Source organism: Antechinus flavipes, chromosome 4 (assembly GCF_016432865.1).
Source record: "Antechinus flavipes isolate AdamAnt ecotype Samford, QLD, Australia chromosome 4, AdamAnt_v2, whole genome shotgun sequence".
In the NCBI taxonomy this organism is placed as follows: domain Eukaryota; kingdom Metazoa; phylum Chordata; class Mammalia; order Dasyuromorphia; family Dasyuridae; genus Antechinus; species Antechinus flavipes.
In genome coordinates this window covers 109,549,573-109,684,892 of record NC_067401.1, presented here as the reverse complement: position 1 = coordinate 109,684,892, position 135,320 = coordinate 109,549,573, and the positions used below count along the sequence as shown (strand labels likewise).

Here is a 135,320-nt window from a genome sequence, read left to right as displayed (position 1 = left end):
TCCTTCCTGGGGTGCATGGGTTCCCCACCCAGCCCTTGCCTCGCGAAGGCATGGAGGAAGGCACCGGCTTAAAGGGACAGGCTTTTGGTAGATGGGAGGGGGCTGAGCGGTTCCCCAGGCTACCTGTGACAGGCGGCCTGGTGCCCCTCCCCCGCCCGGCTCCGGAGACGCCTAGCAATTTAAAGCTACAGGCTCATAGTTCTTGGGTGACCTCATCCCCGGAGCCTGCAGCCCACGGAGCGCAGCCAAGGGGGCAATTTAAAGGGGCGGGAACCCTAATTTCCCCCAGCACAGGAAACACCCTTAAAAACATCTTATTAAAGGAGGACTGGCCCTTTTTGTTTTGTTTTGTTTTAAATTCGATCGCCCCAGTCAAGTCTTTTAGGATTCAAGAAGCAAGCATCAGCCCTCCAAATCCCAACTAACAGGGGTCCTCAGCCTCTCGGGTGCTGTCCTTCAGGTCTAACTTCAGGGGAACATATCCCAAAGCACCCCCGTAGGAAAAAAGTGACTGATAGTGGTTTAAGTCTTTACTCTGAAAAAGCTCTTTCCGGGCCCCCCTTAATGCCTTCCTTCTATGGATTATCTCTGGTTTATCCCGTCAATATCTTGTTAGTTGTTTGCATGTCTACTCCATTAGATTATGAGCTCTTATAGAGCCCGGTCTTCATCTTTATCCTTTTTTTTTTTTAAATCCTTTTCTTTGTATTCCCAACCCTTAACAATGCCTGTGGGCACACAGTAGGTTAATAGGACGCGTAGTTAGCACATAATTATGCTTGGTAGGGTATACAGTAGGCTCATAATAAATGCTTGTTAACTTTACATTCATCACTTCATTTGATCTTCTCAACCTGGTGAGATAAGTATTAAAGCTATTATTATCCCTTTTTCCCACATGAGGAAACTGAGGCACAAGAAAATTAAATCACTTTTCCAGGGTCACATCTAGTAAGTGGCAGAACAGGAATTAAACAATGGGGTCTTTCAGCCCTGGTTTCCTCTGACTGGGCCTAGATAAAGTCCATTTCCCTATTTCTTGGAGAAGAACTTGGACCAGATTGTGGAGTCTGGAGGCAGGAAAAGGAATCGATTAATCTCTTCAGGTCCTTGCCAACCCAAACAGGAGACATCGGAAAGACTGCTTTGCAATTAGATTGGTGGTTCAGTACTGTATATCAATTAATACAAAGCCAACAGGCTCTTATTTCCTTGGCCTCTTTCTCCAAACCTTCCCTTCTGAGCCCTCCTCTAGGAAACCCTCCAGGATTAAGCAATGTCCCACATGGTCTCCTTACAGCTTGTCAGCTCCCCAACAGGTCTGGGCTTTACATAGTTAGCATATTGTGAGTACACCCTGTGTAAGCCTTGAGGAATAGAAATTGAGACACAGCAAAGGCAAGGGTAGACGTCTAAACTGCATCTTTCCTGAGGATTCTCAGGGTTCAAACGGTTTCAATCTGGCTATTAGAGAGGACTGCCCTTTGTGGAGGTAGAAGGATGGATAAAATGACCTCCCCTCTCTCCTAACCAGAAGTGGGAAACCTCCCCTCATTTGACGGGCTCTATTTTTAGGACTTCCTTAGGCTCTAGCTGGAGAAACCGTTTAGTCATCAGGGTGTTTATTTTCCGGCTGTTTCCGTCGGGAAAGCAGAATGTTGAGACTGGAGAGATCAGCGGTTGTTGGAAAAGGCTTTACAGGAAGGGGCCTGGGAAAACTAACCTGGACAGGACGTTGCAGCTGAAAATAAATAAGGGAAGAGGATAGGGAAACCCAGCAGGGACCTGAAAAGATGGATGATGTCCTGCCTCTTGGCCCTTTTCTCTATCATCCTACTTTGAAGTTTTCCAAGCACTCCCTCTTCCCTCATGCTCAACCTTAATCCAATGGTGCTTCTCAAGCTATAGAAACAGCCCAGATGGCCAATTCAGTCTTGAAACCAAAAGACTCTCTTAGGTTCTCTTCCCTTCACCCCCTCCCCTCCCAACTTTGAATCAGCTCTTAGCCCCACCCTTTAAAAAACCTGCGGGGTGAGCATCCCGCTAACTAAAGATCTGACCAATCCCGAGCCGGGCTGGTACCCCTCCAAGGATGTTATTGGTTGTTGGGTCCTCCCCAGCTTGGAATGTTGGGCCCAGAACAAAGGAATGAGGAAGGAAGGTGAGTCACCTGGGCTGGCTATTAAAGGGCCAGGAGCCAGAGGATGACTGATGATGTCACAAGAGGGGAGGGATCTAATCCCTGGGGGGTCCCAGAACTGAAGAAACAGCTGAGAAAAGCTCTTGATCTTGGAAGATGAAATTCTGAAGGGAGATTTATTTGCCCCCCCTCCTTCCCCTCCTCTTGAGCTCCATGGAGGGCATATTAAGAAAGGGCAGACAGCATTGGAGTAGGAAGGGAGATTATACAGCATTGAGACTTTATGGAAGGGCATGGGTCTTCTGCTGGACTTTATCTCTATTAAAACAAAAAAGTGAGGGGTGACATTAAAGGAAGAAGATTTTGGATTAGGCAACAAGGAGGACACTTTGACAATGCCCTCACTAAACTTAAGTTGCAAAGCTATCCTTCCAACCATTTTCCTCCCCCAAGACCCACAAGTTCTCAATTCAAAATATTGTTGGAAGCTCTGACACTAGGGTTTTGTTTCCACAGGGACTGGCCCTGGGAGTGCGATAGTCTTAGATTAGGATGGAGAAATTACCTCTTCTAATGCAAGTCAGCATTTTCTCTGCAATTTATGAGCCTACACAATTGCTTAGAGTCAAATAATACATATGTGTCAGATAGAACTTGAATCTATGTTTTTCAGGATCTGAATCAAACTCTCTAACACTGCCTCTCTTTTATAGTTTATAGGATCACAGGATTTAGTGCTAGAAGAGACTTTAAAGACCTGGATCTGAACCCCCTCTCAAAATGTTTTTTTCAGTTGAAGAAACTGAGAGAGAAGATTTTAATCTCCTAAATTTTAGAAAGTGTAATGCTGGGATTTGAATCCAGGTTCTCTGATTTCAAATCCAGTATTCTTTCAGCTATACTGGAGTGGTTTTCTGGTCCTCCATTTCCTTATCTGTAAAATGAGGTTGTACAAGATGATTTCAGGTCTTTTTCAGCTGATTTTGTGTGTATATGATTAAATTATCAAATTAGTGCTGGGAGACCTAGTACTCTGTTTCCCCTTCTTTCCCTTTGAGAAAGAACAGCTTCATTTCTCAAGAATATTTCCAAGATCTCTGAAAGATTAAAACAAACATTTCTATTATGTTTAACAAGGATTATCTTGTTAATTATTCTCCTACCAAAAACAAAACAACAACAACAACAAAAAAAACCAAAACATGTTAGAGCCTGTTAGAGAGAAATACCCCAGAGCAAAGGCTTTTTCCCCCCCTTCTAGCATAACCACAGATCTCTAACTAGGGTAAAAAGAGTCGGGACAATGAGCTGGAAGAAAACTTAGAGAGCATGTAGTCTCTCTCATCTCTTCCCTGCCCCAACCCCTCCATTTTACAGGTGAGAAAATCAAACGGAGAGGTTGTTACTTGTCCAAAGTCATAGAGTTAGTGAGAGGTAGATCAGAGATTCACACTTAAGCCCTCTCATCTTATACACATCATTATTTCCCATCAAACCACACTGATGGTGATAGTGGGAAGGTATACAGCCCTTTGCTTCCATATTCCTTGTAGATCTAATACATCTAAAATGATGACAGCCCATTTGACTGGCTAAATTAACATCCACATCAACATAACCCAGAAGTTAATTTTCCCTTTCTTGGCGTCAAGCACACTGGCTCACACTTAGCCTTCTGGATCCCATTCCCCCCTCACTGCCTTCTGGAGAATATTGTATATCGGTTTTTTCTCCCTGGATCTGCCCTGCCTGGCACTTCCCTCCACTGCTGTTCTGCACACTGGAGACTTCTCCCTCCCCCTCCCCCATTGTCCTAGCTGAGGCCACCTCCAGCTCTCCAATCCCCCACCCCCATCCCATCTGTCTGCTTTGGAAGAAGAGGAGGTGTGTTGTGTTCCTGTGTGTCTGTCTGTGTGTATACATCTGTGTCTGTGCATGATTGTGCAGCTTCATAAGTTGTATCCTTTTGAGGAAACCACACTGGAGGGGGGGAGGGAGGAGGGTGAGAAGGCTTGGGTTGAAGTCCCAGCTCTGCCACTTAATGGATTGTGACCTTTCCCCTTTGGGAGCCTCAGTTTCCTAGTCTTTAGAGTACAAGGGATCACTCAGCACTTGGAATACAGTAACTGTCTCTGTCATAGGCAGTCTTCAGACTATATTTCTTTCTTTTTTTAATTATAGCTTTTTTATTTACAAAACATATGGATGAGTAATTTTTCAACATGGACCCTTGCAAAACTTTCTGTTCCAAATTTTCCCCTTCCTTCCTCCCCACCCCTACCCCAGTCTATATTTCTTTAAAAACTCCTAATCGAAGGAAATACTAAATTTGAGATTAGTGAAAATAAAAGTGCAATTTTTTTTCTTATCCGTCTTTTCAAATTGGGCGGGGGGAGAAGGGAGAGAGGGAGCGTGGTTTGTCCACGGGCACCAGGTTAAGAGAAGCTACAGTATTCTTTTGAGGGTCGAATGAAATGATACAGGTAATGACACAGTTACATAAAGCATTTATTGTGCCAGGCACTGGGCTAGGAACTGTAAATGTCAGCTGCTTATTACACGTGTAACTACCCGGGTAGATTTATCTGTATGGATGTGTACCTATATCCCGGAGTGCATATCGGTATCCGCCCGCGTGTATAGCACGGGCTAGGCGTGTCTGTTTCTCTTCTGCCCTTTGCCTCTGGGGGTGGAAGGGTGGGGAGAGGACTTGGAAGGCAGCTTTGGCCCGAATGACCAAGTTAGGCACTCCGATGTCCAAGACTGGGCGGGTAGAGTCCTGCCCGGTGCCCAGGCTGGTGCCAGAGGCTAGAGCACGGAGGCAAAGGGCAGGTACCACGCCCTGGACCTGAGGCTGGGGTGGGGGTGGGGTGGGTGGGTGAGGTATATGTGGTAGGAGGGAATCCAGGGTCCTCGGTCAGTGCATCCCCCCGAGCACACCCTGTCCCCCCTGCCTGGGCAGGATGTGGTGGCAGCTGCTCAGAGGGTGGGCAGGATGTGGGGGTGGGGGCAGCTGCAGCACAGCCTGCAAGAAGAGCCTTCTCCTCGACTCCTCCCTCTTTCCTTCTCTCCGCTCCCCCTCTCCTCCTCCTCCTCCTCCTCCTCTTCCTAGTCACATGGTCCCAGCCCAACAGTGAGGGACTATTTTCCTTTTCCCTCGGAAGGACACTACTCAAATAATAGAACTTGTTCTGGGCTGTACCTAGACCTTTTCCAACTCCGCCAAGACTTTGTGCTCTCCACTGTCCTGAAAGAAAAGTCCAAAGCCCATCCCTTCCCTCCTAGCCTTCTTAACACGAAGAAGGAACTACCCCTTTAAATGCAAATGAACTGCCTCCCCCCTTCCCTCCGCCTTTCTCCCCCTCGTGCCCAGTCTCCGCCAGCTGCCATTGACGTCACCCGTGCGTCACCGTCGCCAGCCCAACGAGACAGCACGTGGGGGAAGAGGGTGGCCTTAAAGGGCCAGGCACTAAAGGCCTTCAAGACAGCTGCTTCTGTCCCTGACCTAGGGAAGAGGCCGTGTGGGAGGGAAAGAAGAAGAAGTGGGTCGTGGGTATGGGTGTGGGATAAAAGGAAAAAACTTGCCCCGTGGAAGCTCGAGCTCTAGCAATTGGTGTGGAGCGTAGATCTTAAGTGTGAAGTATTAGGGGGAGGTTCTGTCCTCGGGATTGTAGATTCCCCAAAAGGAGAAACTGGAGAAGGGAGCCAGGATAAGTGGGGTGTAGTGGGGAGAGGGGAGAGGGAATGGGGAGTGTGCCAATCAAAGCCCTCTACAGTTTGGGTCCCGACTTACATTTCCTGCCTTATCTCCATCTCCATCCCCTACCTATTCTAGCCAAATTAGGATTCTGTAACGGGAGGGTAGGGGAGGAGAGAGGAAAAAGGAGGGCAAAAAAGAAAAAAAAAACTAGATTGCAGGTCCAAGCAAATAGCAAGCCTTGAATGGGTCAGACATCAGGATACAATAAATAATAAAACTGATAATCCATACCTTCGGCCACTTTACCTAGAATATGCTTGGATATAACTTACCATCGTTGCTTCAGCTGGTGAATGTCCTAGGAGGGGGGCTTTTGTTATTCATAGTGGGAAAAACCCTGGATTGAGGTCCATCCATAATGGTACCTTCCAAATAAAAGTTCTGCTCCGTGTCCTTGGCTAGAACTCAGTTTCCTCTTCTGTTAAATGAGGGTCTACACTAGATGGTCTCTTGAGTTCCTATCTCAATCCAAAAGCTCTCTTTCTGTCAAAATGAGAAATGACTTCTCTCCTACGAGCTCCTCCAGCATTTTGACCGAACAACTCGGCATCACTACATTCAGTCTACACATGTACTTACTATTCCACTATTCCACCCCCAATCCAGTCAAGACACATGGGGGAGGGGGGGAGACGACAAGGGGATGTGGAATAGTAAAGATAAGGTAACACAGCAAAGGAATTGAAACTGAACAGACTACTGCTGTTGCCAACCAAAAGTGTAAGGGAGATGAAGACCTAGAAATTAGAAAAGGCGGAGTTGGGGCACCATTTTCCTGGAGCACTCCGAATAGCTTACATTTCTATAGCTGTTTAGGATTTGCAAAGTACTGTTTCCTCACAACTCTTCAAAGTAGGGCATACAAGTACTGTGCGTTTTGCCCAAGTCTAGCCATTCCCCAACTCTCCCCCACACCTCTATCCTTTCTTACCTTTTCAGTTTCTCTGTCTCTCTCTCTGTCTCTCTCTGTGTCTCCCTCCCTTCTCTCTGTCTGTCTGTCTCTCTGTCTCTGTGTCTCTCTGTCTCTCTCTCTCTCTGTCTCTCTCTCCTCCTCCCTCCCTTCTTTCTTCCTTCCCCCTCTTCCCCCCACTCTCTCTTCCCCCCTCTTTGGAAAGACTGGCAGAAACAGACACAATTATTATGACTTCTTAGGATCTCTTCCACTTCCCCTGGTTTGTGAGGTTTTTAGTTGCTTTGCAGGAAGGAGAGTGACCCAGATCACAGAGTGAAAGGTGACAAAGAATCAGAACAGAGAAAAGAAAGGGAATATATCTTAATGGGAAGGAAAAAAACCAACAATAATGATAATTAAACCACCCTGCACACACACCAAAAACTTAGTCAAAAGATTTGGGAATGAATCTTCAACTCTGTTATATACATAACCTTAGGCAAGTCAGTCTCTGGGACTTTGGGACTATTTCTCTACTGAAATAGAAAGAGTCTGGCCAAGATGATCTCTAAGGTTTCTTCCCCAGTAGGTAGGGCTTTGGGGGGCTGGAGAGGGGGAGGGAGGTGTTGAGGGTCCACCCTCTCTGGCTTGATTGGTCAATTTGCCCTTCTCCAGACTCATGAGACCTGAGATCTGCTCCAGGCTTTGCCCACCCTTTGCTCTACTGCTTTGTTGATGTCATACTGGCCCTGGAGAAAGAGCCTAAGAGTTTGCCAGGGGAAGAAGGGATGTTGGGAAGAAAACCAGGGGACAGGGTGGAGTTGGAATTAGGAGAAACACCACCATTCAAGCCTTTCTTTCCTAAAGCTCCTCCTTCTGAGCGTTTCAGCCCTAAATGACTTCTTCCTCCCCTTCTCCCAAATATCCACCAGATAGCATAATTTAGAGCAAAGAGATCCAGTATAATAGCCTGGACTCTGGGTTTGAGACCTGGCTCTAACACATCCTAGCTGTGTTACTCTAGGCAAGATATTTCCCTGTACTTTGCCTCAGTTTTCCCATCTGAATGAGGTGAATAATACTTGCACTACACACTTCATAAGATTGCTTTGAGGAATGAATAGTGTCATCTCAAAGCTCTATAGAAAGTGAGCTATTGTGAGCTTTCTATGAGCTGGTGTCCTATTTCCTTTTCCCTTCTCTTCTCACTTCCAGTTCTTCTCCTCCCACTGAACTCCTTATCTTCTCTTCAATGACCCTTCCCCTCCTACCTCTACCTCACCTCACCCTGGCACCAGGATTGTGCTAGAGCCAGCTCATACCAACTTTCCAGCAAATTGTTAACTTTCCATTATGAGCAGTTACACCTCACAAATCGGCCAACACTACAAATCAGAACTTGATTTAGTATTGTTGTTTGCTTAAGTGATGAAGATGTTAATAATGCAGGTGAAATTTAATAGTGTGTCTTATATTCTTTTTTTTTTTTTTTTTTTTTTGCTTGCCTCTGCTGCTTACTTACATGTATGACTTTTGTTCTTTAAGGCCTTAATTTCCTCTGCTATGAGTGTGGCACACTAGATTATAACCTAGATCTTTATCTCTTCATGGGGGAATATGGGCTGTTCAGGGAGGACTAGCACCTCCAGTATGAATGTTTGCTGAGATCCCTTTTCAGGGCCACTCCTCCACCTTTGGTGTCCCATTGGCACTCAACTCTCACCTGTGATTCGAAGAAATTGTAGCGGATGTAGAGTCCACACTCTGGTAAATCATCTGGACAGGTAGGCTAACCCAGTTTGAGGGTAACCAACAGACCTCAAAGCTGTAAGTGGTTTGAGAGGGTGAGGAGTGTCTACCCCAACCATGTCAAGACTTCCTCAAGTAGAATAGGCAGATGAGAACAATTTTTTCCAACTGTTTAGCTCTTGGTCAGACACCAAAAATGCCAAAGGCAGCCACTGCATCCCAAGCCATCACCAGTCATCTTGACTTTTGTCCTGCTACTGGATTTTGATGACTCTGGAAGGGAGAAGGAGGCTGACGGTGACTTTGTGCAACCCTATCTCACTTAAATCTAATTCATGCATGAAGCAAAATATCACCCCATGATGCCATTGGTCCTCTTTGAAAAATGAAGGACAAATAACTTCTTCATGATTCCTATTTCTGTTTTTATGCCTCATATCTTTTATTCTATTGCTATTTTACCCCTCCTTGCAACAGAAGGGATCAAGACTAGCAAACAGGACTACTGTTAGAAAAGGGAATAGGAAAATGCTACTTTTTCCTTTAAAGATCAGGAAAAAGTACAGCGGTCCCTGTTAAGTTGTGTTAAAGAGGAATGGACAAAATGAGAATTCAAGAGTGTCAAAGGATCATAGACTAGAACTAGAAGAATAAGTCGTACAGCTGATAAGAGTAAATGATCTGGAGTTTGGAAGACCTGAAATCTAGTCCAGCTCAAGACACTAACTGATCCTGAGTAAATCACTTAACTTCCATCTGCCTCAATTTCCTTGCCTATAAAATGGGGATAATTACCTTACTTATTTTTCAGGATCAAATGAGGCTTAACAGAGTTTCAAATGCTCATTTTGTTCCCTTGGAATACACTTTAGAGGACATTTCGTTCTAACCCCCATGTATTACAAATGAGGAAACGGCCTCCGAGAGCTCACATAGATGAGAAATTAACAGAGGGAGTATTTGAATCCAGGTCCTCTGACTCCAAAGCCAGCACTATTTCCACTGTACTATATGCCACTGAGAGCTAGCAGTGCAATTGAATTTAGTCCACCAATTCTTTGGGATCACCCAGCCCATATCTCATTTGACTGGCTGGGTTCCTGGACAAAGTGTACCAAGGATTTTCACAAGGAGGGGGTGAAGTTTCCCACCGTGGGAATCTCCCATCAACCCATCAACCCCAAAACTGGTGGTGCTCCCTCCAAGGGTGGGAGTAGGATGACGTAAACGAGGACTCTGTGTTCTAGAATACCCCAAAATAACCCACCCACTCCCGTCCAGCTGCTATTTTTGTCCATCTCGTTTAATTATTCAAACCCCCTTTGGGGACTGAGCTATAAAAAGCTCTCTTACTTGGGGACCCAGGAGATCTGGTCGATTAGCCAGGCTGCTATATCAACAATCCAGAAGGTCCTTATGGGGTCATTAAATCCAACTACTTTGATGGGCTACTGAGAAAACTCTTCTCCCTTCTATCTTAATCCATAGGAAGATCTGGAGTCCTAGAATCTAGTGCTTCCCGTCCCTAAGATCCCTAACTAACTATTGCCTCATTTCATCATCTTTTCTATCCTTGCCCAACTTCCAGCCTGGAAATTCTACATGTCTGCAGCCCAACCTTTTTCGAGGGGTGTGCTGGTAAATATTTGACAACTGACTTTCCAGTTGAAACTGCATCATTAACATTTTCTCCATCACTTTCTTAAGCAATTAACAAAACAATAAGTGGAGCCCTGATTTATAGCATTTGCCAAATTTCTGAGGACTTAACACTTTCAATTGAACCATTTAAAAATTGCCTCTCAGAAGCCTACATGAGCCACTCCCACATACCCCTAAATCTATCCTTCCTTGCAATAATGTGCTTCTGCCTTCCCAGATCCCTGTTTCTCATGTGGCTTAAGGGAAAAAGAATGCTGCATTTTAAATCAGTGGATGAGGGTCCAAATTCAGATTCTTCTACTTACTTTGTATGTGACCTTGGGTATTGAATCGCTAACAGAATCATGGGATTTTAGGAAGGGACTTCACTGAACATCTAGTCTAACCCTTGCCTATGTACGAATCCCAGCCATCACATCAGACAATTTCAGAGTCTTCTTGAAGACCACTAATGAGGCTCCTAAGGCAGTCCATTCCACTACTAAAGGGCTCTCATTAGGAAGCTGCTCAAATTGACTTTTTTTTTTTTTTTTTTTTTTGGCAACTTCCACCCATTGCTTCTGGTTCAGCCTTCTGGAACCAAACAGAGAAATCTCATTCCTCCTTAAGCCTCTGAAACATATATTAGAAGACCACAAAGCTCTGGAAAGGATCTTGGAGATCATCAAATTTAATCTCATTTTACAGATGAAGAAATGAGGCTCAGAGAGGTTGCATGACTTGTCCAGGATCAGTTACTGAATGTGTAAAGCAGGATTTAATCTGAAGTTTTTCTGCCTCCAGGTCTGGCACTCTATCCACTGCACCATCTATCTACCTTAAAGACATCTACTATATTTATAGACTTGTACACCCTTCCCTTCCTCTTCCTCTCTTATCCTCTTCTTCCTTTTTCCTTTCTGCTCCTTTTCTCTCCTCTCCATTCCTTTTCTCATTTCCTTTTTTTTCTTTCTCTTCTATTCTCAAATCCTTGGGGCCTACAACCAGTCTTTCTACAATATGGCCTAAAGGTCTTTCAATATCTTGGTTGGTAGTTTTGGGGCATTCTTAAATTTATCATTCTGGTTCAGCCTTCTGGAACCAAACAGAGAAATCTCATTCCTCCTTAAGCCTCTGAAACATATATTAGAAGACCACAAAGCTCTGGAAGGGATCTTGGAGATCATCAAATTTAATCTCATTTTACAGATGAAGAAATGAGGCTCAGAGAAGTTGCATGAGTTGTCCAGGATCAGTTACTGAATGTGTAAAGCAGTAACTGAATTATAGAATCTAAAACTCCATGCAATTCTCCTTGAGACACCTAGGAGAATTGTAGGGGAGAGAATGCTAGACTTGGAGCAGGAAGAACCAAGTTTGAATCCTGTCAGTTACTCATTAACTGTGTGGCCAATCATTTCACCTCACCTGTTTTCTCATCTCTAAAATGGGGATAATGGCATTTACCTCACTGGGTTGCTATGAGAATCAAATAAAGTAACTAACATGTGTAAAGTGCCTTACAAATCATAAAGTGATATATAAAAGCTGGCCAATGATATTATTGTTATTATTATTATGTTTCTCCTCCTCATTCTTTTCCTTCTTTCCCTCCTCCCGCTCTTCCTCCTGCTCCTAATATTCGATCAGGGCAAAACACAGAGGAACTGTTGTGTGCTTCATCCTAGAAGTTATGCCTCTTAATGCATTACAAGAGCAAATTAGCTTTTTTCCCTGCCACTTCATATTGCTGACTCATATTGAGCTTACAGACCTTTAACCTCCTAGATCTTTTTCAAACAAAACTGCTACCCGACTATGCCTCTGTAAATTTGTGTTTGTAAGGCTGTTATTTTGTTTTGTTATTGAACCTAATTGTAATTTTACATTTATCCTCATACTATTTCATCTTATTCAGTTCAACCCAGATCACTAGCTTGTCTAGATCTATTGAGATACTGGTGGTCTATCCTAGCTTTGCAACACCTATAAATTTAATGAGCATACCGACCATAACTTTATTTAAATCATTATTTATTTATTTATTTTTGCTGAGGCAATTGGGGTTAAGTGACTTGCCAGGGTCACACGGTTAGGAAGTGTTAAATGTCTGAGGTCATATTTGAACTCAGGTCCTCCTAACTTCAGGACTGGTGCTCTATTCACTGTGCCCTAGCTGTCCCCCTTTATTTAAATTATTGAAAAAGAAATGCAAAAGAACATGGTGTCAATCATAGATCCCTGGGGCTCTCCATTGGAGACCTTCTACCAAGTTGCCATTCAATTGACTTTCATCCTTTCAAATACACTTAATTTTATTCTATCTAGTCAATCAATCTGTAAACATTTATGAAGTGTCTATTATGTGTCAGGCACTGTGCTAGGTGCTAGAAAAACAAAGATTAAAATGAAACAGTTCTTCCCTCAAGGAATTTGCATTCTCTCGGGAGAGGAAATAATATATACATCTCTAAGTTGTCCTTTGTCCTTCATTTTTCAAAGAGGACGGATGACATTACAAGGTGATGTCTTGACTTGTTGATGAATGGGATTTAAATGAGGAAGGTTGCACAAAGTAATTAACCTCACTCTCTCTTCCAGAGTCATTAAAGTTCAGTTGCAGGACAAAAGTCAAGATGACTGGTGATGATCCAGGATGCAGTGGATGACCTTGGTATCTTTGATGTATGTTTAAGCTCTAACCTCTCTACACCATCTTTTTAGCCTCTTTCTGGGTCATTGGAAAAACTTGTTTCCATCTGCCCATTCCATTGGGAGAAATCTTCACATGTTGGGGTAGACATCCCTCTCACTCACCTATGGATTTGAGGCCCTCACCCTCAACCTGGCTTAGCCCACCTGCCCAGGTTTACCAAGGTGCAGGTTTACTACACATGCTGCAGCATCTTGGAGCCGCAGGTGTGGGTTGAGTGTGTCAGGTGGACACCAAAGATGGGTGAATAGCCCTGAAAAGAGTTCAGTGAGCCTTCACACCAGACAAACCCAAACAAGCCCCTCACATATGCAAGAATACACAAAGTAAACACAAGTCATTTCTGTGGGGTTACATTAGTAGCACAGGTTCTTAGGTTGTAACATTTGAGCGGAAATTTGAAGGAAAGTACAGATTGTAAGAGGTGGAGGCAAGGAGGGATACCTTGTAGGCTTTGCAAATGAACAGAAATAGGAAATGGAATGGGAGAAAGAGCTAGAAGACTAGATTGGTGAAAGTAATGGAATATTATTGTTCTATAAAAATGATGAACAAGCTGATTTTAGAAAGTTCTGGAAAGATTTCTATGAACTGATGCTGAGTGAAACAAGTAGAACCAGGAATGTGTTATACATAGCAACAAGATTGTTGGATGATCAGCTACGAAAGACTTGGTTCTTAGAGGTTCAGTGATCCAAGGCAACCCCAATAAACTTTGGATAGAAAATATCATCTTCATCCAGAAAGCAAACTATGGAGACTGAATGTAAATCAACACATGTTATGTTCACTTTTTTTTCTTGTGGTTTTTCCTTTTGTTCTGATTTTTCTCTCCCAACATAATTCATAAAGAAATGTGTATTTTAAAAGTTTATATACATGTATAGCCAGAAAAAATAAAACCAATAATAATTTTTAAAAAGGAGGCTAGATTGAGTAGACATTAGAGTGCATGAAGGGGAGTAAAGGGTAGGTAGGCAGGAACAAAATAATAGAAGGGTCCAAGTGCCTGATACAATAGATTTTTGCATTTGCCATTTTATTCTATAGACAATAGTAAATCACCAAATCTCATTTGAATAGGAGAATGCCATGGTCAGATCTGTTATTTAGGAATATCATACTGGGAACTATGTGACTCTAAGACTTTGAACTTGACTATTGACTGTTTTGAACTGGTTATCTGTTCATAGTAGTGCCATGAATAAAAATAGGGACATCAAGAAGAAGGTGGGTTTGGGGCAATTCATATCTTTCCATCTTTCCCCTAAACATGAGATATTTTATCAGATCCTTCATTAAAAAAAATCCAGAATACAAATTACACTTTGCCCAACTTTCCCCTCCTCACTCACAAACTATGGGAGGATGTGAGTCCCATCTTTTCTAGTCCTGCAATCAGTTTCTCCCTGTTATTGAGAATCCAAAATAATATAGAATTTCCTTTTTTTGATTCTTAAAAAAGTTGGCAGATGTTACCTGCTATTTTGCTTAATAATAATAATTGGTAGCATTTTTATATAGCACTTATTACATTCCAGGAACTATGCTAAGTGCTTTATAAATATTATCTCATCTAATCCTCACAATTACCTTTGACATATAAAAAGATTGAGAGATATAATTTCTGGATAATCATCTTATTATTAATCACACTGGCAATAACCAATAAAAGGTGTGATGACACTCTTGAATGCTAAAGATCTCTATCAAACTCTTGATATGCCTTTGGAAGAAAGGACTGTCTTGAGGGTAGCAATGATTCTTATTAGATAACAAGCAATGAGAGGATGAATATTAAAATAAGAGATGGGTTTATTCTAATGAGGAGCTGAGGGACCAAGATTTAGGTCTTTGACTTCCAAATCCCTCCCAGTCTTGGTCAATTTAATCAAAGAATGTATCCCTACCTAAACCTTATTAAAGAACAAAATGAGTTTCCTCATCTGTATCAGATCTGAACCAGATTAGGGAGAAAGTTAATCCAATCACATTATCAGCAATGTCCATCAGATGTTGGTTTGGCCAGGTAGAGAATAAAGTTTCAGAGAGGGATGAATCCTGTTTCTCCCCAATAATAATAATTAGTTATTTAATAATAATTTCTTTCAAATCCTAGGAGGTAGGTGCTATTATTGTTCCCATTTTACTGCCGAAGAACTGGATAGAGCTCTAGTCCTGGAGTTAGGAGGAGCTGAGTTCAAATTCAACTTCAGATATTTAACACTTACTACTTGTGTGACCGTGGGTAGGGCACTTAACCCCAATTGCATCACTAAACTCAGCAATATCAATAACAACAACAACAACAAAAGACACTAAAGACAACAGAGATTAAGAGATTTTACCCAGATTACACAATTAGTGTCTGAGGCTCCATTTGAACTCAGGTCTTCTTGACTAAACCCAGCACAGAATGCACAATAACAGATGGATAACTGGATAGTGGAAATTTCAATATTATGATCTGTTTCTTTAATTCCTCGTCATCCATTACCTTTTTCTGTTCAGGTAATCTGTCACTCCAGGGACAAAATAGTTTTCTTTCTCCCTCCCTCTCTCTTTTCTTTTTTAACTTTAAAAGGATTTTATTATTTTATTTTAATATTAGTAATAGCTTTTTATTTTCAAAATTAATGCAAAGATGGTTTTCATCCTTCATCCTTATAAAACCTTGTGTTCCAAAATTTTCCCCTTCCTTTCCCCATCTCCATTCCCTAGACAGCAAGTAATCCAATATATGTTAAACATGTGCAATTCTTATATATATATTTTCACAGTTATCATGCTGCACAAGAAAAATCAGATCAAAAAGGAAAAAAATGAGAAAGAAAACAAAATGCAAGCAAACAACAAAAGAACGGAAATACTATGTTGTGATCTACATTCAGTCCCCATCGTCTTCTAAGTGCAGATGACTCTCTCCATCACAAGTCTATTGGAATTGGCCTGAATTACCTCATTGTTGAAAAGAGCCTCATTCATCAGAGTTGATTATCACATAATCTTTTTGTTGCTGTGTACAATGATCATCCTGCTGATCATTTCTTATAGAACAATAATATTCATAACATACATATACCATAACTTATTCAGCCATTCCCCAACTGATGGGCATCTACTCAGTTTCCAGTTCCTTGCCACTACAAAAAGGCTGCCACAAATATTTTTGCACATATGGGTCCTTTTCCCTCCTTTGGGATTTCCTTGGGATATAAACCCAGTAATGGCACTACTGTCAAAAGGTATACACAGTTTTATAGCCCTTTGGGCATAGTTTCAAATTGCTCTTCAAAACAATTGGATCAGTTCACAACTCCACCAATAATGTGTTAGTGTCCCAGTTTTCTCACATCCTCTTGAACATTTATCATTATCTTTTTTTTCATCTTAGCCAATTTGAAAGGCGTGTAGTAGTACCTTTCTCCCTCTCTTGATATTCACCCAAGCACTTGGATTTTGATTCCTATAAATTTCTTTCTCACTTGATTTCTTCCTTCCTTGTAGCCATTTTAATAATCTAATTTAGTGAATGTACAAAGGTAGTTAAATTTAAGCTCTCAAGATTTTTCTTATCTATAAATCAAAAGGTTTTACTAGATGATCTCCAAGGTCCATTCTTGCTCTGTATCTATGATCCTATGACTCAATTAGCTAGTCCTAGCCTCAGAGATAACAGTTCCCAGATATAATGATTTGTTATTGTTCAGTTGTTTTGGGGCATTCCCAAATTTGGGTCCCCATTTGGGGTTCTTTTTGCAAAGTTCCTGGAATGGTTTGTCATTTCCTTCTCCAGTTCATTTTATAGATGAGGGAAACTGAGGGAAGATGAGGAAGATGAATCTTCCTGACTTTAGGCATTGTACTCTATCCACTGTGTAGAGAGTCTTGGTTTTGAAGTCAGTTGACTGTTGCTTGAGTTCTGTCTTTTAATATTAATAAGTCATTTAGCCTCTCAGACTCAGTTTCCCCATCTGTGAAGTGAGTTTATAATATAACTACTACCTATGACACAGTATTATTTTGAGAAGCAGCAAATGAGATGATGAACATAAAGCACATTTTAAACCTTTAAATGATGTAAAATACACTATTTTTTTTATTATTTGAATATAATAACAAGAAAAGTAAAAGTTAGAACACAGAAAGGACAATCCAACTGATATAGCAGAATTGAAAATTAATATCTTTTATGTATTATCCCTGGGAACTTGGACAAATTACTTCCCTTTTATAAAACTCCATTTTCTCATCTGTCAGGAGGGGATTTGATGATATCCGAGGACTTTTCCAGGTCACAATTCTATGATAATCTGAACTAGAGGGGGGGGGGGGATATGTGTGCATTATATAGGTGTGTGTTTTAGATATATGGTGTGTGTGCATTGTGTGACATGTATATAATGTGTGATATGTTTATGCACATGTGTGTCCATATATATGTGGGGGGAGGAGCAATAAAGGACAAAACTTGAGAAAAGAGATTTGCCATGTCTAGGAATGTTGGAAAGGCTTAACACTATCAGCAGGAAAGAGACTGGAAGCAAAGATCAGTATTGACTTAATAGCATGGCTTCAGTTGTGGCTCATTCAATTTCAAACATCAACTGAACTTTTATTAAGTAGGTGGCTGAGTAGGTGTAAGGCACTAGGCTAGGGGCTAGAGATACAAAGACAAGAACAAATCAGTTCCTGTCCTTAAGGAATTTATAACTTTATGAAAAAGCTGCAACATATACATAAATAAGAAAATAAAAAGAATTTACAGAATAATCCAAAGTAATCTCAGGAATTAAAGAGCAGTATGGGTTGGGAGAGGTCTCTTATAAAGAGAAGAGAATAAGCATTTATATAGTGCCTATCAAGTGCTTTTAACAATTTTTAAAATAATATTTTATTTTTCCTAATTACATCTTTAATATTTATTTAAAATAATATTTTAAGTTCCAAAATTTCTTCCTTTCTCCTTCATCACCCTCTCTCTAAGAGAGTAAACAAATTGATATGTTATACATGTGCAATCATGCAAAATATATTTCCATATTAGTCATGAATCATTATTATTTCATTTGATCTTCACAACAAAACTGTGAAATAGGCATTATTATTATCCCCATTTTACATTTGAAGAAATTGAGATAGAAATTAATTGTCTTACCCAGGGTCACACAGCTGGTAAGTGTCTGATTCCATATTAGAACTCAGGTCTTTCTAGTTCTGGGTAAGTCCTTTTATCCACCAGCAGCCCCTTAGGGCCTTACAAGGACCTGGACTGGGCTTTGAAGAAAGTTAGACATTCCATGAAGGAGCCAGGGGACTATGTGGATAGAGCACTGGCTCTGGAATCAAGAAATTGTATTCAGATTTGACTTCAGACACTTACCAGCTGTGTGACCCTGTGCCAATCACTTAATCCCTGTTTGACTTAATCTACTGGAGAAGGAAATGGCAAGCCACTCCACTATGCACACGCCCCTGAACACACACACACACACACACACACACACATATTAATATGTACATATGTAACCATATATATATGTCTATCTATCTGGGAAGCAGCTTGATGGCTCAATGGATAGAGCACTAGTTCTAGAGTTAGGAAGACTTGGCATTCAAATCTGGCCTCCAACACTACTAGTTGCATGACCTTGGACAAAAATTTCTGTTTACCTTAATCTACTGGAGAAAGACATGACAAACCATTCCAGTATCTTTGCCAAGAAAATCCCATGGAAAATATGGCCCATGGGATCAGGAAGAGTCAGATACCACTAAACAATAATAACAAGATAGTCTATAAGGCACAGGTAAGGAGGAAACTCAGTCCAGATGTGGAAAATCGCTTGAAAAAAGGATGGAGTCAGGAGATAGAATGTTTTGCACAGGAAACAGCTAGCATGCCAGTTCGAGTAGAACAGAAAGTATGTGATGGGAGTAATTAGTTTGAAATAAGACAGGAAAAGTTGGGAAGAGCCAGACTGTGAAGGGTTTTCAATGCCAAGTTTAAGAATCTGTATTTTATACCAGAGGCATTAAAAAGCCACTGAAGATTTTTGAAATCACATAGTCAGTTATATGTTTCAGAGATCTCATTTTGGCAGTTTTGTAAATGATGGCTTGGAGGAGGTAGGTTTTGGAAACAAGCAGACAATAAGCTATTTCAGTGGTCCAAACAAGAAGAGATGAAGGCCTGAACTATTTGAGAGACTATATGACTGTAAGGAAAGGAGAATTATGAGGTGGAATATGGAGAGAGGTAGAACGCATAAGACTTGGCAACTGATTGGATAGGGGTGGGGTGGGGTGGGGTGAGGGAGTGGAAAACTTTAAGGATGAATTTAAGATTGTAAATCGAGGTGATTGGGAGGAAGATGGTGGAGTCCTAAGCAGAAATAGTGACATTTGAAGAAGGGGTGGATTTGAGGGGAAATATGAATTCCTCTTTGAACAAGTTGAATTTGAAATGCGAATGCAAAGATGTCCAACAATGAGTTGGTAATATGGAAATGTAATTCAGGAAAGAGATTGGGGCTGGATATATAAAATTGAGAAACATCTGAGTAAAGTTGGTAATTGAACCCATGGGAGCTGATGAAATCACTAAGGGAGAGAAAAAGAAAAGAACCCAGGACAGAGCCTTGGGGGATGCCTACACTTAGTGGGTGGCAGAAGGATAATGATCTAGCAGGACTGAGAAAGAACAATCCATCAGGTGAGAGGAGAACCAAGAATGTCTCAGAAGCCAAGGGAAGCAAAAGTGTTCAGGAAGAGAAAATAATGCTCAGTGCCACAAGCTGCAGAGGGGTCAGGTAGAATGAGAATTATGAAAAAGACATTGGATTTAACAGCTGGTAACCTCTGAAAGAGCCATTTCAGTCAATAGTGGGGCTATAATCCAGCTTACAAAGGATTCCTGGGGGCAGTGGAGGGAAGGTTTTAACCTGGGCCCTAGGACTCTGAAAGGAAATTCTCTGGGGGATTATCTTCACTGTAACTGAGGTTAGATAGCAGGAAGGATTTTTTTTTTTCCTCTGTGCCTTAAAAGGCAGGTGTTAGCTTCACCTTGCCTACATGGCCTGAAGTAGACTAAGGAGGTGGTAAATGGAACAACTTGTTTTCTAGGCAAGTCTTCTTATCAAGTTGCTGTGGAGTCCTTGGTCAACCTTTTCCCCCACGAGTTCTTGAGTGAGGGTTCTACCCAACGTCTGCGATGGAGGGAACAGAAGGTTGTCATGGTTGCTATGGTGACACAAGGTTGCTATATGACTGAGGAAGCCTAGATGTGAGAAGTATATTTTCCAACTTTGGAGGGAAAGAGGCAACCTACATAGGTTTGGGAGAAAGAATCAGTCAGTCAACAAGCATTGGTTAAGTACTTACTCTGTCTTAATAAGGAAAAGACTAAGGGCCCATAATGCCTCATGCAAACAAAGAAATAATGACATGGAGAGAGGGAAGACCCAGGTCTGTGGTCCTGGAGAGGTGGATAGGGGCAGTGTAACATACATACAAAATCAGTAACTCTCATTGACAATAACGATCTAAGAGGAAGCATGGGATGATGGCAAAATCAAATTTCTCAATCTCAATTTTTTTCATCTATAGACCGGAGATGATAATATCTGAACTACCTATTATGCTAACATAGAAATGTGGGTAAAATGCTTTCTATCTTTCAAATGGTAGGCACTTCATGAAAGGTTTATTAAATTTAATTAATTTTTTCAGTGATATGGAAATATATAATGTTGTTATGATTTATTGTAATGATGACTCATGTTAACTCAGAGTTTTAAGCACATGGAGACAAGAATAGTCATATAGAGTATAGGAGAAAGTATCCTGGATCTGGAGTCCAAGGAGCTGGCTTCTATTCTTGCTTCTGGTGCTCACTACCTGGGAGAAGGAAATGGCAAGCCACTTCAGGGACTTGGCCAAATGGGATCAGAAAGAATCGGACAGGAAGAGAAAATGAACCACAATCTAGATGACATTAGATAAGCCTTTAACACTCTGTAGCACCTATAAAATTCTGGGGTTGACTTGGATAGCCTTTGAGGTCACTTCCCACTAGGATCCTAGAATCCAGTAGAGAACAGACACTGAATCATGTTATTTATCCTTCATTCTGGAAGAGGACCATGACATCAGGCAGGGGATGCCATGACTTGCAAATGAACTAGATTTAAATGAGGGAAGGCTGGGCAAGGTCACCGGCCTCACTTTCTCCCAGAGCCATCAGGGTCCAGTAGCCAGTTATAGACTACTGGAGATGTCCCTGCAGGAAGAGGGAGATCTTGGCCTTTTTAAACCAGGTCTTTAACAGGACTGGGGCCATACCCATTCAGTGATGAAGGCATCATAAAGAGATTTGGAGAACCTTAAGCTTCTGTAGAAAATGGTTTGTGAGATCCAAAGCCAGAAGGTAGTTGGAAGTGAGGATGGGGCTTGGGAAAGAAGGCCAGTCTGGGACCGGGTCAGGCTCCCCACTGTTCCATTCCTTGGCGGGTAGGATGGATACCAAGGGGTTAAAAAGCAGTTTTGGGTTTCACACTGAAGCCTATTTTAGGGGTTTGTTCCCACACAGTCCTAGTTAGCGGCTGGGGCTCCTTTAATAGTTCTGGCCTTACTCTACTGCTGCTACTGATGCTGCTGCAGGGGGGGGAGATGTTTTGGGGTTGCTAGGCAACGATCAGCAGAAAGAGGGGGAAGAATCCTGAGTTTGGGCTAGAGGGCCTGAAGTAGTTAGTAGAGGAAGGGATAAGGTTTCAGGCCTCTCCTTCTTACCTAATCCTTTGGGACCAGAGAGTGGTGGTTAAGGGATATATAAGAGAACTATTCAGATGGGTTACTAGGTATAACACTATATGATTGTGTGACTGTACTTGTGATGTCATATGTTATAATATGATATATCACAGAGATTTGGCAGAATGAGAGCCATTGTTGGAGCATACCAATGGTTGTACATATTTTCTTCAACCAAAACAAATTTAATAAAGGATTACAGGCAGGAGTGGTGGTGGAATAGTTCAGTATGTCTGAACTGAAATTCATGAACCTGAGAAGGCAGGAGCAATTTGATGAAGAACTTTGGAATAAGGAGAAACAAAAGTGATATTTTTGGGAGAAGCTATTACAGACCACCCAGACAGACAGAGATTGTGCAAGCTACTATCCTAATTCAGATTTTTTAAAAAATTGGCACTGAAGCAAAATAAAGAAGGGGAAAGAAAATTTCGATGAAGTAGTTACCTGCTACAAACTGCAAAATTTTGCCTTACATTGCTTGTATTATCTATGGGCTAGTGTGCCTAATTCTTAATTTACATTTATCAAATCTAGTCTTGGAGACAGCATCTCAAATCACTAGTACTTTGACTTGTTATGTCTCTCCAGAGTTTATTCTGGTAAAATTAAAATTACTGAGTACAGCTTGTGTTTATATCACCTCAGTTGTGGGGATTCCCCTAAGATTCCATACAAAGTCTTCAAAGATGTAAAGGGTCCCTCCAGGATCCAGTACATCATGAACAACTCAGGGTAACAAGTAAATTATTAGGTAAATACAGCATATATTTTGCAATATAGAAAGTACCAAAAAATGCAAGGATCACATATACAATTGCAGAAAACACACAAAGAACTCATAATAGTCCATGAACTATTAACACAATCCTCTTCTCTCTCCAGAGAGTTTCACTCTTCATAGTATCCCAGAGTACTCAAGATATATAGCATGTACAATATTCTTTGGACTGTCCTTGAATGAAGAAAAAAAAGAACTACATGAATGAAAAAGCAATTATTATGTGACAAGAGCTATGCTAGGAGATGAGATACAAACAGGAAATTGAGACAGCCCATGCTTTAAAGAAGCTTCACATTTTAACAGGGCGAGACAGCACACTTGGAAGGGTTCAGCTGCAGAGCAAATGGAATGGCCTGAGAGTCTGGAGGTTGCAACAGTGAGTCACATGGTAAGATCTAGTTTAGGTCATGATAATAGAGTTGATGAGAAGGGAAGAGAGAATAAGCATTTATTAAGCACTCATTAGATAATAAACACCTTACAAATATTAGAAGGGAAAGTAGAGTGGTCCAGAAACCTCAGCAAGCCGTTGGATGTGCCCGCAAGGCAGTGTCCTTTGTTCAATATATTTATTATTTTAAAGGACAGCAAAGTGAGCCTTCATGGTAAGCTTTGTCTCCTCACAATGTAGGACCCTCCCCAGGACAGTTACTGCCCATTTCTCCCCTACTTTGTCCCCCTGACCTTACTGCCCCATACCCCTAGTAGAAGATAGATAAGATCAAGGAAATCCCATCTTCAGCTTCTCCCATGCCTTTTCCTACTGAGGAGGAGGAAGGAGCATGATGGAAATTGACATGGTGATTTTAATATTCCCTGGAGGGAATAGGTCCATAGACACCATGAATCAACTGTCACAGGCCTGGGCAGAGCCCATTGCTACAGATTTTGCTGTAATTTTTCCCTACCCATTTCCCCTCCCAATAATGATTTGTCAATAATGTATGGATAATATCTATCTTCCTAGAGGGAAGAGAAAGGATATCCCTAGGCAGACACCACCCAATATTTCAGTAAGTCCTACTTTTACCTCACAGACACCCTATGAGAGTTTGCAGTCTCTTAGAAGGAAAACATACTTGGGGCAAATAAATCCTCATTCAATGAGGACCTACATTATCTGAATATTCAACAGTAATAAGGGAGTATAAAGTCTAGGTCCCTTGTTCTCTCATATTGTGATTTTAGCTTGATGATCCTCCTTCTAGTTCCAAGAAAAATATAGGCAATCATCTCACAAGTACCATGCTATTCATGAAATTCCCCCTTTCCATAAAAAGCTAGATGTCTAAATTCTCAAATTTAGGACTACCTATGGGACAACCCTCAAGATTAGTACAATCCTTGTAAATCTCACTTTGTTACTAAAAGGCTAGATGCTAGAAATCAAATTTGCCACTACTAAAAAGCCAGTCCTCAGAAATTCTCATTTCTTGTCCATGTGGTTCCCTTCTTCATGGCTGCCATGTGGTTGAGAAGTTATGCTGCTGACTTTCCTATATTGGGAGCTGACATTATCAAGAAACTCCTCTTAGTTTGTAGCCAGTACAAGAGTACTGTACAAGTACAAGAGCATGCTTGTTTTGAGCCTATACACCAAAGACAGCCATTAACATTTGCTTGGGCAAAAACCTCCCAGGATCTGTGCTCTTAAAAATCCCTTAAAAGAAAAAGGCAAGAGTTAAAGTAGGTCCAAAAGGACCCTATAAACTCTCTTTTATACGTTTTATGCTGATAAAGGGTGGATCTTTCCCAGATAATCAATTCCTTTAACAATGGGAGTCAACCAGTTCATCTTGGAAGCAGTCTTCATCAGTGATGCCTTTTCCCAGAAGTTACAAAGGGCATGTCCATATTCTGCAAAAGAAGATATACTCAAAGTCCTGTACAGGATCACCACCTTGTAAACTCTCAAACTGATTAGGAAACTCCCTTGATCAACCAAATTCCAACTCTTGAAATTGTCTGAGTCATATAATTGCCTAAGGAGGTAAATGATAGGGAAAAAAAGGCCAATGCACATCAAAGTATTTATAGCAACACTTTGTGGTAGTAAAGAACTGGAAATAAAGTAGCTGAATTGAAGAGTAGGCACACAAATTGTGATACATAAATGTTATGGAATATCAGTTTACTGTAAGAAAAGGGAACTGAAAGTAGTAAAAAAAAAAAAAAAAGCAAAATATGTCAATACATTAAAAAAAAAGAAAAAGATATTGCTTGAGATAACGATGAAAAGAGCTACTTCCTTGGCCTTAATTCTAGATAAAGAAGAACTAACCAGGAAGTTTAAGTGACAGAAACCCTGTGAAAAAGTGACTATGTCATCATCTCCATAAATGTGAAGAGAAAGTACATTGGGCATAATCACATGCATACTTTAGAGACAGTGGTTTTCAAAAGGGCCTAAGACCCCCTAAGGAGCTATCCCCTGGCCTCAAAGGGGATACATATATAAAATCAGCCAATAGAAGAGTGGGGAAATGGGTCCCATTCTATCTTCCCCAGAATACTCAATCATGGAACTTGTCTCTAACACAACTGTACCTACTGTTCACAAGTGTGAGAAATATTGAAAAGTTGGGTTTCCACAAAGCATTGCAAGCTTCGAGATAGTATAGGATAGTGGGTATCACTGACTAAGAGATTTTCAGAATAAGAGGTTAAGGAAGGTTAAGATTCCATAGAGCAATTCTCATATTGTGATCAATAGAAGCCTTGAGCAAACAAGAAATTGGGGAGCATGGGTAGATTTAGCCAATCAGAAGGAGTGTTGTGCTTTTGAGAAAACTGCAAAGTTAAGATAATATCCAATCCAGCCCAAACTAGTTGGCGGTCAATGACCTGATTTGACCAAATCACTATTGCACAGTACTTAATAGGTTTATTGAATATTACACAACACACCCCATAGGAGGAGTTTTCTGCCATTTTTGAACATGGGATGCATGATAAGAGAGGGAGAACACGTTTATACATATTTAGGGGGAAACATATAGTGGGTGTATCAGAAAGATTGTAAACTGGAAGGGAATGAACCAATCCTGTCCCTGAAAGGAGGGATTGTGCCAAATAAGTATAAAGCTCTCACTTCTAGGCTTAGGGCTCTCTCTTCCCAAAGAGAGCAGAGCCCACTTCTGGTCAGAAACGTTAAGACAGTTCCTTAAGATTCTTTAATAAATTTTCCTCAATATCTGATTTTCAGTGTCAAGAGTGTGTTTCTAACACTAAGTAGTTACAGTGCTGGACTTGGAGTTAGGAAGCCTGAATTCAAATAAGGCTTCAGATATTTCCTTGCTGTTGTAGTTCATTTAACCTCTGCCTCAGTTTCCTCATCTTTAAAATAGAGATAATAATAGTATCTAACTCACAGAATTTCTGTGAGATGAAATGAGAAAATATTTATAATGTACTTTGCAAACTTTAAAGCCATATATAAATGTTAACTTATTATTGTGCCCCATTATCTTCACTTATATAATTACCATCCCAGTACCAATTCTCCTCACCTCTTAGCTGAACTATTTCAATAACCTCCCATTGGTCTCCTTCCCTCCTCCAATACATCTTCTACAACTGCTAAAATGATTTTTCTAAAGCACAAGCCTGACTATGTAACTCCCCTACTCAATAAACTCTAATGGCTCCTTATTGCTTTTGAGTAGCAAATATATTTTATCCTGATCTCATTAAAAAAAAAATATCTATTTTGTGTAAATTTTATTCTAGCCACTAGCCTCACTTTCTCCTCCAGAACCATTTGGGTTCAGTGGCAAAATGTATAAATCAGGATGACTGGAGATGACCACAGACACAGCAGGAGACCTTGGTCTTGGTCTTTTAAAGCTAAGGTCTTTAACAGGTTCCAGTTTAACTGAGACAATGCTCAATCAGGGATTAAGGCTAGATAAAAAGTGAGGCAAAAAAAAAAAAAAAGGCCTCTTTTACCTACTTAAAAAAAAAAAAAATCAATCGAGGAAGGGAAGACTTTCAGTCTCTGGCCAAAACAGAAACAGTTGCTATTTACATTCGCTTTGAGGCACTCAGGGCTCAAACAATGACCAAGAGTGGATTGACTTGGGATCTATTGTTGGTCAGTCAATAAGGGTCGCAGTGACTTAAGTTTAAGGCATGGTACTAGCCTCTAAACGCCAAGATATCTTGCAAGGTTTCAAGGATCAAAATTTACATTCTTTTGGGCAGATCACTTACAGTTGTCCCTATGTGGACAGAGAGAAAGAAAGGAAAAGAAGAAAGAAAAGAAAAGAGCTACATTGTCCAACTATCCTGTTCTATGGTCCCCAGTAGGGCAAATCCTACTCCTACTCACAGAAGTTATTTGTCCTTTGTTCTCGAAAATGATCATAATATCAGGGAACTGATGCCAAGACATGCAAGTGAATTGGATTTTTAGTATAGTAAGTCCCTAGATAAAATTTATTAATAAATATATTCATAAGGGATGTGTGTGTGCGTGTGTGTATGTATGTTCAACATGTTTTTTACTAAGGAGAGTACATGTTTGGAAATCATTCCTCTAGGCAGTAGGAGAATAGATTTCAAAAAATTCAGTGAACAGATAAACATTTCTGTATTTGTCAGAGACTCAAAAGGAAATATTTCAAGAATAAAGAGAATCTCATAATTAGAGGTACCTCAGGAACCGTCTAGTCCAACCTATACTTGCAGAAGTATTTCCTCTAGAATCTTCCTTTTTTTTTTCCTTTTTTCTTTCTTTCTTTCTTTTTTTTAAGGAAATCAAAGGTTAAGTGATTTATCTAGGATTACATCGCTAGTAAGTATTTGAGGCAGAATTTGAACTCAGGTCCTCTTGCCACCAGGATCACTGTGCTCTATAACTGCCCCTAGAACTTTCCTGACAATCATTGTTTGAAGATCTCTATTGAAGAGAAACTCACTCCTTTCTAAAGCAACCCATCTTACTCTAAGATCATTCAAATAGTGAGGAAGCTTTTCTTCACATCAGATTGAAATTTGTCTCCATGCCATTTTTATCCATTGCTTCTAGTTATAGATAGAGGGTCAAGCAAAATAAATTGGATCCTTCTGGTCCACGATAGCCCACTAAATAGACTATCCCATTGTAAATGCTCTCTTTGAGAACAGACATTCCTGGATCCTTCAAGCAATTTTATAGAATGTCAAATTCCCCTGATAGTTCTCAGATGAAGAGACGTCTACTATGTCTTGATCAGGGAGGTAGCTATGATAGAGCTCTGCTCCTGGAGTCAGGCAGACCCAAAATTGAATCCAAACTCACTCTTTTTAGCTGTACAAATATCTTTATACATATCTTTGTGCCTCAGCTTCCACAGCTGTAAAATGGAGATGATAATAGCATCTATCTTGCATGGTTGTTTCAAAGATCAAATGTGTATTTGTAAAGCAATCAGTACAATACCTGGTAAGTAATAGGTACTGTATAAATCCTTATTCCACCCTACCTCAAAAGTTGTTTGTTTTTTTAATCCAAGCATAAAACATCATATTTATCTCTATTAAATTTCATCTTATTAGAAACAGTCATGTTTTAAGTCTCTTAGGATCCCATCTCTGTCATGCAATGTTCTTCCCAGTTTTGTTTGTTTATTTGTTTGTTTTGCTAACTACAAATTTAATGAGCATGCCATGTATATGTATATATATACATACATACATATATATGTATATATATATATATTTGGACAAAAACATTAAAATAATGTTTGATAATGTGTTTTGACAAATTTTTAATAAAAATATTAAATGATATGTGGTCAAGCTCTGAGTCAGAAAAATTCATTTTTTTAAAGTTCTTTTAAGATGAACTGCTCAGCCTAATTTAGGGTTTAATCCTTGAATCTAGTCATCTTCCCCTGTTGCCCTCACAAAGACCACAGTATTGTTACAGCAAACCAAAGTTCTTCAGCCTTAATCAATTGTCCTCAGAAGTAACCAGGGTACACACCTTGGGGTGTGTTCCAATCCAACTCACATTATCCTCTCTCCAATCTTAGTTCTCCTTATTGCAGACTTATCGTCCTAATGCATTTTTGGCTTTTACACTACTTTAAAAACTTTCAGTTGTAAACATACAAATGTAACACATAGAAAAAGAAATATTTGTGTGAACGGATATAAATTGAAGTTAAGTAGAACTAGGAAAACAATGTACAAAATGACTACAAGAATGTAAACAGAAAGAATATTAAAATCAAAAATGATTAAATAAGAGTTGAGAAAACACAACTCCCTACTTTCTTTTTTTTTTTTAAACAACTTTTTATTGATATAACCCATGCCAGGGTAATTTTTTACAGCATTATTCTTTGTACTCACTTCTGTTCCGATTTTCCCCCTCCCTCCCTCCACCCCCTCCCCCAGATGGCAATTAGTCCTTTATATGTTGAATAGGTTACAGTATATCCTAGATACAATATATGTGTGCAGAACCGAACAGTTCTCTTGTTGCACAGGGAGAATTGGATTCAGAAGGTATCAATAACCCGGGAAGAAAAACAAAAATGCAAGCAGTTTACATTCATTTCCCAGTGTTCTTTCTTTGGGTGTAGCTGCTTCTGTCCATCCTTGATCAATTGGAACTGAATTAGCTCTCTTTATCGAAGAGATCCGCTTCCATCAGAATACATCCTCATACAGTATCATTGTTGAGGTATATAATGATCTCCTGGTTCTGCTCATTTCACTTAGCATCAGTTCATGTAAGTCTTGCCAGTCCTCTCTGTATTCATCCTGCTGGTCATTCCTTACAGAACAATAATATTCCATAACATGCATATACCACAATTTACTCAACCATTCTCCAATTGATGGGCATCCATTCATTTTCCAGCTTCTAGCCACTACAAACAGGGCTGCCACAAACATTTTGGCACATACAGGTCCCTTTCCCTTCTTTAGTATCTCTTTGGGGTATAAGCCCAGTAGAAACACTGATGGATCAAAGGATATGCACAGTTTGATAACTTTTTGAGCATAGTTCCAGATTGCTCTTCAGAATTCCACATTATCTTTCCTTGTCACTCTAGCCAATCTGACACCACATTTGGACTCTACATACAATTCTAGATAGAATAGAAATGGAACTAAAAAGAAAATATATTTGGAATATAGCAGAATTAGAACTAATATACATGGAGGAAATTCTTGCTGGATGAAACACAATTGTGAAAGTGTTAAAGGACCGATTCCCAAGCTATCTAAGAAATGGGAAATTACATGAGTAAAAAAAAATATCTTGTATCATATTTCTGAAGAAAAAAAAAAGCCAAGGAAATAACTATTGACCTGTAGACTATCAATATAAAATTTTTATGAAAATAACTATATATTCATCAAGGGCATATTCAATGAGAATATTATTAGGTAAAAAAGAGGTCTGCACAAGCAATATTCTACAGTAGAACACATCTTTTCTACAATATGATTAGCAGAAATATTTAGAAGTCATGAGATTCTACTTTGCGTATTTAAAAAAAATAAAAAGCATTTGATTCTGTAGAGCAAAAATACTACCATTATCTTCTAAAAGAAGGTGTTTCTCATCCATATATCAAAATTATTGATTCTTTGAAACATATGACAGCTTTGTTTGACAACCATCAATGGAAGTGTATATTTGACAAACATGTTTATCATTGCAAAGGAGATGCAGTATTGAGTTCAAGTTGAAAAGTGATGCTCCTGTTTTTTAGTCAATATTATGCTGATTATATAAAACTCTGGAATATTGCAGAACTTCCTGGAAGAGATCTTAAACCTCTCACAAGAGTTTGTCAGAGCCATGTACCCATAAAAAAATCAAGTGGATGAAAAATGGAAGAGCCATGTTATGATATAAAGTTAGATGAATAGTGAATTAGGTCCAGCATTAAAAAGGAGGAAGAAAGTGAACTGAATATCTTCAGGAGAAGACAAAGCTCCTTTAATAACGTCAAACTTCTTTTACAATATAAGGATTGTCTTTGAAATGTCAGTATTCTACCAGGGTTTTTTATATGGCTACAAATAATGGAACACTATTCCACAGTCTCCAAGGAATTAAATGTAACCAGCACCCAAAATGTAACTAGTGCTTATACATTACCCTCTTTTCTTTTCATAGATTGATACATTTTTTTTTTTATATTACCTTTTGTTATTGTTCAGTCATGACAATATTTGAGGTTTTCTTGGTAAAGATGCTGGGAATGGTTTGCTATTTCCTTCTCCAGGTCATTTTATAAGTGACTGTCCAAGATCAAACAGCTGGTAAATCTAGATAGTGGTTAGATTTGACCTCCAGGACCTCATCACCTAGCTGCCCATTTTTATATCACCCAACTTTCCTAATATTCCCTTCCCCTCACCTTACCTCTTCTAGAGAGACATTACTTATAACAAAGAATTAAAATTACACAATTTGACAAAACTAACCAAAATATCAAAAAAATTTGGATATATATAATGTTCATACCCTAGTCTCTCACCTCTTTAAAAACAGAGGAGGGGTCTTTTTTAATATCTTCTTTGGAAAGAAATAAACATTCTATCTGTAGGTTTTCTTTATTAGAATGTGTGCTTTTTGAGAGCTACTATTATTTCAACCTTTTCATCTGAAGTCTCAGAACTTGATACAATGATTTATACATAGAAATACTATTTTAAGTCTTGCAACATTCAGTTTGATTGTTTTATAATTGTTTTTTACATTTACATTGTTATAATCATATTTATTGTTTTCCTGTTTCTACTTCTTTCACTTTGCATCAGTTCACATAAGTCAAATCCTTATGTCATTAAGAAGTCTTAATGCTTCTCTGTATCTCCATGTTCATAATATTTTATGGTAGAAGGATATTCCTTTACATTCAAATGCCATGCTAAATGATGGGCATCTATTTTGTTTCTTTGCTACTACAAAAAATGTTATTAAAAATACTTTGGCATACATGGGGCTTTTATAGCATTACTTCCTTTGGGTATTTCCTTGGGAATGAGACATCTGGCATTGATCACTTTTTTATCTGAACATTTGTTACCGATACTCAAGATTCCCCTTTGCTCCCTCTGAAGGGCTATCCTGTCAATATTTTTTATAAATTCCCAGGACTTGTGGGGCACTCTATACTCTCTCTGACCCAATCCACGTTTAAAGCCTAAGGAGAGGCAGAGATTAAAAGTTGACACACAGTTCTGAGTAAGAAGGCCTAGGTATAACAAAGCACATGGACATATCAGATATCACTTCTTCCTCCTACTTGTCCTTGAGATTTGGATTATATTTAGTTTTTCTTCCTGCCAGGTTATGAGCATTCTTGGCTTCATTGGCCAAAGGGTTTGCAGTGATTGATTTTGGGATTGGGATTTTGGGATACTGCAGTATCATATCTACAATCTAAGAGAATCTTCTTAGCTACCATTAAATCCTTGAGGGAGAGGGGAACTAGGAAAGCTCTGATAGTCATCAAGACAAAGAGTTGATAGGCTGGGGAGATGGGGAGTGACCAGTGTCAAGAGAGATGGCTCAGGCAAAGCCAGAGCAACCATCTATAATGACCATTCTTTGAGCTAAGTCCAAAATGCCCTGAGAACCAGAGAAACTTCTGAAAATATCAACAATTTGGTGAGAAGGTGGGAAAATATTTCAAACCCCAAACATTCCTTTCCAGCTTCCCCTGCCCAAGAGGGATCCCACACATGCAACTACTTCCTTCTTCCCTCTCTATGACTTAAGGAAACTGATGATTCAGGGCTGTGTGGAAGGATATGCAGAAAAAAGTTTGGAGAAAATTGGGTAAAGATGTCAACATTTTTTTTTTTTGCAGTTTTGTACTGTATTTAATAAAACAAATGATCATTTTAAAAGTCAATTTTCTATGTCACAGAAAGCGAATGAGTAAAATTTCCAGATACTTTAGCATTTAGCAAATTGCAATTCTCCAACAATGTCAATATACTTCCTAGATCAGGGATTCTTAACCTGAATTTTTATGTTTTTATTTATTTAATTTTTTTTTGCTGAGGCAATCAGGATTAAGTGATTTGCCCAGGATCATACATCTAGGAAGTGTTAAGTGTCTGAGGGCAGATTTGAACTCAGATCCTCCTGACTTCAGGGCTGGTGAGCTATCCACTGCACCTACTAGCTGCCCCCTGAACTTTTAAATATATAGGAACCAAACTGTATTAAAATGCAGTTATCTATCTAATGCAACTATTTATGTCCATATATAGATATACATAACAGCAGCTTAATACATTTTGTTTCCTTTATTATCTTATGTATTTTATTTATTTTAAATGTTATTCTGTGAAGAATTAAATTGGTTTCGCCAGCTTGCCAAAGGAATCTATGACATAAAAAATAAGTAACTAGATCAACACCAAACCCAGGTTAGTGAGGATTTTCTTCTGGTCCAGCAGAATGGTTTGTTGTGATAGGAAGCTGACATAGGTATACTAGAAAGGATTTCTCAGAGGCCTTTAAGGAGGATTTTTTCATTGGTTAATTAATTAATTAAATGTTCAACTGCTTTTCTGTAGGCTTAGGACTGGATGTGAGCTGCATTGATACTGCTGTATCTTACCTAATCAGCTCCAAGTCTGTCACATAAAAATAAGAGTCCTAAATGGAATTATTGCCCTATGAAAATAAGAGTCCAAAATGGGGTTATTGCCCTTATGAGTCACATGGTGGGTGTGAGCAGGCTGCAGTATACAATTGCAAATAAGGAACTGTGAAAAAAAAAAGAGTCAGAGTAGAAAATGTCATTAAGGAAATAGATTTAAAAAAAAAAAAAAGGTGGGCTAGATATGCAGTGAGAGAAAAGGAGGACAGGTAGGTAGTCCATGAACTTCACTAATGTTCTCTCTATTATAGAAGAAAGCAAGATAGGACCCCAACAGGTTGATAGACCCTCTTTGGTGAATTGATGAGAGAGTATCAATTTGTTTTCCCGCCTTTCTCCAGTTATACAGAGTAGATAAGGAGGCAGGGTTGGCTCATTATCTGGATCACAGAAGGTAGCATACAGATAAATGAAATCATAATTTCATTAGAATCTTTTGAAAATTCTCACAATTTCATTGTTGACACTTTCCCATTTTTTCATTGGATGCCCTCCTTTGTTGAATTTTAGTCTATGGGATTCTATCCATTCTTACACTGAAGTCTTTGAAATCTGCTCTCTGGAAATCTAGGGTGCATGTCCTAGAGACTTTTGTGGATTTGCTAAGACCAGAAGACCATCATGACAGAAGCTCCTGGTAAATACCTAACTGTATCCCTCCCCCTGTTCTTCTCATTTTAGATTTGGAGGTATCATGGTGAGGGTGCACTGGGCTGTTTTAGCCTTCCCAGGCTATCTCTGGGTATCTTCAGGTCCTTTGGGTATCTCCAGTTAAGTGTTCTGTTTTGAGCCTTTCTTTTAACCCTCTAAATAATAGGGTCTCTTGGTTTTTCATGGTTTTGTTGTTGTTGTTGTTTGTGTGTGTGTGTGTGTTTTTAGCACTAACTTTTCCAGTTCTGTGGTTCCCTATTAGTCCTAGCATTGGATTCTAAAGAGTACTGATATTGATATTGTAACTGACCACAGGTTTTTTTTTTTGTTTTTTGTTTTTTGTTTTTTTTTGTCAACAATCAACAACTGACTTCTGTTGCAGCTCTTATATGTGTCTTGTTCTCCCAGTTTGATTTTTTTCACAATGCATCTTTTCCTTTTGTCTTGCCCATATTTCTCTGAATTTCTTTTTATAGTTAACATTTTTGATGATGCAATGATATTCTGTTACATGCATATGCCTCACTTTGTTGTCAAATAGTTCTTGGGCACATGTTTTTTTTCCTAGCTGTTTGTTGTTAATCCCAATGAGGGATTTTTCTGAATATTTCTGTATCTATAAGAGTTTTACTTTTCTTGATATTAGCAACTTCTTCACCATCACTTTTCAATGTTGTATTAGAAATGGTAACTTTCACAATATTAACAACTTCCTTGGAGTATATTACTACCTATTAGTGAAATCTTTGAATCAAAGGATATGAATAATAACCTTTTAACTCTAGAGAATGATTTGAGAGGTAAGTAAGCTTGCTAGCCTTGAACTGGATAGCTTACTTTAATAGCATTTCTAAATATATTACCTTAAAGAATCCTTTCTAGATTTGAATATTCTCTCAAATCCTAGGAAACCTACTCTTTCTGTTCTGGAGTATATAGAGACAGATGCTAGAAAGGAAAGATAAGAAAAATAAGACTTGTTATGGGAGCAGCAGTAGCATAAAGTATGAAGGATCCACATGTGAATCCAGAAATCAGAACTAGCTGGGATGTTGGGAGAAAGAAAAAGCTGTTTCCAGGTAGGTCTCAGTGATTAAAGATGTTTAGAAAATAGTCAACAGTGGCCATTCCCAGGCACTCATTTTGCAGGAAGCAATGGGGCTTAAGACCCAAAGCTAGTGGCTTCACACCCCTGAGTTAGAAGTGATTTTTTCCCTTCTCAAAGTGATAGTGCCATTCTAGAAATGGAAAGTCATGTGAAAGAATAGAATGTAGAAGGGAGTAAGTGTAAGAAGACTTGGAACTAGGTTATGAAGACTCTTAAATGCCAAAAGAAGATTTCACATTTGATCCTAGAGGAAATAGGCATTTAATAATATACTTAGCCGGGCAGTGACATGGTCCAACTTATGCTCTAGGAAAATATGTGGAAGATGGATTGAAGTAGGGAAAAACAATGCAGGCAGACCAATTAGAAGGCCATTAATTTAGGGAAAAAAAGCCATGTGGGACAAATATAGGGTGTGGTTGTGTAAGTGAAGAAAAAGGGAAATATAAGAAGGTTATTTTGAAGGAAGAAACAACAAAATTTAGCAATTGATTAGATAGAGTGAGAGAGAGTGAAGAATCAAGTAGGATGTCAGAATTTTGAACTTGAGAGACTAGGAGGATACAGTAACTTCAATAGTAATAGGGAAGTCTTCAAATGGTTACATAACTTAGCCATAAAGAGTGACATCATAAACAAATAAAAAACAAGGTAGATTAGTACATTGTTGGTGGAGCTATGAATCATTAGGAAAAGCAATTTGAAATTATGTCAATTAACTAAATTGTCCACACCTTCAACCCAAAGATTCTACTACTAGGCTTAAACCCCAAGAGGCTATTGATAAGAAGACAGTTTTCATATACACCAAAATATTTATGGTAGAATGTTTTGTGAAGGCAAAAAAAAAATCAGAAATAAAGTATCTGCTCATTAATTGGATAATAGCTAAACAAATTGTGGCACATGAATGTGATGGAATATTATTATGCCATAAGAAATGGTGAATATAACTGACACATTGTTGGTGAACACATCCAGCCATTCTGGAGAGCGATTTGGAACTATGCTCAAAAAGTTATCAAACTGTGCATACCTTTTGATCCAGCAGTGTTACTATTGGACTTATATTCCAAAGAAATCTTAAAGAAGGGAAAGAGACCTGTATGTGCCAAAATGTTTGTGGCAACTCTCTTTGTAGTGGCCAGAAACTGAAAGCTGAGTGGATGCCCATCAGTTGGAGAATGGCTGAATAAATTGTGGCATATGAATGTTATGGAATATTACTGTTCTGTAAGAAATGACCAATAGGATGATTTCAGAAAGGCCTGGAGTGACTTATAGCAACTGATGCTGAGTGAAATGAGCAGGACCAGGAGATTATTATACACTTCAACAACAATACTATATGATGATCAATTCTGATGGACATGGCTCTCTTCAACAATGAGATGAACCAAATCAGTTCCAATAGAGCAGTAAGGAATTGAACCAGCTACATCCAGCAAAAGAACTCTGGAAGATGACTATAAACCACTACATAGAATTTCCAATCCCTCTATTTTTGTCCGCCTGCACTTTTGATTTCCCTCACAGGTTAATTGTACACTATTTCAAAGTCTGATTCTTTTTGTGCAGCAAAATAACTGTACGGACATGTATATATATATATATATATATTGTATTTAACATATACTTTAACAAATTTTACATGTATTGGTCAACCTGCTATATGGGGGAAGGGGTGGGGAGAAGGAGGGGAAAAATTGTAACAAAAGGTTTTGCATTTGTCAATGCTGAAAATTTATCCATGCATACATCCTGAAAATAAAAAGCTATATAAAAAAGAGAAAGAAATGGTGAATATAGAGGAACATGGAAAGGTCTACATGAACTGAAGCAAAGTAAATAAGCAAAGCTAAGAAACTATATACACAATGGCTACAATAATATAAGTGGAAAGAATAATTACTCCCAAAAAATATCAAGTGAATCTTACAAAATTACAAAGAATAAGTCTGGATGAAAAAAAAAAGAAACATGAGAAGGCATTCCAATGCCATTCCTTTGCAGATGTGGGAGGCTTATTAGTGTTGCAGATTTTACATATTTTCAAACTTTTTCTAGGTATCAATTCTGCTGATTATTTTCCTTTTTTTCCCCTTGTCTTTACAAATATTATGTGTGGCATGGAATAACACTCTGGCAGGAAAAGGGAAAAGATGCTAAGGGAAATGATGGTGTTTTAAAAAATCCTGAAGATGTTAATAAAAGTGAAAGAAGAGCAAGGAATATAGAGATAGTGGGAGAGTTCATGGCTAGACAAGTAATGGAGAAGATCACATAAGTTAAAATGGATTGTTTTGATTATATAAAATTGAAAAGTGTTTAGACACACAAAATTAACACATTAAAATTAGAAAGGATGCAGATAAGTAGGGGGGGAAATCTTTGAAGTAAGGTTCTCTGATAAAAGTCTCATTTCCAAGATATGTAGAAAATTGGTTCAAATGTATAAGAGTCACTCTTAATAGGCAGCTTTTGGATTTAAAAAAAAGTCCCATCTATCAAGAGTCATAAAAAAAAGATTTCAATTCAAGTTATCAGAGAAATTCAAATTAAAGCAACACTGAGGTTTCAGCTCATGTCTATAGTATTAGCACAGCTGACAAAACAGGAAAATAACAAATGCTGGAGGAACTGTGGGGAAAAAGGTACTTTTGGGGTATATTTGTTGGTGAATTGGCCCAGCCAGTCTGGAAACAATTTGGACCTATGTCTCCAAAGTTACTAAATTGTGCATTTTCTTTGACCCAGTGATACCACTACTATGTATATACCCCAAAGAGAGAAAAGAAAGAAGTTTCCATATGTACAAAAACATATATAGTAGCTCTTTTTTTGTGATTGGCAAAGAACTGAAAACTAAGGAGATGCCCATGGATAGAGGAATTGGCTGAACATATTATGATATATGAATAAAATGGAATACTATTATGCTGTGAGAAATTATGATAATTTCAAAGAAACATGGGAAGAGTTATATGAACTTATATAGAGAGGAATGAGCAGGACCTGAAAAAATTTAGAGAATAATGCTAATACTGTAAAGACAAAAAACATTGAAAGACTTAAGAACTTTAATCAATGACAATGATTCTAGTGTACTAAGAAGGTAGCATCCTACCCACTTCCTGACAGACTGGTGGAGATGCAGATGGAGAGATATTTTTTGGGACATGACCAATGTAGGAATTTTTTTTTTTTTGGTTATGAATATTTATTTTAAAAGTTTTTTCCTTTTTTTCAGTTGAGGGAAGAGATGAGAGAAAATAGATCTTTGTTCATTGAAAAATTAAAAAAAATTAATTTAAAGAAAAATAGTAGTAGGGAAATTCAGAGAAGGGGAAGTTGCATGGGGGAAGGACAATGAATTGTTTTGTATATGTTGGGTTTGAGATGTCTTTGTGACACCCAATGTGAAATATCTAACAGGTAAATAGAGATGTGGATTGGAACTCAAAAGAGATCATGTCTGGGTATTTAGAGCTAGGAGTTGATTATAACTGAATTCATGGGAGCAGATGAAATCACCAAACCAAATAATATAGAGTGAAAACAGAAAGATTCAGAACAGAACACTGAGGGACACTCATAGGGAACATGATAAGGATGGAGGTGCAGTAATAAAGTAAACCAAGAAGAGAAGGCCAGATGAGTAGCAAGAGAACCAAAAGAAAACACATTTAAGAGAGAACATTTACACTAAGAAAAGATCATAAACAATATCAGGGGTTTCAAAGAAGTCAAGAAGGACTAGGATTGAGAAAAGCCCATTAGGTTTAGCAATTAAAGAAACATAGGTGACTTTGGAGAAAGCAAGTTGAGTTGAACCATATTAAGCTAGGTGTCCTACATTCTGTCCTTGTGCCACTGATTTACTTATATGTTTGACTTGACATTTAATCCTATAAAATCAGTGGATTTGTAAAGAGAGTGAAAAGAGAGGAAAGAGAGGCACCAAATATAGATGACTTTTTCAGGGAGTTTAGCAGAGAAAAGAAAGTAAGATAGAATCAGATTGCTAGGGAAAGCAAACAACTGGGGAAGGAGGGAAAGGTTTGAGGGAGAAAAATTTGGAACACAAAATCTTACAAAAATATATGTTTGTTATGGGCCAGAACTTGAAACAAGGTACTAAGTGCAATTGAAGAGACAATGGTTAAATCTAGTTTAGCATTGATTTAATCCTACAACAAATAATGGTTTCCTAGTGATATAATGATTGGTCTATACTCAGTGTAGAGCATATAAGCTAGAAGCTCTCAGGGCCAAAAAAGACAAGCGCACAGAAGCTCTCGGAGGCTGAAACAGATTCATTCCATGTTCCACCTTTGTGGTGGCTGGAGGCTGAAGCACAAACCTTTGAATTCGGGGAGATTCAGAAGCCAGAGAAGGCAGGCGGGAACTCAAGCTCTCGGAACCAAGGAGAGAGATAGGCTTCCAAGAAAGCTAAACAGGCCTTAGGAAAGGAGACAAGACTTTGAAAGAGACAATAAAGGATTTGGACTTTAAGCCCTGGTTACACTCGAGTGGTGATTACTGAACTGAAATGAAGGCTGTCTCCCAGAGACCCCAAGGAAACCGAAACAAAAGAACATTATAAGTTGAAAGCTATCTTTGCATATATTTGAAAAAATAAAATGGTTATTTAAGAAAGAAAGAGATACAGGATAATCACTTAGTAAGATAGATGTAAGATAGTAATCACTAATAAGATAGTAAGATTCCAAATAAAAATTTAGAATAAATGGAGGAGACATGGGCACATTTTTAGTTAGCAGGAAAGGAATAGAGAAGGATTAATGTTTGGGAGGTGGGGGTGGAGATGGAGATAAAGAGTGAAGGGAGAGCAATAAGAGTAATTAACTGGAAGAGAAAGGGATAGGACCAAATATATGTATCTAAAACTCTAGGCTCATTTTTCCAACTCCCACTTTGTTAGACTGGTTCCTGACATGGGAGTTACGACTTCTCTCCTCCAGGTTCTAGGGTAACCCTGAAGAGTTTTGATTTTTAATATTATCATGTCTTATGAACCCCCATTTAGTGTGTTCTTTCCACTATCTTTTACTAGTTAACATTTCTCTGATAACAATTAAACAATTAATAGAGGGACATGAGTTGAGAAAGGGAGAAATAGGAGTTCTAGGTGATTGGCTAATTTTTTCAATTGAGATTCTCAAATGAGAGGGTGGAGAAGGGTATCAATGATAGGCTTAAGGATAAATGAAAAGTTTTAATAAATTAAAAAAAATCAATCTTGCAGGGACCCAGATGAAGACTCAGACATTTACATGGTTCACTTATTGAGTATGCAGATGATCTAGAGCTAAGGCTAGCTGATACACTGGATGAATGGAATCAGGATTCAGAAAAATATCTTAACAGAAAACAATTAATTGGTTGAGCAAACAACATGTTGTCAAGTCAAATATATAAGTAAATCACTTGCACAAGTACAAAATGGAAGACCCTAGCTTAATAGCAATTCATGTAAAAAAGGAATTGTGTCTTTATTTTTTTTTTTAACCTCACCTGTCTATACAGCAATCAATCATACTTATAACTAAAGTAAATACAAAACTCCATGTATCTATAGTCAGGATTAAGTCAATCCTGATACTGGTTCTACACACTGACCTTGTACTCTGGTTCCATTTCCTGGAAAGGCAGTATATTGAAGTGGATAGATCACTAGTTTTTATTTATTTATTTTTTATTATAGCTTTTTATTGACAGAGCATATGCATGGGTAACTTTTCAACATTGTCCCTTGCAATCACTTCAGTTCCAACTTTTCCCTTCCTTCCCTCCCCTAGATGGCAGGCAGTCTTATACATATTAAATATGTTAGAGTATATCTTAAATACAATATATGTGTTCATATTTATACAGTTCTCTTGTTGCACAAGAAAAATCAGATTTAGAAAGGTAAAAAATAACCTGGGAAGAAAAACAAAAACACAAGCAGTCCACATTCATTTTTCAGTGTTCTTTCTCTGGGTGTAGCTGGTTCTATTTATTACAGATCAATTGGAATTGATTTGTATTCTCTCATTGTTGAAGAGAACCACCTTCACCAGAAATGATTCTCATATAATATTATTGTTGAAGTGTATACTGATCTCCTGGTGCTGCTCATTTCACTTAGTATCAGTTCACGTAAATCTCTCCAAGCCTCTCTGTATTCATCCTGCTGGTCATTTCGTACAGAACAATATTCTATAACATTCATATATTATAACTTATTCACAACCATTCTCCCACTGATGGGCATCATTCAGTTTCCAGTTTCTGGCCACTACAAACAGGGCTGCCACAAACATTTTTGCACATGTGGGTCCCTTTCCCTTCTTTAGTATCTCTTTGGGATATAAGCCCTGTAGTAACACATCAAAAAGTATGCACAGTTTGATAAGTGGAAAAACAATTTTTAAACATTTGTTTTTAGAGCTTTGAATTTCAGATTCTTTTTCTTCCACTCTCCCTACCCCCTTTGCATTTGAAAATGCAAGCAATTCAATATAGGTTATACATATGTAGTCATGCAAAATATTTCCATAATAGTCACGCTGTGAAAGAAAAGACAAAAAAATCCTTCAAGAAAAAAAGTTTTTTTTTTTTTTTTTCCCTTAAAGTATGCTTTCAGACACCATCAGTCTTTCTCTGGGTATAAATAGCATTTTTTTTTTTTTTTTATCATAAGTCCTTCAAAATTATCTTGGATCTTTGTATTGCTGAAAATAGTTATGTCATTCACAACAGATCATCTTATTTGTTACATTGTACACATTTTATATCAGCTAATAGAAAGCTTTCCAGGTTTTTCTGGAAGCATCTCACTCATTTCTTATAGTTCAATAGTATTCTATCATAATTACATACCACAATGTATTCAGCCATTCCCTGATTGATGGGGATCTCCTCAATTTCCAATTCTTTGCCCTCTGAAAAGAGCTGCCATAAATATTTTTGGTACATATAGATTTTTTCTTTTGTTTTTTATCTCTTTTGGAATACAAACCTAGTAGTATAGTATTGCTAGGTCAAAGAGTATGGATGATTTTATAGCCTTTTGGGCATAGGAACTAAAAAATTTAAAGGAATATAATATTAAAAATAATGAATATTAATTTAAAATCCCTTATTTATTTTTATATATAAATCATATATAAGGGGAAGGGGTAGGAAATATTTTTCATAGAAAGTATCTAAGGAAATAAGTTTAAAAGGAAACTCAAAGTTCCAAGAGGCTGAGGTGAAGAGGGAGTCAGTGAAAAGGAGCCAGAAGAGAGATGGGAATATAATTTCTGAGGTACACTAAGATGGCCTGTTCTGGATAAACTATAAAATACTTGAAGTCATGGAGAGGTAGGTTTTTCACATTGTAATGGGCTTTAAAAGTCAAACATTATGTTTGGCCCTGAAGTAACAGGGAGTCACTGGAATTTACTGAGTGAGGGAGTGCCAAAGTCAGATAGATAAAGCATCCATTGTTTACTACTACTGCCATAAATACTTCTAAACACTGGAAATGAAAATATGAGCAAAAAACAAACTCCTTACCCTCAAAGAGGTTTCATTTTAAGTGGAGAGGGATGTTACCTGGTGGGGACAAAGTCAGGATCAGATCCAGGAGAGAACTGGGAAGTTCTAAGCAGGAATGCATCAGTTAGAGGCGTTTCATGGTGAGAAGGTAGCTAGAGGGGAAGCTCAGGGAGCAGAGCCAGAAAATCAGAAATTAAGGTTGAAAATAATGTTTTTAAGAACTGCTCATGTTTAACCTATGTTGGATTATTTGTTGTCGAGAAGAGGGAAGAAGGAAGGAGAAAAATATAGAACACAAAATTATGCAAGGGCAAAAGCATGTCAATATGGATGTCTCATTGGTATGTCAAATTAAACAAGTTCAAGACTGAATTCATCATCCTTCCTTCCAAAATGGTTGTGACTTCACTTCATTTTTGTTCAGTGGCACCCACTCTTCCATGTTCAAAACTATGGGATTTTTCAGCTTCTCCCCATTTCCACCTCTTCCCTACCCCCCCCCCCCGCCATATCCACTCTTCTTGTTGCTGTTCAGTCATGTCTGATTCTTCATTATCCCTTTTGGGATTTTCCAGCCAAAGGTACAGGAGTCATCTGCCATTTCTTCTCTAGCGAATTTTCAGATGAGGAAACTGAGGCAAACAGGGTTAAGGGACTTGTCTTATTCAGCTAGTTAAGTACCTGAAGATAGATTTGAACTCAGGGAGATGAGTCTGACTCCAGGACCAGTGCTTTATCCTCTGCACCACCCAGCTATTCTATCTCACCAATATTTCTAGAATAAGACCTCATACCCCTTCTTATCCTTCCCCACCACCAACTGTTGCAATAGCTTTCTTTGTCTTGAGAAGTAATTGGGGTTAAGTGACTTGGCTCCAGACCAGCAGCTTTATCTATTGTACCCTCTAGCTGCCCTAATAAACCTTATGTGTAGACCTAGTTTGTGCCCATAGCACACTGGGCCTGGAGGATGTGGCAGCGGACAATTCTACTTTTCCATTTTCCATCCTAGAAACCTTCCTGAGATAAACTCCCTTTTCAGGTCCATCACTCCCAATCTGTGCAGGCCATAAGCTCTAGGAAGGGACCAAGTTGACACTAATCAACAAATGTTAAGCTTCAATTCTTGTGTGCTAGACTCTGGGGATATACATGCAGCATTCAGAAGTTTATATTCCACCAGAGAGACAAAGACCTATATAAAAGCAGGTGGCACAATGGATAAAATGCTAATCTTGGAGTCAGAAAGAGCTTGATTCAAATGTGGCCTCAGGCATTTTCTGGCTGTGTGACTCTGGGCAAGTTACTTAACTCTGCCTCAGGTTCCTCATCTGTAAAACTCAACAGAAACTGGGGAGTGGGAATGGGGAGGGGGGGGATTATTCCTGGCAATCTGGGAAGAGGATGGATAACCTGCAAGCTGGATGTAGGTTGGCTTAAGGGGAGACGGATGGGTGACTCCAAAGTGAGGGAGGAATTAATGACAACAGATGTAGTTACAATAGCAGGTTTTATTCAAAACAAAGCCAGAAGGGTAATAGTACAGAAATTAGATGGGATAAAGTGAGAAGAGATGGACTATTAGAAATATAGTGACAGGCCAACAGACCGGGAGAGTCCACGTGGATAAATCGCAGAACAGAACAAAGATCTAGAAAGAGGGAGTAATAATCAAGAGAAAAGAAGGAGAAAAGGGAAACCACATACACTATATTGAATTGAATATAACATGTTTAAATACAAGAGAGAACCCTATTGCTCCAAATGATTTTTAAATATAAAGAGGATATTTTGTTTTATAACTAGGATAGATATAAGGCAATTTTGAATAAAAGAATCCTTTTGGCCCACATGTAGGTAAGCTCAAATATATGGAAGACAATGAACACGAGGGCTAGGAATTTACAGTCATTCTGAGTAATGGTGATAGGGAAATAAATTATTGACCCAAGAAGAAAGTAACTTTTAATAAGGGCAGATTGGAGGAGGAATGAGATTAGGAATTCTACATTGCCTCTCCTTTTTTAACCCATTAGATAGTAAGCATCATGAGGGCAGGGCCCTTAATCTTTTGCTTCTATTTGTAGTCTTAGCACAGTGCCTGGCACATGGAAGGTGCTTAATAAATGTTGATTAGAATTTTATGAAAAAATAGTTTAAAATGGAGAAGCACTTCAGTTGCTGGTGAGCCTTCCCCAAAATTGGAGACACTAGATTTGGGCATTCTTGATCTATAATCATCTTGCCTGGGTTCAGATCAGGCTTTGCCACTTACTGTATGACCATCACAAGCCATTTTATCTCCGGGCCTCATTCTTCATCAGTAAAATTATGGGATTGAGCTGTATGATCTCTAAGATATGGCCTAGTTCTAAATCTCTAACTAGGGGCCAGGGACTTTACTTGCAATACTACTAAAAGTCAACCACCAGAACTTTAACCTCTCTCTGGTCTCCCATCAGTCCAAAATACATGATCCTAGAGTGGGAAGAATCAGCAGCAAAGGACTTAAATCAGCAATCACTGGATTCCTCTTTCTGTAGGTCGCGCTCTGGCCAGCAGAGGCGTCTTGTCCTGGAAGGTGTAGTCCTGCCGTCCTCTGCCATGGTCACGACACATCAGGAGTCCAGGACTGCGCTCAGGCTGGAGTTGTGTCCGAGGATGGGGTGACCAGGATTGTGAGGGGTCTCAGGACCATAGCACCACATATGCTGACGGCAATCTGGGTTGGGCCATGGAAGACTGGTTACTCTTGTTCTACTTGGGTAGAAAGCATGGAGGGGCAAATTTAGGTTTGATGTAAATGGGCAGCCTTTGGAAGGTGGCGAGCTCCCCAGTGAGGGAGGTTCTTTGGTCAGAAGCTAGAGTACCGTGTGTGTGTCTGTGTGTGTGTGCCTGTGTGCGTGTGTGTGTGTGTGTGTAAGCATGCAAGCCTGGGTTGTAGTAATGAGCTGCATTTCCTTCCCACCTCTATGAGGTTCTCTCTGATTCTGGAATACAGGAGGAATGGAAGAAGCAGAAAGCAGCCTCCTCTTGTCCCTAAACCCCTTCCCCAGAGTGCCAGCTCCTATTGAGGGGAGACAATGAGTCAGCCAAGGATGCCAGGTGTTGGGGTCTTTGCAGTTCAGTGCTTTAGTTGCCACATGTTTGATTAAAACAGCTGGAATGGGGTAAAGAGATGTTTCGTGTTTCTCCCCCCACCCATCATTTCAGGAATAACTTCTTATTGAGAAGAAAGATGAGGAGGTTCACGTTGATTTTGGCTTTGTTGAAGAGTTTCATCACGGCCACACCTTCATACTGGAGTTGGAGGAGATCCTGGGGAAGGGAGAAAGACTGTTGAGGACCTTTTTGAATCCTACCTCCGAGACACCCCCGTGACTATAAGCAGATCATGGTTTCTCTGAGCCTCAGTTTCTTCATCTGATAAATGGGGATAATAATGCCTTTATTCCTCCTTCTACTCATAAGGTTGTTGGGAAGCTCAAGTAGCACACTGCTTTGCAAACCTTAAAGCCCGGTTTAAGTGTCAGCTTCCTTCCTCCTTGTCATCTTCACTCCATCTAAACTTTTCCTCCTTCTGCCTCTGACATGCCTTAGGTGTACGGTGGTAGATAAATAATCACTTTGTTTCGGGCCCATTTCCTGAGACTGCCTTCTACCCCTGTGTATACCATTCTTTGCTTGTTTCCCCATTACACTGTAAAATCCTTGAAGACAGGGATTGCTTATGCCTTCTGTTGCATATTCCCAGCACTTTAGCATGATATCTGGCACAGTGAGAGCTTAATAAATGCTTGCTGATTCTGGATCGTTTAGAAGGATGTGGGGAAAGTGCTACATCAGTGTAAACTACTGATCTGATAGTAGCCTATATGATTTGGGGTCTGCACTGAGTCAGGATTCTCCTTTTTGTAGATGCTACCACGAGTCAGGGTATGTGCAGTGGAGTTAACAGAAAAGAAGGAGGAAGGAGTTGAGTTAATCTTATTTTCTCTACTAATAATTCCAGGAGCATTCTCCCTGGGGGAGAATGGGGTTCTACACAGACCAAGTTCATCTCGGCAGTGAGACTACAAAGCAGAGTAGGGATCACGGAAGGAACCAATTAGAATCCCATTGTGTTGCTGGTCAAGCCCTCCTAGGGGGAAGGATTCCTCTGGCCCCCCAGCCCAGGAAGAGCTAACATTGTCTCTCAAGCTTTAGGTCGTCCCCTTCCTGTCTCCCCTTCTATGTATCAAACCAGATGAAGCATCCTGTGTCCCTTTTTTCTCTCTTTAATCAGGATTTCAGAGACAAGTTACTCACCTGATAGTGAACTTGAAATCTCTCCATGTCCACGCCCATGAACCTGGCATTCACCTCAAACTTTCCTGCCTCTTCCCCAGGAATGATGTCAAAGATGACATTTCGAAAACTGTCAGAGATATAGAAACAAAAAAGAGGGTGATCAACTTTGCCCCTCCAGAAGCTGATTCCCTTATTTACAGAGGGAGAATGTCCCAGTCTTCCCCTTGATGGAACAAGAGCAATGATAAAAATTACTCAGATCCCTGGCTTCCTCTTTTGTCTCCCCTTCCCATTAGAAGAACATTCTAACCACATGCAATTAGCCCCATTTTCTCACCATATTCTCAAAATCTCTCCCACCATGTTTCCTAGGGTCCCTGGAACTGGTCTGTTCTGCACTGTAATGGGGAAAATGCTCCCCATTTTTCCTCCATCCTTCACATAGACTACTACCCTCCCTGGAGACATGCTCCCATTCTTTGCAAACCTCACCCTTCCCTTTCTTTCCAGCTCTGCTTATTTTCTGTAAGCCTTCCCAGAGGGATAGCTCTCAATTTTACTTTACAGAAATTACTCTCCATCTACCAGTTCCAAGTCTAGCTGGTTGTTCTGCTCTTATCCTTCTGCCCTTGGGAATGGGGCTCTATCTTCTCTATCAGCCTAGAGCACCCCACGGGCAGGGGGAGGGAAAAGTTATCTTTTGACATGATGCTACACTTACTGAGTAATGGGCAAGTCCTCAATTTCCACCAAGACTCCCTTTTCCAAGAGCTGGGCAGCGGTGTAACGTAGAGATGGCTGCTTCTTCCCCTTTTTGTCATTCCTATTTTAAAATTTAAAAAAGACCCAAGAATGTGAAAGGATGGAAGGGCAATTATCAGAAGGACACCCTACTGGCTAAGGTTAAAAAAAAAAAAACCCGCTTTATTTGGCAGCGAGCAATGTTCCATTTGATCTTGGGGATCATTTAGGGATTAAATAACTGAGCAAAATTTTTAAAAGAGAGATGCTCTTTTAGTTAACTGTTGCCATGGAGAATGATAGAGGGGAACAAGTCCTTTGGATGGGTAAGGATTTGGACTCAAAGACTGATCCTCCCAAAGGTCATTCCCAAAGGAGGGGGAGAAAGTGGGGAAAGATAATGCCATGGCCTGACCCTTCTGCCAGGCTGGGATCCAGTGCCCTACTTGTGGCTGTGGGCCAGGTTGTCCAGGCAGGTGCGGATATATTGATTGTAATAGTCGCCCTGCTCTTCATAGAAGGCTGTCTTGGCCTGCAGGCCCTGAAAGGTGGCCCGAAGCTTCACCAGCTCCACCCTCCTCCTCTGTCGGTAACGGCGCTGGTTTCGAATGTCCTGGAGGAAAGAGGAGAACAAAGCGGGACAGTGTCACGATCTCCCCAGCAGAAGAGGGGCCTTTAGAGATTTCTCTACTACACATCTTAGTTTCTACTCAAAGGGAATTCTGAAGATGCTCAGGTATTAACAACCTTTCCCTATTTGTGGAAGTGCTAGCAGAGCTAGCACTATTCTAATGAATTTATTACACATTATGGTATTACAGCCATCCATGATTCTGTATTATTCTCCTAACAGATCCCATGAGGGAAGGGACTTTGTCTTACCTAAACTCGATATCTTCCCTAGAGTCCACCTTCGGGGCTCTAAACTGCAGTAATTATTTGTGGAATAAAGGAATAAGGAGTAAGAAGTTTCAAAGGTATCCCCAAGACAGGAAGAGAAGTATGATTTCAATTCTCTTTTCCTTTTTATATAAAGGATGATTTGAAGTACATCTCCTCGACCCCCATTCAGAAGAGGATTGTTTTGAAGTTTCTACCCTCCCAGGAGAAAAGGAGATATTTTAATAGCTTTCCTCCTCAAGACAGTTTAAGTATCTTTTCCTAAAAAGACCAGTTTTGGGGGTCTTCAGGTTCCCAGAAAAGTGGGACAGTCTTGGTTTTTGGTGCCAGGTAAAGGTGCAGAACCGGATATGGCAATGGGTCAGCTACCTGGGCTATCTCATCCACCAGTCCCTGATAGCCATCCGCAGAAGTCACAATTCCCAAACTCTCAAGGTGGCGAAGGTTCTTCAGGATTCTTCGTTGCTTTTCTCTTATTGACAGGAGGGATTGAGCAGCCAGCGATCGACGACGTTTCAGTGGCTCTGGGATCTGGGTCTCAAAGGCTTGGCGACGGGACATTAGTATGTGATGAGCAGTTTCCTGAAGAAGAGGAGAGACACAAGATTCCTACATCATCCACCACTATTCCTCCTGCCAGGGCAGCCCTGGAGAAGAAGGAAAGGAGACTGCTGGGTGGGGCATCTTGACTTCAGAGGTAAGAAGAAAAAGATAGAAGATCCAAGATCCAATTTCTATTGTGGAAGCCAGATTAGGGACCCGCATCCCTTTTTTTTTGCTATCGATCTTTGGAAAGGTAGATTAAGCTATATGGACCTTCCTTTCCCCTCATTTATAGGGCAGCTAGGTGATGCAGGGGATAAAGCACTGGGCATGGAATCAGAAAGTCTCATCTTCCTGAGTTCAAATTTGGGACAAGTCATTTCACCATGTTTGCCTCAGTTTCCTCATCTGTATAATGAGCTGGTTTTCTTTGTCAAGAAAACCCTAAAATGGGGTCAGACAGGATGGAAAACAACTCATCAATACATTAGGGAGAAACATGACTAAGATGGTAAAAGTACAGGGGACTCTTCATGACCCTGTGAACCCTAGCACGCTAATACTCTCAATGAACTTTTCTTGGCAAAGATACTAGAGTGGTTTGCCATTTCCTTCTCCAGTGGATTAATCACGCAGCTAGTGAATGTCTAAGGCCACATTTAAACTCAGGTCCTCTTGACTCCAGACTCAGAGTTCTATCCATTGAGCCATGTGACTATTCCTCCTTCTATCCATCCAGTACTGAGAGCATTTGTCCTATAGCATGTGCTTTCTCTCATCCAGCAGAGGTGGGGCAGAACCCCTTCTTCCATTGCTTTTCCCTCCAGACTCTGGGTAATCAGGTGAGGATGGGGTACAGATCAAGGACTGAGATGCCTCCCCACCTACCCCCAGCTCAACCTCACCTGTTCTCCTGATGGTAAGAGAGACAGGATGTCCTGAAGGGAATCTCCTGCCTGGAACTGGATGATATCAACCAACATCTGCTTGGTGCTGTGGAGGAGAATGGGATGGATCCCCTTGATGTGAGGGGAAAAGGGGGCAGTACAGGGTCATTGCTCTGCCTCAGGGGTGTTTGGTGGAGGATAGGAGATTCAATCATTGGCATCATGGGGCAAAGAGGCAGTAAATACATAAGATTGAACATTAAAAAAAAATCCCTCCTCCATCAGTCCCTTCACATGGCCTGTCCCAGAGATCCCTATGACAGAATCACAGAACCTTAGAATTGGAAGCAGCTTTAAAAGTGTCAAAGTCCATTCTACACCCAGATAGACACCCCCTTCACAACATTCTTGACAAGTGATCATCTGGCTTTCATTCAGCGACCTCCAGAATTAGGCAGCTAGCCTATTCATTTTTGGACAGCTCTATTTACAATTCCCTATTTACAATAGGGAAACTATTTAATAAGCTTGATCTCTAAGTCTTTTTTATATTAAGGTGACAGAGAAGCTTTTCAGCTCACTCTTTACTATTATCTCCCAACTATCTTTAAAAAATCTCATCCCCTCAAGCTTCAACTACAGAGAACAGAGGGGAAGGGGAGGCTCTATTCTTTAGTTCAATGATTGAATGAGAACAAGAAACCAATGTAGCAGAAACTGAACATTCTCATAAGTGAGTCGACATGGAAAGGCAGTTGAATAACCAAGTTAGGGTGTCACCTGTCTGAGGGGCAGTGGGGATGACCTGGGTACTGCTCACCTTAGCAAGAGGCTCTTGACATTAGTGTCTTCAGGGTCAGTCTCGAGTCCCTCAAATTTGTTGGTGAGTGTCAGAGATATTTCAAACTGGCTCATGTCCTGGTTTCCATCTGAAGCTAGATTCTCACCTAGAAAAGGGACAGGATAGGGAGTCAGGGACACAGAGTATTCTTGGGTTTCCTTTCAGTCCCTCTGAATCTCCCTCTTTTCCTCTAACTACTGGAAGTCCACTCCCTCTGGGAAGACTTCGAAGAGCCAAAGGGTAGGGAGGATTTGTTCTGGCCTCTTTTTGTCATTTCCCACCTGAAATAGCAAAATATGGAAAAGATAAAGGAGGAGTCGGGGCCTGTTTTACAAAACTGATTTCCACTCTCATTCTGTCTTTGATCTGTCCATGTTCATGCGGTTGTTCCTTTCCTGGGAGGACAAAGTGTAAATAAGTACACTGACATCTCTGGTGATCTAAGATTTGCAAAGGGTTTGCCTTACTCTTGTAAGGTAAGGCACATGAACAAACATTATTATTTTTACTTTACACATGAGGAAATAAAGATTCACAGCAATGATGTGCCTAAGATCACACATTAAGTAAGAATCAGAGCAAGATGTGAACACAGATCTGAGTTGGGAAAATGCTACTCCTTTTCTGTAGAGGTTCGAACTGCAGTACTTACTATCAGGCATGACTGTTGTATTGTTTGAGTTTCCCTAATCCTTTCTTTTTTAAAGTTTTTATGGCAAGGGATTGGTCCAGTGGTTGGGTAATATATATAGAAATAAAAATTAAAGGCAAAATATCAATAAAAATGAGATGTAAGACTAAAACACAACAGAACACTAAGCCTTCTACCTATAATTGTAGAGTGGTTTCTTCTTCTGCAATGACCCCCCCCCCCAAAAAAAAAAAAAAAAAAAAAAGCAAATATCCACTAAGTGCTTTTATAATTTGCAATAATGGTCAATGTGGAAATTTGATTTGTGTGACTTCAAGTTTGAAATGGATTTTGTATTTTCAATGAGTGGAAGGAGAGAGAGAGAATTTGGAACTGAGAATAAAGTTGGATTAAAAAACAAAACAAAAATGCAGTTTACAATGTACTAAAAGTTAGTTTCTATTATCTGATGTTCATTCCAATTCTATGATTTATAGGGTAAAAGTAGGGTTCTCTTCATTGTATAAATGAAGAAACAGGATCAATGGGGCTTAGGGACCTGCCAGAGGTCTCCCAGAGCTAAAGCTTCTGGCTCCTGACCCAGTCCCTTTTTTCTTGAATCCTAGGGGGCTCCTGGCTGTGCTCTTTGTTCTGTGTTACAACAAGAGGCATCCAAGACTTTATACTGAGATTGGGTATCTTTCTTTACAATGAAGTCCAGCACCTGGAGTCAGAGGACCCAGATTCAGATCTTAAACCAGACCACTGCTAACTGTGGTCTGGAACAAGGTACCAGACCTCTCTCATCCTGTGTACTTGTGCTTGCAGGGATGGGAGGAGGAAGAAGGTGCCCTGTATGTGGGAGCCAATAAGACAATTTTTTATGCTAAAGACATAAGTAGCTACTATAGAAATGCTTATTCCCTTCCTTCCCGGGCTGATTGCTGATGAGGGTTGTCACCTATCAGGGCTGGGATGGTAGGTAGCTCCCCAAGATCCTCTAAGAGCTCATGCAGAGGGTCTCGGTGATCGGGTGCGATTGAGTCCTGATGTTCCAGTAACAGCTATGAAGGAAAAGGGAAAGAGGTCAGAGTTGGGGCCTAGACTCAACTTCAGATAGTACTCTCATTCCCCAGTTATCTTAGTCCCCACCATCTGTCACAAGAGGCCCAGGGGCATCTTAGATGGCAGGGTGGCCCAGAGCATCCTAAATGGCAGGGAGGGTGCCAAGCCCTCTCCCTACTCCCCTTCCTTACCCTGTGAGTATTAATAAGCTCTCCCACAGTGATGTAGACCATAGGTTTGGCCACAGCCACCATATCTGAGTACTCATCCATGGCGAAGCGTTCCTCGGGCTCTGGTACCCGGCAGGCTTTGTAGATGAACTTCCTATTTCAGAGAGGAAGGGGGAGAAGTATGAAGTGAAAGACTAGGAAAGCTCTCCAGCCTCATGGTTTGTTATTCCAACATAATCCCCCACACACTTCCTACCACCCCCAGAGACTTATAGTGAGTTTTAAATCAAGGCCAAGTCTCTCAGATTCTTCCTCTCCTTTGACCTATTCCATTTTTCTACGCCACCTGACACTCTATAACCATAAGAGATCAATAGTCCAAAGTGAACATTTTATAGAGTATAGTAAAAAGATCAGCATCCGAAATCAGGAAATGTGGGTTCAAATTCCAACACAAACAATGGCCAGCTTGTAGGACCTTGGGCAGATTATTTAACTTTTTCATCTTCAGTATTCTCCTCTGTAGTATAGGAACCATAATTCCTAAACAACCTTCCTCACAGGATTGTTGTAGAAAAAAGCTTTCTATCCACTTTAACATAATAGAAAAATTTAAGTTTTTAAAGACTTTTTTCAAGGTCATTCTACCAACAAAGAACTGTTCCCCAATGAATTTTTTTCCACTGAACACCCAGAATTCTCCTATAAGATGATTCTGATTTAAAAAAAAAAAAATTAGGATTCTGATCAATGAATTTGGGCATGCAAAAACTAGAAAAAGAACAAATTAAAAATCCCCAGTTAAACACCAAATCGGAAATCCTTTAAAAAAAAAAAATCAAAAGTGGTGCAGTGGATAGAGCACCAGCCTTGAGATAAGGAGGACCTGAGTTCAAATCTGCCTTCAGACACTTAACACTTCCTAGCTGTGTGACTCTGGGCAAGTCACTTAACCCCAATTGCCTCAGCAAAAAAAAAAAAAAAAAAAAAAAGTGAGATTAATAAAACTGAAAAACAAAACCTACTGAATTAATAAAACTAGAATCTGATTTTATGAAAAAATAAAAACCAATAAAGCATTTGTTAATTTAATTTAAAAAAGAAAAGAAGAAAACCAAATTACTAGTATAAAAAATGAAAGGAGTGAATTCACCATTAAATGAAGAGGAAATTAAGACAATTGTTAGAAGCTATGTGTCTTCTTGACACAGGAAAAGGAAAAAATGATAAATATTGGAGGGGATATAGGAAAACTGGGACTCCAATGTATTATCGGTGGGATTGTGAAATGATCCAACCATTTTGGACTATTTGGAGCTATGCCCAAAGGGTTATCAAACTGTCCACATACCCTTTGATCCAGCAGAGTCTCTTCTGGAGCTGTAACCCAAAGAGATCATAAAATAGCATGTACAAAAATGTTTGTAGCAGCCCTTTTTTGTAGTGGGGCAAGTAGCTGGAAATTGAGTGTATGCTTTTCAGCTGGGGAATGGCTGAATAAATTATGGTATATGAATGTGATAGAACATTATTGTTCTATAACAAATGATGAGCAGGCTGATTTCAGAAAAGCTTGGAAAAGACTTACGTGAACTGATGATACTAAGTGAAATGAGCAGAACCAAGAAAACATTGTATCCAATAACAACTAGATTATGTGATGATCAATTGTGATAGACTTGGCTCTTTTCAACAATGAGGCGATTCAGGGCAATTCCAATAGACTTGTGATGGAAAGTATCATACACACCCAGAAAAGAATTATGGAAACTGAATATGGATTAAAGCATAATATTTTCACTTTGTTGCTGTTTGCCTGCTGTTTTATTTTTCTCATTTTTTCCCCCCTTTGATCTGATTTTTCTTGCACAGTATGATGAATATGGAAATATGATTACAAGAACTGCACATTTTAACCTATATTAGATTGCTTGCTGTCTTGGGAAGAAGGAAGGGAGAAAAATCTGGAACATAAGGTTTTGCAGGAGTGAATGCTGAAAAGTATTTTTGTGTGTATATGGAGAAATAAATACTATTAAAAAATGTTACCCACATCAACAGAAGAAGAAATAAAGTAGTTAAATAACAGTCTTAGAAAAAAAAAAATTGAACAAGTCATCAATGAACTTCCTAAGAAAAAAAAAAATCCCCAGGACTAGATAGATTCATAAGGGAATTCTACTAAACATTTAAAGAATAATTAACTCAGTAAACTATTTGGAAAAATAGGTGAAGAAGGAGTTCTACTAAATTCTTTTTTTGGACACAATTCATACCCAAACTAGGAAGAGTCAAAACAGAGAAAGAAAATTATAGACCAATTTCTCTAATGAATACTGATGCAAAAAATTTAAATAAAATACCAGCAAAGAGACTATAGCAATATACCACAAGGGTCATATACTATGACCAGGTGAGATTTATGCAGAAATGCAGGTCAGACTCAAGCTAATAATGAAGCATACTATCTGCCTCCAGAGAAAGAATTGGTATTTACTGAATCCAGACTGGAGATGCTATTTTTCACTTTCTTTCATTTTCTTTTTTTACTTGAGTTTTCCTGTACAAAATGACTAATATAGAAATGTTTTACATATTTGCATACATATAACCTACATTTAATTGCTTGTTGTCTCTGGAGAGGAAGGAGAGGGAAGAATAGAATTTTAAACTCAAAACTTTAAATAACTATTAAAAAAATTGAAAAAAGTTGGGGGAAGAGGATTTTGGGTGTGCCAACTTTGGGGGAGGGAGAAGATTCCCACAGAAGCTGACGACAAGGGGAGCATGACCCACAGACCTGAACTTGAGGTGTGTCTCCTCCAAGTAGGAGTTCAGAACCCGAAGGTGCCCATTCTCTCCAGAGAAGGGCTTGCCGGCTGCGGCATGTTGGAGGAGCTGGGCCACAGCTCCTAAGACATGACGCTGGGAAGATGTCAGGGCACCACCTGCTGTGAGGTCCACAATATCGAAGGCATCGGGGGCTACTACAGCTGGGTTCAGGAATCGGTAGTACAAGAGGTTCCCCACTACCTGAGGGTGTAGAGTACAGGAGAGAATCACATGTTAGTTCCCACCAATGTCAGAGCCCTCTGGGACCTTTGGGGTCCAGTCCAAGTTCCTCCTCAAAGGCACTTGCCCAACATCACACAATAAAGCAAGCAGAGCTGGGCCTGCCTCCCTCAGCAGAGTCCTAAAATCCATTTTTTTTTAAGCCTCAAAACTTGGGTCAATTTAAGTCTCCTTTCTTGGAGTTCTCTTCTTCCCTTCTGTTCTTCTAGGGAGAGCTCTGGGACCAATGAGGCTAAGAAAGAGGCTGTCCTATTTGGTGAGAAAAACACAGACGGGTGACCCTGACCATCCTAGGCACTCACCTTACAGATCTCACTTTCTGTAGCACTGGGAAACTTCTCAGCCAGAGAAGTCTTCAGGACCTTTGCAACATAACGCATCCCATACCTGAAACAGTAAGTAGAACAGAGGGCTAAACATGTCGCCTTCTTCATTCCTTTCCCCAATCCTCAACAGCAAATGCACCAAGTGAGAGAACTTTACTCTTTATCATCCAGATTTATGCCCTTTGATGTCACTTCTGAAAATGAAGATGGAAGGATTCCTTCTAAGCTTCCAACTGCACCTCTCCCCCACCCCCACTTCAGATCCCTTTCATACACTTTTTGCATCCCCACAGTCACTACTCTCCAATCCATCCTGTACATGTCACCAAATTTACCTTCCTAAAGCATCGTATTCCTTCCCTGCTCAAGCATCTCCCACAGCTCCCTATTACCACATGTCCAACGTTCACACAACATATGCAAACCTGGAAGTTCATCAAACCCAGGAATCTGAGAAGTCTCTAAACATGGCACTGAGAAACACCCCATGGAAGGATGCAGATGCTTGCCATGGTTAGCTGGCCTCCAAGGTCAAGGATTAACCAACCAAGTAGGAAGCCTTCACTGAGCATAAAAGTATATGTCTGGTCCTTTGATAAAGACATACCTCCAACAATGTTGGCAGTGCCCGAATGTTAACAGCAATTTTTATAGCTGGCATTTATATAGAGCTTTGAGTATGCAAAGTGCTCTACATACAATGACAATAATAATTAACACACATAGCACTTACTGCATATGCCAGGCTCCATGCTAAGCACTTAATTATTATCTTATTTGATTCTCACAATAACTATGGAGGGAGCTGCTACTATTGTCTCAATTATACAGATAGATCTCAACTTTGCTCTCTCAGAACTAGATAAATTGAATCACAAAATAAATAAGAAAGAAGTTAAGGAGGTAAATAGAATTTTAGAAAAGTTAGGTATGATAGACCTTTGGAGAAAATTGAATGGAGATAGAAAGGAGTAGACTTTTTTTCTCTGTGGTTCATGTACACAAAAATTGACCATATATTAAGGCATAAAACCCCCCAATTATACAGATGGGGAAACTAAAGTAATGGGAGTTAAGTGCCTTGCTTAGATTAAGTGTCACCAAAAAATGAACTCAGGTTTCAAATCCAACATTCTATTCACTATGTTACCATATTGTCTTCCTAGAGTTTTAGTAGCAGAACATTTCATCTGCATGCTCTCACTTGATCCTCACAAAATCATCTTTCCAAAAGCCTACTGTGATGTCTCATCTTGGTATGTTCCTGAAGGCAGCATCCACGAGGCGTAAAAGACTTCAGTCAGTCAACAATTAACAAACATTTATTAACATTTAAATAAGCTATTAGCATTTATCTGCATGCTAGATGCTGTGGATACAGAGAGATCTCCAGGAGCTCACATTTTAGTGGGGGAAACAGTACGTAAATAACTATATAGGTAACACCTCAACAGGGGGCCTGGAAAAGGCCTCCTGTACAGGGTGAGGTTTGAAGTGAGTCTTGAAGTCAATCAGGAGGCAGAGCATTCCAGGAAATAGTGAAAAGATACCACAAAGGAGTCATCTCTTAAGACTGGATATGCAGGAAGAACCAGACTTGTGGAGAGCTCTAAAATCCAGCTAAACAGTATGCATTTATTAAGTACTTACCGTGTGCCAGACACTAGGCTAAGGATTGTAAAAGGCTCTAAAAGCCAAATAGAATTAGTCAAAAAGTATTTATTAAGCAATTACTGTGTGCCAAGGACTGTGCTAAAGCTTGGGTATACAAAGAAGAGCTTTCAAAGAGTTCACAGTCTAATGGGGATTTTATAGTTAATCCTGGGGGAGACATTGGAGAGTGAATTGGTCAATTTGTATGGAAGATGGATAGAGCAATAATCCCGAGGCTATTGCAATAATCAAGGTATGAGATGATGAGGACCTATATACCAGTCCTGCCACAGTTGTGGCAGGGTCAGAGGAGAGAGGGACAAATACAAGAGATGTTACGAAGGTAGAAACCCCAAGAGGCTTCCTCTGGCCACTTGATGAGTTCTTTTTCCAGAACAACATATAAAATAAAGAAAAAGTATAAACTATTCTTAGTCTTATTTGGATTCTTTCTTCTCCTACCAGGACAAGGTCAGAATGATGGCAAAGGAAGCAGAAGATGTTAAGAATCAATTTTTAGACCATCTATAAACATTAACTTGGCTGTTGATATTCTCAGTGAGAAGTTGTGATCTAGTAGATATTTTCCTGGAAAAAATGAATTAGGCACGGGATGATCCTTGTTAGACACATTATAGTGGGGATTCCATTTGGAAATGGATTACACTAGACAGCTACTCGCAATTTCTGTAATTTTGACATTTTTACTGTAAATGAAACCATAGAATAAAATGAATGAATGAATGAATGAAAGGATGACTTTCTCCTCGAAGAGACAAATGGAGGAGCTGATGAGACTTGGTTTTATTGTGGTCTGAGGGCAATAAGAAAACAGCTTTTTGATAGGATATTTGGTTATCTTATTTTGTTGTGTTGATAATAAAAATTGGAAGAAAAGATCATCATGAAAATAACTGTAATTTATATACTAACAGTTGTAGAGAAAATGGAAGTAAAGAAATTTTCTCAAGAATCAACACATACTTTCATGCTTGTTGATCTCAAGTCAAAAATGGGCTTAGGGAAAATGACAAAGAAAAATGTTGGAATAGAAAACTTGGTTCAGGATTAAGAAACAAGAAAGGACAAAGGCTCAAGACTGAATAGAAGCCTCATGCCTACATAACGTGACTATTTTCTTCAACAATATGAGAGGTATTGGACACTGAGAACACTGAATAAAAATCATCAAAAAATGAAATGTATTATATTCTAACAGACAGGAAATGACTGGTTACAGATGTGGGAGCTATTTCCAAATCAGTTGAATATATTCATTTAGATCATCAAGGAAGCACATAGGAAGGACCAAGTGGATGAAGGGTATGTATTGTCTGGACTATGATATGTAGTTGGAGAAACAACCCAAGGAACTGGTCCATTAAGAGCAAAAAACAAAATCAAAAGCAAACTAAATGTTTAGAAGAACTATATACACGTAATCTATACTGGATTACTTGTTGTCTAGGGGAGGAGAGAGAAAAATTTAGAATACAAGGTTTTATAAGGGTGGCTGTTTAAAATTCTCTTTGCGTGTATTTTGAAAAGTAAAAAGTTATCATTTTTAGAACTTGAGGAATAATACACACAAAATTAAAAAACTAAAACAAATTGAGAAGGTAAGATATTTTTAAAACTTCCATGTAGATAAAAGAAAAATCAACATAGATTTTGCTACAACCGAAATCAAGAGTCTAAAACCCATGTCAGAGAGCAAACACTTGACATTCTTGACAAGTAAAGGGAGACAAGAGAATATAAACTTGTTTGACACAAGATTATAAGTATCATCTCATAAAATAGTGGAAACAGTGGGAAGAACAACATGTTTGCAGAGGATACTTTGCAAGAGCCCAACTAGCCAGAATATCCCAGATACATTTTAAAATTTAAGTGGAATAACAATAATAGCTGGCATTTATAAAGCATCTACCAAGTGCTGGGTACTATGTCAAGAACTTTAGAAACATTATCTCATTTGATCCTCGCAATAACCTTGGAAGCAAGTCATAGAAGATTCTTCAAAGAATCAAAGTTATGGGTCTCCTAGAAGACAACCCAGTGGTACATGGTAAGTAGAATGTGACATATCAGCAATGAAGAAGTACATTAGAGAAGGGGCATAAAGGACACCATTAGAAAGAAATGGAATGAGAAAAGGAAGCTGAGAATGTACTCCAAAAGAAGGCCCTCAGGACACTGGGTGGACATCACATGGAGAAATTATGGGTGAATCTGAGCAAGAACTGCACAGTGTGAGGAGTAGATGGGTGAAGATCTGCATCACAGAAGGAAGCACTCACATGTAGAAGACCACAGATTCTATAGAATTGTAAACTCCTGGAGGGCAGCTAATGATTTGTTTTTGTCTTGGTATTCTTAGCTGCCAGACACAGTAACATATACAGTGGTAGATTATTTAATGAATACTTGTTAAATAAATCAACCTACCCAAATGTAACACCCTCAAGGGAGATATTGTCCCATTTTACAGATGTGGAGACTGAAGCTAAATTCAGTCTTAGCTGTCTGAGGTCAAACAGCCAGTAAAACAAGCAGAGTTAGACCCAAGAAACAGCCTTGTCTTTAGACTCTTAAGTACAGCATTCTTTCCATGTCATCCAATTCTTTATGACCCCATTTGGGATTTTCTTGGCGAAGATACTAGAGTGATTTGTCATGTCTTTCTCCAGATCATTTTACAAATGAGGAAACTGAGGCAAATAGGAGTAAGTGACTTGCTCAGGATCACACAGCTTGTTAAATGTCTGAGGTCAAATTTAAACTCAGTGACACTTAGCTGTTCCTCCCTGATAACGTGTTGTCCTTAATAGCCCATTCTGAGTCTGTTCACGAATTTATTTCTACAGACCCTTCCTGAGCTCACCTCTTGGGGATGGAGACCACCCTAAGGCTACTCTGATTTGTGTACTTCTTGCCTCTTCCACACTTTCAGAGGAGGTCCCTTGTCTTCTATTCTAAGTTCAGTCATAACATGTATGTTCTGGTTGCCCAACTCAACTAAAATCTCAATTGTCTTACACTTCACCTGCATCTTCCACCCAGCACATAGTGTCAGGCCCAGTGCTCAATAAACGTCCACTGGATAGAATGAATACACAGATGGATGGATGGACCGGATGAATGGATTGGGCCCTTACTTTACCCAGACAGGCCATGATTTTAGGAACCTTGAGAGACAGCATGGTGTAATGCAAAGAGAATTGGATGGGGAATCAGGAAGATCTAGATTCAAGCCCCAATTCAGCCACTTACTAGTTTGGATGGCCATTCACGCCATCTCTCTGGGCCTCATCTATAAAATGGGGATAAGAATACTTATACTACCTACCTCACAGAGTGGTGGTGAGGAAAGATGTTTTGTAAACTTTAAAGCACTCTAGGAACCTGGGCTACGACTGTTACTATTATCTCCTCTAAACCTTTGTCTTTCCAGGCTGAAAAGTTGGGTATTTTCAGTCTATTTTTATGTGGCAAATCTACCTATTTTCTCCTTCCTCCTGCCCCTCTGCCCCCATTAAAAATAAGTATTCTTCTCTAATCCTTCTCTGGCACCATCTGGTCTTTTAAGTGCAGTGACCAAAACCACAGGGTATCCCAGATCTTTCCCAGGTCTGATTCCCCAGAAAGGACCTTTAAGGCACCCTTGTGCTTATCCTGACTCCTCCCTGGATGGCTCCACCCCTCCCAAAATTCTTTTGGACTAAAGTGCCCCCTTTCTGCTGCCCATATTCAATTCCTTCCTAGATCTACTCAATTCTTTCTTTCTTGAGGATCCTTCCAGCTTGACAGCTCCTAACCCTTTTATTCCAAGCCGCCCCTACCTACCCCAAACCTGAAAGAATTTTCCCCAATTCAAATCTCTGCTTGGGTAAAGAGCCTACATACGGGATCTGATCCACAGATGAGGTGATAGCTGCAAGAAACTTCTCTGTCACATTAAGAAGGTTTCGTAGGCTGATGTCCATCCGTCTCTGGACCTCCGGATGACTCAGAGCCTGCTCAGGGGTAACATCATAGGGGAGATGGCTGTGGACAAAGAAAGTCAAGGGCTTGTTCACTGAGCTACTTCCATGGCCTAGAATTACATTGCAAGGAATGCTATCAATCCCAAGGAAATCCGGTCCTCAAACAAATCTACACAATGAACTGGAATTGTAAGACTTTGCTCAGAACAACCCAGGCCATCAGAGGGGATTAGACAACATCTAAAAAAAGAGATTGGGCAAAGTAGGAGAGATTCTAATGGGGGAGGGGTTTAGGGAAAAGAAGACAGAAACGGGATGAGAGAACCTATAGATTTAGGGAATGAGCCCCAAAAGGGACAAGGAAGGAGAACAGAAAAGATGGGAAGGCCTGGGTCAGAACAGAGTCATCCTTCCCCTTCCTTCAGTCTGAGAAACATCTTCACCCTGTTTACATGACCTAAGGGGCCACCCACTCCTGAGATGTTGGATGGGGCAGCATCCCATTTAGTTACATTTGCCTCCTAGGTTGCCAACAGCTGCACACAAGTGTCCATACCCCCAGCCTAGCAAGCCCGACAAGTCATATATCTGCACCAACTTAGCAACTGAGCTCCTTTGCATATGGCTTCATTTGCATAATTCCCCTGAAAATCACCTTCAAGGAATATCTCATCTTGACCTTTCCCCTCAGACCCCACCCCTTCATTTCTTCATCAAAGCTGACACCTAATTTGCACCACTTGTTTATCACCTTCAAAGGTTTTCCATCCCACTGTGTAACCCAAAACCAAGGCAATCCACCAGCTCCCTACTTGCTCACCTCCGCTGCCCAGTCTGGGCCTCCATCTGGTTGACCCAGGTCTTATAGAGATGAATGGGGTCAGTGTGGACATTGAGTGTCTTGTCTTCAAGGACATTCTGGATCACTCCGCCCAGGATTTCCCGCAAGGCACTCTGTCCCCGGCCATTGCGGTAGAAGCTCACCACCAGCTTGACAACTGTCGGGTTGCCCATCGCCATATCCTGGGGCTGTTCAACCTTGGATCTACCACACAAGGGGAATACGCTTTTCACTCTCCATAAGACACCACACTTCCCACCGGGACACGGGACACGGGAGGAAGTTGGGCTAGATATGACTTCTAAGGTTCCTTCTAAATCTCACTATCCTTTTTAACCCTTGCCTAATATATCAAGGTCTCCTTCCTTAGGAACTTGGCTCTGGGGTTTCCAATGCTTAGGAAGTCCCTTTGTCTAGCCTAGTCCTTCTTGCTAATGTGTTCACATATAGTGCCATATCTTGTCCTTGCCAAATGGCCACCACGAAATCACCTCACCTTTGACCCAGAGTAAGAAGACAGGGAAGGAGTCACAGGGCCAGTTCTCCCCTCTCATACCTGAAGAAATGGTCATTTTGGTGACTCAGGACTTTCAGAAATAAAGACTCCCTTGGGAAGAGGTTCTGATACCTTTTAACCCTGAGTCCTTTCTCATGTCTGCCTTGTTATTCTTGGTGTTTTCCTTTCACACCCCACCTTCCTGTCACACTTACTTGATTTCCTCCTGGAGGGCAGTCTTAAAAAGCTGGAGAAGGAGGTAGGCTTCTCGGCGATTGGAGGCATAATTGTACAGGGTAAAAATGACCGACTCCATAAATTTTGTGGTCTTGTTCTGTGGCATCTGGAAGATTAGCTTGGCCAGGTAAATGGGCTGGGTCTGCAGGAGAGAGGGACAGCAGTGGCTGTAAACAGTAGCAAGAGGGCTATAGATAAGACCCATAAAAGGGGTACCTTTAAGGTGGTGGAGAGATCGCTGCCACTTGGGGCAGGTGAGAGACAGCAGCTTACTGAAGAAGGGAGACAGATGTGATAACCTCAGGTCACTGAAGAAATCAAGGGAGAAGTCACCAGGATGCTACATTACCAGCAAGGCTGACTTAAGCAGAGGTAGGAAGATAGATATAACCTTGGAGGCCCCAATGCTTAGGGGAGCTTGGGGGGGAGGGGGCAGAGGGCAGGGCTTCCTTCTCTTTCCAGTGTCCTCTACTCACCTGGAGCAGGTAAAAGAGGTGCTGGTAGGCCTCTAATTTCTGCCGTTTCTCTTTGCTCAGTGACTTTAATCCTTTCCGCCTGTCTGGCAACATCATGTCTGACAGATGCTCCTTGTTCTTCTTGGTCAGCTTCTTGCTGTGTGAAACAACCTCCTGGGGGTGATAAAAAGAGAGGAAAACCTCAAGATCCAGCCCAGAACATATGGTCTGATGCTGGGGTTGGGGCAGGGTAGAGCTCACCTCTTAGCAGCCTAAAGCTGCAATTTAAGGCATGGATGTGAACCTGCGGCGATTGATAAGTAGAGGAAGAGTAGGGAAAGGTTTTTATAAAAACAACAGCAACTAGCATTTATAGAGTACTTATTATGTGCCAGGCACTGTACTGAGAACTTTATAGTTATTATTCTCAATAATAATAATAATTACTATGAGTATTATATAATAAGATGAGAAGTGGAATAGAATGGAGGGTGAAGATCAGGTTGAGGAGAGTGGGTAAAGATAATAAAGACAACAGCAACCAGCATTTATAGAGTATTTACTATGTGCCAGGCGCTGTACTGAGTACCTTACATTTATTATTTCATTTAATAATAATGATAAGTAACATTTATATACAACCTATTATGTGCCAGGTACCAAATACTCTACAATTATTATCTCAATAATAATGATAGCTAACATTTATATGGTATCTACTATTTGCCAGGCAACAATTATACTTAATAATTATTATTTAGAGTATTTATGTAGCAAGATGAGAAGTGGGACAGAATCGAGGGTGAAGATCAGGTTAAGGGGTGACTTTTCAATGGTCACTCTTACTGAGAATGGCATACTTCTCTTTCTATCTTGAGGGAAAAGGGGTACAAGGAGGGATTCTCTTTGGGGGCTCTCTCCTGGACTCCATCTCCACCAAGGATAGTAGGGAACAGAGTAGAATTTGACTAGAATTCTTTGACTAGAATGTTCTTGCTACAAAGAAGATTCAAACCAGAATGAGAAACTGGGAGAATTAATGAAATCCAGCTGTTTTAAAGAAGATGGCAATGATCTGATTGGGAACTCCTCCTAAGATGCAAGGGAATGGCCAAGAACACACCTCAAGGGCCTAATAGTCTAAGCTGGGAGCCCATACCAAGGAGAATAATGATGTTAATTCACATCCATATAGTAATGTGAAGATTTACAACCCATTCTCCCCACAACCACCCTGTGAAGGAGTCCAATCTTACAAATGGGGGAAGGGGGGAAGTGACCTCCCCTCAAGGCCATATTTGAACTCAGGTCTCATGGCAGTGTGTTCAGGGCTCTATTCCCTGCCTACGAACACCATGATGTTCCTGAGGAAGGCAGGTTAGAGCAATGATACAGATCACTATGAGTTATGATTGTGGCCGCTAGTGCGCAGAGTGGCTTGGCCCTAACTTTGGGCTCAGACGTTTATTAGCTGTGTGTCTCTGGCCATGCTCTTATTTGCCTCAGTTTGCCTTGGTTTACTCAGTTGTGAAAGGGGGATAATAACAGCACCTCTCTTCCAGAGTCACTGTAAAGATTAAATAGGATAATAATTGTAAGGCGCACTTAGCACAGCACCCGGCATATAACTGCCTTCTATATGTGATGATGGTCTGGAACTAGACGCTGGATGTGGGCTTGACGGATTACCTGCAGTGTGATTCTGTTCTTCACCAGCAGCCCAATCTTGATGTCCATCAGGTTGAGGTCCTGCTCCAGTTGTTGGTTGGACCGGATTTTCCTGACCACCTCCTCTTGTAGTTTTAGCAGCTCAGCCTCTTCCCAGAAATCTTGCTGCCTCTGATCCAGGAGGTGGGCAAATCGACACACCACACTGAGAGGGGGGTGTTGATCGTGGACTAGAAGGAGACAATGTGGGGGGGAGATGAAGGCTAGGAGAACCCTCCTCAGTTCTCACCAGGCCTCATATCTCTTGCCACCTCATTCCATTCTGTTCTTTGTGGAGATGGGAGACCATGCTCCTAAATACATCCCCTTTTATAAAGTAGGATCCTCACTCTCCACCCTGACTACACCATTAACTTTCCCTTGACATAGCTAATATTCTTGGAGCTGTCTGTGGCTATCTACCACTAGAAACTTTGGATCAATCATCCACCTACCTCTAATACATACTGTCCATTCCCATGTTCCTCAGATTCCTTAGTCCTGTTCCTTTCTTTCTATTCAGACATTCTCATTCTGAGATAACTGAGATAACAACCTGACCAGTCTTTCCCCAAGGATACCCATATCATACCCAGATGCTCAAAATGGCTTTAAAAAAAAAAAAGTGCCTGTTTTGTTTTTTTTAAGATTATACATGTATATTCATTTTTTACATATTTCCATATGAGTCACTTTGAGAAAGAAAAATAAGAACAAAAGGAAAAAAAACACACACAAGGAAAAAAAGGTGAAAATTATATGCTTCAATCTGTATTCAGTCTCCATAGTTCTCTCTCTGGATACTGATGGCATTTTCCATCCAAAGTCTACTCAAAGTGGCCTTTTTTTGGTTTTAAATACTGTCTTTTGTTGTTGTTGTTGTTTTGAGGCATTTGGGAATTAAGTGGCTTGCTAGAAGTGTTAAGTGTCTGAGGCCAAATTTGAACTCAGGTCCTCCTAAATTCAAGGTCAACATTCTATCTACTGCGCCATCTAGCTGCTCTCAAAGTGACTTTTTAAGGAACTATTTTAGTCCCATTTGTTGTCCTGTCCCCAGACCTACAGTTCCCTCCAATGATCATTCCCCATCCAATTCCAGTTCCCTGGTTTGAGCTCATGGGGTCATAGATTTAGAGCTAAAAGGAATCTTAGAAACCACGGAATCCAAACTCCTCATTTTACAGATGAGGAAACTGAAGGAGAGAGGTCACAGGTCTTGTCTAGTGGCTAGTAGGTCTGAGGCTAGATTTGAACTCAGGTGTTCTAGACAATGCATCCACCTAATGGCCTTAAAAAATAAAAAGAACAGAGGATGGTATTTGTGCATTCAGATGAATGAAAAAGTTCAGCACCTGACCACTTTCTGGTGATAGAGCTCTCAAAAGCTGACTAGGCTGGATCTAAGATAATAGACACAGACTGCTCATTAATGTATTATGATAAAATCTATTAATTTTTTATAGAGTCTAGCTATTAATCTAAGCCTATTCTATGATAGCAGAAAATAGCTAGAAGCTTCAGAGCAGAAGCTTCCCAAGAGTTAGGATTGTGTCTCCTTTTGCCTAAAGATCTTCCCTTAAATCAAAAGAAAAATTCAGGAATGATGGAGGTTGCCTGGAACTGTCAGATGATGAAAATTAAACCCAGAGAGGTAAAGCAGCTTACCTAAAATCATATAGCAATCTCACTACCAAAACCAATAAAGTGAACTGCAAACCAACTTACCCAGCATCCTATAATCATCCCGGGCTCTCCTGGCTCGGAAAAATGCCTGGATCTTCACAACTGAATTAATCTATTAGTGGGCAGAGAAAGAGAAAATTATCTTTCTTCCTCTTCCTTTGGTTGCATGGATTAAAAAATGGCACCCAAGGAGGATGAGGGGCTAGCACTTACATTCTCTTGGAAAAAATGTAATCTTTCCCGATATCTCTTCCGAGCCACCCACATCCGGGCACAGGCCTGGATCTTTGAGAAGGAGATACAGTATTAGAGACATGCTATCCCTGTCAAGGCTACATGCAAACCCTTGCTCTCAGATTGCAGGGTGATGTCCCCCACCCAGAATTCAGAAAATGTAATAACAACTTAAACAGAAATCCAACAGGAGTTTAGAGATCCTGGCTTCCTCTCTTAGGCTCAGACGTATTTCTAGTCACAAGTTTTTTTTTTTTTTTGTATTATTAGAGCTTAGCACAACGTGGCACATGTTGTATTGTTTTTCAGTCATTTTTAATTTGTGCAGGATTCTTTGTACCCTATTTGGGATCTTCTTGGTAAAGATATTGGAAGGGTTTGCCCATTTCCTTCTCCAGCTCACTTTACAGTTGAGGAAACTGAGGCAAACAGCATTAAGTGACATGCCCAGGGTCACCCAGTTAGCTGAGATTGGATATAAACTCACAAAGATGAGTCTTCCTGATTCCAAACCTGGTGCCCCATCCACATAGCAGGTGCTTAATAATGTTATCGAGTTGAATTTCCTTCAATAATCTAGGGAGGATGATCTAAAAAGCCCTTTCCTATAACACTGGGATGCAACAAGGGCAGGGAAACAGATCTGCTTAGAAATGACTAGCGCAGCATTGCCATCCACTCTGAGTAAGCGGAAGGAACAAGAATGAATAATTGGGAATTGGCTGTCTAGGTTCCATTTTCCAGATCTATATTGATAGATAGCATGTGCTGTACTACTCTGAACAACCCACTTAACCTCCCCAGGATCTCTGGATTGCCAGCCTTGAAGGGCTATGGAGAATTTTATAGGACCACATGATTTAGGGCCATAAAGGCTATTTGAGGTCCAATACCCCATTCTATGAAGGAGGAAATTCAGAGCCAGAAAGGAGGGACTTAGGGAAAAAAAGAGGGTGAGGGTAATAATTTATACATATATATATATATATATAATATATATATATATATATATATATATATTTATATAATAATACTAATTTAACAGTGGTTAATCAACTTATGCAAAGCCATTCACCCTGGTTAGTCCCTGTGTCTCCTTACTCTCAGCCTAGGGTTGACCATAAGGCCATTTCCTCTAGACAGTGCAAAAAAGGGAGATTAAAGAAACTGCTGCTAACGGGTCCCTCATAGGGAGAAAGAGAAAGTCCCCAGAAACCCAACCATGGGTACCTTCATCACAGATGCCACATTTGCCTTTAAGAATCTCATTCGTTCTTGATAGATTTTTCTCTGCTGGTAACCTCTCCAATGAGACTGTTAATAGAGAAAAGAAATTGTCTCATCTGTCCCCACCCCTGTTCCCTCCTCCAACATGAACAGCCCACGAAATCATATCCCATCCTCAGATGCTCAGGAGTGAGGGTGCAAACCAGGAAAGATAGAGAATCTACTTGTTTCCAAATTCAAATTCAACATTTAAGTGACTACAATAGTGTGAAGTGAAATTCACACTAAGCTAGGTCTCACTCTATGCAAGGGTGAAAAATGACAGTCCCTGGTTTCAAGGAACTTATGTTCTACCGAGACAGTTGGAGGAGATGGAGGGGAAGCACAACATGGATTCCCAAAAATGTGGTACCAGGCAGGGAATAATGGAGTAAAGGAATTATGCAGACAAAATGCTCTAGGAAAATCTGGAGGCAATCAGGGATGACTTCGTAGAGAAGCTTTGTATGATATAGAGAGAAATGAAGGCACTGTCATCTAAAAGTAAATTTTCATTCAACAATATGAATCTGTAGAAGACCCAGTCTGCAAAGTTTATCCCTGCATGTCCCAAATCATTACCCACCAGTGTCATAGACTAATACCCCTAAGAGCACATAGTTAATAGACATAGATTGAGAGTTGGAGGGGCCTTAAGCATTGTGGAACCCAATCTCCTAATTTTATACATAAGAAAATGAGGCCAAAAAAAGATTAAAATACTTGCCCAATATCACAAAGGTCATAAACAATAAGGTCAAAATTTGACCCAAGGTGACCTGATGCCCAAATTAGCAATCTTAATTCCATACTGCTTTCCCTTAAACAAACATCATACATCCACATAAATCTTTATATATACCAAAGAACAAACACTCATCCAAACACACTCAGGAAGACTCTGTATTCTCTCACATAACAATATATCCATATTGAATACACATAGAATCGTCCATAAATATTTGTGTGTGTGTATGCATAGATGCATATATACATGCCTATATATGTAAACATACATATATCTATATATATATACACACACACACAAAACATGTATATTTAAATATAAAAAATAGGCAATATACATATCTAAAGAAAGTGGTATATATTAGACAATGCAAACTGGATATCCAGTAGATACCTTAACTCAATATATCTAAAAGAGAATCATTATCTTTCCCCCTGAACCGTCCCGCCATTCCTCCCTTCTCTGATACTACAAAAGGATCACCATCCTCCCAATCCTTGAGACTTATTATCTCTCACCCCCACCTTTTTCCATACTCTGTCCCAATCCAATCTGTTGCCAAGGCCTGTTGGTTTTACCTTTGCAACCTCTCTTGAATAGACTCCCTTCTCTCCTCTGACACTCCCACTGTTCTGGTGTGGAGCCTTATCCTCCCACGATCAGATTATGTCTGGATAGCCTGCTGGTGGGTCTGTCTGCCTTGTTTCTGTTATCTCTAATCCATTCTCCATTAAAGTGATTTTCCTAAAATGTCATGTCATTCTCCTACTCAATAAACTCTAGCAGCTCAGTGTTGCCTCCAAGAGCAAATACAAAATGCTCTTCACAACCAAGCCCCCCCCTCCTACTTTTCCAGTCTTCTTGAACCCCATTTCCCTCTTACCCCCAACATGTACTTTTCTTTTTTTTAATTTAATTTTTTTATTATTATAGGTTTTTATTTCCAAGATATATGCATAGGTAAGTTTTCAGCATTGACAGTTACAAATCCTTTTGTTCCAACTTTTTCCCTCCTTCCCCCTCACCTCCTCCCTCAAACGGCAGGTTGACCAATACATGTTAAGTGCCAACATGCACTTTTCAGTCCAATGACACTGGCCTCCTGGATGTTCCACAAACAAAACATTCCATTTTTGGCTTTGAACATTTTCATTGGCTGATTCCAGCTCTCACTCCTCCACTCCACTGACCACTTTCTATAAGAAGCCTTCTCCTGCCCTTCTTAATTGCAATGCCTTCCTTCTATTATTTATTTAACTGGCATTTAGTTTACATTAATTGTTCCCCCCTTTAGCTAGTGAGCTCCTTGTGGGCAGGGGCTATCTTTTGCCTCTATTTTTATCCCTAGGGCTGGCTTAGCCTGGCACTTAGTAGGTACTTCTTAAATGTTTACTGATTGATAGATGTATAATGTATACCAAATCTATCTATATTTCCATGCCCAGCATTATACTACTATAATTACATACCACCAACCCACATAAATACCATATAATCAGTAGTCACACTCACATACCTATACAATATACACCTTCAAACATACATACATACATACATACACACACACACACAAACCTAACACAAACATATAGTCTTCGTGCGCACACACACACACACACACACATCCCCAACACAAACATATAGTCTTCATGCACACACACACCCAACACAAACATATAGTCTTCGTGTGCACGCACGCGCGCGCGCACACACACACACACTACCCTCCTATCCTTTCTTCCTAAAACTCAGGTCTCCTAACTCTAAGGCTGTTGCTCTTTCTAGTCAGACCACATGTAGGAAAGCAGGAGGTTAGGCCCAGACCATGGGAGCCCTTAAATGTGAAGCTGAGACTGGGCTTTCATTCAGTAGACTATGGGACAGTTGTTGATATTCAGTCATGTCCAAATCTTCATGACCTTGTTTGGGGTTTTCTTGGCAAAGATACTGGAGTGGTTTGTCATTTCTTTTTCTAGCTCATTTTATAGATGAAACTGAGGCAAACCCAGTTAAGAGACTTGCCCAGAGTCACCCAGCTAAAAAGGCTCTGAGAAGAGATTTGAATTCAGGCCTTCCTGACTCCAGGCCCAGTGGACTATCCACTGTATGTCCTAGCTGATCTTTAGGCAAGGGGAATGCTTATTGAATTAAGGGACCACCTCACACACACATACACACATACACACCCCAACAAATCTAAAAGGTGAAGTGTCTCAAATCCTTGGCCCAAGGGGAATATAGAATGATAAAGGAGAGGAAAAAGATAATGATTTAAGGAAAGAATGACATTTTTGATAAGATTGACCCCATCCAAAATAACTTACTCAAGATATCTATTGAGAAGGCTTCTGGAATAGCAACCTTGAGCATGTTTAGAAAGGAGGAAAGAGGCAGAAGACAACTTCTGTACTTTGCCTCTCTCACTTCACCCTCTCCACGACCCCCTTGTGGAATTTCTATCCCTTCTCTTACAATCTCCTTTCATTTTGTTCTTTGGGCAGACAAAGGATTTCCATTTTCTGTGGAATAATCCTTTGGGGACCCAAAGACAATTTAGCTCAGTATAGAAGATGGGGTGAGATGCTGAAAATTCAAAAAAATCCAGAGTTTTGAAGAGCTCTACCTGAATCTTGATAATGGCTGGGAGCCAGATCTTTAGGAAGTGAGAATGCTTGGCAAATTCCTGCCGAACAAGAAAGCCTCGCATCCGGGCCTGGAGCTGGATGACAAAGTCAACATTGGCCCTCCAAAGCTGGTGTCGGTCATAGGCGGCAGTAACTGTTGTGATTGCTGCCTGTGGAAAAAGAATGAATGGTAGAGAGGGTTAAAGTGACCTGGCAGGTAGTTGGATTGTCATGGTCAAGTAAAGGTAAAGGAAGTTTTCTCTCTAGCTCCCACTTCAATGTCCATCTATCACTTTGATCATTCACTCTGCCTATCTCCCTCCCTCATGCTCCTATAGTACTTTCTTCATTCCTGGAGCACTTAGTAGATCACTGCCTTTTGAGCTAGAATAGAAATCAGGATTATTTAGATCATTTTTTAGGGGATCTAGTTTAGGGGAAATGTCTTGTCCAAAGTCACATGGCTAATAGTGATGGAGCTATGTTTAAAATATGACATTCCAAAGGTATAACCTTTCAGAAGAAGGTAAGCAAAAAGAACTGAAGGAGAGGCCTGGGAAATAATTTTCAAAGTATGGTATAGAGATATATGATAGTGATGACGGATTTCAATTTTTTTTGACATCTGTTAGCACTTTTTCTGCCCAGAGAAGGTGAGCTAATAACTTTTAAATATATTATTTTTTGTTAAGTATTTTCCCCAATTATAATGAACAATTTTGAGTTCCAAATTTTCTCCCTTCTTCTGCCTTTGAAAAGGCAAGTGATATGCTGATTATATAAGTAAAGTCATATAAAACATAGTTTCACAAGCTAATCACTTTTGAACTTGCCCTTTCTGACCTTCTAATACTTCCAAAGATAGATGAAATGATAGGAGGAATGTCTGTTCTAGATTTGAACCTCACCAAAAAGGACAAACTGGTTTCTAGGGACAGGAATGGTGGGAAGCTTAGAAATGATAATAAGAAAACAATGCAGTTTCTGTCATCAGATTTGGGGAGAACAGATTTCAAAAAGTTCAGGAGAAGGGTAGGCAGGAGACCAGAACTAATATCCTACAAGGAGAGGCAGCTCAATTTTGATGAAAATGAAAACAGGGGGCTGTCTGAAGAGCTTGATGTAGATATATATGGAACTCAATGGCCAAGTTGGGTTTTTTAAAAGACATGCACAAAACACAAGAGGGCAAATAATAGAGGAAGACAAAATCATAAATCTGAAGATTATCAGAGGTACACTGAAGCCATTAAGGAAGGCTAAAATGGCAGAATTTCAGTTGGTCAGTGAACATCTAGAAAAGGAAGCAGTGATCCCAAAGAGCCATCAAGAACAAGCCATGCCAGACTAAGCTCATATTCCTTTTTGACCAGGTTACTAGGGAAAATATTATGATTTACTTATATTTTAATTAATCCTGACAAAAATCTCTCATGCTGTTTTAAGGGAAAAGATGAAGGTTGGAGACTCTAATATATACAATATGCTTAGGTAGATTTGAAAGTGGTTAAATAGCTAGGCCCAGAGAGTTTTTTTTAAATGTTTCTATGTAAATTTGGAAGGTCTCTTGCAAAAGTGTTCCAGGTCTCTGTACTTGGACCTACATATATTAATTGATTTATAACTCAGATAAAGTCATAGAGAGAATGTTTAATCAAATTTGCAGATGACATAATGTTGGTAGATATAAATTAGCATGTTAAATGAGAGTCAAGATTCAAAAAGATCTTTTAGATTAGAATCTGAGCTGAATCTTTTTTATTTGGAGCTGCGATTTCGTCTGTGCCAAGAACTGTCAATTTGGAAACTGTTTATAAAAGCAACTCTTTGGTAACTTGTAGTCATAGAGTTTCCTGGTAGTAGTAAGAGGTGGAGAGACTTGACTGTAGTTATAGTTAGTATGTGTCTACAATCAATATTTGAACCCAAGTCTTCCTGACCAATATTGACTATCTGGCTCTCTATCCATCATATCATACTACCAAATCTAAGATTAAATTAAATAGGGATAAATGCAAAATCTTTTACTTGTGTGTTTTTTTTTTAAATTAACTTTACAATTAAAAGATTAAAGAAGAGGGTAGGATTATACAGAAATTCATCAGAAAAAAGTTCTGAGATTTTAGAGACTATAAGCTCAAAATAAGATATAAAAATATTTATAGTAGCATTTTTTTTGTCGTCGCAAAGAACTGGAAACATAGCTGATGTCCAATAATTGGGAAAAGGCTACACAAAAATTGGCGTATGAACTATGTGAAATAATGAATATGAAAAAGAACTCCCACCTCACCAGTGAAGAAATCCAGGTCAGTTATGCCTTGGAGGCTTCAGGAGAGGATTGGAGGGGAAAGAGTGGGAAGAGAGGCTAAAACCTAAAGTGGGTACCCCATTTTAGGAAAGATACTGCTAACATGAAAGGCATCTAGAAGATAAAAATCAGGACATGGCCAACAGCCTTAAGATCAAGTCATATAAAAATCAGCAGACAGATATAGTAGGGATGTCAGGGTAAAGAGGAGGAGAAGACTGAAGGGGAGCAGGAGACTGCCTTCAAGCATCCAAAGGGCCGCCACACAGAAGGAGAATTGGTCTGGCTCTGATCTTGGAAAGCAGTGTCTGATAGTAGAAGCAGCAAAGAGACAAAATTAGGCTCGATATGATGGGAGCACCTGCTGGCAGTCAGATCTATCCCAAAGTACAAAGGGCTGCCTCAAAGAGGAAGCAGCCTCCTCCTCACTGGAGTTCTTCACACCAGCTCTTCTTATTTAGGTGAGGGCCAAACTAGATGATTTTATGATCTAGAGTTGAAGGTTCCTGGCTATGGAATTCTTTTCAACTTCATTAGCCAGACTGCTTGAGTCTAAAGTTCTCGGGGAAGCCCCAGGGGACCCCCTCCCTCCCAGTTTCCAAGCTACTTGACTTTAGGCCACGAGGGCAAGCACAGAAGCCTCCTGATCTTTGAAAGAAGGCAGGCAAAAAATTAGGAACCTCACTAGGAGTAGCTTATTGTGACTGTGATCAATCCATAATCAAGTCGGGAGGTTTTAGCCTCCCTTCTCACTAACCTGGATCTCTTCACGGGTGAGGTGGGAAGTATTTAGGGTACAATCAACAGGGCGTTCCCAGGTCCCCTGGAAAGTTTGCAGGTGGAAGTAATAGGCAATGCCATCCTTCGTCTGATGCTGGACCCAGAAGAATCTGTTTCCTAAAGAGAAGCCATAGAAAAAGGTAGAAGGGATAGAGAGATTTGAAGAGATGGCGGGACAAGGAAGAGGAATGAGAACAAAGGCAGGGTAGAGGACTGATACCTGGCTGTTGCTTCCTTTCCATGATGTCCTGCAATGCCTTCTGGTAGTCATCAGCACATTCTGTGACTACCCCACAAAGGGCCACGGCAGGATTGCGTAATACTCGTTCTGTCTGCGCTGACTTCCCCTCCTTGATGGCTTGGTTGATAGCAGCCATTCCCAGGGCCACTAGGGTGGCAGGATAAAAGAGAAAAGTCAATTAGTTCCTAAGGAGTTTCCCCAAGAAACATGCTGTTCTGGACTATGGGAGAGGTGAGAGAGAAGAAATACAGTGACATGGGGAAGAGAAGACAGCAAAATGGAAATGGGAAGGGTTGCTATCAGTCTAGCAAGGACCCCTGGAGAAAGAAAGACAATGTTGAACTAGATTAGGAAGGGGTCAGAAATGGAAGTGGATGGATAAAGGAGAACCAAGCATCTCAGGAAAAAAGAACAACTACTGCAGTTTGATGTAGTTAAAGGCAAGACATGGGTAGAGAACATGGAATAGGGGATCCAAGGCAGAGAGCTGGCAAAAAACAAGGTGAGAAGCCTTAGACAAGGCTTGATTTACTGAGACACTAAGGCTATGCCCTTCAAGAAGCTGAACAAATAGACAGAAGGTATGATGCAAAGAGAAAACATGAATCGGTTTTTGCATCAGCTTTACCTTAGTCTTACCTCATACACTTTTATACAACCTAAACTCTAGTCAAATGTGATTACTTCTCTGTCCTCCAACTAGACTCTATATTCTCACTTCCTTTCACCTTTTTTGGCTGCTGCATTGATCCGTCCATCAATAAACACTTATTAAGTACCAACGTGCCAGAACTGTGGGAAATACTGAATCCTCAACCACCCTTTAAAAGCCCACCCAGGCATCACTTCTGTGATAAGGACTTTATGCCCCTGATAGGAACAACAGCTTTCCAGGGAGGTCCCCCCAAAATTTCAAATTCACGCAGCCTGGCTAAAGAAGTTGAAAGAATTCTGTAGTTGGGAACTTTGGACTCCGAACCACAGAATCATCTTAGTCTGACCTTCACCTAAACAAAAAGAGCACTTCTGGGTAATTACAAGTTTCTTGAGAGCAAAGACAGAGTTCGTGATTGCTGCCTATGTTTAACCCAGCATTCTGAACAGAGCAGATACTTAATATTTGTTGATTGAACCTCCTCTTCTCCTCTCCTCCCCATCTCACTCAGCTGAATGAACTCACACACATTTTAGGGACAGAGTCCCAACCAGAATCCAACCCAAAGGCAGAAGAAGAAAAAGGGGAAGATATTTTTTCAGCCTATTGCATGATTTCTTATACACTCTTGGCATGTGGCAGTGTTGGGAGTAATGCATGAGGAGGAGAGTCAGGAAAGGACAAGCGAGGCAGCAGATGGGGGCTGAATACAATAAAGATTCTCTCATGCCTTTGACTATCAAAAAGTCTCTCCTACAGTCTAGCCAACAGGTCTTCTGTTATTGACAGTCTGCCTCTTCTCAGGAGGTGGATAAAAAGGGATGGGAATGAAATAGGAATGAGCATAATTTCCTTATCCTTCTTACTGTTCTGAGCTGCTTCTGTCTCCTGATTAGCTTTGGCCACTCCTTGGCGGATCTCCTCCAACCATAGAACAGCTCCGGGGTCCATTGTTACCTAGAGTAAAGGTAAAGAGGAAGGAAAATTAGAGACTAGTCTGGATTTCCAATTTTACAAGATTTTCTCCCTCTCTCTTCTCCTTAATGAAGTTAATTTGCCATTGTGACTTGACTTGGACCTTCTAACAAGTATTCTTATCTCCTCTCATCCAACCACAGGCAGCAGAAGCTGTCCTCTTAAAGGGACCAAAGATTTAACCAGCAATTCACCAAAAATGAAGTACAAATTGTGAACAAATGCTTGAAAAAGCTAAAACTCTCACTCATCAAAATAGCAAAAATAAATAATAGTAAAAGACTTTGTTAGCTGGCGCTTTGGACATTGCCAGTAACTATGCAAATGGAGCATGCTTTTTGGAGAGCAATCAGAAACACTATTAGTACTGGAAGGTGTGCTAGGGTTAGAACTGGGAGAGAGTAGGGTCCAAATTCTAGAATTACTACTCACTAATGATCTAGGGTCCCTCACTTAGACTTTTTTCAAGTGTAAAATGAGAATGTTATTCTCACACTTTCTACTTCACAGGTAATCAGGAGGAAACCTAGAACCAATCAACAAGCACTTAAGCACTTACTTTGTGCCAGACACTGTGCTAGGAGGTGCTAGGGATACAGAGATAGAAGTAAATCAATCCCTACCTTCAAGGAGCTTACATTCCACAGAAGAAGACACTAAGGACATATATAGGCATGTAAAAAACAGACACAAGATGATGAGAGAGGGGAGTCAGCAACTGGGGGGATCAGAAAGAAAACTGTTATAAGCTTAATCTTGCTAGAAGTTTGAAGAATTGGAAGTGAGGAGGGAGTGTATTACAAAGGCACTGGTACAGGGAAACAGAGTACAAATTCCAGAAAGAAGAACAATTTCACTCTGAATAATTTGGAACAAGATTAGAAAGGGAGTTTGAGGCCAAGTTGTGAAGGACTTTGAGTGCCAAAGAAAGGTGTTTATGATGATCCTAGAGGTCATAAGGAGCCATTGGATTTTATTGGAAAGGGGAATGAAGTGGTCGGCTTCACACTTTGGGAGCTGTATGAAAGAAAACCAGGAGGAGGAGGCAGCAGGGACAATAAGGAAGCTAAGTGAGAGGTGATAAAGGCCTTAACTAGGGAGTGATTGGGTGGCTATGAAGAAGGGATCACTTATAAGAGATGTGAAAACTGAAATGAATGCAACTTCAGCAACCTCTACAAGATGAGGGAGAGGGCAGGGGGTCAAGGACAACATCCAAGTTGGGAACCTGAGATGCTGGAAGAGGTGGTCTTGGGCAGAAATTCTCATTGTCTTCCCTGTTTAATAAGTTTCTGTTAAAGTATTATCCCATTGGTGGGATTATGAGGGGATGATCAGATGCACATATTCATATTTTATGAAAATTATCCCCCCAAAAGGATCATCCCCAAGGCATGAATTTGTATTCTGGCCACAACAATTCTTAAAATTGTCTAGGAAGATATGGATAAGGGCTTGATTTTTCGTTAAAGAGAATACTTACACTGATAAAATATTAGAATTTTGTAAGTATTATTAATTTCATTTTGACATGCCTAAAACAGACTTCATTATCTTTTATCCCAAATTTATCCTTCTTTTGAATTTCCAGAATTTCTGCTTCAGTTTCCTCAACTATAAAATGGAGATAATAATAGCACCTACATCTCAGGGATGAAGGATCAAAAGAGGGAATTATCTGTAAAGCACTATGCAAACCTTAAAACACAATATATTCTTACTATTAAAAAAATTTTTTTTATTATATGTCAGAGTGACTCTCACGCTCAATCTAAGACTCTCAAGATTCTCTCCACATTTAAAAAAATTTCAGTCTCTTCTCTATAAAGATTTTCATAGCTTATTTGTAATGTGGGAAAAACTGAAAACTGAGTAAATATTCAATAATTGGGGAAGGATACATCAATAAAACATGTCATTGTAAAGAATGACACACAAGGAGATAGAAAGATACAGACACACACAACCTATATTGCAGCATTGCCTCTGGAATCAGAGGAATGGGGTTCAAATGCTGACATTTGTATGAACCTTGGGGCTTCAGTTTCCTCATCTGTAAAATGAGGCTCTTTTTAAATAGTCTAGGTCTAAATCTATAATCCTATAATGAAATGTTTTATAAAAGAAAACCTTTGTAGAACTAGAAATGCATTTACTGATATTCAAATATATAATCAAAGACTGATAAAGCAGGAATTCTTTTTTTTAATTTATTATAATTATAACTTTTTATTGACAGAGCCCATGCTTGGGTAATTTTTTACAACATTATCCCTTGTACTCATTTCTGTTCCGACTTTTCCCCTCCTTCCTTCCCTCCCTCCCCCCGCCCCCCAGATGGCAAGCAGTCCTTTACATGTTAAATATGTCACAGTATATCCTACATACAATATATGTATGCAGAACCGAACAGTTCTCTTGTTGCACAGGAAGAATTGGATTCAGAAGGTAAAAATAAATTCATTTCTCAGTGTTCTTTCTTTGGTTGTAGCTGAAAGCAGGAATTCTTACTCTATTTTCATTAACTCTTAATTAACATTGAGCATTTCCTTCAATTATGAGTTTAAAAAACAAATTTTATTCTAAGGAGGAGTCCATAAGCTTTAGTAGACTGTAAATGTTGCATGGAACAAAAAAAAAGGATAAGAGTTTTAGAGTGAGTTATTGTGGAGGACAAGTTTGGAACACACAGCAGACTAGCTTCAAAAGGCCTGGATTCAATACTTAATGAATATGTGACCTAACATCCCTCAGCTTCAGTTTCCTCAGCTATAATAAGAGAATAATAGTACTATATACTTTCAGGACTGTAGTGAAGAAAGCTTTTTTTGTATATCTTAAGCACCATAGAAGTATGAGTTACCTTTCTCAGATTACTTGCTATTTTGGGGAAAAGGAGAAGGGTGGGAGGGAAAAAAATTTGGAACATAATAAATGTTAAAAATTACCTTTTTTACATGTATTTGGAAAATAAAATGCTATTGAAAATTTTAAAAAAGTAGTATGAGTTAGTCTTACTTGAATGTTTAAGTATTTTTAAATTAAGTATTCAATATTCACTGTATTTTTTTTAAAGTAAAGTTCACAAGGAAATAAATTTGTGTTCCTTAATATAACAACAAAAAATATAAAAACAAAAGACAAAAACAATATGACAAGAAATTCCCTCCCTTTTCAGGAATCTAGAATATTGCTCTTTATTGCCTGTTGGATCAAGTCCTTGCGTGGAAGTTTGACTTTGGGGTTTCTATCCTACATTCTCTCCTCTGGGCCCTAACCATCCTGCCATGAGAGAACACTGTCTTTCCTAGAGTCTCCACTCTATGCCAGCTCAAACCCTTCCCTATTCCCCATGCCTGTAATGCTCTCTCTCTCTCTTATCTTCTGCTTAGCTCAACTCCTCTCTTCCTTCCCTGCCCTCCTCTTTCTATATCCTCCTTCTCAGGGAAGCCACCCTAGACTACTTCCAATGGCTCTGCTCCTTTCTCTGGAATTACATGTAGGACACAGAGACTGTTTATTCCAAGCCTTTAATTTCCCAGATGAGAAAACAGATGGGCAAGGAGAAGATAAGTGACTTAACTAAGATAGTAAAGTCAGTATTTGAACTCATGCTGCTTTCCTGGCTCTGTCTCTGTCTTTTGGGTACTTCTTTCTCCCTTTTTATTCTCTCAGTGCCAAGGATGTAGCACTGTACAAAATGAGTGCTCAATCCTTGTTATAAACTAAATCATTTTCAAAAATTTGTTTTTATTTCATTAAATATTTCCTAGTTACTTGTAATAAAATTTTCAGCATTCATTTTTTTTAGGATTTTGAGTTCTAAATTCTTTCCTTCCCTCCCACTTCTTTGAGAAGACAAGCAATTCATTATCGATTATACATGTGAAATCATGCAAAACATATTTCAAATTAGTCAAGCTGCAAAAGAAAATAGACAAAAAAATAAAAGTTTTTTTTAAAGGATTTTAAAATCTACATTCAGATTTAATCAGTTCTGTGGAGATAGAGAGCATTTTTGATCATGCGACCTAGGTAATTCTCAAGCCTACCTGAGCCTTCATTCTCTTGGCGGAGGACAGGATATGGTGGTACAGGGGGCCAACAGGGAGACTGACATTATCCAGGCCAGCAGAGGGCAACAGTAGGGCAGTCAAGGTCTTCTCTGGGGTTCCCTGATCCAGGGCCTCATTGATGAGACTGATTGTGAGGATCTCTGATGGAACAGACAGAGTCAACCAAGAAAGGGGAATCCAACACTGCATTCTAGAAACAGAATGCCTAGCAAACAAAAGTGGTTGCAATGACCAGTACTGGAGGTTATTAGTCTGACCCCCCCAACATGATCCATCCCTTCCAAGGCCTAACTCACGCTCTGTCTCTGCTTGGACCTGACTATTGACTTGGCTCACAGTGGCCTGCAAATCATTCCAATTGAGGAAGGTCCCGGCCCCATTCCGTTCTTGCCACAGCCTTCCCAGGGCAACAAAATAACTGAGAAATAAAAAAAAGACAAAGTAAGTTGGGAGATTTGGGGTCTCACAGCACTTAGGGGTCAGAAGAGGTAGAGGATTTTATCTCCCAATGAGAAACTAAGGCTCAAAGAAGAGACTAAGAACAATAATTACTTAAATTTTATCTAAGTGCTTTAAAGGTTACAAAGTGATTTCTTTATAACAACCCTATAAAATACAGTGTACGAGTATTGGTATCCCTATCATGCAGATAGGAAGACAGGCTTAGAGGTGAAAAGATTTCATAAGTACTGAATCTCAGAGTCAGGACTTGAATCCGAGATCCAATCATCTTTTCATTATTCACCATCTTCCTACTTTTCAGCATCTTTCCACTACCATCTTTTTACTTTCTACTATTTACCATTTTCTACTTCTCACAACTTTTTACTTCCCACCATCTTTCTGCTATCTACCAGCTTTTCACTTCCCACCATCTTTCTACCAGCCCCACTTTCAGGGGAACAATCAGATTATATCTTCTTCTCTTTTCCACATGCAAGGACCACCTTCCAAGCTTCTTGAAGGAAAGCAGGTAGTGACTTAATGCTGGAACAGAGATATCTAGACTCCAACCCGAATGAAGGAGCTCATTCCCAAATGAGAGATAATGGACTTGCTCCCAGATCGGACTAGTTCAGAGCCTTCTTGGTGCTAAGGACAAGTAAACTTGCAAAAGTCCAAAAAGCACATACTTTTAAGTACATTACTCCCTTTTCCCCCAATTCAACCAGACTGGCCTCCTAATGTTCCTCATGATGGAAGCTCTTGTTTCCTATCTCCATGCCTTTACACAGTTTATATCCCATGTCTCATGTACCCTAGAATCCCTAGAATCCTTCAAAACTTACTTTCTACAAGAAATCTTTCCTTCTGCTCCAGTCCTTAGTAATCTCCACCCTCCAAAGAATCTTACTTTGATTTGAAAGATTCATAGATATGATTTGATAGAGATTCCTAGATTTGCAAAGATTGTATAGATTTATATAGAGACATATGCTGTGTCTCTCTCTCCACCCTTCTCTCAAATTGAATGTAAGCTCCTTGAGGGCAGGAACTCTTTTTTTTTTTTTTAAAGTCTTTTTTATTCCCAGCACTTAGCACATTGTTTGGCACTTACTAGGCACATTTAATAAATGCTTGTAAAATGGGTCTAATAATATTTGCATTATTTACATAGTTGTTCAGTTGTTTCAGCAGTGTCTAATTTGATTCTTTGGAGTTTCTTCACAAAGATACTGGAGTGATTGGCCATTTCCTTCTTCACCTCATGTGAATGATGAGGAAACTGAGGCAAAAGGTTAAATGACTTGCCCAGGTTCACACAACTGTTGTCTGAGGCCAGATTTGAATTCTGGAAATTGTGCCTCTATGGCCTTTATCCACCCCACTTAGCACTTATTAGGTATTTAACAATTGCTTATTAATTGATGGATCACCTGCAAAATAGGCATCATAATACAGATCAGGATGACTGGACCCAATTTTTCCCTGGAGGAGAAAGTGAGGCAGGTGACCTTGCGCAGCCCTCCCTCACTTAAATCCAATTCACTTGCATCATTTCTCTGATATAATGGAGACAAACAACAACAACATCAATAGATGTAATAATATTTGTATTATCTACCTCCCAAAGCTATAAGGAAAGTACTTTGTAACCTTCAAAAGTACCATAGAAATCCATTGCTTTCATTTCTCCCACCTGTTTCTCTCCTGACTGAGATTTTAAAGGTTGCATGCCTTACCGTTGGGCATTCTCTCCATTCACTTCAGCCAGGCCCAAAGCTGGGCTCACCATACTGTTCCAGAAGCCCCCGACATCCCCCGCCTCCAGGTACCGATTAATCAGGGCAACAGCAGAGAGCATCTCCAAAGCCACAAAGAGCTCCTCCTGAGCCATGTCCTAGAAGAGAGACATGGAAGTCCTCCCTGACTAATCTGGAGCCTGAAGGGTACTTCCCTCCATCCTAAACTGATGGGAATCAGAAAGACCTTAGTTCAAATCCTGATTCAGATGATTACCAGCTGTGTGACCCTAACATAAATCATTTAATCACTGTCAGATTTAGTTTGTCAGTAAAATGAAGATCATAAAAGCACTTATCTCCAAGGGTTTTTGTGGGGATCAAATGAGATAACTTATGTAAAATGCTCTACAAATCTTAAAATGCTATATATAAGTGATAATTAACTTCAGATCTCACTATTCCACATTGCCATTGCAAATTTTTAGCACACACTGGCTCTTTCTTCTTAGGAGGATGTGTCTTCCATCCTGGCTCCCACCCTCCTGCAATCTTCTAGCCTTCCATTAGAATCCTCTGGATTAAATGACCTATCCACTGGGACACCATGAAATTCTAGTCTTCTTCCCCCAATCAAATGCATCTCCACTCTGCCCTTTTTAAAGAAAGTTTCTTAGGCTTATCCAAGTATGCGCTGAAGTCTCCTTTTCCCATCCCAGGCTTTTCCATCCCCCCACTATAGGTATCTAGAACTCTGGCCCATTAGATCTTCTGCTCTTGTTCCAGCATCAGTGCTTTAATGGTGTGGAATCTCCCCAAGGGCTAGGGCTGTGTTTTCTTCCCTTCAGAATTTTTCTTATGGCCTAACGAAAGGTACTGATAGAGACCAGCAAAATTAATGAGCAGAGAACCAATGACAAGGAGGATAGTACCCCATGACAACCCATAATCTTTCCAGTTGTCAGGAGAACCTGTGTCCCCTTCTTGTGACTCACCCCTTCCTGTTGCCGCTGAATCAAACTCAGTTCCTGCTGGTACATGGATTCAGCAAAGGGGTACACCTCAGGCAGCTGGGCTTCAGGGCACATGAGCTCCCTCACTGTGTCTGCTGCCAGCCCTCTCTGGATGGCTCTATTGATCCGTCCCACAGCCTGGAGCACTGGTAGGGGGACAGAAAAGTTGATTCAGCTGGTCATTTAAGCAAAGTATCTACCCCCACTCCAGCCCTACCCCCCAATGTGGCAGCATCAGATAGTTTAAAAAACCACTGCTCATCCTAAATGACCCAACAATGCCATTTCTAGGACCACGCCCTGAGGATGCTGTTAAATAGAGAAAGGGAAATTTCAATACAAAAACAAACCTAGCTGTTCTATTTGTAATACAGAAAGCTGGAAATAATCTCTATGTCTTCCCACTGGGGGATGGATGAAAATTATGATATATCATTGCAATAGTATATTATTATGTTTTTTAAAATGACAGATTTGATGACTACAAAGAAAAAAGAAATGGATTATATGACAGCAGAGGATAGCAGAATTAAAAAAAAAAAAAAAGGAAACACCCACCAAAGGTACTGACTGTGGCTTGTTTTAAAACAACAGCTACAACACAGCAGCATTGTAGCATTAATTACACTTGAAATCAACAATGCTTTGTAAACCTTTGAAGGCTATAAAAATTTAGGTTATTGTAATTGTTTTTTTCTTTTAAATATACAGAAGAACCTTATTTTAAGCACAGAGTCAGAACAGAGCAGGAAAGGATAGATTGAAAATAGGTCTTTATTGTGTAGAAAAACTTTTAAAACAAACTGGTGTATTGGTAGAAGAGGGGATGCCCTATGGCAGTGGTAAAACAGTATGAGTGGGGTCAGATAATGTGGAATTGAGAATAGAAGATCTCTGAACTCAGAAAGCCTTGATGTTCTGCAAAAAAGGTCAGGCTCTTCTTAGTATCATAAACTGATGACTTCCACTCCACCACAAGGATTAAGCTGAAACCCAGGAAGGGAAAGGTGAGATAGGGCCAAATAATCTGTGCCAGACCCAGAGGTCTCAGGAGCAGAACTGGGCCCCTGACAGGAGCCTTCAGGAGGTTTCCCCCTAAGAAGGACTATATCAATTCTGATACAGGACTTTTAGTTCTCCCATCTGAGAAAGGTCTTTTGTCACCATCTGATTTCTCCCAGACAAGGTTCATTCCATCTTTTAATGCAAGGTCTACCCAGGCCTAAAATCAATTTGCCCAATTGCATGCCATGGAACCTATTGTCATACTAGGTTGCTAAATGTATAGTAAATAAATGTGTAGTAAATAGTCTCTGCCTTTCTTTGGTTGGAAGGGAAAAAAAAGAAAAAGGTCTGGACTTGCTCCCTTAGGCTAGAGGTAATTTATTTGCAAGTTCAATATTATAAGAGGAATTCTTGGGCCAAAAGCACAAGATTTCCTTGAGTGAATTCCATGAAGAATCTGATTCTACAAGTTCTCAGCAAGGCCCCGCAGCTTAGGGCAATATTAATAGCACACTATCAGGTAAAAGTTGTCAAGATCCATAAACAAGTATTTATTAAGCACCTGATACATGCTAGATACTGTGTGCTTGACAATGGAGAATATAAATGTAAAAACAAAAGTATCCCTTGAGACAATGTATCGATACAACATATACAAAATAAATGTAAGATACTTTGGAGAGGGAGAGCTAGGGGCAGGGGGAGTTTCTATGTAGAGGCAGTACTTGAGTCGTGAAGCAAAAAAAGTTGCAGAAGTGGAGGAGGGGAAGGAACACATTTTAGGCAGAGATAAGGGGGTGTGTATGTGTGTGTGTGACACTAAGAAAGTTAATTTAGCTGGACCAGATAGAGTGTGGGAAAGAGAATGATGTCTAAAGAGGCTGGAAAAGTGGTGAGGGATTTAAAAACCAAGAAAGGGGTTTTTAATTTTGATCCTAAAAGTAGCAGGGCACCATTAGAGTTAAATGACATGGGGGAATAACAGGTTTAGGGCTCTACTTGGAGAAAATCACTCCAGTAGCTGGGCAAAGTATGGTTTAGAATGGGAGAGAATTGAGACTGAGAAATCAGTTAAGAGGCTATTGTAATAACCTCTTAGGTGAGAGGTGAAAAAGGAGGCCTGAACTAGAATGGTGGTTGTATGAGTGAAGAGAAGGTCACAGATTTGAAATGTGGAGACTAAAAGAAGATTTGACAGGTGAATGGATCGTGGACTGATGAAGAGTTATGAGTCAAGTGGAATGATGAGGTTTTAGAATTTGGGAAGACAGTGATACCCTTCAACAAAAATAGGGAAGTTTGGAAGGGGAGAGGTATTAGGGAAGATAATGGGATGTTTTATTTTCTTTCTTTCTTTTTTTTTTTTTTTTTTGAGGCATTTGGAGTTAAGTGACTTTCCCAGGTTCACAAAGCAAGGGAGGGTTAAGTGTCTGAGACTGACTTTGAACTAAGAGCCTCCTGAATTCAGGGCTAGTGCTCTATCCACTGTGCCATCTGGCTATCCCTTGTTTTCTTATTTTTGTTTATTTATGTATTGAGTATAAAATGACTATGGGACATTCAGTTTGAAATGTTCAATAAGCAAAAGTGATGTGATGCTCTTAATATTCAGTGCCTGGAAACTATGGCGCTGAGTCCCCCATAAAGAAAGCAATCAAAATGTCCCTTCTCTTAGGCATACCAATGATTTCTTGGAAGGCAAATAATCTTTAAAATCGGAATGGGACAACATCTCTTACCTCACTGCTCAGTTTAGTTGCAGAGGCTAAAACAGGCAGCAGCTACTGAGAAATAGAAGAATAATGCCCAGGAGAAAATAACACATTACTAAGGGGCATGCATTTCTCACAAATGCAAACCTATTTTAGTAACAAGCAAATAGCACCATCCTGAATTCCTTTCTGAATTGGAATTCCACTTTCTGAATTCCTTTCTGACTTTGAAACACACTTTCTGAAATTGTCTTCTGAGCATCATCAAGTGGTCCAGGAAGGAGGTAGGTTCTATGTAGGTGAGAGTTATCATGTCTTTGAGAGGCCTGATAACCAGAGTAGGTCAAACCTCCATCACAGAGCAAGTGACTTACTTGCAATCTCCTGATTGCCTTTAGCATTGGCTGCAGATATACCAGCCTGGACCTCTTCCTTCTCCAGGAGATCAATCAAGCCCAGATCCTTTTAGAAGCAAAAGATTACTGAAAGTAACAATAGTTATTTGTGTACATGTGATACCCACCCCCATGTACACAAATAACTATTATAACTCAGGGGTCTCCCTTGCAGCTCAGTAGGATTTCCTCCCCTTTCCTCTCCTCTCTCCTCGACTTACCAGTGATTTCTGTTCTCTGTCTAAAGTCAGTTGTTCCAGGTACCAGTCACCAAAATCCTTCCTCACTCCTCGAAGGGCCAAAGCTGAATCACAAAGGGCTTTGATCAAGGCCTCAGAGTTCTGACTTTCCAGAGATTCATCAATGGCCTCCAGTGCTCCATGAACTAAAAAAAAAAAAAAAAAAAAAAAAACTCCAAGGTTAGTAATGGTTGGGCAATTTGGGAGGTACCAGAAGCCTTAGAATGTTCTCATTCTACTCCCATCTCTACTCATCAGTAACCAGAATCATCAGAAGTCAGTAGCATTCTGACTACTTTTCCTTGCTCTAAGACCCTCAAAGGTTTCTTATTGTATTGTCCATCCTTGAAGATTTTGGGGACTTCCTTTCCATTAGCAATCTCCATCTCAATGATTGTAGCCTCTGAGCTCAGGCTCTGTTACAGCCAGGCAAACCTATACCTCCTCTTCCATCTAAATGAGCCAAACCCTTTTCTCTTTTTCAACCTCATCTCTTCTTTTCCAACTTTTCCACATTCCTCCCTTTCAGAAAACCATATTTCCTTTTATTTTGGTCCTTAGTATTTGTCTCTCAAATGACAACTCAATGAGGATAGGGATCAGTTTTTTAATAGGCATACAATTTGCATTTGCCACAGGAAGAAAAAATATATAAAGGTTTGATTCTGATCTGGTCTAGATTAAGAGAGTGAGTGGTTAAGAGGAAAGGGATAGAATGGACTAAGATGCAAGCCACCTGAACCAGATTAAAACGTTATTGGGAAATAGCGAATCAATAAAAATACAACATAGATAACATTACATTTTAAAACTAAGCCAATATGTGATCCCTATATGTGGATTGGTGGCCCCCATTTCTATGAGTTTGATAGCACTGGACCAAAGGATGCTAACAAGAAATTCTAAATGATAAATGGCACAAAATTTCATGAGTAGTGGAGGTTGGGACAGCTGTATGCTGAGATATGCAAGGTAGGCAACCTCCTGGGGTACACAGGACCCTTTTATGTAAATGCACATATGTTAAACACTAGAAAATCCCATTCTCCTTGGCCCATAGGAATTTATTTTTACAATAAGTTAAATACCATGTGATACAGTGAAAGGATTTAGCAGCACATGATATAATAGAAAGAATGCTGGATTTAGAGTGAAACTATCTGAATGTGAAACTCGAAGTTTCTCTATTTCCCTGTGTGACTGTGAATCACTTCACTTCTCAGGGGCCCCAATTACCTGTCTACAAAATTAAGGCTAAGTATGGGGATGTTGTACTAAATGTTCTTTCAGTTCTAAATCCTTTAATCCCAAGATTTCAAGCAGGGGGCAAAATTTCCCATCTTTGAGTAAGATGGGCAAATTCTTTGTCTAAGCTCCTGCTATTGGATTTCTATTGGAAGCTTTTTTTTTCTTTCTTACCATTGACTTGATTGATATTGCCCTGTATCTCTGCCTGAGTCAAGTAGCGGTCGTAGATGTCCTGGCTCTCTCCATTGTCCTGGACATGCTAAGAAGAGGGTGAAAATGCCAGAAGGAGGAAGTCAAATGGAAATAAGATCTCTCGTTACTTTTCTTGTTCCCTTATTACATTATATTTCTATCAACTTTTCTGGGTTCCTCAACTTCCACTGCTTCCAGAGGTCCAGAAACAAACCTAAACTTCTACCCTCCTGCTACTAGCACATCTAAACTATTTTTAAGAATTTCTAGATTAAGAGAGTCCAGTCTCATCCAGTAATGTCCTAGGATCTCTGCTCTTCATAGACAGTGAATGCAGAAATCTTTCTCCATAGAAACCTGGCTTCTTAGAGCCCAAAAGACTAATCAACTACCTCCTAAGGGTTGCTGCAAGCATTAAATGAGATAATATTTGTAAAGCTCTTGGCACATAGTAGGCACTATATAAATGCTGTTTCCCTTCCCTTTTAATTCAATTCAACAGTTTTTCAATGCCTTCTGTGAAGTGAGTGCTATGCTAGGTTATAACAAATTTTTGTTTTTATAATAACTGACATATTTCAAAGTTTGCAAAACAACTTACATACAGCATCTCATTTGAATTTCACAACAATCCTGAAAAGGGGGTACTAATGGTGGTATGATCCTAATTGTACAGAAAGGAAAACTGAGTCTTTCTCTTTCTCTATCTCTTGTAAAGCAAGGACAATTGCCCCTTTCCTTTCAGAGTGTAAAATTAAAGCCTTGAGATGGAATTGAGTGGTCAACCAACCCAGCATGTGGCAACTTGACCTCTCAGACTATTCCTTACCCAATTGCGGGAGTTGGCAGTTTTTTCCATCTTTACTTGGGCTAGCAGCTCCTGGTAAACAGCAGCCAAGGGCTCCCGGAGGTTCCCCAACATAGCATTGGGATTCTTCAATGCAGCAAGAGTGTCTTCCACCACTCCCTTCTCCACGGCCTCATTGATGGCAAGGACGGCAGCATGGACTGGATGGTAGGGGTAAGGGTTTTAGAGCGGGAAGGAGGACACGACATGCAAACAAAATCAAGAGACAAGAAGCGAACCAGAGTGAAGTCAATTTTGACTGACTTTAACTCTGCTTCCACGATGACATCATAACTTCCTCGAGTCCTCATCCCCTAGCCAGGCTGGAAGGTAGGAGAGGAGGACAATCTCCTTTTTGGAGTGTGTTCTCTACCCTTGAAGCCGGAGTTTCCCACCCATCCAAAGCACCACTTCTGGCATTCGTTATGTGAAGGTTGGCTGCTCCCTACCAGAAGCCTCATCCACAGAGAGTTCACTAGCCAGGATGCCCCCGATCTTGCTGAATGCTGGCAGCTGCAGCCCATATTTAGCCAGCTCTGAGGTCATATTGTTGAGCTCCTCCTCTGCAAAGATATCACAGGTAAATTCATGGCCCTGAAGTTTCAAAGCCGCAGCCCCTCCTGCCACTTCTCTTCACAACCAAATTCTTGGAATGACATGTCCCCACTCTTTGCTTCCAGCTTTTTTCACCTCCTACTCATTTCACAGTCCCTTGTATCTGGCTTCCAAATCTACTCTGCAATTGAAACTACCCTCAAGGTTACCAGCCACCCCTACACTGCTGAACAGAGGCTTTTTACTATCCTCCTTTTTGATTTCTTTGTAGCTTTTGCTGTTATCAGGGATGTTCTCCTCCTCCTCCATACTCTTGGCTTTTGTGTCAGTATTCTCTTCTGGATCTCCCTCGACTGTCTAATCACTCTTTCCCAACCTCCTTTGCTGCATTATTACCCACTCCATGTTTCTTAAGCATAGGCCTTCTCCAGGGGTCTCCTTCTCTTCCCTTTTTAGGATCTTTTTTGGAAATCTCATCATGTCTTCATCAGATGTGACTCCCAATTTTATATGTGCAGCCCTACCTCTCTTCTAAACTCTAGTCCCTAGTTCCATAAAACCAACTAACTGCCTGCTGGACATCTCCACCTCAAATTCAACATGGCTAAAGTGGAGCTCATACTCTCCTTTCTCCCTCTTCATTCTTCTTCTAAAACTTCCCTAATTGATTAAGCACATAACCTTCTGAGTCATCCAGATTCACAAACTCAAAAGTTACCCACATCTTTTCCTTTTCCTTTGTCCCAAGCTTTGCTTTTCTACAATTTCTCTCTAATTTGTCACCTTTTTCTCCATTCACATGACCACTACCTAACTCAGGCCCTCATCTCTCACTTGGACTACTATAGTTGTTTAATCATTTCAATAGTGTCCAATTCTTCATGACCCCATTTAGTCTTGGTAAAGGTAATGGGGTGGGAAAAAAAAAAAAGACACAAGGGGTCTGTCATTTCTTTCTCCAGCTCATTTTACAGATGAGGAAACTCAGACAAACAGGGTTAAGTGATTTGCCCAGGTTATATAGCTACTAAGTATCTGAGGCCAGATTTGGACTCAATGAAAATGAGTTTTCTGATTCTAAGTCCAGTGTACTACTTTGCTGCCCCTGGACAATTTAAAAGCCTCCTAAATGATCTCTCTCCTTCCCCTTTCGCCTCTCTACAACTATTTTCCATATATCTTTCAAATTAAAATTCCTAAAACACAGTTATGACCAAGTGGCTCCTTTGCTCAAAAATTGTGAGTGGCCCCCTCTAGCATCTATAAAATACAAACTCTTCAGTCTGCTATCTAAAACCTCATGGTATTGTTCTCTTAATTTCTTAGACTGACTTTTTTTTTTTAACTTACTTTTTAATGCTTCCCTTCCTGTACATTCCATTCTGGCACAATTGGTCCACTAGCTTCCTCAAATTGACATTCACTCATTCTCCAGCCCTGAAATGTATTGCTACCCTCATATTAGCCTCCTAGAAACTCTAGCTTTCTCTCAAAGCTTAGTCAGTAAGCGTTGACTAAATGTCAAAGCTACCTTTGTACCTATGTAAAATCTTTGTTGAACTGCCTGGTATTATTCTCTTTTCTGCCTCAAATTATCTTGTACTGGCTGATCTACATAGAGATTATAATTCAGTACCCCCAGTCTCCTGCAAGGTCATTTGAGGCAGGGATTGTCTAGTTATCTTTGCATTTCCAGCGTCCCACAGATAATAATAACCTTAAAAATGTTAGCTGAATTAAATTGAATTATTGGGTAGAGAAAAGCAAGTGAACCCACCTGTAAATTTTACTTTCCCATACAGGTCATGGATCTGAGGTGCCAAGCCCAATCGGAAGAGGAAGAGACTGGGAAAAAATAGAAGACAAAATTGTAAAGGAAACTTCTTTCTTACATCATCTTAAGGAACTAAGTAATCTAAGGCTCCTATCATTCTATATAATCAACAGCAAGGATTTTTGAAAGAGGGCTACAGAGAAAGCTTAGGATGTTTTCCAAGAAATGAGATAAAAAAATTCAAGGAATCTCTCTCTTTCTTTCTCTAAAAGGCAACTAGAATTCATCTGAAATAAGCAGCATTAAAAATTTATCCACCATTCATACAAGGCTGACCTTAACTGAAAATCCTGGCTGCACTCCCACTCTGGTGGAAGCCCCACTCTCCAATAAGAAACCAGAGACAGCTCCAACTCAGCCTCTACCCAGTTATATTCACAGGAGGAGCTCTCCACATGCACTCACTCGTTTGGCATTGAAGACATATATAGTTATAGATATCTAGGCTCTCACATCTATGTCAGTTTTCTTTCTGGCCTTCCCTCCATCTCCCTTGGATAACGCCAACTGGAGGGGATATTCTCTTGTATGTGGCTAATAGGTTAGCTCACCTCAGGGCATGGATGCAGTAGATCACTCGTGGCATATTCTTTTTGTCATAGATGTCTGTAGTCTCAGGAAGAAAGGTCTGTAGGAGGAGTCAACCTCTTAGTGCATTTAGTAGTATGGTAGTTGCACCCAGTTTGAGGAGAGAAAAAAACTCAGGGTACCATTGTATAATGGGTGTCAATAGAAAGGCAGTGTGGCAGAGTGGATAGTGAGTTAGTTTCAGAGCCAGGATCTGTACTCAACTCATGCTTTTGACATATTTGGGTTATGTGGCCCTAGCTAAATCACTTAATCTCTCATTGCTCTAGGTAACCTTCAAGTCTATAGGTTACAGAGGAAGAAAGGTGGTATATTGGATGGAGCACCTGTCCTGGAGTCAGGGCAACCTGACTTCAAATGTGGCCTCAGATATTTTCTAACTATGTGATCCTGGACAAATCAAGTTACTTAACCCTTACTGTTTCTTCCCCTCATTCCTCAAAAAGAAAAGGATTATAGGCTGCAGAGAATGTAGACAATCGGTAGGGGGAGTTCTCTCATTTGTAAGTCTTTATAGGCATGAAATCACAATAAGTAACAATTAATCTACCTGAATGATCCAGGCTTATTTATAGGAAGAAGACTGAAAAGTCAAAACAGATTTAAATTCATGCCACATTAAGAGTCAAACATATGAAACAAAGGCAAATTTACACAAAAAAGTTCTTATGCTTTAATTTTTTGGTTTCCATATACTCTTAAAGAAGGAGAAAAATAGAGGAAAATATACATTATTTTGGCAATTAATAGTCTGATATTTTACTCTAACTTCTGCCAGTTTTTGAAAGGAGTTCCACTATATATTATCAGTGCCAGAATTTGTATTTTGATGTTGCTATCCTTTTTCTGAAACTATATCTGTCAAATTTATTTAGGTATTTAGAGAGATAACACACTTATTAAGTGTTTACTATATGACAGGCATAGTGCTACATTTATACAAGGATTTAAGATTTGCAAAGTGTTTTCTATACATTATGCATACAGAGAATCTCTCTTACTATAAAGATCCTTATAACTCCCAGGGACTCAGAAGGGAAGTGTAGAGGGAAATTCTTCCTTGTATAGTTAGAGAAATAGTATATGGCTTGCATGAAGTCTTATCAATGCCAAGGCTATTTCTATTGGCTTCAGCTAATACTAAGTCAGTAAGAAACACAGGAGCCAGGGGACAAGGATACTAATAAAGACAAAAGCATGGTGCAGAGTAACAGGAAAGAACAAGCCACAAGTCTCAATTCTAATGTCCAATACAGGCAGGTCTAAAGTTACCTTAGGTAGGCCAATATGAGACACTGCAGTCAGCCAGAAGTTGATATTATCAGTGTGACGGAAGTGTAGGCCAGTTGCCTAAAGAGGAAGAAAAGAAAGTCAGTCCCCAAATAGTTCTGAGAGCCCCTTATGGATACAGCCTGTGCTGGACACTGGTGGGAAGATCCAGAAGGAGGAACCCATCTGATAGGGAGGAAGAATACTGCCCCAGGGTGCAGCCAGATCCTGAGCCTGATAAGGGAAGAAGATGCAGCAGGATAAAGATCTAGATATCTATGCTGGGGTTGGGGGGGAAGGGGCAAATTGAAAGAGGGAAAGTCCGGTCTAGGAAGTTTCCAAAAGGAAGGGGTATCTATAGCTAAGATGGGAAAGAAGGGAGGTAGAGAGTAGCACTTAGATAACAGTTTATGAAATTATTTAGGGGTCAGGGACCACTTAATTTCTTAAAGCTTACTATATAAGTGTCCCTTATCCCTGAAAGGAGCACAATTCACTTTTTAGAAAGGCTACTCATGATCAGAAGAGGAAGATTATTCCATATTGAGCTCCTTTCATAGATGAAAGGAGAGAATAAGGAAAAAAAACCTGAACCTTCAGGTGTTTTCTCACCTTATACCATATTTGCCCCAGGTCATAGACCTTTTTGAAGGGAACCACATCAAGGGCAAAAGGAGATTATTCCATACTGAACTCCTTTCATAGGTGAAAGGAAAGAAAGCTGGACCTTTAGGTATTCTCTCACCTTATACCGCATTTGCTCCAAGTCATAGATCTTTTTGAAGGGAACCACATCAGGGGCAAAACAGTGTCCTAGTTTGGCCAAAATAACCCCATTTCGAAGGCCCTCTTCCAGCTCCACTGGAGAAGGCAGTTCTTCCTTCAGGCAAGCCTCCATCCAACTGTGGACAAAATCAAAGGAGTAAGTAAATAGTTGCCCCTCTGGTTGAGCTCCCAAAGATGCAAGCAGGCTATAATCACATCGAATTCATTTCAGAGCATTTGAATCTTACTCCCTGAACCCTGAGTCTTCTAGTCTCTAGATCAGAATTGAGTGCCTACTCTCTGGATTAGCACCCTTTCCTTCCCACTTTCACTATCCCCTCTCTGTTTTAAAACTACCTTCTCTCAAATTGTTCCATACACACCTAGACTGGAGAATTACAGATTTAGAATTGGGAGACATCACTTAGAAGAATGAAATATCCTGGATACCATGGTGGGAGTTTATGCAGAATGCATGCTACAGTAGCACAAGCAGTAGGCCTTGGAGGCAACCAGTTTTAGGAGCTAAAAGCCCAGAGACAACTCATCAGAATAATTACACGGGACTCTTTATTGGCCCCGAGTGCAAGATGTGATGCTATTTGGCAATCACAGTTCTGGGTCACAATTCCAGAGTGGAGAGGAGTGATTCTGGTTAGGTCACAAGGGAGCAGCTGGAACAAGAGCAGTATTAGTACTTGTGGCTGCAGAAGAACAGAGAATTGGCCTCTTGGTTACTCCAGAACAAGGACTACTGACCATATTTCTCCCTGGATCACATCACATTGGAACCACTGAAAACTTGCAGATCCTCAAAGATGGCTCTAAAAACAGCCATCATCAACAGAAAGGGGGAGGGAGAGGTATAATGGAGGAAACAGTCTCACATAAAGGAACGGTTTTTATAGTAAAGGAGAAACTGGAGGGTGGCAGGCAATACTGAATCTCACTCTCATGAGAATTGGTTCAAAGAAAGAATACACATTCAGATAGGTATAGAAATCTATCCTATCCAATAGGAAAATAGGAAGGAAAGGAGGTAAGAAAGAAAGTGGGAGTGGGAAAAGAGGGATGATAAAAGGGAAGGATGATTAAGGGAGGCAGTGGTCCAGAAGCATAATGAACTTTTGAAGAGGGACAAATAGAGATGGAAATATAGAAGAAAATAGGACAGAGAGAAATGCAGAAAGTATTTGTAACTGTGAATGTGAATGTGAATGTGAATGGGATGAGTTCACCCATAAAATGAAAGCAAGATCCCAATTCAGTGACCCCACCCCAAGGGACCAGATATGCCTTGACTCTTTTGTTGACCAGTCATGAAGTCTTACTTCTAGCCTGGCCAAAGAGCAGGATCCTGTTTCTAGCACCTGCCAGAGAAACCCTGTTTCCATAGTAACCCAGCAGCAGGGCCCCACCCCTGTGGTAGATCCGCAGCCAACCCCCAGACCCAGGATAGGCCAAAAGGGAGGCTCCAACTTCCAGTGCAAGCCAGAGAGGAAACTTTCCCTTCAGTGAAAGCAAGCAGTTAGGTGCAAAGCCCTAGTGAAAGTAATAAGACACAGAGTCCCAGGTAAAACCCTTGGGACAGTGCAGGACCAGAACACAACTCTCATATAAAAATAAGTCACCAAAAAAAGCAGAAAAATAGCAAAAAAGAAAACTTCTATGGTGACAGGGAGGATCAATGCATAAACATAGAAAAGACAATAGTGTCAAAATGGCAACACGTGAAATCTCAAAGAAAAATATAATTTTGTCTTGGATCTCAAAAGAATTCCTGGAAGACATTTCCATCCAGAAAGAAGACTGTGGGGACTGAATATGGATCACAACATAGGATTTTCACCTTTTTCTGTTGTTGTTTGCTTGCTTTTTTTTTCTCTTTCATTTTTTCCCTTTTTGATTTGATTTTTCTCACGTAGGATGTTAAATGTGGAAATATGTATAAAATAATTACATACATTTAACATATATTGGATTACTTGCTGTCTAAAGGAGGATATGGGGAGAAGGGAGAGAGAAAAATTTAGATCACAAGGTTTTGCAAGGGTGAATGTTAAAAACTATCTTTGCATATATTTTGAAAATAAAAAGCTATTTAAATTCCTGGAAGAGCTTAAAAGGAATTTTCAAAAGCAAATTAGAAAAATAGAAGAAAAATTAGAAAAAGAAAGGAAAGTAATGCAAGAGAATGGTGAAAAAAGAGTCAACAGCATGGGAAAAGATATACAAAAATTTGCAAATGAAAATAGCTCCCTTAAAAATAGAAATGACCACATGGGAAATGAAGTACAAAAGCTCACTGAAGAGAATAATTGCTTAAAAGTTAGAATGGAGCAAATGGAAACCAATGACTCTATAAAACATTAAGATATGATAAAACAAAATCAAAAAAGTTTTTAAAAATAGAAGAAAATGTAAAATTTCTAACTGAAAAAAACAACTAACCTAGAAAATAGATCTAGGAGAACTTATAAGAATTATTGGACTACCTGAAAGTCATGATAAGGGGGAGAAAAAATGCAGCAAAAAAGCCTGCACAACATCTTTCAAGAAATTATCAAAGAAAACTGCCCTGATATATTAGAACTAAAAGGCAAAACAGAAATTGAAAGGATCCACCAATCATCGCCTGAAAACTCCCAGGAAAATCAAAGCCAAATTTCAGAGCTCACAGATTAAAGAAAATCTACTGCTAGCAGCCAAAAAGAAACAATTCAAACTATCACGAAGTTACAGCCAGGATTACACAAGATTTGGCAGCCTCCACATTAAAGAACTGGAGGGCTTGGAATATGATATGCCAAAAGGCAAAGGAGTTAGGATTACAACCAAGAACCACCTACCCAGTAAAACTAAATATAATTTTTAGGAGAAAAAATGGATATTCAACGAAATAGAGAACTTATCTCCAAATACAAAATTCAAAGGAAATGTAAAAAGATTAAAAAAGAAATAAGAAAAATTCAATAAGATTTAAACTTTATATTTCTATATGACAAGATAACATTTGTAATTCTTAAGAACTTAATATATCACTATCAGAACAATTAGAAGAAGTATATGTAGATAGAGGGTATGGATATAGGGTGACTTTGATGGGATGATACCTAAAAAAACAAAGGGGTGAGAAAAAAAATTGCACAGGGAGATTAAATGAGTTAAATTATCCTACATAAAGAAGGTATGGAAGAGCTATTATAATGAAGAAGATGGGGAAATGGTGAAAAAAGCTTAAATCTTACTCTTAACAAAATTGACTCAAAGAGGGAATAAGGTACACACTCAGTTGAATATAAAAATCCATCTTACCCTATAATGAAGTAAAAAGGGGAAGGGATAATAGAAGGGTGAGGGGGGAACTGATAAAAGGAAGGATAGATCGAAGAAGGTGGTGATCAGAAGTAAAACACTCGTGAGAAGGGAAAAAGGATGGGGTAAAAGACAGAGAGATAAACAAGGGAAAAACAGAATGGAAGGAAATAAACAGTAATCCTAACTATAAAAATGAATAGGATAAACTCACTCATAAAATGGTAGTGAAAAGCAGAGTGGATTAAAAACCAGAATCCTACAATGTGTTGTTTACAAGAAATAATTTTGAAGCAGAGATATGCACACAGAGTAAAGGTAAGGGCGGGGGAAGGATATAATGTGGAACAGAATTTACTATGTTTCAGCTAAAGCAGAGAAAGAAGGGGAAACAATCATAATTTCAGACAACGCAAAAGCAAAAATAGATCTAAATAAAAGATGCAAGAAACTATATCTTGATGAAAAGCATCATAAACAATGAAATTATAACACCAAACACATATACACTAAATGGTATAACATCTCAACTTTTGAAGAAGTAGAATGAATTACAGAAAAAATAGATAACAAAACTATGCTAGTGGAAGACTTAATCTTTCCCTTTTCCCAAACTAGAGAAATCTAATTAAAAAAAAGAGAGAGAGAGAAGTAAAGGAGGTGAAAAAAATTCTAGAAAAGTTCTAGAAAACTACCTCAGATTATCAGAGTGGCTAAGATGACAACAAAGGAAAATGTTGAAGGGGTTATGGAAAAACTGGGACATTAATACATTGGTGGTGGAGTTGTGAACTGATTCCACCAATTTGGAGATCAATTTGGAACTATTCCCAAAGAGCTACAAAACTGTACATGCCCTTTGATTTAGCAATGCCACTGCTAGGCCTATATCCCAAAGACATCCAAAAAAGGGGAAAAGACCTATTTGAACAAAAATATTGATAGTCATTCTTTTTGTGGTGTTAAGAATTAGAAACCAAAGGGATGTCCACCAACTGGGAAATGGCTTTTGTTCAGGGTCACACAGCTAATCAGTGTCGGAGGCTGTGTTCCTCTTGCCTTTGAATTCAGTTCCTCTTGATTCTCAGGCCAGTGCTCTTTCCATCATACCAACTAGCTGCTGCTGGTGGTACTACTACTAACTAAAATTTATTTATATAGCTTCTTAAGTTTTCAAAGCACTAAATATTATCACATTTGATCCTCACCACAACCTTAAGAGGTAGATGTTATTATTATCACCCCCATTTTACAGATGAGAAAAATGAGGAAGCCAGGTTAACTGTCTTGCTCAGTATTAGTTAGGGTCTAAAGACAGATTTGAATTTGGGACTTTCTTGACTCCAGACTCAGGAAACCTTTGTGCTATCTAAATGGCTCTATATCCATGTGCTTACTCTATTGTAATGTCTTCTTTAAGTGTGGAGAAGACTCCTTTCTCCTAAGCCTTCTTTCCCCACCCCAACCTCCCTCTATGCCATCTTAATCATGCTGTTTTCCAGAAACTCTTTGCAAATGAAGAAGGGATTCCATTAGTCCTTCTCTATTTTGAGCATTATTCAAATACGCCTTAACCAAGACCTTCCCAGTTTTGTTATGCAGAAATTTGTTCACCATTGTCTCCATGAGTCTCTTACTGTCGGTATCCATCCTCATCAGCATGTCTGCCTTGGATGGTACTCCCAGAGGGCAGAGGCTGTTTGCCTACAAGACCTCTATATTCCAGAGCGGCTTTATGCACGTTTTGATGATGATAGGAGTGACAGGTAATCTTCAGGGCATAGAATAGGGCAGGCAAGATAATCTGATAGAAAGAGATGACTCTAGGATTCAGAACTCTTGTGCAATCAGCCTTGGTCCTATTACTAAAGAGTATTATGAACTTGAGAAAATCATCCCTTGAGTTTTAGTTCCTGAGGTCAAAAACCACTAATAACTCTTCAGTGTAAGTGTCCTTGCATCAGAGGGAAACCTGTTCTCAAAGACAAGGGAAGATGATGAAGTCAAGCCCTATATAACTGTGAAGAGAAAGGCAAGGAACAAGCTCTTCCTCTCTCACAGTTACTGTGAGGATCAATCAAAATGACAACTAGGGAAGTGTACTTATAAAACCTAAAAGGCCCTATGAATGGAAAGGCATGAATTTTTATTTCTGGACTTGTGATTTTATTGAATCTCTTTATGAGGTCACTTTTCACAGATCTGCAAATGCCTTACAATTGATAAGTCTTAAGAAACCTGTCTGGATCATCCAGTAGTTGAGTTGATCATCATATAATCTTCTTGTTGCTGTGTACAATAGTCTCTTGATTCCACTCACTTCACTTAGCATCATTTCATGTAAGTCTCTCCAGGCCTCTCTGAAATCATACTGCTGATTGTTTCTTACAGAACAATAATATTCCATAACATTCATATAATTCATACAATAACTTATTCAACCATTCTCCAATTGATTGATGGGCATTTACTCAGTTTCTAGTTCCTAGCCACTACAAAAAAGGGCTGCTATAAACATTTTTGCACATCTCAGTTCTTTTCTCTTTTCTATGATCTCTTTGGAATACAGTAGGGAAACTATTTTAAGACAGAGAAATCTTGATCTGCAATTATGGAGTTTCCCCATCTGGTAACTAATTCCCTATGTTGATGTCATCATAGTTCTAGTATCTATGCCTAACCCTATTTAAAATAAAAGATTAGGAGAAAGAAGTTTTCATGAAATCACAGAATTCTGGAGTTGGAAGGGACCTCAGAGAACATCTGGTTCAACCCATCCTTGAATAAGAGTTCTTTTTTCAACACCTTCAACAAGTAGTCATTCTATCAATCTTTGCTTGAACATTTGCTGTGAGAGGCACCTAGATGGGACAGTGAAAAGAATGCCAGACCTAGAGTCAGGAAGATTCAAGTTCAAATCCAGTCTCATGTTTTCTAGCTGTGTGATCTTGGACAAGTCATTTAGCCTTTGCCTCAGTTTCCCCAACTGTAAAAATCTCCCAGGGCTGTTGTGAAGATCAAATGAGACAATAATTGCAAATAATTGCAAAATACATAAGTACCATTACTGTTACTTTCAGAGACAGCCTATTCCTATTGGATCTTACATGAAACCAAAATCTGCCTATGCCCAATTTCCAACAATCGCTCTCAGTTCTGCCCTTTAGGAATGGGCAGAGTAAGATTAACTTTTATTTTCATGTGAGAGGTCTTTAAGGACTAGAAGATAGCCTCTGGGTCCCTAAATTTCATCTTCAGTTCTGTTCTATTCACTGAGGGTTGCCAGGAAAAGTCTCAGAAATTGACAGAGAGCCAAGACCATGACCACTGCATTACCCCAACATTACCATTTCTCTGACTACCCCCTTTTTTTCTCCCCTTTCATCTCTTGGGGAAAAAGAAAGAAAAATCCTGCTGCGGCATCAATCCAAATAATTTAGCTGGGATTTGGCTAGAAGGAAGAGGATGCAGATGAAGCACATTTGTGATCTGACAACTTGAAAGTTCCACTGATCCTATGGCCATCTCTTGTCCATTTCCCACACATAACCACTCCCACAACATCATCCTTACCCACCTCCTTTCATCTCTTGGCCTCTCCCTGCCCTCCTCCCTCCATCCCTTGGCCTCCCCCTGTCCACTTCCCTCTATCCCTTGGCCTCCCCCTGCTTACTTCCCTTCATTTCTTGGCCTCCCCCGTCCACCTCCCTTCATTTCTTGGTCTCCCCTTGCCCATCTCCCTTCATTTCTTAGCCTCCCCCTGCCCACCTCCCTCCATCCCTTGGCCTCCCCCTGTCCACCTCCCTTCATTTCTTGGCCTCCCCTTGCCCATCTCCCTTCATTTCTTAGCCTCTCCCTGCCCACTTCCCTCCATCCCTTGGCCTCCCCCTGCCTACTTCCCTTTATTTTTTGGTCTCCCCCTGCCCAACTCTACTCACCGTTTGGCCTCCTCTAGGCGGCAGAGATATTGATAGGCAACATTCTGCCGCCTCTGTTCATCCATCTCCTCTGCAGTGAGGCGTTCATCTGGAAGAGGGGAGTATGACATAGTCAATAGTGGATTAAAAGATGTTGGAATGCCTAAACTGTCTCCCTCAAATACAATCTTTCCCTTGCCTGAAAATCTGAAATAGTATCCATTTGACATGTATCCATCCAGGCCTAGTTCCCTAGACTGAAGCTTCTTAAACTGTAGGTTGCAACCTCATATAGGGTCTTGTAACAGAATGTAAGGGTCATGAAATTATGATGTATAATTAGTAAATATTTGATTTGCATACCTATTTTATATACCTATATAATCAGAGTCATGTAAAAATTTCTTTGGTGAAAAGGGTTCACGAGTAGAAAAAGTTTAAGAAATCCTAGACTCAAGTCCTCCCAGATTGGCTTATATTCCCTATTTATATGGGAAAAAAATACTTTGTCCAGGTCTCCTAGACTTCAGAGAAGTCATTCCCTTTGTCCTCTTACCTTTCTAATTTTTATTATTTTCTTCTCTACTTTTCCCACAGTTTCCTCCTTTAGGAAAACTCAAGACTCTTCCTTTCAACCTGCCACTCTTTTCCTGCTTACCTACTTGTTGCTCTCTTCCCATCCTTCCTCTATCTTCCAGGAGAGATATCTGAGACTCTAGTCACCTGAATTCTTAGCTCCATCTCTATTCAGGTTCCTATTTGACTAAGAGCTCCAAAAGTCTGCTTCTGTCTCTTTATTCAAAAATCAGCTCAAGGAGGTAAATAATATTTACTTTTGCTAAAGTTAGTCACGTTTTGGGCATATCTGATAGAATTAGGTTAAATGCTTCCTAAGATTACTTCTCAGTTCAGTTAAAAAAAAAAAAAACCATACACACACACATTAATCAAAGCTTTAAATTGTCAGGGTGTAATGAGAGACACAGAAGATACATAGATCAAAAAAAAAAAATCCCGTTTATTAAGCGTTTTCTATGTGTCAGGTACTGTGCCAGGGATAGAAAGACCAGAAAACAAAACAAAACAAACAATCAAAACAACAAAAAGAAAAAACAACCAAGAATGTTTCTGCCCTCAAGAAGTTTATATCCTCCTACAGGAGAGAGACAACTTATTTACATGTAGACTAAATTATATACAAATAAATACAAAGTAACTTTCCTGAAGAAATCAGGAAAGGCTTCAAGTAGGAGATGGTATTTGGTTGAGATTTTGAAAGAAACAAGTAATTCTAAGTGTCAGAAGTGAAGAAGGAGAGTATTGAATCCATTAGGGGATAGTATTTGAAAAGCCACAAGGACAATAGAGGAACATATACGGCCAGTTTAGCTGACCTGAAGAGTGTGTAAAGATGAATGACGTATATACAGAGTCACGTTGTGATTGTATTTGGCTTCGAATTCTAAACTCAGAAGTTTGTATTTGATATCAAAGGTAATAGGGAGACGATGGAGTTGAATGAAGAGGCAGTGACTGGATCAGATCTGTTATTTAAGACTATTCTTTGGGAAACTATGGAGAAAACTTAAGAACACATCCTGTCAGATGGAAGAAAGGCTTCATTGAGGAGGGGAGTGCTTAAGTGCAGATCGGACAGAAAAGAAAGATTTTGACAGAGATGAGGTAGGAATGTATTTTATTTGGCACAGGGAGTACATCATATTTGAACTCTTAAGATTCTACAACTTTACAAATTCAAGATCCAAGGAATCTTAAAATCCTCAGGACAAAAAATTACTCACAAATCTTCATTGACAACAACCATATTTTTCAAAGCCCCTTTGAATCGCACCTCATCATTTCCTTAATCCCCATTCCACTATTCTGAACAAGCATCAACTTTAGCAGAAACAATTAAGACACTTACTTGCCCTACCGCCAAGCTCTTACCCAAAAGATTCCAAAGAAAAATAAACTCAGAGTGAACTAAAAGTAGACACAGGGTTCAATCAATTTATTTTCGATCCAGTATTTAATTTCAGTGGTTAATTATTTTTAGCTGTCAAATTTCTTTTCGAGGAATTTAATTTGAATTGGCAGTCAAGTGAGGTTTTTAAAAACACACTCTTAGGATCATAATCCAACAACAGGCCAATGGCAAGAAAACCACTCCAAGGGAGGAGCAAAATGAAAAAGGATTGGCAGTTAAGACTGGAAAGTAAGCTGGTAAATGACTTCACCTCAGAGCTATGAATTGAAAACTGGGCAGGACACTGTGTGGGTGTGTCTGTACAAAATGGCACTTTCTTCCAGACTTCCTAAAATCTAACCTCCACCCTTCGACAGATTCATGGACTCCCCAAATAAATTCGTACTGGTTTGAGGGAAGAGGGGGAAACAAAAGAAAAGTTCTTTTCCCACTGAAACTCCAGAATTCTCAGGAGACAGTGAACTGGAAAGATCTCCAAGTTAAGAGTTTCTGTCTCCTCTCAGATCTAGCTCCACCATGATTCCAGGGCCATTAACATCTCTACACCTGTTTCCTCCTCTGTAAAATGCCTGCCTCACAGTCTTAAAACACTGATGTTATTTTAATAGTGTTTTATTTTCCCCAATGCACGCAAAGATGTTTTCTACATTCAGCTTTGCAAAACCTTGCGTTCCACATTTTTCTCCCTCTCCCCTCCCCCCTCTTCAAAACTGCGGGCAATCTGAGGTAAGTTAAAAGTGCAATTGTTCTAATGACATGATTTCCCCCGCACCCAGCACAGTCCTTTGCTTGGCCACTTAAGCTTTTGTCTCATTTGAACCGACTGACTGGATTTGAGGACCTCGGACCCGACTCCTCCCCTACAGGAGTATTAACAGCCGGGTTCCCCGAGAAGCTGATAAGCGTCCCAGGCTCCAACACGCCTTCGGGTACTTTCCTCCGGCCCAGTTTTCCAGAGAAGCTGAGGCCTCCTGGGTTAGGGGGTTCCACTCCATCGTATCTCCCCATAGGGCTCGAACCCAGGTCTCAGCAGGGCAGAACTGCGCTTAGCGCGGTGCCCGGCAAATAATAGGCGCTTAATAAATGCTTGCTGACGCCACGACTCCAGACCCCACCTCAGTTCCTCTGCCCGCTTTCGGTCCCACACCCATCTCTTCTCCACCCAAACCCTCGTCCCTCACTCACAGGCCGCCCCGCTGGGCCTAGCTCTGCTCCCCTCCATCCTCCTCGCGCTCCGGCTCCGGCTCCAGCTCCAACTCCTCCTCTTTCTCCTGCTCCTGCTCCCAGGTTTGAATCTCCCGCCGCCACGCCCCTCGCAGCCGCAACAGCCCGGCCAGGACACTTCCGGTCCGGGCCGCGGGGCCTGCTGGGATTTGGAGTTCCCAGCCACCTCTCTGGCACTGAGAGGGAGACATAGTTCTCTTTCCAGTCACTTTCCCTCCCTCCCTTACCTCCCCGTTACTCTTCGCCATTCCCCTCTTCTCATTACCTACAGCCCCCTCCTCACTATTACCCCCAATTCCCGTCCCTCTGTAGAATTCTAGCCCCTTCCTCCCTGTACTTTCTTTTTCACTCTAGCCCCATCCTCACTATTGACTCCTGGTCCCCACTCCTTGCTTTCGTCTCCCCAGGCTTTTTCCCCTTAATGTAACCTCAGCCCCCTCTCAGTCTCCCCAGATCCCTGCTTCCTTTCTGCATCACCCCAGTCCCACTCGTTACCCCCTCCCTGACTCCTGCCTCAATCCAAAAACCAACTGTCTGTGGCCTTAAGCAGGTCACCTGATCGGCTCTACCCTAAAGGCCTTACTTGGGCATGTTTGGGACAAAAAGACCCACCCAATTTGACCACTACCAAGATCACTCATAGAAAGCAGAATTATTTATTAGAATCTCGAGAAGCGGCCCCCATCCTGGTGTGGGAGGAAACTTTCACAGCAGGATAGGGCCAGAGCCCTGAAAATGCTTACAGCTTTTATACATTTCAGACAAAGAACCTCCAAAATCCCACCCTCTATATGTTGTGATTGGTCACATAAATCTGCTGTTCCCCTAGTTGGTCAGTGGAATGTAGTAGACAAGATGATACAGCTTCTTCAGCACGTAGCCCAGGCCTTATCTAAAATCACGGGACTCCGGAGAAGCCGAAACTGAGGCCTATAAGGCTTGATCTACTTTAGAATCTGTAAGTTCTTCACCTTTTCCCACACAGGCACATTGTTCTTCAGGCCTCAGTTTCCTCACCTGTTAAGTGAAGAGTCTGGACTAGATAATCCCAAAGATCCTTTCTCTCTCCAAACCAATTACAGGTGAAGGTATGCAGAGAAAAGTCAGGAGAACTAGGAAGACCATTTACGCAATAAATACAATAATGTAAAACAAAAAGAATAAGACAGTGAATTAATTAGAAGGCTCAGTCTTGGCCCCCAGTGATCAAGAAATAAACCATCCTCTTTTCACTCTAATATCTAAGGGACTATCAATCAATAATAAATAAGAAGCAGCATGATGAAGGGAGAGAGGGTTCTCTTCCAGTACAGAAGATCTAAGTCCCACCACTGACATATTTCCCCTTGTGACTGGAACTTTTCAATTAAGGCAACTTGCTAAGAGCTATAATGGATAAAGAAAGCACAGAATTCCATTTATAGGAGTTCCCTATGCCATTGAAACCCAGGTCCCGAGCCCATCTTTACCCCAACGTGCAACAACTGTGTACTTATAGTCTACTATAAACTTCTGGGAGTGGAGGCCAAGAAAGAACATTTTACAGAAATTTTATTTGTAGAAGCTCCCTATGCCAAAGAAAGCCCAGGTACACAGCCTGTCTTTATCCATAAATGCCAGAAACTGCATAGTTTACATTCTACTATATGTTTCTGGGAGTGGAGGCTCAGGGAAATAGTTTACCTGGTCCTTTCCTATCTCATAGTAATGGTGGGTGTGGAACTCGATAGTTCTGCTTTGTCCTTGATTCCTAGCTTTCACTAAACTTTCCTTTCACTAGAGAAGATTTACTTTGGGGGGTAGGAAAGACTGCGGGAATGATTGAAATAAAAACAAAAGGGAATTCATAAAATTTTTAAAATAATTTCATTTCAGGTACAGTAATTTTCTAAGTCAAGGAGGAGTTATTTAAATCCACTTTAGTGTGAAGGGACCACCCTTATAGGTAAAGTGGTGAGTCTTTAAGTATTTAGCTATGATCATTAATATTCTTTAATGTAGGGTTCCTACAGTTCACCAGTACCTAATGGCCCCACCTGGAAATTCTAAACGGCTAAAATCCATCAGAAAGAAACCAAGGTAAGGAGAAAAGACAATAGAATCAATGTAAGACTGGGGAGATAAGGAGGGAGAAACTACAATTTTAATGAGAATCCAGGTGTCTCATGACTTAAAAAAAGTTCCACCTGAAAGGATCAGAACTCAGATAGGATAACTAAGCTGTCAATCAAGGAATCCCTTTGGAGGGGAGGGTGTTATAGGTTGTCTCAGCGACCCCCGAGGCTCTGAGTAGCGGTAATCGGAGTCTGAGGAGCCATCGAAGGAAAACTGCACCAAAGCAGATGGAGTAAAAGGTAAGGAGTCTCTGCTGTGTGAAGGGGCTTAGGGATGACCCAGGGATGGGAAAGTGCACTCAGCTGGGTCAGGAGACAGGATGACCATGTTGCCAAGCCCATCAGTCACAGAGGCAAGAAACTATTTGTTTATAAAGGCATGAAATTTTGTGTGTGTGTGTGTGTGTGTGTGTGTGTGTGTGTGTGTGTGTGAGAGAGAGAGAGAGAGAGAGAGAGAAAAGAGAGAGAGAGAGAGAGAGAGAGAGAGAAGAGAGAGAGAGAGAGAGAGAGAGAGAGAGAGAAGAAAGACGGACGGAGGGAGAGTAAGCTAAAGAGAAAGACAGATAGAGAGAAGGGGAGGAGAGAGAGAAAGAAAGAGATATGGGGAGACTGATAAAGACAGGGAAGGGGAGGGAAGGAGAGGGAGGAGGGGGAGATAAAGAGAGAGTAAGAAAGAGAGTGAGAGAAAAGAGAGACAGAGAAAGGAAGAGACAAAGAGAGAGGAACTTTCTCATGAGGAAGGGGAAATGAGAAGGGGCTGCGAGATACAATTGTGTGACTGAGTTCTCTCTTCCTCATTTTTCATCTTTTGAATGTAGGCAGGATGAAATAAGAGGCATTGAGATTTTGATTGCTGCTAAGGAAATATTAAGATTATAGTTATGTTCTATACTTGGGTTCTTGGATCTACTTAGACAGCTGGGTGGCACAGTTGGGGTCTAGAATAGGAAGATTCATCTTCATGAGTTCAAATCTGGCCTCAGACATTTAGTAGCTATGTGACTCTCGGCAAGTCACTTAACTTTGCCTCAATTTCCTCTTCTATAAAATGAGCTGAAAAAGGAAATGGCAACCCCTCCAGTATCTTTGCCAAGAAAAACCCCAAATGAGGTCATGGAAGAGTAAGACATGACTGAAAAGTGACTAACAATTCTTGAATTCCAGGGCATAAGGGATGCTGAAAATAGTGTAAACAGCAGGCAGTGAGATGGAATAGAGTGGAAAGAATGGGAGTTTTCTATAGCAGGGAATCCCTTCAGAAGCAGAGGTGTGGTCAATGTGACCTTAGTCTTTAAGTGTCTTGTGATTCTAAGATTATTGAATAGGGTCCAAGGGGTCTGGGATAGTGAGGCAAGTTCAGCACTCTGTTCCTGGGTAATCCTGGGAAATTTACTTAACTTTTCTCATCTGTTAATTGAGGGGAATGGATGAGGTCTTCTTTAAAGTTCCTTCCATCTCTACTACTTTGTGGCAGTTTTAGTTTAGGACAGAGCTAAGGACAGAGATTGATGAGTGTTGAGAAGACAAAGGAAGAGGAGAAGAAGTAGTCTCTGGGTCTCTGAGGGGAGGTTCTTCTTAAGGAAAAAGGGAGCTTTCAGTATCACTGATCTTCATCTTTTAGCTGATTCTGTAGCAGGAAAGATAATGATTAGGCAACAAGGTACTGGGATGGAGAGGAATGACTACAATTTGAGAAAATAAAGTTAATTATGGAGGTGAGGGTCTATGAGGGGTCTAGTCCAGATTACTGGGGGCAGAAGGAAAGGAAGGGAATAAGTATTTATATGACGGTTAATATGTGCCAGGAACTGTGCTAAACCCTGCAAATATTATCTCACTTCATCCTTACAATAACAGTAGGCAATAGAAGGTAGTTACTATTATCATCCCCATTATAATAGAGGAAACTGAGGCAAACAGAAATCCAGTGTCTTTTTCAGGGTCCCATAGTTAGTAAATGTCTAAGGTCACATTTCAGCTCAGTTCTTCTTGATTCCAGGCCCAGTGCTCTATCCATTGAGTCACTTAAAGTTTCTTCTAGCTTTAGATTCTTTCATTTAATAATAACAAAAGTTCAAATTTCTATGTTTTGAGGTTTACTAAGACTTTTATTCACAGCAAACCATTTTACAGACGGGGAAAAAAACTTTAAGAGGTTAAGTCAGTTCCTCAACCTGGCACCAAGATAACTAGTATAAACATATATATATGTTTTAATTTAATCTTTGTTTTTTTTTTTTATGTGAGTTCCAAATTCTCTTCCTCTATCCCCTCCCTTTTCCTTGAGAAAACAGACAATTTTTTATAGATTATACATGTGAAATCATACAAAACATATTTCCATTTTAGCCATGATATAAAAGATAATATAGACCCTCCAAAAATGCAATAATAAATTGCGTCAATCTCTAGATTCCATCAATTCTTTCTCTGGAGGTGGATAGCATTTTTCACTGTTAGTCCTTGGAATTGTTTTGATTCTTTCCCCCTCAATAGTATTTTATTTTTCCAAATACATGTAAAAATTAGTTTTCAACATTTATTTTTATAAGATTTTGTGTTCCAAATTTTTTTCCCCTATCTCCCTTATCTTCCCCTTCCCCAGAACAGAAAACATTAGGATCTAGGTTAAACATGTATAATTATTTTTAAAAATATTTCTATATTTATCATATTGTACCAAAAAAATCAAAGAAAGGGGGAAAAAACACATAAAAAAGAAAGGCAAGCAAACAAAAAAAAATGTGAAAATACTATGTTTCAATCCATAGTCTCCATAGTTCTATCTGGAAGTGAATGGCATTTTCCATCCCAAATCTATTGGAATTGTCTTGGATCATCACATTGCTGAGAAGAACCAAGTTTATCACCAGCTGATAATCACATAATCTTGTTGCTGCATATAGTGTTCTCCTGGTTCCGTTCACTTAATTCAGCATCAGTTCATGTAAGTCTTTCCAGGCTTTTCTGAAATCTTCCTGCTTGTCATTTCTTATAGAACAATGGTTTTCCATAACATTCATATATTATAAATTATTCATCTATTCCTCAGTTGATGGGCATCCATTCAATTTCCAATTCATCGCCACTACAAAAAGAGCTGCTTTAAAAAATTTTGTACACGTGGGTGCCTTTTTCTCTTCCATGATCTCTCTGGGATACAGATTCGGTAATGACACTGCTGGATCAAAGAATATATACAGTTTGATAGCTCTTTGGGCATAATTTTCAAGTTGCTCTCCAGAATGGTTGGATCATTTCACAATTCCACCAATAATGCATGTGTCCTGGTTTTTCCACATCCCCTCCAACATTTATCATTCTCTTTCCCTGTTATCTTAGTTGATAGATGTGAAATGATACCTCAGAGTTGTTTTAATTTGCATTTCTCTAATCAATAGTGACTTAGAACATTTTTCATATTACTAGAAATGGTTTTAATTTCTTCATCTGAAAAATTCATATCCTATATCCTTTGACTATTTATAGATTGGAGAATGGTTTGCATTCTTATTCAAGAAGAATTTGAATCAATTCTCTGTATATTTTGGAAATGAGGCCTTTATGAGAAACACTGGCTGTAAAGATTGTTTCCCAGCCTTCTGCTTCTCTTCTAATCTTGGCTGCATTGGTTTTATTTGTGCAAAAGCTTTTTAATTTAATGTTATCAAAATTATCCATTTTGAATTTCATAATGTTCTCTCATTCTTCTTAAATTCTTCCCTTTTATGTCTGAATCCTGAACCTATTTTGATCTTATCTTGGTATAGGGTGTTAGGTGTTAATCAATGCCTGGTTTCTGCCATAATGTTTTCCAATTTTCTCTGCAATTTTTGTCAAATAATGAGTTCTTTCTCAGAAGTTGGAGTTTTTGGGTTTATCAAACATTAGATTATTATATTCAGGCGTCCTCAAACTTTTAAAATAGGGGGCCAGTTCACTGTCCCTCAGACTGCTGGAGGGCTGGACTATAGTAAAAACAAAAACTTTGTTTTGTGGGCCTTTAAATAAAAAAACTTCATAGCCCTGGGTGAGGGGGATAAACGTCCTGAGCTGCCACATCTGGCCCGTGGCAGGGGTTTGAGAACCCCTGCTATAGTCATTGAGCATTGTGCCTTGTGTCCCTAACCTATTCTATTATTCCACTTCTTTGTTTCTTAGCTAGTACTAAATGGTTTTGATGACTGATGCTTTATAATATAGTTTTAAGTCTAGTACAACTAGGCTACCTTCTTTTCCAATTTTTTCTCCTTACTTCCCTTGATATTCTTGACCTTTTGTGGTTTCAGATAAATTTTATTTTTATTTTTTCTAACAATAAAGCTTTTTTTTTTTTTTTTTTTTTTGCAGTTTGATTGGTATGGCACTGAATAAGTAAATTAATTTAAGTAGAATTATTATTTTTATTATATTTGAGCTAATTAGTTTTGAGGCTGGGATTTGAATCTACATCTTCTGACCACCATTCTTTCCCTACTTTATCCACTAGTCTCTGGGCTTTCCCCACCGAACAAAGGATGAAATATAAGTCACTGCTGCAGTTGGACTGGATGATTTATGCCATGAGAGGAAATTCCAGAGGGTCATAACTGGCCAGGGACAGAGCTGAGTTCAAGGGATCCTTCTTAGAAAGTAATTGTGGTTGGTTAAACTATTCCTTTTGCCATCTTTTCAGTTCTATGTCTTCTCCTGCCTCTGAGAACACCTCCCTGGGACCAAGGACTGAGGTGTGGGCAGCCAAGAAGAAGAAGAGAAAGAAGAAATACCTGGAAGCCAGTATTCAGACCCTCACCCGAGCTGGGCATGGGGCCCTGAAGGATGGCCGAATTAATGAAGCCTTGGATAGCTTTCATCGAGCCTTTCTTCTGGCCTTGGAAATCCAGGGAAGCGGGGATACCACACTCCTTCGGGCCTGTGCCTTCAACCTTGGAGCAGCCTATGTGGAGACTGGGGACCCTGCCTGCGGCCTCAGGCTGTTTCTCTGGGCCAAGCCAGAGCAAAAAGCCAAGGGCGCTTGCCACGGTGACCAGTGCTTCAATGTGGCCTCGGCTTACCATGCTTTGGGTGATTTTCCTCAAGCCTTGGTATGGTACTACAAAGCCCTGGGCCACTATCAGCCCTCAGGGGACCAAGGAGGAACCCAGGAGAAGATGGCAGCTTGTTACCAGGCCCTGGGGCACCCAGGGCAAGCAGCCCACTGCCTTCAGGAGGCGAGCCAAGCTTATGCCCGAGCAGGGAGACCCTGGGCTGCAGCCCTCGCATTGAGAGCTGCCAGTGGATGCATGCTTAAGAGCGGACATCACAAAGTGGGAGAAGTGGTACATTTGCTGGAGGATTGCCGGAGGCTGGCAGAGAAGAGTACCCAACGGGGGCTTCTGGGTGAGACCTGGGGGCAGAAGGCGGCACTCTCATTTATGTTGCAACTGAAGCAAAAGGATAGGGCTGTGCCCACCATTCTCTTGTTTGCTGGGTGTGTTTATGTATATATTTATATATCACTCTATACCCCTCTATGTAAAGAAGGCAAGCACCTCACATCCATAGTACAGTGGAAAGGATGCTGCATCTGGAACCCTAGGAGCCGGGTTCCTAGGGTCCTGGCTCAACATTTCTATGTGATCTTGGGCAAGAGAAATTCTGGGCCTGTTTCCTTTTCTGTAAAGTGAGGTGTGAGACTAAATGGTTCCTTTCAGCTCCGATTCCATAATACTGTAAACCTGTGAAATTTGTTTCAGACTTATTAAGGCTTTGGGGAAAAACTGAGGGGAAACAGGAGGGGAGAGGGCAGGAGCTGATGACGTGCACTACGTAAGCTCTGTTGTGACATAGCTGTCAATCATTTGATAGAGGGGTTGCATCCCAGCCTAACTCCCAGTAACCCTGCTGTCCCTGACTCCCTAGGGAAGCTTTATAATGACCTTGGCCTGAGTTATTCCCAGCTTCATCTGTTCCCGTTGGCGGCTGAGAGCTTCCTTCAGGCTCTTCCTCTGTGTCCGGAGCCAAGAGCCAAGGCCATTGTGATACAGAATCTCGGTGCTGCCCACAATGCCCTTGGGAACTTCTGGGAGGCACAGGAGCTGCACCAGAAAGCTGCTGCCCTGTACGGTGGGTACCTGGAGGCTCAAGCCCTTGCTGGCTGCATAGAGACTAACGAGTGGGGAGATGGGAAGGGGAAGAGCATAGGGATGGGATTAGGTTAGGAAGTTATAGGTCCATAGGCATTGGACAAAGAGTCTAAGGATACCGGATTTGAGCATGGGATTCATAGGTTGAAATCATGGAATTTGAAGGATCTAGATTCGAATCCCAGACCTGCTACTCATTTGATCTACAACAAGGTGATCCCTCTTCTCTGGATCTTTGTTTTCTCATCTATAAAATAATAAAAATTAAATTAAATCAATAAATTAAAATTAGATAATTGCCTATTTGTACTTTACAAATATTGTCTCACTTAATTCTCACAACTCTGGGAAGTAGGTGCTATTATGATCTCCATTCTACAGTTAAGGAAACTGAGGCAAATAGAAGGTAAGAGATATCGAAAGTCACACAGCTAGTAAGTGCCTGAGGCTAGGATTTGGACTCTGGTCTATCCTGGCTCTAGACTCAGTGCTCTATATCACTTAGCTGCCCCCAAATGAGGGGACTGATCTCAAAGATTCCTTTTACCTCTGACTCCAATGAGGATGCATGGAATGTTAGAGCTTTCAAGGATATTAGAAATCATGTATAGGAATCTCCCAATTTTATAGTTAAGGAAACAGATCTAGAAAGAGGAATTAACTAATGGGCAAGACTCAGGGTCATGCAGCTAATGATAGAGTCAGAACTAAAATTCATATCTGCTGGTTCCAATGTTCTTTCCTTTGTATCACGTTGCCTCCTCCGTAGGCTGGGACAGGATGAGGACACCATGTAGTAGAGAGGTGTGTGTGTGTGTGTGTGTGTGTGTGTGTGTGTGTGGTGGAGACTGTATTCCAACACTGCTAAGTCCTCTCCCTGGACTTCAAGGAAGGGAGGAGAGGAATCCAATTACTAGGGACAAGCAGCACTCTACCCTGTGGCTGGCAATCTGTTGGCAGGATCTGCTGGACGGCGGCAGGAGCAGGGAGAGTGCTTTGGGGGCCTGGCATTTGCCCTAAGTCAGTTGGGGGAACATGAGGCTGCCAGGGACAACTACCTTCATGCCCTCCAGGCTGCACAGGATGCTGGTAAGGGGCTTCCTCTTGAGGTAGTGCTTGCAGGGGGAAAATAAAACCTCATTGATGGGGTTGGGGGGTACTGAAGGCTTGGGGAGCCCCCTGTTTGAGGCTGGTAGAGAGGCTGATGGCAGGACCAGAAGCTGTGTTTTAATTAGGTGAGTTTACCTTTTCTCCCAAATGTGGGAGTCAGGGTAAGTAAAGTATGGAGAAGAGTCCATGGATCTCCGTGTGGAAGGCAGTCTCCCCTCCCCAATGATCCATCCCCTAACCCATCCCCACAAGGTGGGAACACTGAGAAAGTATGTGTATAGAGGGGTGGGAATCTTCTTCGGTTTTCCTTTCCCAGGGGATGTGAAGGGACAATGGCAAGCTCTGGAGGGGCTGGGGGCTGCAGCTGCCTGTCTGGGGCAGCCTGACCAGGCTGTGAGGCGCTACAAGGAAGCACTGGCGTTCCTAGTCCAGTGCCAGGTAAGAATACCCACCCCTAGACTCTAATCTTTCCCGTCCTTTCCTGCTACACTTCCCTCTTCTGGGAAGCCTGATTGGCAAGCACACCTGACTTTAATTCCCTCCAGGTCCCCAGCACTGATGTCTATCTCTCTCCCTCCTTCTCCCTCCTCCCCTTCCTCTCCCTCTCTCCTCTCCCTCCATTTTTGTTCTCTCTGTCTCTTTCAGTCTCTCTGTCTGTCTGTCTCTCTCTCTCTCTGTCTTTCCTACACTAGCTCTTGGTGCATGTGTGTGCTTGGAGCTTGAGTTTAGAAGGAAGATCTTGTTTTTCCCATCAGCCTCAAATCTCCCCCAGGTCTGGAATCACATCTCATCTTGCTTTTTTCCTTCTTTCTCCTTTTGTAGCTAAGATTGGGAATTTGGCCACTATGGAAGAAGTTATAAAAGCTGACCGACGGACGCTTCCTTCTCCCTCTTTTTCCGGTTTTCCTTCCACTCTCCTTGTCCTCAACTAGCCGGTCCTACGGCAGGAGGGAGGCCAAGTGAGTGTCTCTATTATCTCTACCAGGAAGAACCCTCCTCAGTTCGGGAGAGGCTGGTGGCCAAGTTGGCAGATGCGATGAGGAATTACTTGACCCTCAGAGGCCTGGACGCCGATCCCTCCCTGGTGAGAAAAGTCCTAAGGAGGAAGCCCTAGGGTGGGAGAAGGAAGGACGCTTTGTGGTAAAGGGGAACTGATGAGCCTTGAGCCTGGCCTTGACTGATTGGATCCATTTGTAATATTCTCTGTTTTCCCTTGTCCCGAGCCCCAGGTAGGGGAGTCTCCAGTCAGAAATAGATGGGGTCCTCAGTTTACACAGAAGGCGTACCCAGAGTTAGAGCCTCCTTCAGGTGGCATAGGGACCATCCCAGCTTCAAAGGTTTTTAGGGACAATTTCTTTTTTTTTCCCTTTTTAAAAAATATTTTATTTTATTTTATAATAACTTTATATTGACAGAATCCATGCCAGGGTAATTTTTTACAACATTATCCCTTGCACTCGCTTCTGTTCCGATTTTTCCCCTCCCTCCCTTCACCCTCTCCCCTAGATGGCAAGCAGTCCTTTATATGTTGGATATGTTGCAGTATATCCTAGATACAATATATGTTTGCAGAACCGAACAGTTCTCTTGTTGCACAAGGAGAATTGGATTCAGAAGGTATAAATAACCCGGGAAGAAAATCAAAAATGCAGATAGTTCACATTCATTTCCCAGTGTTCTTTCTTTGGGTGTAGCTGCTTCTGTCCGTCATTTATCAATTGAAATTGAGTCTTTGTCAAAGAAATCCACTTCCATCAGAATACATCCTCATACAGTATCCTTGTCGAAGTGTATAATGATCTCCTGGTTCTGCTCATTTCACTTAGCATCAGTTCATGTAAGTCTCGCCAGTCCTCTCTGTATTCATCCTGCTGGTCGTTCCTTACAGAACAATAATATTCCATAACATTCATATACCACAATTTACCCAGCCATTCTCCAACTGATGGGCATCCATTCAATTTTTAGGGACAATTTCTAAAGAGACCACAAGATGGCGATATTATTCAAAGAATCCCAAGGTTCGGGGTGAGAAGGGGGGAAATCTTGCGCTCTTCCCCCTCGGGCCTTTTTCTCGTTCGCAGCTTGTGTCGGAGCCTCCTCCCGTTATTCCGTCCTCTCCTTTCCTACGCGTCCACCTTAACTGGCCGCGCTCTGGACGAGTGCAGCCTCTCAGCAGATCTGTGGTCTTGTCCGTTAGCAGGGCAACAGCTCAGGATCACAGCTCCTTCTGGGCAAAAGCAACTGGAAGGAGGCCCGGCTCTGGTCTGCCTGCCTCCTTCGCAGAGCTTTGGACAGCTGGGCGGGGCGGGGCATTAACCCTGGGCCCAGAGTCTTTAGACACTAACCGTGTGACCCTGAGCGGTGCTTTATCTCTGCCTCAGTTTCCTTAACCGGCAGATGGGACTAACAGTAGCCCCCACCTCCCAGGACTGTGTGAAGAGGCGTTAAATAGTCGTAAAGCACTTGGCACAGTACCTGGCTAACAGAGGGTACTCTATAATGTTAGCGATTATTCCAATCCAGCCTCAGACTTGTACCGGTCATGGGAGCTGGGGCAGGCCATCTCGGTGTGTCCCAGTTTCCTTGACTGCACTTAACTCCTAGGGTTGTTGAGAGGATGACATGAGATATTATTTGTATGTGCCTGGCACCTTGTGGGTACTTAATAAATGCTTATTCTCTTCTCTTCCCCCTTATCTGGCGCAAGGTTCCAACCAAAGCCTGCGGGTGCTCTGTGGGAAAGTGAAAAGGGCTGGAGATGGAGGGGATCAAAGGACCCAGGTTCAGAACCTGGCTTTGTCACTTAACACTTGTGCTACTTCCCGTTTTCTCATCCAGAAGGGAGTTTTATTAAATGATTTATTGGGTGGATTTATTGCGCGGCTTGAATGGACTAAAAAAGCACTCATTACATGCTTATGTATGCTAAGCATAATGCTAACTCCCTGAAATACAAGTACAAAAGGCAAAGTAGCCTCTGTCCTTAGAAGTTTATATTCTACAATCTCAGGATTGTTGTCAGAATCAAATGGAATAGGTTCAAATGAAATTGCAAAGTGCTTATCAGGGTGCTTGATACATAATGGGTCTTACCTGAGTATTAGCTATTATTATTAGGAAAGGGAAATAGGGAAAGACGAAGGAAGACTCCATTCCAAGCATGAAAATAGTGTGACCAAAGCAACAGAAATAAGAGAGTGGGGAGGGGAAGGAGGGAGGAGGTGCAAATAAAAATACATAGAATACTTGAAAGAGAATGTACAGAGAATAAATAGGAGACTGATATAAGGATCCGAAAGCAAGGTTTAACAATTTAAGTTTCTAAAGTAGGCAAAGAGGAACCACTGATTGTTTTTTTTTTTTAGATTTAATTTTATCCTTCAATTAAAAGGCATTTATTTTCTTTTCCTCCGACCTCCCCAATTTAAAATTTAAAAAAGGAAAGGAAAAAAACTTAACAGGTATACAGAGTCAAGTCAAAAAACCACCACATTTTCAATATCCAAAATGCATGTCTCCTGTAACATCACCTCTGTGTCAGAAGATAGGTAACATGGTTTATTATCAGTTTTGGAAAACTGAAGGCTTCTGAGTAGAGGAATGATAAATGATCATGGCAGTTCATTAAGAAGATAACTTGGCCAGAGTGGAAAGGTTGGCTTGGAGTCAGGGACATGCTAGTAAATGTTTAACAACTGGCTCTCCAGGAAAAAAAAACACACACACACACCTGACATTCACTTTTAAGTTTAATTTGTATTGTTCACACTTTCTTCATTACTCTCAAGTCTGGAAATCAACAAAACAAGAAATCAAACTTTTATTTGAAATATTTGATGTTTTCCAAAGTATAAATGCTCACAATGAAAATGTTAAATTTTTCATAGGTATAAAAGCATAGATTTGAAGACAGATGAGACCTTAGAAGTCATCTTGTCCAACACCTCCATTTTTTCAGACAAGAAAACTATGGGTCAGAGAGGTTGGTTGCCCAAGACCATAGATAGTGATAGGGTCAGAATTTGAATCTGAATCATTTTCAGATTCATATTCTGACCCTAATCTCTTTACCACAATGACAGACTAAAGGTAGGACAACTAGTTAGGAGGTGATCACAATATTCTAAAGGGGAATAAATGAGGACCTAAGCTAGGATCATTTTCGTGGAAGCAGAGAGAAACTAGAAACAGCCAGAATTAAGCAATGGATAAGACATATAGGAGGGTAATGAGATCATAGGAAGGATGATGGCATCATTAACAGAGATAGAGGCCTTATCCAGAAGGGCAAATTTGGCGAAAGGTTTTGGGGAAAATTATAATATTTATACAGCACCTACTGTTTGTCAGGCACTATGCTAAATGCTTTACAAAGATGATCTCATTCAATCCTCGAAACAACCTTGAGAAGGAGGTGCTGTTATTATCCCCATTTTACAGTTAAGGTTTGTCTTATCTGTGTGTTTGTTTCCTCCTTCTTCCCTTCCTCCTTCCCTCCCTCCCTCCTTTTTTCCCTCCCTTCCTCCTTTCCTCTCTTTCTTCCTTCTCCTCCTCCTCCTCCTCCTCCTCCTCCTCCTTCTTCTTCTCTCTCATTTTCTTTCTCATTTTCTCTTTCTGTCTTTTTCTCCCTCCTTTCTTCTGTCCTTCCATTGATTTGTCATCTAGGAAGAGGAGGGTCAATGCCTCTGTATCATACAGGTAAATAGCTGGAGGTGAAATGACTTTGGCCATTGCTATAGTTTCTAAAACCATCCATTCTTCCTTTTCCCCATCCCAGCCACTGACCCAGGTGAGGCGACAGGCTATGAATAGAGACTCTTACTCTAAGCCCTCCTTCCAGATTCCGGTGGGTCAGGCCAAGGGCCCAGTACAAAGCAGGTGAGTTAGAGTATGTGTGTGTGGGGGGGATCAGGGGGATTGGGAAAGAGGAAGTAGAATTCAGAGACAATCAAACTTTATACTACAGAACTCATGGGGAACATGTGGCAACAATAATTTTGGTTCATTGGACTATGGATTTAGAGCTAGAAGGAACCATTCCAACCCCCTCATTTAAAAGGTGAAGGAACTGAATCCCAAAGAGATTGATGATTTACTACTCAAGACCTAAGAATAGGAGGTGGTAGATCCAAGATTTTAATGGAAGTTTTATTGGTCTATATTGATTTCTCATCCCACTGGGCCATGCTTCCCTAAAAGAAGCTAAGGCTGTGGTTTACGAGCAGGCTTGAACCCGTCTGGGCTATTGGGAATGTTCTCTCCTTGCAATAGATGAAAGCAAGGGACTCCCCTCCCAGTCTATCTCCCTCCTCCTTTGCCCTGACAGATCAGCTGCTGCGTGGGAGGAAGAGGAGGAGGTGACAGTCAATCTTCCCATGACATCACCCAAATGGAGACTGGATCGTGAGTCTGAGCAGTCATATGCCCACCACCCCACTCTATCCCAGTAATCATTTCCCCACATAAGTTAAGTTCATCTGAGGTAATTTCATCCTTTCTCTTCAATGTTCCATCTAACCCAGTCTGACTTGGGATGCCTTTCACTCATGATTTTCCCTTCCTAACCTCTAATCAACCAATTAATAGATAGTGTAGGCACTTTGCTAAAAAAATAGTACTTTTATTTCCTGTCCCACATTCTGCTTTGTAAACTATACAGTAATTTTTTTTTTAAACTGAAACTTATTGAAGGAAGGGAATTAGTATTTATTAAGCACCTCATATACTTTCTAGTTGTGTGACTCTGGGCAAGTCATGTAATTCTGTCTCAATTTCTCATCTTGAAAATAAAAACAAAAACAAAAAAACAACAAACCCAATCTGGAAAAGGAAATGGCAAGCTACTCCAGAATCTTTGCCAACAAAATCCTAAATGGGGATCTCAGAGAGTTGGACATCACTGTAAAATGTCTGAACAACCACCACAAAGTACCTGTTATGTTTTAGGTACTGTGCTGAGAGTTTTATAAATATCATTTCATTTTAATCTCACATAATCCTGGAAGATAGGTGCTATTATAATATCCATTTTATGGATGAAGAAATTGAGGCAGAGTGACTCAGTGTTAGGTGACTGACTCACTCATACAGCTAGAAAATAATCTGAACTGCATTTGAGTTTCTGACTGCAGGCCCAGTGCTTCTTATGCGCTGTACCATTTAATGATATAGTGTCCACTCACCTGCCTGCCCCTCATTTCTTCCCCTTTCCAAAATTATGGTCTAGATGAAGAGGTTTATATTTGGTTTGTTTGTTTTTTACTAGGTCTGAGGTCTTTCTCTTTCCATCAATCAGGTGTCCTCAAAGGTGATAAGCCCAGCATCCTGGCCTCCGAAGGTCTCCAAGCCAATAGGTAGGCTTCCTGCCAAGAAGAGATAATATGATTTTCAGTGTGAATGGCAAGAGGAGTTGGAGAACGGCCTGCTCAGAATGCCGCTCTCACCCACTGTTATACAGAAGTGACCCCTGAAGTCTCAAACATTATGCCTTTTGTGTGTAAATTCTGGCAGGACCCACCAAACTAAGGAAGGCTTGGAGTATATAGTCTCGGTGATGAACTCTGGCTATGTCATATGAAGTCCCGTCTTTGCTAAGTCTAAAAGCTTATCATCAGAATATCATCAGAACCCACCAGAGGTTGGGGAGCTAGGTGGCACAGCGGAGAGAGCATCAGCCCTGAAGTCAGGAGGACCTGGGTTCAAATTTGACCTCAGACATTTAACACTTCCTGGCTGTGTGACTCTAGGCAAGGTTGGCATATGAGGTCAGAATAGGACCAAGAATGGGATATATCATCAGAATAGGGGAGATTATCAGAACCTCCCTGATATTGTTTTTGACACAGTGAAACTCATGAAGACTATCTGCTAAAGCAGAGAGAGGTGCAATCTATACTAGTGAAGACAGCGCTTACACTAATGAGATTATAAATCTGTTAAGGTTTCAACTTAAACATTTATTAAGTCTTCTGTGTGCAAGGTTGGGATGTACTCCAAATACCCCCAAACCACCTCTCCTTCAGGAAGTTTGCATTCCGAGGAAAGGAGGTATTATGGAAAGTTACAACTTTTAAGAAGGGATGGGGGTATGCAAGGCTGGGGATTGTGTGCTAGGAGGAACAAAAGCGACAGCCCGAGAGACAAGATGACCTGGGGACTCGGGACCATCTTTGTTTTTGTCACTCAGCAACTGTAATAACCCAAGGCCAGTCAAGGAGCCGCAAGGGAGGCTTTGCCCGATCCATTCCCAGCCCCCAGGGGAGAGACGGGAAACAGACCCTGTAGAATCTGGAGCCCAGAACCTCAAAACCACCGATGCAAGGGGCCCTCGTGTACCGGGAAGGTAAGGAGGAGGGATGGCCGGAGCCCCCAGGGGCCCCTCTCTTGTTTTCTTGTCCCCAGCACTTTCTCCCTCGCTCCCCCTGCGGCCTAGTTCTCTCTTCCTATCTTCTTCAGATGGGCCGAAGGACCCCCGAGCTCTGTCAGCAGGGAGGTCTGCAGGAGGCCAGCCCGGTCCAGCTTCTGCACGGTCCTGTGACCCTCGCCCCCGAACCTCCTTCTCTGGGGGAGCCGCGGCTTTTTCTATCTCCCAGCCTCGGCTGAAGACGACCTGGAGCAGGTGCCGTGCAGAGCAGTCGGGGCCGCTGTCCAGGCTGCGCTCGGTGTGACCGGCAGATAAGGACTCAGATCCCGCACGCCGCCGCCCCTGCTCCGTCTGAGGGCAGGTGGAGGAGAAAATAAAACTGCCGGAGAATCAGTCTCCTTACTCCTCCGGGCCAGGGCTGCTTTTGTCAGTTTCACTGAGGAGGGGAGAGTAATCCCGGACAGCAGGTGTACTGTGGGTGGGGGCTAGGGCCCGGGCAGCAGGGGGCGCCGTAGTTGCACGCTGCCTCCGCTTTGCTCAGTTGGTGCCCCTGCCGGGCTCGGAGGCGGCGCACGCGTGCTAGGACACTTTCCTGACCTTTCCATTCATCCGAGGCTGAAGCAGAGGAGGCAGTGCCGGCGCATGCTCCCAGGCTAGCAGGCGGCGGGGGAGGGAAAAAGGAGGGAGCGGGCTCGCGGGGGCCTGAATGTCCGGCCTGCGGGCGCTGCTGGGGCTGGGGCTGCTGGTCGCCGGCTCGCGACTCCCGCGCGTCTTGGCGCGACGTGGGTCCCACTGTCCGGGGCCCGCCTGGTGGGGGGCAAGGCAGATGCATCCAGGGGACTCCGCCATGGCGGGCCAAACCGTGAAATACTTGAGGTGAGAAGAGGCCCCGGGAGCGTCCGACTTCCGCGTTCTGAGCAGGGGGCGTGCACTGACCTGGACCAGGGGGTGCCCCCGAGCCTGGCGAGTCAGAGGGTGCTGTAACCCTAATGTGGGGGAGGTCCACCCAGGCCTGGGGAAGGGGCAGAAGGCACCTCCGAGCCCGAGGGGAAAGGAGGTGCAGTAACCCAAATGGGGGGGGGGCACCCGAACCTGGGGAGCGGACAGGTGACAGTAAAGAAACAAGGCTGGGGGGCAGGAGGCACACTGATTGGACCAGGGGGCGCCCCTAAGCCTGGGGAGGTAGGTGATGCAGTAACCCCAATGTGGAGGGGAGGGAGGGTCCTTGGAGCCTGGGAGACAGGAGGTGGAGGATGGGGAGGACCAGCGTCGGGAACTCAGTGAGTCCCCGTGGGGCGGGGCTTTCTCCCAGCCAGGAGGAGGCCCAGGCTGTAGATGAGGAACTCTTCAATGAGTACAAATTCAGTGTGGATCAACTCATGGAGCTGGCTGGGCTTAGCTGTGCTACTGCCATCGCCAAGGTCAGTCCCAGGGGCTGAGCCCTCCAGAGCCAAGGCAGAAGGAGCAGGCTGTGGGAGGGGTGCTCCCAGGGGGAACAGGGCCTTCCTGCAAGGAGATCTGTTTAATCCCCTGAATCTCCTCCCTTCAGGCTTACCCGCCCAGTTCTTTCAACAGCAATCCCCCAGCAGTCCTGGTCATCTGTGGCCCTGGAAATAATGGGGGTGATGGCCTTGTCTGTGCCAGGCACCTCAAACTCTTTGTGAGTATGGGGAAGGGACACTGAGGGAGGGGTTGCACAGGCTGGAAAGGGGGTCTTACAATTCAGCTGTCTGGATCACATCCATCCCTTCCTTCCCAGGGCTATGAGCCAAAGATCCATTATCCCAAGAAGCCAAGCAAGCCACTCTTTGATGCTCTGGTGACACAGTGTCAGAAGATGGACATCCCCTTTCTGCCTGAGATGCCCCCTGAGGTAGAAGGCCTTAGTCCTTTCCATTTCATTTAAAATCTTTCCCTAACATAGTCACTGACTTCGTTGCACTTCCTTTTTCTTGGAATGAAAATTTTCTTCTAGTTGCACCTGCCTCAAGCAGTGAACCCTCAAGGGCTTTCTTCTGGACTCTTCTGCAGTCCCTCTATGTATTCTGTCCCTATCTTTTAGTCACTGGAGTTAGGGTTTTAATCTTTAATCTCCCTCTGTGAGCTTAGGAAATGAACCTCTGTGAGGGCGTTTTATTTTCAAGGTTCTTTCCTGTTTCACCTATGGTCTTTCCTTTATCCTGAACTTCCGAAAACAAGCAGATGTACCTCAGCACAAAACATGAGTGTTTCCAATTCTGCACCCACAGGGGTATTCATCACCACTGCCTATATTTATATAATCTTTTTCTGTATCCATCCTAGCCTTTTCCCTAGCTTGGGAGTGTTGGGAAATGGGTTACTAACACACTCTTCCTCCCACTATAATCTTTTTCTGTATCCGTCCTAGCCTTTTCCCTAGCTTAGGAATGTTGGGAAATGGGTTACTAACACACTCTTCCTCCCTCCTAGCCAATGCTGATTGATGAGCTGTATGAACTGGTGGTAGATGCCATCTTTGGCTTCAGCTTCAAGGGTGCTGTTCGAGAGCCATTTGGAGCCATTCTGAGTATCCTGAATGGGCTTACGGTGCCTATTGCCAGCATTGACATCCCCTCAGGTATCCTGGGGACTGGGGAGAGGCATAGCATGGGCCAAGTGGATGATCTCTGAACACTCCCTGGTGGCCTTCGTGCCCAAGCTAGGCAGGAAACAAAGACTAGTTGAAGCTAGAAGGTGCTCAGCGGCAAGAACTTGAAGATCCTGCCTCTTAGCTCGGCATCCTCTTGGGTTGGTGTCAGAGCCCAAAAGTCCAGCTGCTTGGAGAGCTGGGTTCTTGCTCTCTTTTCCTTCCCCCAAAAGGCTGAACTGAAACCTAATTCAAAAGGGGTATAGGGGAAGGTAAGAGGGGAGAGGACTGATTCCTGTAACCTCATGCAACATTTCTTATATCCACAGGGTGGGATGTGGAGAAGGGGAACCCAGATGGCATCCGGCCTGACTTACTCATCTCACTGACAGCTCCCAAAAAGGCAGCTTCTCTGTTCAAGGGCCGACACCACTACCTGGGAGGCCGTTTTGTGCCATCTGCCTTAGAGAAGAAATACCAGTTGAACCTGCCCCCCTACCCAGCAACTGATTGTGTCCTGCAGCTGCAATGAAGAAAGGCTGATGTGCCTCCAATAAAGACTTGAATTCATTTTTAATCCGGATCTGTAAAGTGCTTTGAGATCTTCAGGGTGGGCTGGAGCCATCTTTGGGGCCAGAGGGGGCACAGCTGGTGTAGTGGACTCTTGCAGTCAAGAGGACTCTATTCTGAATTTCAGAGCTGCAAGGCTTTGGGCAAATGAAAATTGTCACTGGGCCTTAGAAAGTAGAGGAAATTCTCTAAGGTCCTTGTCAGTTCTGTAAATATGATCAAAATGGGCTGACTGCTGTAGGGGATGGGAGGAAGGACCTTTTGCTAGTAAGGACTTCTAATTGAAGAGGGCATCCATGGGACCTTATGTAATCTCTTTAAATACAAGTAATTCCTGTCCCTCTGGACTGGGGGGAAAAGTGCCTTATGCAGTTTCAGCCCTGCTTTAGTTGGCGAAACTTCTGCAGAAGTGTGAAAGCGTTATGTGGGACAGAGAATAAGCCCTCCTTCCAGCTCCAGGTCATGGGAAAGAAGTTGGGCTGGGGGGTGAGTGAAGAGCCTGAGCAGGACTGAAAGGCAGGGTCCCAGGAGGGGTTTATTGATTCCTCCATGTAGAAAAACTGGAGGAGAGGGGGCCACAGAGCCTTGATCTCCAATGGCCTCACCACCTAAAGGAGAATCCTCATGTCCCTTCCATTGTCCCCTCACCCCACCCCCCCACAGTGGGCAGAGGGTAGGCAGGTGGTAACTGGGACAGTCCTCATTATGCCTCTGGTGCTTCTTTTTTTCTTTTCTTCTTTTTTGTTTTCTGGGTCCTGCTTTCTTCTTCCTCTTCCCTCTCTACTTGAATATCTACCTCTGCTTCTTCTTCCTCTTCCTGTTGTCTCCTTTTCTTCTTCTTTTTCTTCTTCCTGCTGTTCTCATCAGGCTGTTCTAGGATCTCCAGGTGCTCATTCGTGTCTGTTGCTGATGTTTCTTCTTGACTTTTCTTTTCTTCTTCTTCTTCTTGGGTATGTCCTCAGCCGGGGAGTCAGATACCCCTGCATTCTGGCCTTTGTACTGTGCCAAGAAGGCCCGCTCCTGTTCTTCCAGCCGTGCCAACTTGGCCTTCATGGTAAGCCCATGGCGGGCACCCCTGGGACAGACAGACAGACAGACATCCAATCAAGGGAACAGCAAGAAAACCAGATACCCTCCTATAGTCTTGCTTTGTGAGGGGCAAGAGTGCAGCTATCCACCTCTGGGCAGCAGACTAACCCTAGAGATAAAAGGGCCAGAGACAATGAGGGAAGCCTCCAGGGGAGAATGAGTCCTGAGGGGGGGTGGCTAGAGAAGGCCTGGGAAGCTTGTAGACTGCCTTACTTGTGTGCAGTACGTCCCTCGCAGGCTCGAATCAATTCCTCATCTGTCAGGCTGGGTATGGAAGGAAGAGAACGTTAGAGAAGCACAGCGGGGAGTCCATCCCTTACAGGGGAGCTGCCCCCACTCCCGTCTTCATATCACCCTCCAGTTCTAAGGGAACGCTCACATCTTGGCTGCTGGAAGCGCCTCATCCTCGCTGCTCTGTTCACTCCGCTGCTCCGCCTTCTCCCCGGCTGACGTGAGCGTGGCACTCTGGTGAGAGAGCATCTACAAGTCACCGAGGATTCACAAAGCCCCCGCTCTGTGCAAATGCAGAGTTTAGACGCAGCCCGGTCCCGGTTTGCTAGGTTTTGGTAAGGAGACAGAAATCACTAGGACAGTAATAGGAAGGGCAGATCCAAGACGGAGCGTTGCCGATCAGCCACTAGTCCGCATGGTCAGGAGGAACCTCCTTTGCTGTTCGTGCCCACTCTTTGTGGGTGTTGGGGGTTTTGCGGCAGAGGGAATGGAGGAGTTTGCCATTTCTTTCCCCAGCTCCTTTTACACCTGAGGACACCAGGGCAAACAGGGTTGGGTGACTTTCCCAGGGCCCCCAGCTCGTCAGTATTTGCGACCAGATCTGGACTCAAGTCCCGGGGAGTCCAGGCTGCGGTACTACTCCCTTGGTCACCTAGCTTGCCAATTTCCTTTCCATTAATTAACTCTCAGGCACAGGCCCAAGCCACCACAAAGGCCCTTGCGGGGTTAGTTCTGCAGTTGGGATGAAGCTCTTTACGGATGTAGAAGTGGGACTAGTTCCTAGGAAGGCATTAAGCTAAGCTTGCAAGGACCAGGAGGATTTCAGCCGTTTTAGGAGTGAGGAAGACTGTTTTAGTTTAAGGACCGTGACCCAAGGATGATCTTCTACAGGAGTTAGAGAACAGCCAGGATGCATGGAGGAGGAGCTCTGAGTTAAGTGTCTGTGGCACTAGAGCAGGGCTCAAGAAGAAAGACTTTAGCACTAAGTAACAGGGTTTCAAGCAGAGGAGAGACAAGAGCAGTCTGTCCCCCTCTTATCACCATCACTATCCTCATCCCTCTCCACTTTCTGTGCCCTAACTAGCCGACTACTACATGCCCATTTCAAACGTAACTTCCTATTTCGGGCTGCTAACTTAAAAATTGCTGCAGCTGTAATAGTGTCATGGCAGCCTGGCCTCTGTTTGGGTAAATGACCTCCCAGATTTAAATCTCCGACTCTGGGATCAGAACACAGGAAGAAAAGAAAACAGATGGGAAAGTGCCTTCATGACTACTCTCCAAAGTCAAAGCAACAAACAACATGTTAATCGCTGTTATCGTTCTGGTTACATCTCAGCTAAAAGAAGGTGGGGAGAACTTAACAGACTGTTGAGTGGCACCTGTGGCACCACATGGATAGAACTGGACTTGAGGCTGGAAGATTAAAATGGAACACCCCAAATGGCATGATCGTGGCGTAACTTGGGTGCTAGGTGGCAAAGTGGAGAAAGTGCCAGGCCTGGAGAAAGGAAAACTGAGTTCAAATGTGGCCTCAGTAGTATGACCCTGGGCAAGTCATGTAACTGCCCCAATTTAAAAATGGGGATAATAACAGCACCTATTTTACAGGATTTTTGTGAGAATCAAATGAGATCATCTCTTAGCAAGATCCCTGGTACACAGAAAGTGTTAAATACATTTCACTGCTATTGTTTATTATTATTAGTTGACTTCTTGAGACCTTTTCCTCTTCTATGAAATAAGAACAAGAGTTTTACTATCAACCTTCCAGGCTAATTGTGAACTTTGTAAATTATAAAGTGCCATATAAATGAGAGTTTTTATTAAAAATTCATTTTCTTTATCCTTTCCCACAGTCTTTCCTCATAACACTGGCTCCCCACAGAAGAAATTCTAGAATTCTGGATACTTGCTTTAAAAAAAAAAAGGATTTATTTGCAGAAGAGTAAAGTTGGCAAAGAACCCTAGAATGTCAGCTCAAGGTACCTTAGATACTAATTATCTAGCCCAACACCCTCATTCTGCAGAAGAAGCTGAGAGTAGAGTAAATAACATAGAGAAGAAATGGATTTGCTTCAGAACTCACAAACCTAGGTCTGCGTCCTTTATATGGCCTAATGGCATATGTCCATCTCTTATTGTCCAGCCCTCATGGTTCAGAAGTGGCCTCAGGTCTACCCATTATCTAATTCATCTAGAGGGCTATAAAACAGCTAATGACGACTTATCTTTTAGAATCCACTATCTAGCTCTTCCTCTCGCAAAAGGAAGTGTGTCTAGTGTTTCCTAATAGTGAAGGCAACAGAGAGTAAGAAGGCCCACTTGGACTAGGTGGAAGGAGAGTCTCCTTCACCTCTAGTACCTTTATGAAGTGTCCATACAACAGGCTGGACTTGGAGCCCCCAGATCGTTTCTGCTTATTGGTGTCCTTGGTCTGGGTCTTCATCTTTACTCCATCCTGTTGGGGAAGTGGGGGTTGAATTGAGCCTGCTGCCCCATGCCTAGTTCTCACATTCCCCACACAGACCCAGGGCTTGAATGTGCGAAGATCATGCCTCCTTTTTCTCTGTACTCCTCCCTTCCCCCCTACCTCCTGCCCAGTACCTTCCCAGTCTCTACCACCAAGCTGGCTGCTGTCTTGTTGAAAAGTTGGCTCCACCAGTGGTCGGTGAATTCCTTAGAAGGGTCATGTCCCACCTGCCCAACAGGAAAGAGACACAATTCTGTAAATGCTACCCTTTCATCTTGATTTCCCCCCAGGCCCCAGACTTGTATGTAGTTCTTACCCCAGCATTATCCTGCTTCAACTTCACCTTGATGGCCTGGGCTATGCCATCTTCCTTCTTGCCAAGGCCTTTGCCTGGAGGGAAGAGAGACCAGGCTCAGGCTGTTTATCCATCTGCCTTGAACCTTCTCAGCAAAATCCTGACCCCCAGCCACAATACTGCCTTTAGACTTCAATCAATTCTATCCCTCCTGCTTCTCCAGTTCAGCTCTCCAGTCTCACTTGGAAAATGTGAGGCTCCTGACTCCGTTCTAGCCAGTCCTCCTGCATTGATGTCTAGAGTTCATTCAAATGGATCATCTGACCTAATCTGTTTGTATCCTAGGGAGTTTAGGATTACACTAGGCACTAGGATTGTACCTCTCCAATTCTCCCCACAGGAAGAATGGCGGTGGTAGAGATGACATCATCCTCATCCTCCTCAACATTTAAAAAGCATTTACTTACTATGTTCCAGGCACTGTGCTTTACAATTTTGTCTCACTTGATCTTCACAACAACCCTAAGAGCTAGATGCTCTATGAGCCCCATGATGAGGAAATTGAGGTAAACAGGAGTTAAGTGACTTGGCCCAAGGTCACACATAGCCATACTCACATAAGTATTTGAAGAAGAATTTGAACTCAGATCTTCCTGACTCCAAGCCCAGAGTTTTGTCTCCAAAGATCCTATGTCACCATGGACAAGTCACAGCCTCTTAGGACCTTTTACTTTTACCTATAATGTGGGGGTGATAATACAACTTCATATTACCTTCCCTACCCAAGAGTTGTGATCAGAGCACAAAGTATTATGGAGATGGGATCTCTTGTTATTAGATTCTGGGGCTCTCCCTCCAATTATGTCTCAAAAGTCTTAGTGCAGTTTTAAAACCCTAAAAGCTTTAAATCTGTAAGATGAGTAAGTAATATATAGTTTCTTGTGGAGGAATCTTTTCTCCTTCTTCCAAATAGATCTCTGATGTCCAAGATAGGGCTTCACCCATAAGAAATATTGGAGGCAACTAGGTGGTACAGTGCATACAGCACTGAATTTGATTCAGGAAAAGTTGACTTCAAATTCTACCTCTGATACTTAAACATGTGACCCTGGACAAATCACTTAATACCTTTCAGTTTCTTCAGCTGTAAAATGGGTATGTTATCATAGGTACCTATCTCATAGGATTGTTATGAAGATCAAATGTGATATATGTTAAGCAATCGCTAAACAAATTATGGTATAAAAATGTTATTAGATGAAACATAATTTCAGAGAAGAGTAAATGCTAGTCATTAAGTTTTCTTTCTGATGATGGCTCTTTTCCCTGTCCCTTTCCCAATGCTTCAGACTCTTATCCTATCTTCACTCCATATATAGAATAGTTCTACCTTTTCTGCTGAGTTCTGCCTAAAAGCTCAGGAAGCTGTGCTGGTGGGAGTTTTCTTTATAGCTCTGGGATACTAGAAAACAGGATGGAGGGCTGGGGCTATTCCTAGGGAGTAATGGAGTAGGGCCAGTATTACCTTGACTCCATCCATGTCTAAGCAGCTGCTCCTCTGCAAACTTCATCCCTCGACCCTTCTTCTCCGAGGTGACACTCATGTTGAAAAAGTTAGTCTCTGGCTTCAACGTCTCACTAATTCAAAAGGGGTCACTATTCCCTCTAAAATTTAAAAAAAAAGCACGCAAACCCATCATTCCTAGGCTGGTACTATGAGCAGAACACTGAACTGATCTAGTGACAATAAGAGGTGTGTTTTCAGTTCTTTAAACTGAGGACAATTCCAGAAATGTTTTAAACAAGGTGTACTGGAGGACAAAGCACAGAGGGGCCAGTGTCCAAGGAATACCCTCCATTTAGACCCATGCGTTCTGAGTTACTCTAAGAACCACATCTGACAGGACAAGACAGCCCCGGGGCTGCATCCTACCTGGTCTCTTTAAGGCTCTAGTCCTCTTGAGAGATCTGCCTCTACTTCCAAGAGGACACTCCATCTCTCGTCTTACCCGTACCTTTATGCCGCCTGTTCCCCGCGCCTGGAAGGCCCTACGCCCGCCCTTCTGCCGCTGACTTTCTCGGACTTCTGTCACTCCTGCCCTCTGCGGGAGGTCTCCCCGGTCTCCTCCGCGACTCCCTCCCGAACACAGACCTTGTAAATATCCAGATATTTACAAACGGGCGGCCCCCTCAGACTGTAGCGCTTTGAAGGCAAAGGCTACCTTAAGGATCTTTCTGTATCCTCAGCCCTTCTCTCGGCTCTTGGCACTTCATAAATGCTGATTTCTTTAACCTGGAACTGTTTTTGCCTTTATATCCCCAGCCCAACGCCGGGCATACAGTAAGCGCTTCCTGAGCGTTTACCGGTCGATTCCTTGGGAGTGGGGTCTGTTTCCGTCCTGCTCGGCATCCCCAAGGATCAGCACCGCGCCGGGCCTAAATGCTTGCGGACTGACTAACCTCCAACTGTCCCGGAAAGCCCATGCACCCGGCTTCCCTCCTAGTCCGGGGTCCTCAGTCCTCCAGCGATCCTGTTCCCCGCTTTCTGGAGGCAGTTCCGGAAGGACAGTCTGACGCCCCTACATTCACCTGCGCCTCTGAGCACTTCTTTCTCCCTTTCGGCGTGCAGCCAGCTTCTTTCCAACGATCAGAAGCTTGTCAGGGTTCATTAGCAGAAACACGCGGAATCCACTAGCACGTCGCCATGTTCCCGGAAGTACCGCCTTCGGGCCCTTCTAGACCGCTGAGACCATAGAATGAACCCCGTGGGTGGGTGGGGGAAGGAGGGGGAACCATAGAGTTTCGGTCCTCCGAAGAGAGGAAGTCCCGATCCTCTACCGGAAGCGCGACATGCTCAGGTTGCTATGGGAACGCGGACGCTTTCAGGCTCAGTTCTGAAGCCGGTTACTTGTGTGTTTTGGGACATAGGAAGAGAGAGAATCCTCAAACCTTCCCCGCTATACCCTCCTTCCCTGCAGCCTTTTTAAAGTAATAATAACAGCTCACTCCATAAAAGAAGTACTTTCCACACACTTCTTATTGGACTGAATCGTCCAAGTATTTTGTCCCCACTATACAAGAAGCGACTAGGAGGTGTAGTGATGTCAGAAAGACCTGAGTTCGAATTCGACTTCAACTCATACTTAACTGTATGACCCTGGGCAAGCTCCTAAACGCCTCAGTTTCCTCATCTGTAAAATGGGGATAACAATAATACCTAGCTAACAGGGTGACTCATCCAATGTAAGGGAATATATAAAGTGCTATAGAATGCTGGCTACTATGATAATATTATTATTATTGCAGCTTGGGAAACTAAAGTTTAGTAAAGTGCAATGAATAAAAAAATCTTCTATTAAGCATTTACTTCGTGTCACTATCACTGTTATCATTACCAAAAAAAAATATGCTGAGTACTTACCATGTGCAAAGCTTCTGTGATTGGTTCAGGGCCCAACTCCAAGGAATTTGCAAACTATTTGGGACTTCACACCAGTATACCTCCAGTTCCTGGTTCAGATCCCATATTGTCATTTGAGAAGTGTAGAACTATCTAACCGTGCAGGGGTCCTCAAACTTTTAAAATAGGGGGCCAATTCACTGTGCCTCAGACTGTTGGAGGGCTGGACTGCAGTAAAAACAAAAACCTTTGTTTTGTGGGCCTTTAAATAAAGAAACTTCATAGCCCTGAGTGAGGGGGATAATCGTCCTCAGCGGCTGCATCTGGCCTGAGGGCCGTAGTTTGAAACGCTTCCTTCCCTAGCTTTAGTTGTTTCTCTTCTGTGAGAAATGAGAGTAACACTTCTGTCATTCCTTGGATTTGGGGTTTCACAGTGGCCAAAAACTCTCTCTCTCTGTCTTTCCCCTTCTTCCCCTACTCTCTCCCTATTCCTCTGTCTCTGTTTCTACCTCGCTGTCTCTCCTCCACTCAACAGGGGTTAAGCGACTTTCCCTTCTCTTCCTCCTCTCTTCCTCTGAAGTTGGCAAGAGTGTGAGATCTGGGTTTAAAGAGTCAGTAAATGAATAGAAACTAAACTTTGTCTGATTGTGGCCTGTCAGAACAACATTAACAGAGGACCCAGACTGAGGTTAAGAGAAGCTTTGAGACCTGGGAGAATAAGAGATCAAAGAAGGACTGTTGAATTTCAGGGAGTTTTATTGTTGGTCTTTGGAGATAAAAGTTTCAAGTTGCAACCCCTCTGGAACGATCTCCTCAGTTCCTACTGGCAAAGGCGCGCTGGGATCCTGGGAGATAGTTGACGACTGCCCATCTGAGGGTCTTAGCTTCTAACACTATTGCTCACAAGCCTTTATCTGGTTTGCTCCCCCAATATCAATTAACCGTTTTATGTTCAAGTAGCTTTTACAAAGGGATATTTACTAAGAAATACAGAAAGAAAAAAAAAAAACCATAAAAACATCCCTCACACTAGAGGCACACTTTTTGCTCTCTGTATTTTTGGGTTCTGGTAAACTTAGAGTGCAAAGGTTCTAAGGCTCACATTTTAGGGAACATGTGAGGCTAAAAGGCCTGGGGAGTCTTTTGGGGGTCACTACCATGTTTCCTTCTGGGTTTGCTATTGCTGATGTATGCAATTGCTCCCTTGTCCAATTGGACTAGATCTTTGTAAGAGGTAGGGTCTTTGGCTCACATGTCAATCTACTGCCAGAATGCCCCTTAAGGTGGACTCCTCAACGGACTCAGGTACTGCTGCTATTACCTCATGCGGTCTCTGCTACTAAGTCTGATAGCTAAGGGGGTCTTTGCTGGTCATTTAGACATTTGGATGCTCACAAGGTCATCATATAATCTATTTCTTCTCCAAATGATCATTTGCCTAAGATCAGAAAAAAAAAATCAGTATAATAGAAGCAGACAACGTGTATTCGAGGACACAAAGCCCCTGGGTAGGGAGGTAAGTCAACCATAACTATTATTTCTCTCTCCACCAGAAATCCACAGCTATTCTCCTTCACTCCGAAACACGGAGAAGAAATAAACTTAATTCCAACTCTACCTTTGAAACTCACCACTCACTACTTCCCCCTCAGTCACAAGGGCATGAAGATCTTCCCCCTTCAGAGTTCCACAAGTTGGCTTGAAACTAAGCAGTGAAATTTTTCACACGCCTTAAGGACTGAGTCCTTATTGGCCAGTTCTCCATCATAAATCAGAATCATTGATTCTGTAATAATTGCTATTAAGTAAAATGTAATTTAGTATAAATTACTATAAGTAAGGGCTATAAAAAATTTTGGACAATTATCACTAAGACGTTTTTTGCCCCAACTGTAAATTATCTTATGCCTGCCCAGTGAAAATTATGTTTGGGAAGAATGGTTGAAGGGACTGGCGTTGGGAAGGGAGGAAGGAAATAAGCGTTTATATAATACCTACTATGTGCCAATCACTATGTGCTTTTTACGAATATTATTTCATTTAATCATCACAAAAGCCTTGTGAGTTATTATATTATTAACCTCATTTTTACAGCTGAGGAGTAGATAGAGAAGTGGGCCCGGAGTCCTGAGTTGAAATCTGGTCTCAGCCGAGTCACTTAGTTTCTGTCCCTCTCAGTTTTCTCAAAAGTAAAATGGGGATAATAATAGCACCTGCCTCCCAGGATTGTTGTGAGGGTCAAATCAGATAATATTTCTAAGCTTTTAGCACAGTGCCTAGCACATAGTTGTTGTGTTCTTTGTTCTCAAAGAGGACCATGTCATCAGGGAATTGGATTGAAGTGAGGGAAGGCTGTGCAAGGTTCTCCCTTTCCCCTCCAGAGCATCTGGATTTGGTGGCAGAATATAGATCAAGATGGCCCTGGATGCGACGGGAGACCTTGGCCTTTTTAAGCTGAGGTCTTCAACAAGTCTCACTTTGACTGAGGTAATACCCAATCAGTGATTAAGGCTAGGAAAGAAATGAAGCAAAGAAATGACTTCTTTTACTTGGTAAAAAAACAAAAACAAAAACCCAAAAACCCAAAACCCAGTCTGGGAGGGAAGACCCTCAGGGTTTCATAGTAGATGCTATATAAATACTAACATTTAATTATTGAACTCAGATCTTCCCGATTCCTGGTCAGCTAAGTAGTGCCACAGAAGGCCAGGCCTTGAGTCAGAAAGATTCATCTCCCTGAGTTCAATTCTGGCCTCAGATACTTACTTCTGTGTGACTCT

The 135,320-nt window shown here is 41.1% G+C and overlaps 4 protein-coding genes across 4 annotated transcripts; 2 read left to right on the top strand and 2 right to left on the bottom strand.

Annotated features, from left to right (window-relative positions):
- Positions 1 to 43,924: 43,924 nt before the first annotated feature.
- IQGAP3 (IQ motif containing GTPase activating protein 3) lies at positions 43,925 to 102,049 on the bottom strand. The gene is made up of 37 exons (XM_051993784.1): positions 101,967 to 102,049; positions 94,694 to 94,850; positions 93,952 to 94,029; positions 92,643 to 92,719; positions 92,035 to 92,102; positions 90,152 to 90,265; positions 89,685 to 89,863; positions 88,835 to 88,922; positions 87,398 to 87,561; positions 87,156 to 87,243; positions 84,047 to 84,210; positions 83,052 to 83,209; positions 81,165 to 81,286; positions 80,845 to 81,008; positions 76,684 to 76,774; positions 75,142 to 75,309; positions 74,899 to 75,038; positions 71,830 to 72,000; positions 68,423 to 68,506; positions 67,172 to 67,243; positions 67,001 to 67,070; positions 65,258 to 65,466; positions 63,590 to 63,742; positions 63,092 to 63,255; positions 62,360 to 62,584; positions 61,460 to 61,600; positions 55,874 to 55,958; positions 55,300 to 55,532; positions 52,521 to 52,653; positions 52,226 to 52,328; positions 50,613 to 50,739; positions 49,811 to 49,898; positions 48,732 to 48,944; positions 47,909 to 48,075; positions 47,443 to 47,544; positions 46,740 to 46,848; positions 43,925 to 45,749 (listed from the first exon to the last, which is right to left on the bottom strand). Exons 1-37 carry the CDS (start codon positions 102,029 to 102,031, stop codon positions 45,636 to 45,638), a joined length of 4,848 nt encoding a protein of 1,615 aa, XP_051849744.1. The 5' UTR covers positions 102,032 to 102,049; the 3' UTR covers positions 43,925 to 45,635.
- A 5,136-nt stretch (positions 102,050 to 107,185) lies between these two features.
- TTC24 (tetratricopeptide repeat domain 24) lies at positions 107,186 to 122,286 on the top strand. Its single transcript, XM_051996606.1, has 11 exons — positions 107,186 to 107,238; positions 111,949 to 112,652; positions 113,175 to 113,378; positions 114,359 to 114,487; positions 114,825 to 114,946; positions 115,494 to 115,592; positions 119,289 to 119,389; positions 119,838 to 119,914; positions 120,807 to 120,864; positions 121,698 to 121,853; positions 121,967 to 122,286. Exons 1-11 carry the CDS (start codon positions 107,186 to 107,188, stop codon positions 122,046 to 122,048), a joined length of 1,785 nt encoding a protein of 594 aa, XP_051852566.1. The 3' UTR covers positions 122,049 to 122,286.
- A 255-nt stretch (positions 122,287 to 122,541) lies between these two features.
- NAXE (NAD(P)HX epimerase) lies at positions 122,542 to 125,059 on the top strand. The gene is made up of 6 exons (XM_051993782.1): positions 122,542 to 122,750; positions 123,187 to 123,295; positions 123,424 to 123,534; positions 123,634 to 123,747; positions 124,326 to 124,473; positions 124,812 to 125,059. The coding sequence occupies exons 1-6, from the start codon at positions 122,581 to 122,583 to the stop codon at positions 125,012 to 125,014; spliced, it is 855 nt and encodes a 284-aa protein (XP_051849742.1). The 5' UTR covers positions 122,542 to 122,580; the 3' UTR covers positions 125,015 to 125,059.
- A 503-nt stretch (positions 125,060 to 125,562) lies between these two features.
- On the bottom strand, positions 125,563 to 131,498 carry GPATCH4 (G-patch domain containing 4). The gene is given in 9 exon segments (XM_051993783.1): positions 125,563 to 125,976; positions 125,979 to 126,127; positions 126,355 to 126,405; positions 126,521 to 126,606; positions 128,738 to 128,833; positions 128,980 to 129,072; positions 129,162 to 129,235; positions 130,666 to 130,805; positions 131,150 to 131,498. Coding segments are annotated over 8 exon segments (849 nt in total). The 5' UTR covers positions 130,745 to 130,805; positions 131,150 to 131,498; the 3' UTR covers positions 125,563 to 125,755.
- Positions 131,499 to 135,320: the final 3,822 nt, after the last annotated feature.

Bases quoted from the DNA above. Each gene is read 5' to 3' on its own strand.
- NAXE (XM_051993782.1), top strand. From the start codon at position 122,581: ATGTCCGGCCTGCGGGCGCTGCTGGGGCTGGGGCTGCTGGTCGCCGGC. The intron at 122,751-123,186 runs GTGAGAAGAGGC...GCTTTCTCCCAG, and splicing joins CAAACCGTGAAATACTTGAG to CCAGGAGGAGGCCCAGGCTG. The intron at 123,535-123,633 runs GTGAGTATGGGG...CTTCCTTCCCAG, and splicing joins CCAGGCACCTCAAACTCTTT to GGCTATGAGCCAAAGATCCA.
- TTC24 (XM_051996606.1), top strand. From the start codon at position 107,186: ATGGCCCCACCTGGAAATTCTAAACGGCTAAAATCCATCAGAAAGAAA. The intron at 107,239-111,948 runs GTAAGGAGAAAA...CCATCTTTTCAG, and splicing joins TCCATCAGAAAGAAACCAAG to TTCTATGTCTTCTCCTGCCT. The intron at 114,947-115,493 runs GTAAGAATACCC...TATCTCTACCAG, and splicing joins CGTTCCTAGTCCAGTGCCAG to GAAGAACCCTCCTCAGTTCG.
- IQGAP3 (XM_051993784.1), bottom strand. From the start codon at position 102,031: ATGGATGAACAGAGGCGGCAGAATGTTGCCTATCAATATCTCTGCCGC. The intron at 63,743-65,257 runs GTAATCCGTCAA...TATCACCCCCAG, and splicing joins AGAACAGAATCACACTGCAG to GAGGTTGTTTCACACAGCAA. The intron at 45,750-46,739 runs GTGAGTAACTTG...TCCCTTCCCCAG, and splicing joins GATTTCAAGTTCACTATCAG to GATCTCCTCCAACTCCAGTA.